The sequence below is a fragment of the Scedosporium apiospermum genome, assembly GCF_000732125.1.
Source record: "Scedosporium apiospermum strain IHEM 14462 chromosome Unknown SEQ_SAPIO_0154, whole genome shotgun sequence".
NCBI lineage: Eukaryota > Fungi > Ascomycota > Sordariomycetes > Microascales > Microascaceae > Scedosporium > Scedosporium apiospermum.
This window is the reverse complement of record NW_015971855.1, coordinates 752833-873648: the sequence shown is the minus strand read 5'-3', so window position 1 is coordinate 873648 and position 120816 is coordinate 752833. Positions and strand designations below refer to the sequence as shown.

At 52.0% G+C, this 120816-nt stretch overlaps 21 protein-coding genes and 5 pseudogenes across 21 annotated transcripts; 13 read left to right on the top strand and 13 right to left on the bottom strand.

Moving 5' to 3' along the window:
• Window positions 1-12398: 12398 nt before the first annotated feature.
• Window positions 12399-13046, top strand: SAPIO_CDS10016 (uncharacterized protein; the record flags this gene model as incomplete). Its single annotated transcript, XM_016783679.1, has 2 exons — window positions 12399-12844; window positions 12938-13046. 2 exons carry the CDS (start codon window positions 12399-12401, stop codon window positions 13044-13046), a joined length of 555 nt encoding a protein of 184 aa, XP_016639125.1.
• A 4100-nt stretch (window positions 13047-17146) lies between these two features.
• Window positions 17147-18075, bottom strand: SAPIO_CDS10015 (uncharacterized protein; the record flags this gene model as incomplete). The annotated part of the gene is made up of 3 exons (XM_016783678.1): window positions 17147-17428; window positions 17532-17666; window positions 17824-18075. The coding sequence occupies 3 exons, from the start codon at window positions 18073-18075 to the stop codon at window positions 17147-17149; spliced, it is 669 nt and encodes a 222-aa protein (XP_016639124.1).
• Window positions 18076-25927: 7852 nt separating this feature from the next.
• SAPIO_CDS10014 (Tetraspanin) lies at window positions 25928-26737 on the top strand (the record flags this gene model as incomplete). The annotated part of the gene is made up of 3 exons (XM_016783677.1): window positions 25928-26329; window positions 26395-26560; window positions 26631-26737. 3 exons carry the CDS (start codon window positions 25928-25930, stop codon window positions 26735-26737), a joined length of 675 nt encoding a protein of 224 aa, XP_016639123.1.
• A 976-nt stretch (window positions 26738-27713) lies between these two features.
• SAPIO_CDS10013 (DUF803 domain-containing protein) lies at window positions 27714-29495 on the bottom strand (the record flags this gene model as incomplete). The annotated part of the gene is made up of 2 exons (XM_016783676.1): window positions 27714-29369; window positions 29454-29495. 2 exons carry the CDS (start codon window positions 29493-29495, stop codon window positions 27714-27716), a joined length of 1698 nt encoding a protein of 565 aa, XP_016639122.1.
• Window positions 29496-30501: 1006 nt separating this feature from the next.
• Window positions 30502-31377, top strand: SAPIO_CDS10012 (putative ATP synthase subunit E; the record flags this gene model as incomplete). The annotated part of the gene is made up of 3 exons (XM_016783675.1): window positions 30502-30540; window positions 30659-31167; window positions 31227-31377. 3 exons carry the CDS (start codon window positions 30502-30504, stop codon window positions 31375-31377), a joined length of 699 nt encoding a protein of 232 aa, XP_016639121.1.
• A 416-nt stretch (window positions 31378-31793) lies between these two features.
• SAPIO_CDS10011 (uncharacterized protein) lies at window positions 31794-33813 on the bottom strand (the record flags this gene model as incomplete). The annotated part of the gene is made up of 3 exons (XM_016783674.1): window positions 31794-31817; window positions 31895-32428; window positions 32491-33813. 3 exons carry the CDS (start codon window positions 33811-33813, stop codon window positions 31794-31796), a joined length of 1881 nt encoding a protein of 626 aa, XP_016639120.1.
• A 5368-nt stretch (window positions 33814-39181) lies between these two features.
• SAPIO_CDS10010 (Phospholipid-transporting ATPase DNF1) lies at window positions 39182-43749 on the top strand (the record flags this gene model as incomplete). Its single annotated transcript, XM_016783673.1, has 2 exons — window positions 39182-39254; window positions 39650-43749. 2 exons carry the CDS (start codon window positions 39182-39184, stop codon window positions 43747-43749), a joined length of 4173 nt encoding a protein of 1390 aa, XP_016639119.1.
• A 1756-nt stretch (window positions 43750-45505) lies between these two features.
• On the top strand, window positions 45506-47548 carry SAPIO_CDS10009 (putative aldehyde dehydrogenase-like protein; the record flags this gene model as incomplete). The annotated part of the gene is made up of 3 exons (XM_016783671.1): window positions 45506-45573; window positions 45655-45805; window positions 45929-47548. 3 exons carry the CDS (start codon window positions 45506-45508, stop codon window positions 47546-47548), a joined length of 1839 nt encoding a protein of 612 aa, XP_016639118.1.
• Window positions 47549-48102: 554 nt separating this feature from the next.
• On the bottom strand, window positions 48103-50235 carry SAPIO_CDS10008 (putative atp-dependent rna helicase ded1 protein; the record flags this gene model as incomplete). Its single annotated transcript, XM_016783670.1, has 5 exons — window positions 48103-48455; window positions 48541-49029; window positions 49101-49541; window positions 49610-49803; window positions 49904-50235. The coding sequence occupies 5 exons, from the start codon at window positions 50233-50235 to the stop codon at window positions 48103-48105; spliced, it is 1809 nt and encodes a 602-aa protein (XP_016639117.1).
• Window positions 50236-51817: 1582 nt separating this feature from the next.
• On the bottom strand, window positions 51818-52969 carry SAPIO_CDS10007 (Pre-rRNA-processing protein IPI1; the record flags this gene model as incomplete). The annotated part of the gene is made up of 3 exons (XM_016783669.1): window positions 51818-52722; window positions 52788-52860; window positions 52922-52969. The coding sequence occupies 3 exons, from the start codon at window positions 52967-52969 to the stop codon at window positions 51818-51820; spliced, it is 1026 nt and encodes a 341-aa protein (XP_016639116.1).
• A 7032-nt stretch (window positions 52970-60001) lies between these two features.
• On the top strand, window positions 60002-62905 carry SAPIO_CDS10006 (uncharacterized protein; the record flags this gene model as incomplete). Its single annotated transcript, XM_016783668.1, has 3 exons — window positions 60002-61703; window positions 61783-62292; window positions 62364-62905. The coding sequence occupies 3 exons, from the start codon at window positions 60002-60004 to the stop codon at window positions 62903-62905; spliced, it is 2754 nt and encodes a 917-aa protein (XP_016639115.1).
• A 1802-nt stretch (window positions 62906-64707) lies between these two features.
• SAPIO_CDS10005 lies at window positions 64708-65559 on the bottom strand (annotated as a pseudogene; the record flags this gene model as incomplete).
• Window positions 65560-72313: 6754 nt separating this feature from the next.
• Window positions 72314-72523, bottom strand: SAPIO_CDS10004 (annotated as a pseudogene; the record flags this gene model as incomplete).
• Window positions 72524-75271: 2748 nt separating this feature from the next.
• Window positions 75272-78459, top strand: SAPIO_CDS10003 (Nitrogen regulatory protein areA; the record flags this gene model as incomplete). The annotated part of the gene is made up of 3 exons (XM_016783667.1): window positions 75272-75738; window positions 75837-76227; window positions 76411-78459. The coding sequence occupies 3 exons, from the start codon at window positions 75272-75274 to the stop codon at window positions 78457-78459; spliced, it is 2907 nt and encodes a 968-aa protein (XP_016639114.1).
• Window positions 78460-81803: 3344 nt separating this feature from the next.
• Window positions 81804-82640, bottom strand: SAPIO_CDS10002 (uncharacterized protein; the record flags this gene model as incomplete). The annotated part of the gene is made up of 2 exons (XM_016783666.1): window positions 81804-82400; window positions 82470-82640. The coding sequence occupies 2 exons, from the start codon at window positions 82638-82640 to the stop codon at window positions 81804-81806; spliced, it is 768 nt and encodes a 255-aa protein (XP_016639113.1).
• Window positions 82641-84733: 2093 nt separating this feature from the next.
• On the bottom strand, window positions 84734-88525 carry SAPIO_CDS10001 (1-alkyl-2-acetylglycerophosphocholine esterase; the record flags this gene model as incomplete). The annotated part of the gene is made up of 3 exons (XM_016783665.1): window positions 84734-85908; window positions 86353-87510; window positions 87571-88525. 3 exons carry the CDS (start codon window positions 88523-88525, stop codon window positions 84734-84736), a joined length of 3288 nt encoding a protein of 1095 aa, XP_016639112.1.
• Window positions 88526-89340: 815 nt separating this feature from the next.
• On the top strand, window positions 89341-91493 carry SAPIO_CDS10000 (uncharacterized protein; the record flags this gene model as incomplete). The annotated part of the gene is made up of 4 exons (XM_016783664.1): window positions 89341-89491; window positions 89925-90277; window positions 90362-90757; window positions 90825-91493. 4 exons carry the CDS (start codon window positions 89341-89343, stop codon window positions 91491-91493), a joined length of 1569 nt encoding a protein of 522 aa, XP_016639111.1.
• Window positions 91494-92167: 674 nt separating this feature from the next.
• On the bottom strand, window positions 92168-94340 carry SAPIO_CDS9999 (Serine/threonine-protein kinase sid2; the record flags this gene model as incomplete). Its single annotated transcript, XM_016791266.1, has 3 exons — window positions 92168-92537; window positions 92638-93676; window positions 93740-94340. The coding sequence occupies 3 exons, from the start codon at window positions 94338-94340 to the stop codon at window positions 92168-92170; spliced, it is 2010 nt and encodes a 669-aa protein (XP_016639110.1).
• A 962-nt stretch (window positions 94341-95302) lies between these two features.
• On the top strand, window positions 95303-96195 carry SAPIO_CDS9998 (uncharacterized protein; the record flags this gene model as incomplete). The annotated part of the gene is made up of 2 exons (XM_016791265.1): window positions 95303-95387; window positions 95459-96195. 2 exons carry the CDS (start codon window positions 95303-95305, stop codon window positions 96193-96195), a joined length of 822 nt encoding a protein of 273 aa, XP_016639109.1.
• Window positions 96196-97148: 953 nt separating this feature from the next.
• SAPIO_CDS9997 (Major facilitator superfamily transporter) lies at window positions 97149-98675 on the top strand (the record flags this gene model as incomplete). Its single annotated transcript, XM_016791264.1, has 2 exons — window positions 97149-97656; window positions 97768-98675. The coding sequence occupies 2 exons, from the start codon at window positions 97149-97151 to the stop codon at window positions 98673-98675; spliced, it is 1416 nt and encodes a 471-aa protein (XP_016639108.1).
• A 959-nt stretch (window positions 98676-99634) lies between these two features.
• SAPIO_CDS9996 lies at window positions 99635-100405 on the top strand (annotated as a pseudogene; the record flags this gene model as incomplete).
• A 2878-nt stretch (window positions 100406-103283) lies between these two features.
• SAPIO_CDS9995 lies at window positions 103284-104048 on the top strand (annotated as a pseudogene; the record flags this gene model as incomplete).
• A 2160-nt stretch (window positions 104049-106208) lies between these two features.
• On the bottom strand, window positions 106209-107221 carry SAPIO_CDS9994 (Cenp-o kinetochore centromere component; the record flags this gene model as incomplete). Its single annotated transcript, XM_016791263.1, has 2 exons — window positions 106209-107071; window positions 107146-107221. The coding sequence occupies 2 exons, from the start codon at window positions 107219-107221 to the stop codon at window positions 106209-106211; spliced, it is 939 nt and encodes a 312-aa protein (XP_016639107.1).
• A 1196-nt stretch (window positions 107222-108417) lies between these two features.
• Window positions 108418-110133, top strand: SAPIO_CDS9993 (uncharacterized protein; the record flags this gene model as incomplete). Its single annotated transcript, XM_016791262.1, has 2 exons — window positions 108418-109703; window positions 109794-110133. 2 exons carry the CDS (start codon window positions 108418-108420, stop codon window positions 110131-110133), a joined length of 1626 nt encoding a protein of 541 aa, XP_016639106.1.
• A 640-nt stretch (window positions 110134-110773) lies between these two features.
• On the bottom strand, window positions 110774-112114 carry SAPIO_CDS9992 (annotated as a pseudogene; the record flags this gene model as incomplete).
• A 1204-nt stretch (window positions 112115-113318) lies between these two features.
• SAPIO_CDS9991 (uncharacterized protein) lies at window positions 113319-120314 on the bottom strand (the record flags this gene model as incomplete). Its single annotated transcript, XM_016791261.1, has 12 exons — window positions 113319-114393; window positions 114482-114693; window positions 114781-115003; window positions 115640-115746; window positions 116120-116667; window positions 116782-117129; window positions 117799-117890; window positions 118392-118431; window positions 118481-119187; window positions 119261-119413; window positions 119479-120155; window positions 120300-120314. 12 exons carry the CDS (start codon window positions 120312-120314, stop codon window positions 113319-113321), a joined length of 4197 nt encoding a protein of 1398 aa, XP_016639105.1.
• Between the last annotated feature and the right edge of the window lie 502 nt (window positions 120315-120816).

Here is a 120816-nt window from a genome sequence, read left to right as displayed (position 1 = left end):
GAGAGGGAGCAATCGGAAGACGTAACAAGCCGGGTTGCCGTTGGCGTTGACGAGAATTAGACCAGGCTCGCCAGGGGTGGATGGTTGCCCTGCATTTTGTGAAGGGTACCGAACAAGTACAAGGACATTTCAACTGTGCATGACTAAGTGAACTTCGTGAAATGTGACTGTTAAGAAGACCCTGGTCGGCGGAAGGATAATCGAGGGTTTGGCGCCTGGCGCCTTGCCCTTTCGCCTTCGAAGAAGTAAGAGAGATTTCGATTCCTTCGATGATGATAGTGGGACCGAGTGTGTGAAGTTTGAAAACCCCCCCCCCCCCCAAATGTTCGCCATCTCGGCTGTCACCGCATGGCGTTTTCTTCGCCAGGCTCCACGCTCCCCCAGACGGCTTCTCCGATTCCGAGCCACGAAATACGGATGAGGGATTATCAGCCCTGGCGGATGAGGCAAATAGGGGTCGTTGATGTCTTGGAAATAAAGTTGTCATTCATCGACAGCTGTTGCAAGTACACCAATACACCAAATTTATTGGTTTGCACACACTGTTTCTGTACCATTCTTGTGTTATACTTCGTACTTTGCAGACGTACAGATTCGGGCGACGCAGTGATCCTAGCAGATCATTTACAGGGGTGTCCAATCATTGGACGAAGATCCCGGTTCAAGAACGGTGGGTGAAAGATACGCTAATCCAAATCTAGAACTCACACACCTTTGTTTCGAGGTTTGAGGGAAGGGCGAGACTGCCACACCAGATCGGGTTGTTGATATGGAGCATGAAGTAGGGAGCTGAAAAAGGGGTAATTATTGCACCGATTGAGATATCCCGCAGGTTTCTTCTCTCTTCAGAAGTTTTTCGCATCCGGCAGAGGGTAGAGGAAACAAATGAGGTGGGTCGAGTTGAGCTCCTCGTTGTTACAATTGGAATCGGAGTCTCAAATGGCCTAAGCTAATCTAGGTATGCCTTGAAGGGGACGGGCTGTCCATTTACCTTGTAGAGATTTGAAGAGCATCTCCGAAGCAATATTGATATTCAATTAATCCTCGTCTGCCCCTGATGCATCTCATCCCAGAATGTCATCACGGAGCTGCAGCCCAACGAGACTGGACCCCAGGTTTGCATGAGCCTCCTTCCTTGAAAGAGCGAATACTGGCTTCATGGTATCGAATGACGGATGATGAGCTTCATGGATGAAGCGGACATGTATTTGTACTGAGTCGCCCGTTTGTCCTTCCCAGAAAGTACATGTTATTGAAGTACTTCGCAGGGGAAGACTTCAAGAATGTAGTGATGTCTTCGTAACATGGTTGCAGCCTGGTACTTCGTACCGCGGTACCCTTACAGGAACCGGGGCTCAAGTTGACCGTCAATGTCTATGTTAAGATCAATACTTGTGCAAATACGGAGTACGCTGTAAATTTCAATGGCCAACGACACAAGGCTTTTCCCATTGAGTCTCGACATCTTGACTGATCAAGGTACGAGACTTTAAAGGCCTCAGCCGGGGGTCTCTGCACTCTTCACCCACGTGTAGTAAGAGTCTGGAAACGAACTTCTTTGTAATAAACCAAGTCCATCTTGCCACTTATCGCTTGCACGGTTCAACATAGATTGAACTTTTTCTTCTTTTTTTTCGCCATTGAGAAAAATTAGACTGGGGCCCTCGGCTGTGGCACCAGTCTACACTCCCCCAACCCAGTGGACCTACTGGTAGCACTACTTCTTCACCGAAGTACCATCAATGTTCCACTGGTTAGGGCGAAGTACTTCGTAGGGGCCTCTTCCGCCCACACCCCCCTTCGCGGAATAGGCTGGCGAACTGGCCGGCCAGGCCAGACCAAGCGGCTCGTCGAGAGCTAGGGTGGGGGTCCAGGTTCTTGAAGTTCGGACTGAACAAATTTGGAGGAAAGCGAGAGATCCTCTTGAGGCGAAAGGAATGAAGGTAATCCATGTGCTCGCCGAGCGCTTGAGCTCCGGCGCATCTTTTTGAGGAAGGTTCAATAGGTAAAATCGAGTAGTACTTCCCAACATTGAAGAAAGATACACAGAGTGTGTCTAGCCTTCTGTTGAAGCCGCAAGAGGGGAACAAGTAAAGAAGGAGCATGGAGTGCTACTCGCGCCAGTAGTGTACCCACAGAAAGTAGTGGAGGGGCATTGAGCTAGAAAGCGCTCAAGCCTCTCCACTGCGTCCACTACACATGCGCTGCGAGTAGGCTCCACCCTACCTGCTGAAGTTCGGAGTCGAGAAGCCGGAGCCTGTGTCTCACTGTATACTTCGAACATACTTTGATGGCAACCACTGGGCCTGCCTCCTACCTGCTCTTCCAGCCAGCTGCAACGGAAACAGCATGGGTTATGAGCCCTCCCCTGGCTCCTGCCCTACAGTGCGAGGTACAAAGCACAGTTGCAGCTCTTCTGGGAAGGTCCATTTCCCATCTTGGTCGTGGTGGCAGAGCCAGGGCGGGATATCGACATGATGTTGCAACCCGTCTTGCTGAGACTGTTTTCGGCGGCGGTCACTGGCGATATTCGAGAAAGGTTCGCGCTTGGGTCCAAAACTCGAGGCTACTCCGGTTTAGAATTTTTGCCAATCCCACACCAATGCACCCACACACGCGGTGTGTTTGCTGGAGACGGTAAGCATGCCAAGCGTGTGATGCGTGTGATGCCCATCTGACAGAACGGAACTCCCCCAACAGCAATAGGGGACGCTCGCTCGGAATCTCAGCGCGCTCAGGACGAACCCATTGCCTACGAAGTACACGCTGTTTAAAGTCGAGGAGAGCTATCAATTAAGTGAGTGTCGTGTGCCCATGTCATGTTGGTCATTGTCCTGAGCCTGCCCTCAGAGAGAGCCCTGGATTCCAAGAGTTAGAAATCCATTATTCCGGTTGAGTCGTTGAAACCTTACAAAATGAAAAGAAAATTGCTATGTTAGAGCCTGCTCCCCGATCATTCTCCCTGCTCACCACGAGGACACAGTAAAAAAAATAACACGACTCCTTTCTGTTGACCAGCCTGCGTCAAAGACGGAGCACCCACACCCGCAGAAACCACACACTCTCTCAATCTTATTCTCTGTTTCTAAATGTACTCCACACACAAGACCAATTGATTCCATTTTAAGATACCCTCGAAGACATTGACCTCCCAACGCATGTTGTTCCGGCGTTTGCCTAACCCTTATCATTATGGTGGTGCTAAGTCTTTCAAATCGGCTTTGCTCAAGCGACAAAGATACTGGCTGACGTGACTCTGTTGTTGGTTGCGATCAGCGAGACACCAAGCACAGTTGACGACTTCGTACGAAGTACTCACATCTGAGGTAGCCTGGCATGAAGTCTGTTTGAAATCTCCCATCACACGCACGCCAATCTGAAAACTGCGTCAACACGAGATGAAGCCCTGCTTCTGTCCCCATCTCCATGCACCTTCACTGACACCAATATTCAGCTAGACACCCAGCTGGGTGTTAAGCAAGTTGCGCCCCTTCCACTGTGATGACGAAACTCCTAAAGACTTGGCTTGTACAGAGATATACATATCCTACAAGAGGTGAGAGAAGTTAGCTTTGAAGAGCTGGGGGTGACTGAAAGAAATGCACTGACAATGAAGACACGAGCTAGTACCGTCATGTCCAAAGGCTCGATCCATTCCACCCCCGGTCTCTACCCACAGCCATTGTGGTTCCCTCCACACACCCTCCCTATACCCTGTACCCCTGAGGGTTTTGTCATTAAACTCAAAGCCACCTCGCAGCCCATCCCGACCTAGAGCCCTCATGGACAAGGTGCACCCTTGCCTGACCGTCGCCGATTCTCAGCCCCCCGGTCCCCCATCCCTCCAATCCCGTCCCGTAAAAAGTCTGTACGTTGCTGGAGGGTTTCCCATGCACTAACGGACCGCGCTACTGCTTTGTACATACAGGAGCTGGACAAATTGAACTGCACTTCAGTCCTAATCTTGTACTGGGTCGGTACTTGCCAGCAGAACGGGTTGCCGTCGACTTCCGCAGTGAGGACAAGAACGAGGACAACCCTCGACCTCTTTTTTTTTCGTGCCTTCTACGGTTTTAACCAGGCCGGCCTCACCCGGCACTCCTTTCGTAACATATTTACGGGGCATCTTCTTGGGAAACCTTTCTCTCTAGGTCCTAAATCCCGTCGGCCAAGGGATTGCCTGCTTGTGTCTTCCTTTTCGAAAAAACTGGGAGCTCGACAGGGGCTTACCCCGGCGTGGATTGCACGGTGCAGCCTGTACACTACACTACATACCCACGTACTCCACGAAAGAGTTGCCTTCAGCTTTTATACTTCAGGCCGGACACAGTTGGTCCCTTGTCTAGCCTCTGGTACGCGCGGAACGTCACACACCTTGTGGACCAGACCCTTGGAACACCCCCGTTTCTCCTAGGTCCACTCACTATATGTACAATCTATATCCACGTTCTCCATACATACCTCGTGCATGCACACTCACTTTCTCTTCTCCCATCCAACCCATATATCGTATACGTGCCTTGATCTTTCCTAAATCTTTTTAGATGTGGCACACTCGCACCTTTCCGGTTGATATTCCTGTCTGAAATAGCTAACTCCTGCGATTCTGAAGCAAATCTCCCCCAAGGTCGGAGAGAGGCACTCCCTGGAGGGGCTAGAGACAGAGTAGCGTTGCTGTGGGCTGCTCCTCAACGTTCTCGTTCGACTCGCACACCATCACCCCTCCCCTTCAAGCCCGTAGGATCGACGACGACGCGAAACCATCTCTGCTGTTGCCTCTCTATAGGACTCTAATCCACCTTGGATCCGACGGACGACTCCATTTGAAGGACTTCCACATCCGCGAAGGTTTGTGCTCGTGCGTGCCGGGTAGGGACACCCTCGACGAGGGACACTAATCGCGAGCGGGATCGGACCAAGGGTGAAAGATGTCAACCACCATGGATACTGCGAGCTTCTCGTCCCGGCGTCAGGCGGCCACCACACTACCGCAATTTCAACTACCCTCTCCTGGAGAAATTCCCAGTATGCCAAAACCTTTGCCTGCAGCGTTATCGTTACCCTCGTCTTTTTCGCACCCTGCCCCTTCCAACAGCGTTCTGACACCACCAATAGGGGTGACGAGCGACCTCAGTCCTCTCTCGAGCACCAATACCGGGAGCTCTCAAGGCTCCGGCGCAAATGCCAGCTTGTCGGGATACTACAGTCACACTCATGGCTCCTGGCCGACTCCAGGAAGCGGAAGCAGCCCTTACACCTTCAGCTCTACGAATCAACAGGGTCAACCATTAACACAGACGGGGTACGGAAGTCGAGGCGTATATGGACAATCGCCCTCTCTTCCCTACGGCTCTCGGAATCCACAGTCTCCCGCTACCGGTGGAGAGGGACTCCCACCTCCAACGTACGATCAGAGCCACCACCAGCCGTACCCATCCCAGATGTCAGGAGGATCCGGTGCCGGCAGTGGAAGCGGTCTTGCAGCTAGCGGGGGTTTAGGAATTAGTCAAGGGACGAGCGCGTCGGGGCCTGTCAGTCACGGATCTGCGCCAGTCTCAGGTCCAACAGGACCCACGGCCTCGAGCCTTCCATCGCAGGCACCGCCGCCTCCGAGTGCAATTTTGAACTCGCAGAGTTCCGCGAGCCACCAACCACCGCCGTCGACGTCGCCTGTCCCGGCGGATCCATATTCGCGAGCGTCCCCCAGCCAGAACTATTACACGCCTGTCTCTAGCTCGCATGCATCATCAGCTTTCCACCAGCCGTACGCACCTCCCACTCAAACACCCTCCAACCCACATAATCCGGCGACAACGTCGAGTACCGCACCGAGACCATTGTCTTCCATGGTCCCTCCGACAGGGACAGGCATGGCACCACCACAGCCGTATCGAGGCTATCCTCCTCAATACCCTCACATGTCACATATGGGAGGACCCATTATGTCGAATATAGGGAACCCTGGAGGCCAGATGTCCTTGGTTGCTGGGGTGAACGTTCATTCCGGCTATGGCCAAATGACGCATCGTATGTATGGCCAGGGTGGTCATCAGGCACATCAGGAGCGGCCGTTCAGATGCGATCAGTGCACACAATCGTTCAACCGAAACCACGATCTCAAGCGGCACAAAAGGATCCATCTGGCAGTTAAGCCATTCCCATGTACATCATGCGACAAGTCTTTCTCTCGAAAGGACGCTTTAAAGGTACGTAAATTGGAGAGGTTTGCCTCGGTTTAACTTTGGGGGGGGGAGTGGCCCGCTCTCAAGATGCAAAAACTGCCAGGACTGGGGGTCAATTACAATTAGCACACGTCTGGCCAGGCCATATACTAACGGCTCTACAGAGGCACCGACTTGTCAAAGGCTGTGATGCGGATTCAAGCAACAAGCAAGACGCGAACAAGTCGAACTCGGCCCAGGACAGAACCGACCCTGCTCTAGGAAGACCTCAGAGCAACGACCCCAACATAAAACTCGAGAACCCGCGAGACATGGGGGCTAGATGATGACCAATCGTACGGATTCTTTCCTTCATCTACGCATTGACGGAGCACCTTTGATCAACAAGGAAACAAGGCATTTGCTGGAGTATACCTCAGGTTCCGGCGTTTCGATACGTTCTCCTGGACTGCCACAATCTTTTTTCATCTGTTTTTGTATTGTTCAATCTTTTCTTTTTGAGGGGAAGGAGGCTTATTGGGTAACTGGCATGGAACGGGAATGGATGGATTTGGGAGCCATAAACATGGCTATAAGGGGAAAAAAAAAATCACCGGATGGTTATGGAATACCGACACCGGCGTCTACGGGATTTCGCGCAAAAGGGAATATATATCTAGGGACACATACTGCAAGGAATGGGCTTTTTTAGAGGCATGGATCTTATCTTCCCCCTTGTATTTTGTCTGCATGGCTGGATGGGTTCAACGGATGGGTTATGGGAGCTGGAGCAGGATCCTGGATCTCGGAGTTATTCTTATTGCTTGTTTCTTTTTATCTACTCAACCTCGAGTTTTCACAGCATGGCCACACCACGCAAACCGCACTCAAGCTTCCTGAAATCTTCCATCTCGCCGTAACGGTGCTTCTCATGGCGACCATCGAGCGTTTTGAACCGCCAATAGCTCTTAATCCACCCTTGAGCTACCACCAGGTCAGACTTTGCGTGGGAGGCAATGGAGGGGTGGCGTCTAGCTCGAGAAACTAGCTACGCTGGTAGAGTTCGTCGCAGCTTTGTGCTCTAACTCTAAACCAGAGAACTTAATATTAGTACAGCCCCCGATTCCCTCCCATGTGCGTGACTTGTGGTGGTATGACGAGAATGAGTAGCGTGACTCTACGAAGGGTCCGGCGACCTTTTTGCTACGCGCTATATTCATCTTCGCCGGAAGCACGGTGTTGAATGATGTGACTCCGCGGGGGGGAGGAGGCGTTCGCCGGAAGCCTGCCGTCGGCCGGCTTCCCTTCCTACTTTGTCTATCGGTCTTCCAGCGACGCTGAGACCTTTGCCAGTGGCAAAGCCCTAGATTAGCGGCAGAGATTATGGGTCTTGATACTGCTGTAGAAAAGTCTACGATAGCTAGCGTACGTGTGTAAGCGACAGGAAAGAAACAAAGCGAAACGCCAGTGGCAAGGGGTTCTTGTCCTCGGCCTCCAAGTGCCAGCTTCCATCGAGAGTCGTCGTGGAAGTGGCTTTCTCCACGAGAGAAACGAACTTGGGGAAAGAAGAGATGGCTTGCAACTGTTTCAAAACCCCCCTCCCTAAATCGAGAGGCGCAAAGTACACATAATTTGTTCTAATCTATAACTTAGCAAAATGTGTTTTGAACGTTTTCGGCCTTCCCTTGCGACTTCTTGGACTAAGGACGCCACTTCCGGGTTGGGATTGGAGGCGTTTCTTTTATTTTCTCCTTGGTCGCTCTAAAACGCTAGGAATCGTGATCGAGGAACAATTTTCCCACATTTTATGTTTTAAATTTTGAAGAGTCTCTTATGTTTTGCGTTCTAGGGGGCGCCATTGCGTGGCCGGCATCCCTGGAAACTGTAAATTGCTGGAACTGTGCTGCTATCAGATGAGCCGTGGCATCATTAGCTTTTGAGGAGGTAGATGGTCGCGTGGGAGGCGAGTGGGAGGGGCAGCAAGGGATCGACGGAGACGACGAAATGGTTCGTCTCTTCAGTTAACTTTGTTTTTATTAGATATACCCCCATCCAGAAAAAGATGACAAGTTCACAATGTTGTTGCAACGCAGCAGGATCGAAAGGATGAGATGGGTGGGTGGACAGGTCCAGCTAACAGATGTACGTCTGTGGTAGAGAATAGAAAGTAAAAGCCATTCAGCATCAGGAAAGGCTTCCATTGTTACGTCCCAGGGTCAAGACAGACTGACACCGCTTCCTCCAACTCACATTTCACTTCCCGGTAAAGCAAACAGGATAACTTTCCTCGCAGGAAGTGGGGGTGTGAACAATGTATGCGGGCGTAGTTTGTCTCGGGCGTTGGACAAGCCCAGCAAACCTGGCAGGGACAATTCTCGATCGTGAGCGAGTGGGCGTCAGCACCTCTCTTTGTTCCCCCTAGGGAAAAGGGGGGAGGGGAACGAGGCTTTTGCGTGTCAATTACGAGAGAATGGACCGGAGGGGGAGACAGACGCCATACCCGTTTGTGGCTCTCCCAAAAAGGGTTGAAGGGGGGGGGGGTTGGAGCTGGACCGAGCAGCCGTTCGACCACCTCGATGTCAGCTTGTGCGCCCCTCCCTGTCCTATCCTTTTCGAACTCACCAGTCACATCCTTCCCCGGGAAGCGCGGTTTTCGATTGGAGGCTTTTCCCCCTTCTCTTCTTTTCTTTTTCGTGGGTTTGCTTCGCCTACAGAGGTCTTTTGGGAAGGAGAGACAGATGATGTATGCTCGGTCCGCCAATTGGAAAGAGAGGAAGGACGATGAAGAGCAAAGGGGGAGGGCAACTCAGCTTATCGAAGACATTCCCCTCACTCATCACCAGCAGTTAGGTCGTCCTTCCAGAGGGGGTCAAACTGCCGGTGACATTGGGGTCACCTCCGCTGAGAAGGATCAATTGACGGTTCTAGCTGGGTTGAAAAGGGGGCGGGGCGTGCACACGAAAAGCGGCCAGGCGATATCATTGGGGGGTTGCCAGACACCGTTTTCGGCGGCGTCATTAATAGTCATGGCGGAGCAGCCGTGGAGTTCGCCATTAACGAACGAACATGGTCGTCCCTCTCCGCCTTTTAAAAACTCGGGTTCCTGATCACCATCTTCCCGCCCCTACTCAAAGAGAATGCCAAATGGCCGAAACATCGCGGGTTCCGAGAGGATAATTTTCTATCCTCCACATCGCCATGTCTCGTACACGCGGAGAAAGCAAGAGTAATCGGCGAAGCTCACCTTCGCAATCTCCCCTCCTCACAGAGGTTACTCCACGTGTAACCAAAAAGTTCGACGACATGGACAAGAAGGCTCTTGCTTTTTGTGTTTCTTTTCTCAACCGTACAAAGTAAGTATTCTAGCCAGGATGGGTCCTATCCGCGTGATTGGACTGCCCCTAATCATCACCGTCATATTACCAACGGCCCGATATTTGGGACGAGGGAGAGGAGGAGCAACTGGTCCGGAATGATGCGAAGAGGGTGTGTGCTAGTAACGAACTCTGACTGCATGTTAGAGGAGACATCCGCCGCTGCGAGCGCAGGCCGCATTGGCCTAGACCTATGTAACTGACCCTCTTTGGGATGCATGCCGGTTTTCGTTCGACGAAGAAAACGTCGTCGGCCCGCCATCACGGCAGCAAACTCGGCCTTTGTCTAAGACAATGGCTTAAAGGGGTGCGCCGACTCTACCCACTGAGCGTAGTTCCCGGGGACAGAGGCTGGCCTGAGATATGACACCGAAGGGAACCTCCTCCCAATTTTGAGTATTTTTACTCGGTTTTCCCGCCCCAGTCGACGAAATCATCTATATCCGGCAATCATCCCTGAACTGCATCGACCACTGATTGCTGATGCTCATGTGTGTGCGACCCCAACAACCGGGACAGGATGGTCGACTCCACCGCCAATACACGCCCCCTCCTCAGCTTTCACCAAAGGGGAAGTGAGCGACACCTCATAATCAATATTTCTTTCCGAATTGGCCAACATTGCCGTCGATAAAATGTTCCTGTTGGACACAATACTGCCGTAAAGAGCCGCGTAGTCAATAATGCACTCCTTCGTGCATGTTTAGTCCGTTCCCGAGGGAAATGGTTCCCTAGGTGAAAAGAACGGATGGCCAAAAGAAATAGGAGTGTTTGTTGGGATTAAGAGTCCATCATAGGTTCATTTGACGTCGAGTTAAGACTCTTCGGATTTTCTGAATCGCCGAATCGGGATACCTGCAGGGGTCTTGTATGGTGTGCCTATAATATACGCCGGGTCACATCCCGGCACGCCCAATTAATATCCACTGAATGATATGCCAATGGGTAGGCGGAGAAATGGGCGAGAGAATGGGCCTTCCTGCCCCAAGTGAGTCTACCATGCTATAAGGAGACTTCAACGGCCCTGCGAAAGAGGATAACTCAAGAGTCGAGAGTTGACCGAGAGCATGCGACTTCAGGGGATCCTAGTCACGATCCCGGTTAGCATTTAACCATAGCTGGGGCCCAATTTTTTTCGTCTCTGCATGGCCATGAGCTTTCCACGATCACCTTCAACTATTGTGTTGAACATGATTGTATGTTGATCACTCCTTAGCATTGTGGAACACTGCTGACAGTCATGACTAGGCCTGCAGGAGTTGTGTCAAGGTTTATAAGACTATGATCCGGCTCAACTTTTTTCTGGGGATATGATGTGCTGTCTCTGGTCGAATCGAAGCCGCTAGCACCGGTTCTTGAAGGAGTAAACTCCCATCAAGCCAGAAGGATCAGACGGAAGAAAAAATCTCAGTTGCTGATGGAGGCCCGGCTGCCTGGCGAGAGACCCTGCTGCAAAGACGGAGTGAGGGGATGATGAGGCTTCAATCTCGTCTCTCCCCCAGCTCGTGATCTCCAGAGGTAAAAATATGGGTCAATGATGCTGCCACCCACGCGCAGCAGCGTCCCTTTTTTTTGCGACATCCTGCCCACTGTGTTTACATCTTCGTTTTCGCAAAATTATGTGAAGTCGGAGCTGAGAATCGGGCTGTTTCTTTCCCTGATGCAAGCAGTGTCTCGACTGGCTTGGCGATTCATGAACCATCAATCGATATACCATCGCAATCGGACCAACCCGACGCACAGGTTGTCCCAACCCCTTGAGCAAGTTCCAAGCTCATCTATCGCGCATGCAGTACCACCTGTCCCCAAGAAAAGAAACACTTTACATGCGATTGGATCGAAGATAAAATTCGGAAACCTCCCGCTCCGAAGGGATTCTCGAATCCATCCAGGTGGTGAAAGACGAGACAACTCCAAAATGCTCTGGGTCAGCGCAGAAAGTACCAGTACCCCGGAGAAATGTGCTCGTTCAAGGATGTGGTCGTGGACGAATCAGCGTCGCCTCTCCCACAATCAAGGGGGGACGGGAAACCCACGGCAATGGTAGTAGCTAACAGACATACCACCTTGACTAGCCGGAATCAGTTAGCAATACTTGCTCACCAAGGTACCTCCGCCCGCGATGCCGCACCACCCCGCCGCTCTAGCAAAGACACTTCCTTCGTAGTAAATAGTCTGTGGGGGTATCAGTGATGATGGGAATTGTGTTTTAAAAAGAAGCGATCGCCGCCCCATTCAACGTCTCTGCATTAAATACATCAGACCTTTTCCGACCCGTCCATGCTTTTCTGGCTATTAATCCCGGTATTCGATTGTTTCGGTAATACTTTAAGTTGGAGATCTGCGACGATTGCGCCGACAGGGCTGCATCTGAGACGGAAACAAGATAAGGAGCTCGAGAGAAGATTGGCGCACAATTCGCCGAGAAAACTTGCTCACCGGAGAATATCAAATATCGATATCTTGGAGCGGCTCCCTCGTTCGTGAGCGGCGGCCGGAAGGAAAGGGATATATCGTGGAAGTTCTGGATTTTTGTTGTTCCGCAGGTACGGTTCCTCGAAATTGTTTCTGGAGTAACTGGAGAGCCTTTTTTTTTTTTTTTTTTTCACGAGTTCACCCTTTTTCCCGTCCTCATTTCGATTTCCATTGTTCCCTTTGACTGTGATTCGAGATCTGAGATCTCCACGTCCCTGGGGCTGTTCCTGATTCCCGACTCCCTTTTTTGCATTCCAAGTTCGAACCTTTTGAAAGTCATCTTTTCAACCTTGCATCGCTCCAACGCCGGTTCGAAATGGAGAGAAGACACGACGCCGCTGACCATTCCCACAGTACTGCCGGTGTAACATCCGCCGCCACCGGCATCATGGACATGGACCATTCATCGCACGGTTCCTCAACGGAATCGGGGCATAGCATGATGTCCATCTTCTTCAACAGCATGGACACGCCCCTCTACAGCAACGCGTGGACTCCGACGTCCGCGGGAACCTACGCGGGCACTTGCATCTTCCTCATCTGCTTCGCGGCCATCTTCCGAGGTCTTTTGGCCGCCAAGGCCATCATGGAGCAGAGGTGGTTGGACGCGGAGATGGCGCGGCGGTATATTGTGGTCGCTGGCAAGCAGTCGTTTAGCGAGCGGCTCGTCCATGATCCCGAGGCTAAGGATATGGTTCTGTCTGCCAACGGCGTGGAGGAGAACGTCAGGGTTGTTGCGAGGTCGAGGGTTGGTAACGCTCGGCCGTGGAGGTTTACTGTTGATCCTTTGCGAGCGCTGATGGATGTTGTTATTGCCGGTGTTGGTTATCTTCTGTGAGTTGCGACACCATCTGTTCTACTGACCAGGACTTTGGAATGCCTCTGAAAGCACAGCGGGGACTCTGGCTAACGGATCGGATTCTCCAGTATGCTTGCTGTCATGTCTATGAATGTTGGCTACTTCCTCTCTGTTCTCGGCGGCGTCTTTATTGGCAGTTTGGCCGTTGGCAGATACACTCCCTCGACCGAGCACTAAGGAGATTCTAAGAGGATGCCCTCCTCATCTCTTCGGGTTGTGACAATGCATTTTGCCTTCTCATAGATCTGATTTCTCTTTTTGTTTTCTTCACACGTCTTGGGGCCTTTTTCCCCTTCCCTCTTTTTGCGACCTCTGCTGGTAGGGTCAGGTATGAAGGAGGACATCGGCTTGGACTGGAAGTTTCGGAATCCTACAGGTGACGGCGTTTCTTGGGTTGGGAATTGCGAGCAGAGCCTCTCGAATGGTATTGTTACATGAATTTTGGCGAACACGTATTTTCTCTTGAATTTGAGGAACTGCTATGTTTCTTCTGCTCTCTTTCTCTTGCTCTTTCCTTCTCTCGTGCCTCTCTCGTCTCGCTCTTGTTGTGAGGTGCTCCTGCCATTGATCCTATCAACCTCTCCTTCCCAAAGGTAAGTTTTTTTGGTTCATGGTGTCATAATGTACCGGTACATCCATCCACCCCGAAAACCTGCTCAAATACGCGCAGTTAGCGCATGTTGGCCGACGAAACCAAGCTCAAACTAGAAACGGGGTTCCATTGAGCTTAGATAATCAAAATGGTCGCTCTGACCTCAATCCGAGGTCGTTCAATCGCAGCTTCCTGATCCAATTATCATGAACGCTGTGAACCGAGAAAGACGGCCAAGCCTCCGTGGTTAACTACCAAGCAGGGAGCGACACTGGATCAAATGTGTTGCTAGATAGGGCTAAAGATAGCTAATAAAGTTGACTTGCCCTTTCTGAAGCGAGTAATTGCTGCAAGAGCCTTATCTTGCCTTTTGCCTTTTTGGGGATATTAGCCTAGAATCCAAAGACTGTGTCTTGCTCAAATCCTTTTTCATGCTGGTCCTGTATCATCAAATGCAGACCTCTTTTAACCGCCCGCTGGAGGGTGTCCTTGCGGCCGACGCCACGAACAGAAAGAGAGTGCGCACCTCCCCTGGCTGCCGCTTCGCTACAATGTACTTAGATCTAATCTGCATTCCACATCCTTAACGTCCATATATGCCTCCTCCTTCCCGCCCAGCGGCCGACGCCTTTCCCGACCCGAAATGTTGGATCTGGGGCCATACATGGGGCGGACGGGCAGAGAATTGAGGCTCTGTCGATCCGCCATTTAGGCGACGGCCTGAGGGGTGGATCCGCTAACCCTCATGTGGACGGAGTATGACGACTTCAGCCAAGAGGCGTCTCGTGGAGGATTATGGGAGGGGCAAGGGCTTCTAGAAGAATTATGTGCTTCTCATTCGGGTCGATTGATGAATGATTCATTCGCCTGGTGGAAAGTTGGGAGCCGAGTGGCTTCTCGCCTTGAATGCTGGTTTGAAGAATACTGGTACCCAATCGACAAGGCCGCCATCCAACCTGTTCTGTTCTGCGCTCATGGTTTAAGAATCTATGTCTTTTTATGCCCTTGTTCCCCTCCTTGCTTCCCGTGATGCGCCGGCTTTTTCTGTCTCGAACCAAACCTGATAAATAGCTAGTCTCCCTCCCAAACACACCCGGCATAGACAGAGGCAATCACGAGGACAGAATACTACCCATTGCCTCTCCTAAATCTCCCGTCAGCTCTTCACCCGGGCCACCCTCGCCTAAAGATATCAGCCATGTGCCTCCTAGAGACGGTTTCGAGAAAACGAGGGTGTAGGAGTAACGCGAGCAGCATGAAGCCACGAAAAAAAACTAAAGGGCAGCATGGAGAAACGCATCCTTTTGCCGCGGAGACAGAGGCTCTCGCTTCTTTGAAGTAATTGGTAGATGGGGACGCCTCTTAGCTGATACGGCTGGCTATGGCATGCCTTCTTGGCTTCCCGCGCCATGTCGTCAGATATCTCCGGCTTTGGGTCGTCCCGCACTGTCGATTGGCAAGGGTTAGGGATAAACAGCTTGTGCTAGAGACGCAACACCAGACTCTAGAGACCTCGATGGTGACAGGGCAATATGCAAGTTGAGGAGTTTCAAGATCTCCGACATTCTCTGGGGTAGCTGACCACTTTTCCACCCTTTTGAAGGCAAGGAGTCTTGTCTTGGAGACAATTTGGCCAGTCTCAAAGGGGAGCCCATCTATGGAGACTGGAAACGGACACTCCATGGGGAAGTTGGTTGAAATATTAACGGTGCCATGGCATAGGGTCCACGCCCCAGATATATCACTAAAAGCAAAGCACCCGTTCGAAGGTGGCATCTCGATACTCGACCTCGTTTTTATGGTTCGACAAGATTCTGTCGCACCTTTCGAATTGATCCCTGTTTTCTCCCCGGTACCCTCTTTTACGCGGGTGCTAGTGTCTTGACTGGTAGTGCCTAGGTGAGGCTACATGCATGTGTGAGCAGCATTCTTTCTTGGATGCTCCTCGTACCTGGGCTTGGAGACCCAAGGCAGTTTCTATAGTTCTATAGGTGTAGTCACGGTTCATCACCACCTCGGCCAGCGTAAAGCATAATGCACTTCCAAAGAAGGATATCGCAGGAATATAAACCCCATACCATATTTCTCGCCGACGAGCACATCCTGCCTTTCTTGGATTTTACCATGCCACGTTTTCCTGGGAGCGGATAAGCGTCTTGTAGTTAGCATAGTATCATATATTGTCGAGGACCTGGTAAGGAAAGAAAATGTCCTTGAGAACAGGTTTGTACGGACGTGGTTTCCCACGCGGCCCATAATTCGGCTTATTCTACGCATGACGCATGGCGTTCGTGGGAGGACGTCGGCATACCGCGGACTTCATATTCACGAAGAGGAGGTCGAGCTGCTTTTCCATAGTCTTGAGGTGATGACGATGACTGCGCATATACATACAAGAGACACAGTGGGCATGGAAACATAACAAAAGAAGGGCTAGGGTGAAATAGAAACACTACTGTACATGGCCATTGAACTCATATCTCACGATCCACGCTTCATGACACCTCTCCATATCTGGGCAAAGAAGGCAAGAATGACATCGCCGCCACGATCCTGATCATAAAACCCGGAGAGACAGAATACCAGATAAGAAAACACATTTTCGAAGTGTGGTTAGGATCTAGGCAGATAATGGGAGGTGGTTTCGTATTCTTGTGCAGGTTTTGAGGTTCTGGGTATAACAAGAACAAGAGAAGCAGTTGGGGAAGACATAGCCATCGCAAAAAAGGATATGGCAGGAAAAAGTAAGTAGATTAGAGCTTGTAGTCGTAGTTGGGTTAGCGTTATGGGGTATTGTGAACTGGGAGGTGTGACGATGCTACTTGTAACAGGCAAAGATGGACATTTTTGCTCGAGAGCTCATGAAGAGTCGGCTGAAGTCCATTTCAAACGAGGCCCCACGGAAAACCTTATCCTCATACTGTTTATCGCCTCCAAAATCAAGATGAGAAAAAGAAAATGACATGGCCACCAGGAAGGTCAGGGAAAAAGGGGGGAAAAGAGGAAAAAAAAGCCAATCCTCTGCAGGATAACTGGGTAAATGAGATGTGAAGGGTGTTAACATGAGCAGAACTGCTCTAAAGAAAATCAGGGCTGGAAGCAAAAGAACAGAGCATGCTGAGAGGATGAAAGTCCACGGGGAATATTTTAGAATGTGCCACATCAAAGCAGTCGCCTCCCATCTTGCCCTTACCGTGGACGGGGTCCTGCTGGACATGCACAGCCTTCTGTGATACACGTAGTAATTGCCTCGTTGCAATCCATCATTGCAAAAATGTTTGTCCTCCTAAAACTACCTGCCCTCCTCTTCATCCCGTCCAAGGTACATGGTGATGTAGTCTGCTGAGTGCAAACATTTCGCACCAGTCATGGTTGGCATCGGCATCCTCTTCTCACAAAGTCGATGGCCAGGAGAAGACAACAGAGGCTGTAGTTCCTCCAAATGCAAATGAAGAAAAGAAAGACAAAGACAAGGGAAAAAAAAAGAAAAGCGTGGATGTCCCATATTCGAGAAGGTAGGGCAAGGCCGTAACATCCGTACCTCACAACGCCAAACCGCCAGAGAACCCTAAGGAATTAATATCCGGTTTTCGCCTCCCAACCACCTTACCACGTCTCAGGAATGCATTTTGAATGCAGGGTATCAGCGAGCAACGGAAAAGGTCGCGGAAGGGAAAGCCGTTCATCACGATTGATGGCCCGTATGCTGCGGCATGCCTGGCTGGGGCGGCATACCGTAAGGCGCGGGCGGACCACCTCTCTGGACATAACCTTGATAGGCCATCGGGTCCATCGGGACGGCGGCGGGCATATAATTGGGAGGCAAGTGGTGGCCTCCAGGCATTCCGGGTCGTTGCTGTTGGGGAGGGAGGTGCTGACCGGTGGGCTCTTCGGGCGACTCGACCTGATTCGCGTCGTCGACACCGTTCTCGTTGCCGGGAGTTGGCTCGGGGGCGTTGAGGCATGCCTAGATAACATTATCCATCAGTTGGCGCGTCGCCCGAGAAGGAAATTTGACAAGAGGACACGAAGTTGACAGGAGAGAGATGAACCGCCGGGAGAATACGTACCTGGATGAGGTTCTTGCCCTCGGCCTTCGTAACAAGGGGTTGGAGCTTTGGTGTCGTGAAGGTGTACACTAAGCCGGTCTCTGATACGACGAGGAGAAGAACTTGCGTGCCAGTGAGAACAGAAAGCTCATAAGCCTATCGCAAGCCGCCTTGTTAGCCCAACTCATAGAGCGACAGGAGAACTGGAGACACGTCGTGGTCCGACCCGAGGGCGCGACCAGCTAAGATGCGCGAGGTCCCAAGAGCGTGGTGTGCCCCAGAATGCCGCGTCTGGGGTGGGTTGCCGACTTACCTTCTTCATGATACCGGCCTTTCGCTTCGAGAAGGTAATGTGGCGACGCGACTTATCGCTGATGAACTTAATCTCAATCTTACGTCGCTCGCGTCCGCCCTTCTCATCCTCATCCTCGTCGTCGTCGGCGCTGCCGCGCTGACGCTTGATACCGCGAGACTCGTTCGGGGCGGAATTGCCGTTTCCTACCGAGTGCGATTCGGCGACGTCGGTAGGAGAGGTCTGCTCGTGTTGGTCGGTGATGTCGCCCATTTTTGATTATTCTATGTTTGGTACTCAATCGAATTAGATGGTGATACAGATCCAAAAAGGTAAAGATATGGTGGATATGCTGTTTTGAGCGTGGTGCCGATGGACCTATACTGGATCTGGTGAGGAGCGGAGAGGCTGTCATTACCTTTTTGTCGCAGAAACCTGGTTGGGTCCCTCGCTGACTGGATCGAGTCTGGTGCCGACCGACGGAAGGAAGCGAGGAATTTCAGGTTAAATTCTATTCTGCTATGTTAGATCTTATCCCCCCTTCCGTTTGGTGCTGGTGCGGAGTTGGACTCTGGAATGCGCTTGTGCTTGATCGGGGGGTGTGAACGGGGAGTGGACACCAAGCCAAGTGGATAGGCTGATTTGATGGATGATGACGGGCCTTTTTAGGGGTTGCCTTCGCAGTGAAAAAAGAGAGTTTGACTTACCTTCTGCTTCTGCTTGGGGGTGTGTGACAATGGGCTACCGTCCAAGAACACGCGACGTGGGCGAATTCAGGAGGGTAGGTTCAGGTTATGGTACAGAAGTATTGCACCGTTGGCTATAACGGAGTCTGGTGTGGGAGAAAGCTTTGGTCAGTGCCACTTGCTCAATTCATACCACGGGCAAGAAGGTGGGGGGGAGGGGACAAATGAGAGTGCGAAAAAAGCAGATGCACATTTACCTAGGTACCTAACTACCCTTGTAGGCTGGGGTTGGTGGGTGTGTGGTGGCTAATAGCAGTCAGAGAAGAGGTGCATAGTGTGAGGATGAGGATAAGCATGGGTCAATTGATGTGTGATGGAAAAAAAAAGTGGATACACAGAGGGACCAGCAGTGAATTTGAGGTCCAGGCGTCAAAGGACCTTAACAAGGGCTCTCTGCTCTTCTGCTGATGTGAGAGTGGTAGTGGTGGAGGCAGAGTTGGGCAAGTAAAAAAGGGAGGAAAAGGGAAGAGGACTGAGAGAGACAGTGTGCTAGTGCAATGGTAGGGGAAGAGGGAAAAAAAGATTGATGCAATTGGGCAATACCTACTGTACGTCGTCCAGCTGGGTCGTTCTTGCCTGGATGCACTCGGGTCGTCCTCCTTCCTTGTTTGAGCAGGGCGATGAAGGCTTGGGGTGATTGGGGATTCTCTCGAGGTCTGTCAAAAGTGTCAATGTTCCTCTTGAAAGAAACAAGGACTCGTTTGGCTGTGTAACAAAGCTCTCGATAGTTGGAGCTTGGAAGTTGTCTGTCAGATACTTTTTGGGAATGATTTCGCTTCTTTTCTTTTTCGTCCACGTTTTTGATCCTCAGTTGAGAAAGGAGGAACCATTGCCTGATTAAAAGAGGATAGTGAAATGTGGGGACATGCCCTTAATGTGGGCCTCGGGCCAACCAAGACTAACGGACAGTCGAAGAGGGAATAAATGGTGCGAGGCGGGGGAAGGGGGGAGGGGAAATGGAGACTTGACTTTAGCGGGAGGACTGCAATGCGAGGACCGAAGGATGAAGGGACGCGACAAAGTGCTGCCACACGGTGTACTTTGGTACATGGGAGCGTGCTCATCCTTGATGTTATGCCAGACGAGGGCAAAAGTACTCGTTTTCAACCAAATCAGGCCTGGTACCACAGTGTATTTGCACTGTACGAGCATCCTGGACCTCCACGACGAAGTCGTGTACGAAATACAGTCGGCTCCGAGTGCGGTACTCGCCAGGTTGACACGACCGTGGAAGGTGTTCTGTTCTCATCATATCAATAAGTTGCTTCGAAGTGGATGATACGACTGGGGTGTCGGTATTCTCCCTCAGCTCGAGCATTCCTTTTTCTCTTTGTCAACCGCGGCCCGGCTTGGGTGTAACCAATTTTCCTCATGGAGCACGTATGGAGACCTAAGTATAACGAGAGCTTCATGCGATCGCTTCCTGTTTATTTTTTTTCTCCTCCCCTGGTTCCCTTCGATTGGGCTGGGGTCTCATTGCGATTCTGCACTTTGGCTTGAGACCATGGGTACCTGTAGCGGGTGAGCAGGTAATACATCACATTTGAGCAGTTGAATGTACACGAGTACCTCAGACACGAGGAAAAAATATCATAGTTCCACGCTGAGATAACAAAACGTTCTAGGTTTAGGTTCAGGTTCAGGTCGCTAGTGCATTACCTGTGCTCGCGCCAGGGTGTCCCATTTCCGGCGACAAAGTATTAATCCTGCGAGATAAACTAATAATCCTACAAAGCACAAATAGCCCGCTCGAGGATTACCACTGAGACGGGCACCGCAACCTCTCTCCACGTGTGGTGGGTATCTAGGCCCAAGTTCTCATGCCATCCGTCGCACTTTTGTGGGGGCGAAGGGCTCTCTATGGAGGCATCATTATTAGTGCATTGGACTATCAGTGTACTTTCGCATGGCTGCCAAATATCACGACCTCATCAATCACGATGTCTTAACTTCGCGCCGTTGGATATCTAGCGCACGGTGGTCGAGACTGGACGGATCACATGGGTATTAGGTGCCACATGTACGAAGAGGGTCTGACGAGCAGCAGGACGAAATTGGACATCTTGTACTTACGAAGTACTTCGCAGCCTCTGATGTGGCGTAAAGGTACTTCTTAGACCTGGGTCTCCCGCTTTCCAAGAGAGCCCAGCCTCCACAGATTGTATTGCCGAGGCCCTTTGCGAGGTCGTCTTTAGAATGGAAAGCGAGGTACTTATACTTCTCAGAAGAGGTGTCGTTCAAGTCTGCGGTTGTACGAAGTACATTTACACTTACTTCCATTCTCATGAGCACGAGCGACCATGTACTGCTAACTTTGTGATTCCTTCCCAATTTTGATGATGAGTTTACACTATATATAGATTCAATTTAACTGATCCGGGATTCGTTACCAATTTTCCATACCTTGTAGATATTAACTGTGTCTTTAAGAACCTTCAAGTCGGTCCCAGTGATGAATCATCATCGAATCAAGAGACCCACACAGCCAAGCGCGGAGTATGATTACGAAGTTATAGTTAACGCGAAGAGACCAACTCGCCCTTCCTTCAGAGTCCGGCTCGTAATACTTCAACACGTACTTCTACTTCGTACTTCGCAATGTAGATTCTCACTTCAAGGCCCGCCCGCACCGAATATAATTACACAGTATCAATTCACCATAAATACTGTAAATACATCAAGAAGTCGGCACACTGGTGAATAATATATGACAGGGTTCTTATTTGAACCGGTCAGAAACGTAATGATTGTACTGCTTCGTACACTTGCCAGAGGCGAACGATGGGGTGAGCATGGATAATGCTTCGGCTAGGTGGGGTGTACTTCGTCCACAACGAAGTATGAATCTTAACGAGGACGTGCGGCTTGAAAACGGGAAAAAGGGCTATCATCGAGATTTCATCGATAATTTGGTGCTTCTGGTACACCCAGGCAAGGGACTCCACTTTTGGGACTGCTTGCAGCATTGTCGTGTCGAGGGGATGCACCCGGGACCTTCCAGGGTTGCACACAAAGGTACATGCGAAAGACAGCAGTCCGAAGTCTACTTGTACTCCGTAGAGTCCAGCCTGCTCAGATCTTTCGGTCGCCGTCTGGTGGTGGCGATAGCAATTGGGAAGGGAGTGCCTGGTCTTTGGTCATCTCAACTCATCGAGCCATTCTGAGATGACGAAGTCTGGGGCCGGGAGCGGTAACCTTCGGCCTCTTGGTACTGAGAGAAACGGAGAATCCTGTCCCAGCTTTTGGATCTGCTTCGTGTTCAGGCTCAGCAGGGGGCAATACTGCCCGCCGTTACCCTTGTCCCTGAACCCTCGACCTTTAATCCTCTTGAAGTAAGATTATCCTAACGAGGAACTTCGTATGGAGTACGTACTCCTTACCTTTCCCCTCCAATGCCATAGGTCGAGGACCGTTCGTTGAACCCCAGCCAGCTGCGGCACGCTGTAATGCAACCTCCACTTGGTCATGATCCCAGCATCCACGACTTTTTGGAACCCCAAGACCGTCTGGAGGCGTCATGGAGTTGCGCATGATATCGGGGTACTTTGGCTGTGTCCACCGCGCAAGGGATTTCATTTTGGCACGGAGTACGAAGTACTTGGAGCATTCAATCCGTGTTCTCCTTTCCTGACATCAATGCTCTCCATTGTTTCCATTCAGCCTCGCGACTGATTCTCAATTAGATGGGATCATAGTTGATGCGGCGCTGATGAGAGGAGAAGACGATCCCCAGATGCCTCGGGGCATCGGCGTGTCGTCAAGGTTGGTGCTAGACCTCCTCTCTTTCTTGTGAGTATACTGTGAAAGATGAACAAGTGGTCGTTCATCTTCATCTGCTTTCCAGTCTCACATCGGCTGTTGCTGCCTCGGCAGAGTGGCTGATGACTTGCCCACTAGCCTCCCAGCCTACTCACTCCACCCATCCCATCCCATCCCTGCAGAACATTGCCTAATGTCCATTATTCCTGCACACCTGAATACCGAGCCCAAGTACGAGGTGCGCAGCACAGCGCCAAGTACGAAGTATTTGCAGAATCGAAATGTGCGGAGTACGAGGGAGGGGACAGATACTGCAGGGTTCGCTTTGGCCAATGACATGGGCTAATCTTTCATCACAGCCCTGGTCTTCGGGTTCTTTCATGGACAATATTAAATTCCGTGAGTCGCCCCACCACGTAGTGGTACTGTCGTGGACTTCAGAGCTCTGCTGTGGGTGCAGTATTACTCCTAACCTAGCGGATCTACAGTTTCTATCCACTAGTGAGTCTATAATTTCCTCTCTCAGGCCAATGGTAGGCAATTGCTGCCAATCAGCCTGCAAATACTCCACACTTGGCTTGGAGGAGATGACATGATGTTCGGCCGGTCACTTCCCCCTCTCTCCCAATATTCCCCCCGGATTTCGGCACTAGCCTGCTGCACTATTGTCATGCCGCCTATGGCGGGAAACCTTGGCCGCTTATAAAAGGATCGAATGCATTACGGTGGGTGGTGGTGGATGGCTGGCTGGCTGGCCCTCCAATGAAGAGCGCGGTCAGCACACTGAGCCTGCGTCCATTGGTGCTGCTTGAAGGATGTGCGGTCCTGGACTTTGCATATAAACCTATGTACCCAGCAAATCCTGCCAAGGATCAGCAAACTTCATCATCCACCAACCACCAAGAAGCCCATGTTTCCCGTCCCTCGCCCACGAGTCTTTTCGTAACCTTCCCTGTCCGAAAGGACGAAGTATTGCTATTATTAAGACGGTCCTCGGGTTGTACATGCTGGGGGCACGCTTGTGCTCTCTTGAGACGAGAGGGGCATCCACAACGTCGGCACAACACGGAATGTTAGGCATATGTAGTTTGCTTCTCTCAAGACATTATGGCACGACGCGGAGAAGGCGTGAATCTCGACGTTCCCCATAGGACGAAGTAAACTAATGTACCCTGTGCTGTATTCAGAACCAGCAGCGATCGTTCATGTTACCCTTGCCTAAGGATGCCGTACGAAGTACTTTTGTACCTTTTTATCTGGCCTGGTTGCTGTTGTTGGGAGATGTGTCCCTTGTTTGTCCGTGTGTATGCGAGTAATCGAGGACGGCTTATATCTGCTTCAAGCACACTAGCAGCACCTGCGCATCTCGCAATGGCCGAGGAGATACCTGCCATTCCGAGATCAATCTGTAATGAGCAAAGTTCTTGGAAAGGATTAGTCCACTGGCTGGTCCCATCGTGTTAATGATGAGATTCGCGTTCAAGTCGAGCATGACAGTCTCATGGTCGACTTCCCGCACAGCATGAGCATGCATGTATAGTTTACGAAGGATGGGCATACAAGCTAACTCTCCCTCCAACGCCTCCGCCAAACTTTCGGAACTCAATGCCCACTTCATTATTTTCATTGATGAATCTGGTAGCGGCAGTGCGACGCTGTGGACTAGTATTAATTTGTGGACCCTGCTGAATTGGAGCCACTTCGTGACCTGGGCTCCCTTTCAACGACTCTTGGCTAAGACCCCTATTCTGAGCCGAAGTTCCGGAACGTTGACCCCAGGTCTTGGGAGGAGAGCTGCAACCATCTGGGGTTCTCTGGGCGGTTCGGTTTCCTCTCCTGGCGAGTCCTAGTATGATTGCGGAATAGGGTATTCACTGCACTTTCGGGAAGAGGCTAGGACAAGATCAGAAATGCTTTGATGCCCTGACTGGCAGGATTGCACCTTGCGCAATTCTTCGTTTTAAAATCTTGGAATATTTCGGCCAGGAGATGCGCCCAGAGCCTGCGATGTCCAACCGTGGGGGACTCGAACCTGCCTCGTAAATACCGAATATTTTGTAGAATTGGACTTCTGGCATATTGGTCCTTGGCGAGCCAGGCCCTCTCAATCGCAGCAACTGATGAGACGAGGCGAGAATGGAAGGGTTCTTGCTCTTCCTTTCGCTTTGAGCATGGACAAATGCAATTGCAACACCAGTCCAGATCAGAGTCGCATGCAGACCTCGAGTGAGGCTGAGGCTGGACTAGACTTGCCCAGAAGACGAAATAAAGCATTGATGAGAGTTTCATTCATTTCGTTCCGTTAATAATACTGAAGGAGTTCTTCAATCCCCTCCCTAGCGTCGTGGGGCGTCTTCTTTCCTTCTTTTTATTTTCTTTTTAACCGTTTTAACTTACCTTGGCTACTTTGTCTGAATCGAGGCCGCCGTCCGGAACATATTGCTTTTGGCGCAAGTGACTACTTTAATTCCGACTGGGCTGCATTCTCGTGGTGATCCTTCGTACTTCATAGAAATGTCCGAAATAGGCTCTTCCATCGAAGGAGGATGGTTCAGGGTCCCGTGACCTTGAGAGGCACAGACAGTATAGCAGGGCAGTCCTCGGCAGTGGGGGTCGTGACGTGCCATTCTACTTCGTGCTCCTACTCTGCCGTTGCATCTTTTTTTGCGTGTCTCCGGGCGTGATTCGCTCTCTGTGTTGAAGCATCGTAGGTTTGACCATATTGAAGACCTTTAAGACAGGGAGACCATCCCTCTTGGAAGTGGTGATTCCTGCCGCTGATTGGTCGCACCTTCCCGCAGCATCGCAATTGAGCGCCGATTGGCACGTGCGCGATGGACGATTTGCTCAGATTCGCCTAGGCTCTCCAAATCTGCATCAAAATCGACCCCAGGCTGAAACGTCTCCTGTCGGGAATAGTGGATCAATTCGCCCTGGTCGTCCCTCGTCAAAATGGGTCTCGTTCGATCTCACTGGCGCTTTGGTGGTCGTTTCTAGGGTCTCTTTCCTCTCTGTTACCATACTCTGTCTCATGTTTGAGGAGCCCTGGACTGGCCCCATCCATTCTCTCTGCCTTGCTGCGTGGCTGATTCTTCGTGCCCCCTCTCCCTTCTCTTGTTCTCTTCTCTCTTATCCCTTGCCGTTTACAACGTTCTTTTCAACCCATCGTGCATTTTGATGGATGCTGCTGGATGGCTTGGGGTTTACTCTCGACCTGAGGCCGGACTTCATTCCTAACCTTTCCCTTCTTTTCTCTACTTCGTTTCTCATCCCTACTTAGTAGGCTTCCTTGCCTTCTCTTCAAACAAACTCGTTTCTTGATATTCGTTTCTTTGGTTGCAAACAGGTGTGTTGGTAGTTGCTGGTCGAACCCGAGTATCCTTTCGACAAGTTCATATTCGCGTCGAGGACGCCAATTCATCTCCGACCACGAGGTTTAAACCAAGACGCCGGTCGTCATACTATTCCGATTCGTTCACGCGCCGATTTAATCAACGGATCAAGTGCTATCAATCAGGGCCGACCCGAACGTCGTCAAGTTCCACCAGATATAGGACGCTAGAGCAGCCAGGCTTCTGTAGGCATCTGGCTCGGATTTAGGGCTGCTCCCTCTCGGCAAGATGGTGAACAAGATTGTCCTGACGACGGTGGTCGCCGACATCCTCTTCCTAGCGTCGGGCGCTTTCCAACTCGGATTCGCCCTGATCGTGAAGAGGGTAATGGGTGAACAGGCCACCGATGGAATGCAGGCGGCACGAAACTTGCTTTATCAGAGGTTTCCTTTGCAGGCCGGCATCGTCAACGCCATCATGATCTTCGTTACTTTCGCCATGACGCTTCCCGGACTCGTTACCCCTGCCCGAGGTTGGCTTAAGCTTAGTGGAGGTCTCGTCACCGTTTGCGGACTATTCAGCTTGTGTATCGGTATCTATCTTTGGATTCTTACCCTCCGCACCAAGGCGGACTTCTTCCAGATCTGGATGCGCCAGGAAGCCCCCGTTCAGGATCTTATGCAAACTTCCGTACGCTTTCCTTCCCCTTGTTATTAGAGAGGTTGACGCTTGGTCCCTACTAACATGCCCAATAGTTCGAGTGCTGCGGCTACTTCAACAGCACCTCTCCAGCGTTTGTTACGAATCCGGCCTGCCCTAGCCCCGCCGCGGCGGCTCTTATGATCGGATGTGCCGCGCCCATCACCTCCTTCAGCAACATCTTCATCGACGACATCTTCACCGCCGTCTTTGGCATGGTTGGTATGTAAACTCCTCCATATCATCCTCCATTCACCCTCTTAAGTTGCTGTTTACTTACACCCCCACTCAGGTGTCGACGCCGTCCTCATCTTGAGCATTGCCTGCCTCCTCAAGGATCGCAAGGAGCGTGAGCGATACCGACATATCGATGAGAAGACCGGTTATACCGGTATCTAAAACCCGAATTTCGGGGCGCCCTTATTCCGCTTGCTCTCTTCGATTCTCTTATCCCTGGCAGGCTCCACTTCCATTCTAAGGGCCGCCATTTACCCCAAGGGGTTTTTAGCAGTCTGGTCCGATTTTCCCAAATTCGACTTGTAGATAGCTCGCCACATCCTTTCTCCCGCATTAGCCGTGATAACGATTCGCGAAGATCGTCTTTTTTTGTTTATATACCTATACATATTACGTTTCTTTTGCTTAAAGACATTTTTTTTCCTGGATTTCAGATGGAGCGAGGGGGCAGGGAGTGGAAAATGTGTGTGGTTTGGACCCGTGGGTGATTGGGGCAAGGCCCGTGGTGTGAGGTTGAGAGAAACGGCTAGGCAACATGACATGCACATCTGTCAAGTCTGTTTTATCAGAGATCACACTAGTTCTGCACCTAGGAGGCATTCTGGGCTTCTTGGGTAGGATCTATGTGGTCTCTTTTCCGTGGTGGTTGTTGACAAGCTCAACCGACATCTTAGGAGACTATCTGTGCGAAATCGATATAGAGATTGTTCACACTTCATGCTATCTTCCGGGACTGATCGAATATGGTGCATTTGCTTGATGTGATCAATAATGAACTTGAGTGATTACCACTACTACTGATCCCCTTGAACGAGTAAATCGAGAACCCTACAATGGAGGCTCGCCTCGCTTGGAAAGAACATCAAAGCACCCAAGTCCAGCTGCCAGTCCAATCACCATAAGCTAGCCTAGGAAAGGAATTCAGGACCCCAAAAAAGTAGTCTGATATATATATATATATAGATGTATATATGTGTGTATACGACGCACCATACGCCTCTCGCTGCATCAACCAAGCTGGATATAGGACTCAAACACTGAACATAGGGATACAGGCCCAACGACGTATTCCAAAAGGAAGACGAAACAAGAAAATAGAACAGTTATTTCTAGCAAATTCAGCACTCAGGCTCAATAATCATACAGACCGATCGTCCCCACGACTCGAAGACGACGGCTCATCACCAGGTGGAGGCTGTCCCGCGCCAGGGCTCACGTCATCAGACGCGTCGCGCCCGCGAGGAGAGTGCCTCGGATCGCCATCCCTATGCCTCCGCGGCCAGGCTGTGTGGCCGCTCCCCGAAGATATGCGGCCGGACGCATCCCTAGGCTTATTCCACCAGCCTAGCTTCCAGATACCGCCAATGGCATCCTGGAGAGCAACGCCGCCCCTCCTCGGTCTCCGCGCCGTGAAACCAGGGAAACCCGTAGATTTCCTGCGTTTCCGGAACGCGCGGCGACCGCCAACAGGGGAAGAATCGGCCGCGGACCCACCGGATGGTGCCTGAGTGGTGAAGATGCCGGCGCTGCTTGCCACGCGACGCGTGCCAGCGCCAAGGAGATGCGTCGTCTCGGTTGGGGGGAGCATGGTTGTAGAGCGTCTCCTTATGTGTTTGGGGCTGCTGGGTTCGTCGCGATCCTCCAATTCGCCCCAGATTTCTGCGCGTTCCTGCCATCGGAAGGATTGTCTTCGGGATGATGGGCTGAGGGGTGCCTCTACGTCCCGGGGGGTTGTGGGGAATGTTTGGTATTGCGATGAGAAACCGGACTCTTCGTCTAGAACGTCCGAGTCTATGAGTAGTTCTTCCTCTTCTTCTCCTTCGGTGTCATCGACGAGGCCTAGGCCCGGTGCGAGTGAGGACTGGCCCACGGCTGGTGGGTGTTGCTCGTCACTCAGTCTCCACGAGAGAGCGAGCACGCCTGATAGCAGAATTACCGTGCCAAGGGTAATTAAGCACGCCTGTAGGGTGCTAATGAGGTTTGTCTGGTTAAAGTAGATTAATCCGTCTAAGATAGCCATGATGTTGTAAATGCAAAACACTAAGGGGTATAAAACCGAGGTCGAGACGAGCTTGAGACCTCGGTGGAGGTAGTACAGCTGACTTAGAGCCAGTACGACGAGTGCGAGCACCAGCATCCACGACTGCCAGTGCACGAACTGGTTGTCTCCGTCGACGAGCGTCTTGATGACCAACTCCACGGCAGACTTGGCAACCAGGAGCGAGTGGGCCGACAGGATGCCGCTTATGCACCCGAATGCAAGTCCCCTTCCGAAGCGGAACCGCACACTCTGCGACAGATGGGGAAATAGAGTGTTTACGAACTCCGTCACCAAGGCGATGAGGGTGACGAGGAAGGCCTGGAAGATCATCCAGGCGACAAATGGGCCTCTCACGAGCAATTCCAGAAGCTCATGGAGGTTATGAGGCGGAGACGGGATGGCGCCGAATATCGCAATCAGCACGGCGCCGGTGCACACTAATAAAGTACCCCATAGGGACCATCTCGTGAAGGGTTCGCCTAATATCAGGGTCGCGCATATGGAGTTGAAGACGAGGCCTGAGGCCTGCAAGGTCGAAAGTACGGGTAGAGGCAACGTCGATATCTGCACCGAGCTACCTAGGATGTTCGCAACTATAAACATGCCCATGCCAAGCTGCCATCTCCGCCGTCGATGGGGTGGTCGGCGGACGTCGTGAGGTCCTTTCTCATCCTCGAGGATATGCGACTTTCGTTGGAGGGTTAAGCCCAGGCTCTGGACACTAGTGGAAACGAGGCCAACTATAATTCCAAGCTAGACAAAAAACAATAACAAACCATGTTAACATATGCGACACGTGAGGTTAGACAGAATGGGGGGAAGGAAAGGAACACATACGGCGATACTCCCTCCCGGAGAGATGCCTCCAATGGACCCCATTGCGCCCGAGGAAGCTCAGGTGTCATTGGTGACCAGGCTCCAGATAGTATGGCTTCAGCGGGTTGTGAGTTTGTCTGTGGGTTTTTGAGGTAAAGGCGACTCGATCGAAGGCATGTAAAAGGTGGTATTTGAAGATGTGAAGGTGGGTATTTGTTGTGGAACGAGATCTTGAAGCGGTCAAGAGCGTCGGAAGGTATGGGCGCCTCTCATCTCCTAGGGGCGGAGCCTAGGGTTGTACTGTGGCCTGACACGCCTTTCCAGAGGCGCTGACAGGAGAGAGATGTGGGATGCACATACAAGGCAACGGAAGCCTCGTCTATTCGGAGATCCCCATGCTTTTTGTATTCAGTTCCACTGTGTTCGCAATGGTGATGTGTTCTGGCTTGGGTTGTTGCTGTTTTGAAACACCGCCGGGTACCAAGCCTTAATCTATTCTATCCCGTCCCCAGACAGCGGCACTCAGCATTGTTGCGTTGTCAGTGCTCTAGCGTCGCACAACATCGAATGCCGTGTCCCAGGCCAGCCTACGCCCCATCTGTGGCGCTGATTCAATCACGTGACAAACGAGATTCTGGGGGCAAAACTTGGCGGGTGATGTCACAGGGAAGCACGTTCTGTTGTGTTGAGAGAACTAATCTAATTAATTCGGCAGCCTGAAGAGGGGCATTTTTAGAAGCTGTCCCACTGTGGCTGCCACCCGACGGCAGGCGGAAGGTCCCCGTGCTCCGCCAAAGGCTGATGACGAGCTTCAATTCCCTGTTCACCTGCCAATGCCCAGCATAACGATCTAAGAGAGCGCCGGTGATATCCTCCCACAGCCCACTCCAGTTCCGTGGCTCCTCTTCCCTCTGCCAGCTAATTTGCAACGTATTTTCGACCTGGTTTGCTTGTCGACTGCAGTTTCCCGCGATCGTGTTTCCCAAAGCTTGAGCTATCGTTTGCTCTGTCCAAAATCCCGCCGCAGCTTCCCCTCTAAGATCTATCTCGTGAACGACCGCTACCCAAGATGTCTGTAACTACAGCTGGACCTTTGTCTGACTCCCAGGTAAATGCGGCAACCAACTCTCTATACCCATTCTACAGTCCCAACAATACAACAAGCGACGGCAACAGAACATATAGCTGACCATGGCGCCTCTTCCCCCCGCGTCCACACATAACAGGTCGGAGTCGAGCTCCGCAAGATGACCGAGTTCATCAAGCTCGAAGCCCAAGAAAAAGCCCGTGAAATCCACATCAAAGCCGACCAAGACTTCGAAAAGGACAAGTCCGCTCTCATCCTCCAGGAGAAGGGTGGTATCGACGCGGCCTATGAGAAGAAGTTCAAGCAGGCCGCCATGTCCCTCCAGATCACCCGCTCCAAAGCCAACTCTAAGGCTCGCATCACCATCCTTACGGCCGCTCAGCGCGTCGTCGACGCCGTTTTTGACGAGGCCGAGAAGAAGCTCGAGGAGGGCACCAAGGATAAGGGCAAGTACAAGGGAACGCTGAAGAACCTTGTGCTCGAGGGTCTTTATGCCTTTAACGACGCTTCCGTGCAGGTGAGGGCGAGGAAAGAGGACTTTGGCCTTGTCAAGGATGCCATCGAACTCGCGGTGGCAGAGTACAAGGAGAAGGTTGGAAAGACTACCAAGGCTGAGCTCGATGAGTCGAAGCCGCTACCGGAGGACAGGTAAGTTATAAAACAATTATAATATTGGCTATAGTGGCTAATAACGATTCTTGTTCTAGTGCTGGTGGTGTCGTTATTCTCGGACAAGGAGGCAAGATCATTATGGACAACACCCTCGATACCCGGCTAGAGCTTCTCAAGGACTCTTCGCTCCCAGCTGTGCGGGAGACCCTGTTCGGCGAAAACAATAACCGCAAGTTCTTCGACTAAATATACTCGGGGCCTGGGATCTTGGTATTTCGTCTCTTTTCTTTTTCTCACTCATGGTGTTTGTCTGCAACTCTTAGGAAATGGGCTGCGTTGGCTGGTGGGACCTTTAGCATGGTTGTCTTTCTCCTGTTTCCTTTCAGAGTATTCTATATTTTCATTTCTATTTGTTTGGTATTAGAGGGGTACGACTCGAACCGGCGTAAGTAAGACTGCCGGTCTGTTGCATCTTCCATGAGCGACATCAACTAGCAATATTGCATTCCCATCTTCTGAAGTCTCCAGTCCGAAATTCCGTCATTCTCATCATTACTCGTAAATGACCGCTGTCCCGGAAAAAAAAAAGACACCATTACACTAGACGCCAAAGAGAATTCTATTTCCCATTTTTGAGTCTGTCACTTCCAGGCGACGCTCTCCTAGCCGGCGTCGTGCTGGAGGATCTAGAGTCCCTCAGTCGACCTTGTAAAAAGTTCTTCATGTAGTTTTGCTGCTTCGGCAGAGATCTGTCCGGGCTTACCGGGCCTGGTATGTCATAAATGCTAATCTTGGGCACTGGTTTCGTGCGGACGGTGTAGGTTAGTCTCTCGCCAACCCATTCCATGGCCAGCTTGGCCTCCATCGGAACGATGGACTTCATCCCCGCATCATTGATGCTTCTTGCGAGCTCTTTGAGGAGGGTGGTGATGTTGTCGATTTCCTCGTCAAACGATTTTCTCGCGATATCGTGCTGCAAGGGATCGGTAGTATCGGACTTGAATCCGGAGTCGATGGTCATGTCAAGCAGAAGGACCAGTGCTCTAAGTTCGTCATAATCCGTGTCGGACTTGATTTTGAACTTGCTACTCTGCAGGTGCTGCCTAATATCTGTCAAAGTGAATGACAGGTCGGGAGATTGCCTTGCAAATGAGATATCGTTAAAGAAATAGACGGCAGCCATCCGTCGCCTCAAGTCATGCATTCTAGTGTTTGTTGGGGGTAGGGTCTGAAGTGACCTGAGACGCATTGGAGCCGAGGTGAACGAGTAATATATGGTCGAGGTTACCTCCTCGCACTACTCTGTCTGTTAGAAAGTAGGATGGTGACTAGCAGAGTAAGTAGCAACATTGGACTCACAATGTTATCCCACTGCTCCCTCGGCAGCACAGCCACGAGTTGATGGAGAAGATGCCGGTACGAAACCATTACCCCAGGATCGTGTAAAAGTTCAGGATCCACGGACATGGCGATGAGGAGCTGGATGAGATAGACTGACGATTCGGTTGAAAGCTTCTCAGCAATAATCCAGACCATGTTAAGAACTGAGCACAAACATTGCCAGTCTCGCTTGTAAAACCCTTCGTCAGAGGATCGGACGGGCTTCAGCCTCTTTTTCTTGGAAAGAGACTTGATGTCTTGATTTGCGCCGAGGCGCAAGAACAACCCCTCAAGATATCTCGGGGTGAGTTTGTCGGCGGCAATGTCATCGCTGCAGAGCCGCACCAGTTCACACATGCCTTCTCTCCTCATACCAGACCTCTCGGTGCAGAGCTCATCCAAGAGCCACAAAAAGAGTTCATCTGGAAGCGGAGATTTGGTAAGACGCATGGACTTGTTGAGGTAGTTTAAATCAAGATCCTTTTCATGCTTGACGGCTGGTTGCCTACCACAGATGGCGTTTACGGATCTAGATGGAAATTTATGGCGATTGGAGAGGCGAGTCTCTTCAGCAGGCTGAAAGAAGAACCAGCCTCCTCTCTTGGAGATAGGCTCAGTCCGCTCCACAGCCCTGACCACCTTGTCCAACCTATGGTCATGCTCATCGCCCACGGTAGCTTCCAGGGTTCGACGCAAGGACTCGCCTGCCAGCTTAAACTCAAACTTTTTCACGCCTGTATCTTTCTCCCGTTCGTGAAAGCGCGACAGACTGGCCTCGATGTTACTATCCCTCTTTGCAGCGTTGAGCAGGTCAGCCATTTTGAACTGGGGCTCTCGCGGCTGGATAGTTAGAGGCGACGAGAAGATGGAGTCTCCCCTCTTCCTCTGAGGAGTTGAGAACATTGCGTTAGGCGTCCGACACTTCGCCGGAGTAGCGGGGCATTGGCGAGCGGCCAAGATGTCCTCTAGGGCCTCGAAGGAGACATCGCTGTCTTCATCGTCGGAAGCGGCGATGACTGCATCCCTGCTCACTGGTCTCCTTGGCTCGGGTTTCTTTGGGGTGACCGGTAAGGAGACAGAGCCGAGCCTGGGCGGAGATGTCTGGACAACGATTGCATCCTGTAACGGAGGACTCAGAGTCAGAGCCGCGTCAGGTGGTGTTGGTGTAACTGTTAGAGCGCTGAGGGCGCTGGAGGATGCCTGAGATGAGCTGGGTATTTTCTGGGGTCTTTGAATAGGTGCGAAGTAATTCCTGATGCCGCCTGATGCGGGCACTTTCTTCCTCTTGGGCATCGAAGACATGATTCACCAGAGCCGTCGCAAAGAACCCGAGCCTCACGACGGTTCCTTGATAGAAATCGACTCTGGCCCACAAGCTTTGCTTGAGAATCGCAGTATTCCGTCAGGTTTGGTGGAAGGCTCAGTATTGTTCGGGACCGTCCGAGGCTGTGGGATGTTGAAATGCTGGTGTTGCCTGGTCTGCACTTAACCCGTGGTTCAGCCCTGTCGACGCGACCAAGCGAAGCGCGTTGGCGGTAGCAAGGAATCAGGATAGACTAGAATCAGGACAGTGCGGGTTGTCAGTGCTAGCGCCGCTGTCGCCCTATTTTTTTCCACCTCAGTTGTTGGACGTTAGGCCTGGCACTGTTGAGACAATTGGACCAACTGGCTCCAGGTGTGTGCATCAACACTTAACCCAGATTGTTGAACCGCAACCACTTTCCTGACTCTGCAATCCCGTCAATGGCAATGGATTGATGCGAGCGGTCTTCCATACAGAGTTTTGCTATTATTTTATTTTATATTTTTATAATGTACAGATCCTTACTTGGGATTCCTCTTGCCTTAGTTGGACATTAAGAGCAAGTGGAGCTGCCACGAGAACATTTCCACTTTATTCCCTGCAAGGGGCCACCATTAGAACGTTGGAAGCACACCGACGGCAACATTTCCTTGACTTCAAAGTATGCTTCTCTTGAGCTTGCTGTGTGATAGAGATGCCTCCGACTGTCGACCGGTTCCGATGCCCTCGACTCAGCAAGTGTGCAGTCTTAAGATGAGAGCCTAAGTCGGGTATTCTCTCTGACCCGGTGATCCGGGTAAGATGAAACTCTATAGGATCGCGCAAGAGGCACAAAGGGCTCGCATAGTGTTTGAAGCTGAGTAGCCAGGAACCGTTGGTTCCAGGTGAAAATGTTAGAGAGGGTGGTATTCTGGGTAACCGGCTGATATGATCTTCCTCTAAACATCCACCATCAGTATTATTCGGACTTACTGCGGACGACTACAATTACAATCCCATCGAAGATCCTCAAGCCTTACAACTTGGAGTAATAACTACAGAAAAGCTTATTGGAACATCACCGAGATTGTATTCCTTCTCACACATTAGATGTACCAGCCCATATTACCTCGAGGTTGACAGCATCAGCGGGAGACACACCCAACGAATCAAGCCACGTCGAATCTGACTTCGTAATAGACGTGAGCCCAAGTCAGATCTGTCAGCCTTCCAGGTCCTTCTACAAAAGTTAGCCGGCGGTATTCCGCGAGGTGATGGGTGTGCTTGTTCCTCTCCGTTTCATGTTTCATCCCATGCAGGGTAGGTTGGAGCGCCGCAGGACACGGGATTTTTGGTCGTATTTTGGGGAGAGTTTCTAATTATTTCCCACAAAATCCAGATGGATGTGCCTCGTCCGTAGCCGAAATTCCTGTTGTGGGCTGGGACGGGCTTATTTATGACTTCAAAACATGGATCCTCTTCCAATCTTCGGTAGTCTCACCATGAACCAGCGACATACGTGGTGTTGCCAAAGCGGCACAGACTGGTAAGACTCAACGAGCGCCATCTGTAGCGGGTAGGGTCTTCAACGCCGACTGGCCGGACAGAGACACCGAATTCATATCAACGTCCCAGATCGAAATGCCTTCGATTACCCCTTAATTGAGGGCCTCGCACTTAAAACACAAGAACTCTGCGCCTTGGACCCTGACACCCTCTCCAAGGAACGTGTGTACGAAGTGTATGGCTGCCCGTCGAAGGAACGTGGCCCAGCAGAAAGGAAGGTCCCTTCAGCCACTCCAACAGCGATGAAAGAACGGGATAATAAACTAGTAGTCAAAGCGAGATGCACTCTATTTTACCGTTTCCTAAGTTGGCCAAAGAAAAGACGAAGTCGATTTCGAGACGTCAGGGACACATGCATCCCAATTCCGGTTCAGTCCCCATTTGACAACATGCAGGTGGAAGCCCAGAGAAACAAATCACCGCCTTGGTATGCGCCTCCGACGATAGGTGGCATCTGCATCTCCTTATTATCGTATGGAGCACGTACTTGATCGTGGTCAAAACGATGGAAGCGAATGTCTTGGCCTCGTACTGGAAGCTCAGGTTAATTTTACTAGCCCAATGCGGACTAGGCACACAGACCGGCGGGCTCTTCCCAACTTCCCGTTCTCCGTACTTTTCGTGCTTTGCACAATATCGATGACCGCGACGCAAGAAGGGTCTTTTGTAGCGTCGCAAAGCGCGATCCTAGATCATTCCGTCCGAATTCTTCGGTGATGAAGTTTAGGAGGTAGGCGCATTTTTATCGTCAGCCACTGACAGTTACGCCGGACGGTCCGCAAACGCCGCCCGGATTCTGGGAACCCCCAAACCCCCCGCACTGGACTAGCATTTTTAAATTAATACACAAACAAAGTAGGCAAAATGAAGACGACGATGAGTGACGAGCACAGTACGAGGTACGAAAGTTAGTTTCTCCATCACCAGCGCGGATCCGGGATCGTTTCAAGGATGCTTTGGGAAGGCGCAAGTTGGTGTTGATGACACGGCGTGGCGAACGAATTTGAAGGCTCTTTCAATCAGTACTTCTCGACTTACTATTGTATTACAATTCGATTGTATCATGAACAGAGTCGATCTCCGGCCTCTGTCAATGTCACATAATACAAAACTCTGATGGACGATGGAGATGAATTGATAAGCTCAACTTGCTCCTTGACTTCAGTCGAAGCTCCTCTCTCCTCAGCCCCTCTCTCTCCTATGTAATGCAAAATTCCAATTCTTAATAGGATTCCATTTTTCTTATCACCCCAGCAAACCAGGCATTCAATGTTCAGATCACACCCACACCTTCTGACCGCCGATCATGATAGTCGCGAAGCTGATAAATTCAGGGTGTCAGGGAGTAGTGTACTTGGTAGGACATTGAGTGCTGATGTACCAACTTTAACTATATGTAGGGAGTCGGGTAAACCTAAACCCAAATTTCCAACATTGACCTGGGCTGAGCATGCATTGGTCGACCGAACCGGCCAGCAAAGCACGCCCCTCTTCGAGCGGGTTTAATTTGCATCAACGATCCAGCACAGAAATCCCACGCCAGAAATGGGACACTGGACAAGCATCAATGGGTGATAATAGGAACGCGCTGGAGAGCGACCGACGCGGGGAGACTACGGGCAACCGGGACTCAGCGATCGCCCGTTTTCCTAATTATTAGTTGTAATTACTTTCGTACTTCGTAATTGTGCTTCGTTCAGTTGCGGCTTAGACTCGGTAGAGCTACCGATCTATGTCTGGATGGTCTAAACCCCCCCGGCCCTAGGCCTGGGTATGTAGTTCAGGACAGATCTTAGGTCTCAGGGCTGTGACCGACCCCTGTAGTTCTGCTACTTGTAGGTTTGTCGTGTTTCGTGAACGGGTTGCGTATGTACATACACTCCAATGTTACGGAGCAAGGACGAAATAGGCTCGCCGAATGAATAATGATCCTGGATCAGATTTATTAATAGGAAATCAATGGCGATGGATCTAGTCTCATCGAAGTGAGTAATACTCTCTCATACGTAGTGGAACGCGATGTCAAGTGCGGTGATGGTGGAGTCGCCGACAGGACGTTCGGCATCATTGGAGCATATTGCTCGCACGCTAATACCTCATTCAGTCCATTCTGTGCCGGAGCCGATCGCACCCTTTCAATTCGCGGGGGTTCCAAGATTTGGTCAATGGAGGAGGGAAAGTCAAGCAGCAGGGAGGTACCTGGAAGAGTCAGTTGTGTCGTGTAGTGTCGGTAAGGCAATGTAGCGCCGCTCTGTATTTTGTCCGAAGCAGAGAAGTAACAGTTTACAATTCAATCCTTCGAGAGTCCCTTCAAACCATCCCTCCCAAGCCATCGCGTCAAATTTGTATCGATGGGATGGATTGATTGATGCTATGCTAAGCATTATGGAGTACCGAAGTGCGAGATGACACAAGCACATTGGATCCATCAATGGAATGGTACGCGGCGACTTGTGACGACTTGGTTCGGGAAGAACGAAGTATTGATCTAGCATGGTACAACCCGAGTTCGTCCAGTACTCCAGCTCCGTCCCCCTATTCCTCTTCGAGCGACGCTGGATTGTGTCAGCGAATGTATCATTACGCCCATTTAAAGTAGGAAGATACTTCGAGCTGAGGTATGTTCTGCATTAAATCCGCACACATCGATGATTGATCCCTTGGAGCAAAGTACTTAGGATCAAGGGGAACCCCGCCAGACCAGTAGTGGCCCCCATTCTCAAGCTAGTGACTGGCAACTCCCTAGTTCGGAGTGTTGTGATGTATGTAATCCCCGCCAAAGCCTCACTGAGATTGATTGCTTGCTTGCAACGTTCTCCGCCTAACCTATGCGTTAAAATTGTATGCACCATTACATTGCTGCACTACTGCAGTGCTGTACACTATCGCTGGACATCGATGGTAGTGTAGTGTCGTGTAGCATGGAAATACCCACCGCAGCCCAGAATCAATTTCTAAATCCACCAACCCTTCTGTGTTCTGTTCCCCGGCCCTTCCGGACTTTTCGCCCACCGCTCTCTTACCCCATTCGCCATTTCTCAGTGCTGCTTCATTTGATCCCTTCAATTCCTTGGCTCAAGGTCTTGCGTGGCATCAAGGGGGCTTTGTTCTTTTTGCGATCATCAACACCGCCGCCCTGTAAACACCCCGTTCCATCCTGCGGCGAACATTGAAGGTTATTATTCTTCCCTTTCCTTCCCTTTCCAGTCTTTTCCTCCCCATCCCTGTTGTCGCTCCGTCTCTACCTCGTTCTTTTCTTTTCTTCGACGGCCATTTCGCATTTCGCGATCCGACAGAGGCGGCGAACAAAAAACTTAATTCCCACCCTATCCCCGAAACATCCCCCCGATTTCTACGAACTCTCTCCGCCGAGGCTATTAAGGTCCCACGCCCCCCAGAGTCGCCCATCGTGTTCCACCCGAGTCTCCCTTTCGTCATTTCACCTAAACGTCCAACTCAAGTCCATTGTGACAACAGGCCTCGAGCTCAATAGGCCCCAATACGAAGCTGGAGAAATAGAAGGACACGAAACTCAACCACGACGACCGAGGCAGCCCTGGCGCGAACCCTCGGATTCTTCGGGCTGTCGCCCGAGCTGTCCCAACAGGATTGCCAGAGTCCCTAAAGGGAGCTGGTGACGAACCTGCCTCGAGTAACAACGAGCGCCTCCTTTTTATTTTCGCAGGACCTGGTTTATGAACGACCGCCGAAGCGAGCGAGCGAGCAGAACCGAAGATGGCTTCGGTACGCAGCAGTTTAAGAAAATTCCCCCTTTTCAATGGGGCCCGAAAGGGTTCTCCATCGGGTGAGAAGGGGAGTCGAATGTCCGGTGCCTCCGAATCCGTGCAGAATGGCGATGTCGTCGTCGAAGGAGATGATGGCGACGAGAGTGCGAGTAGGAGACTCTTCTTCAACTTGCCGTTACCACCAGATCTCCTCGACGAGTCTGGTTCCCCAACACAATCATTCACGCGAAACAAAATTCGGACAGCGAAGTATACACCGTTATCGTTTATACCTAAAAACCTTTGGTACCAGTTTCACAACGTTGCAAACATATTTTTCCTTTTCACTGTTATCCTAGTCGTAAGTACAATCCCCTCCTGCTTGTTCGTGTGGTGTGCGTGTCCGAATGCCTGAGTATAGGGACACTGCTCGCTGCTCATGCTCCCATCCTTGCTTTCGTTCTCTATCGTTGATCTTGGACACGAATGACTGGGCCATTCTTTGATAAACTGACACTTCTCTCTTTCATCAAGTTCTTCCCCATTTTCGGAGGTGTAAATCCAGGTCTTAATTCTGTTCCTTTAATCTTCATCATTACGGTCACCGCCATCAAGGATGCCATCGAAGACTCGCGCCGAACCATTCTTGACAACGTGTTGAATAATGCTCCTGTCCACCGACTTCAGCACTGGAACAATAGCAATGTGGAGGATGATAATGTATCATATTGGCGGCGCTTCAAGAAGGCCACCTCTCGCTCCATTGTCAGATTTTGGAGGTTCATCAAGAGCACCTGGTCCAAGAAGGCAAAGGAAGAACGCGCGAGAGCGAAGGAGCAAGCCTCTGACGAGCCCCGTATGTCGGTCGAAACCCGCGTCACCCTTCGCGGATCCATACTGTCGCCCAATAATCGCGAGTCGTTCGTCTCGGCGAGGGAGTCTATTCAGTTGACGCCTGTTCCATCCCCTCTGCCTCAAGGTGTCACCCAGGAGGACGTGGAGGCTCGTGAGCGTCACCATGCCCAGGTCCTCCGAACGATGAAAAAGGACATGATCAACCATGATAAGCCGGCGGAGAGGAAGGCGAGATTCCACCCTGATGCGTGGAAGAACCTTAGGGTTGGCGACTTCGTTCGCATCCATAACGACGATGAGCTCCCTGCTGATATCATTATCCTTTCCACTTCGGATCCCGAGGGTGCCTGCTACATCGAGACCAAAAACTTGGACGGTGAGACGAATCTCAAGTTCCGTACGGCTCTTCAGTGTGGCCGCACGATCAAGCACGCGCGTGACTGCGAACGAGCCGAGTTTTGGATCGACAGCGAGACCCCCCATCCGAACCTTTACAAGTACAACGGTGCCATAAGGTGGCGCCAACGACTTCCCGACGATCCCCACGGTGAGCCTGAAGAGATGACCGAACCCATTAGCATTGATAATCTGCTTCTCCGAGGATGTACTCTGCGCAACACCGAGTGGGCTCTTGGCGTCGTCGTATTCACTGGCCACGACACCAAAATCATGATGAACGCTGGTGTTACACCAAGCAAGCGTGCAAGGATAGCACGGGAGCTTAACTTTAGCGTCATCTGCAATTTCGTCGTTCTCTTTATCATGTGTATTGTCTCTGGTCTTGTCAACGGCGCTACCTGGGCACAGACGGAGGCTTCCCATCGCTTTTTCGAGTTTGGTTCCATTGGTGGCAATCCCCCTATGAGTGGTTTTATTACCTTCTGGGCTGCCGTGATTCTGTTCCAGAACTTGGTTCCCATCTCCCTGTACATCACTCTCGAAATCGTCCGTCTTCTCCAGGCCATCTTCATTTACAGCGACGTCGAGATGTACTACGACAAGATTGACCAGCCTTGTGTTCCTAAGTCGTGGAACATCTCGGACGACGTCGGTCAGATCGAGTACATCTTCTCCGACAAGACCGGAACCCTAACCCAGAATGTCATGGAGTTCAAGAAGGCAACCATCAATGGCCAGCCGTACGGCGAAGCCTACACCGAAGCGCAGGCTGGAATGCAGAAGAGGCTAGGCGTTGATGTCGAGAAGGAGGGCGAGCGAGTCAGGAAAGAAATAGCCGAGGCCAAGGTTCAGGCCCTCGCTCGGCTACGACGGATACACGACAACCCTTATCTGCACAACGAAGACCTCACCTTCATTGCCCCCGATTTTGCTGCTGACCTTGGCGGTGACACGACGGCGGAGCAGCAGTATGCGACTGAGCGATTCATGCTGGCGCTGGCTTTATGTCATACAGTTATCCCGGAGAAGTTACCCGGTGACCAACCCAAGATGATTTTCAAGGCGCAGTCCCCCGATGAGGCCGCCCTAGTTGCGACGGCGAGGGATATGGGCTTCACCGTCTTAGCGTCTTCGAGCGACAATATTGATCTCAACGTCATGGGCGAGCATCGGCGATACCCCATCCTCAATATTATCGAGTTTAATTCCACCCGAAAGCGTATGAGCACCATCGTGAGAATGCCCGACGGCAAGCTTGTCCTTTTCTGCAAGGGAGCCGACAGCATTATTTACTCGAGGCTCAAGAGGGGTGAGCAGAAGGAGCTTCGACAGACGACGGCTGAGCATCTCGAGATGTTTGCGCGAGAGGGTCTCCGAACACTCTGTATCGCGGAGCGCGAACTGACGGAGGACGAATACTACGCCTGGAAGAAGAAGCACGATATTGCAGCTTCTGCTATCGAGGGTCGCGAGGAGAAGATGGATGCCGTTGCCGAGTTGATCGAGCAGGATCTGATGCTCTTGGGCGGAACCGCTATTGAGGATCGCTTACAAGACGGCGTCCCCGATACAATTGAGCTACTTGGTGCGGCTGGTATCAAGCTCTGGGTGCTGACTGGTGACAAGGTCGAGACGGCCATCAATATCGGTTTCTCATGCAACCTTCTGAACAACGACATGGAGTTGATCCATCTTAAGGTTGACGAGGATGAGTCTCACGAGACCCCCGACGAGCAGTTCATCCGTACGCTGGAGAAGGAACTCGATGATCAGCTGAAACTCTTTGGCCTCACTGGCAGCGACGAGGACCTGGCAGCTGCCAAGAAGACCCACGAGCCTCCCGAGCCCACACACGGTCTCGTTATTGATGGCTTCACTCTAAAATGGGTTCTCCACGATGATCTCAAGCAAAAGTTCCTGTTGCTGTGCAAACGGTGCAAGTCGGTTTTGTGCTGCCGTGTCAGTCCCGCACAGAAGGCCGCCGTTGTTGCCATGGTGAAAAACGGCCTCGACGTCATGACGCTCTCTATCGGTGACGGCGCAAATGATGTTGCCATGATTCAAGAAGCCGATGTAGGTGTGGGTATTGCTGGTCTCGAAGGTCGCCAGGCGGCCATGTCCTCCGACTATGCCATCGCGCAGTTCCGCTTCCTCCAGAGATTGGTGTTGGTTCACGGTCGCTGGTCCTACAGGCGGTTGGCTGAGACGATTCCGAACTTTTTCTACAAGAACATGGTATGGACGTTCGCCATTTTCTGGTACCAAATCTACTGCAACTTCGATCAGACGTACGTTTTCGAGTACACTTATATTATAATGTTCAACCTGTTCTTCACCTCGCTTCCGGTCGGTATTATGGGTGTCCTCGACCAGGATGTTTCCGACAAGGTCTCGCTTGCTGTTCCCCAGCTCTACCGACGTGGTATTGAGCGGCTGGAGTGGACGCAACGCAAATTCTGGCTATACATGATTGACGGTGTCTACCAATCCGTCATGGCCTTCTTCATCCCGTACCTCGTCTTCATCAGCAACTCCTTCGTCACATCGAACGGTCTGAGCGTCAACGATCGAGTTCGGTTCGGTGCCTATATCGCGCATCCGGCTGTCTTGACCATCAACGCCTATATCCTCATCAACACGTACCGATGGGACTGGATCATGCTCCTCATCATCTGCCTGAGTGACCTGTTCGTCTTCTTCTGGACCGGCATCTACTCGCAGTTTACCAGCGCCGCAGAGGGTGTCTTCTACGACCTCGCTAGCCAGATCTACCGGGACGCGACCTTCTGGGCCGTCTTCTTCATTGTTCCCGTCATCTGCCTATTTCCCAGGTTCGCAATCAAGGCTATTCAGAAAGTGTACTTCCCTTATGACGTCGATATTATCCGCGAGCAAGAACGGCAGGGCAAGTTCAACCATCTGGATCCCGACAAGAAGAACAAGAAGGATGTCGATTCCGCCTCTGTAAGCCTCGGCAAGATTGAGAGTGAGGGTCCCGCCCCTTCCGACAGCTACAAGAAGGCGAAGCGATCCACTTTCGGCAGCGTGGACGAGGAACGACGACCGATCTATCCTCCTTCCGTGGTTACGCAGACAACGCACCACCGGCTGCGCAGCCAAAACGGCAGCGACGGTACCAACTACACGGGCCACCGATCCTCGTTCGACGAGGGCTTCGGCTCGCCGCCAGCGCCTCAGCGTATGTCTATCGAGCGCGCTCGGCCATCGTACGATCGTATCAGGGCGTCTATGGACCGCGTACGGCCCAGTTTCGAGGCGAGCAGCGATTTCACCTCGGCGGCGCGGCTGTCGCGCATCGAGTCTACTCAGAGCGGCAGATTCAGGCCTAGGCTACGTGGTCTGTCTCTGGGTAAACATCATCACCAGCACCAGCAGCATCATGAATCCTAACGAATGAACGATTTTGCACACATCCATCCACCACCAATACCTAATAACTGCTACTCTCTCTCTCTCTCTCTCTCTCTCTCGTTCCGAACCCTTTTCTTTCTGGACCTGGACCCTTTCATTGATGAGGCGATTGTTCACATCGAAAACACATACTTTTCCTTCTGTATTATAGGGCATTTTGTTGATATCGCCGCGGTATATTCCTATGCATGGGCATGACATAGCCCTGTATCTGCTTGTACGACATTCTGCTCTCGGATATTCCCGAAAGTAGCCAACGCATAACTGGAATGCATGGCGATTTGGCATGAGCCAACATTGCGAACTACCGGAACCCGAGCTGTCAGCATTAAGGTCGCGCCCGCAGAGCTCTGGAGAGGGCCGATCTTGGGTGGTATTTGTATCCAAAAAAAAAGAAAAAGAAAAAAAAGAAAAGAACTGACGGAATTCGGCTTGATGTCCTTGGCCGTTCCCTCGATACCCCTTTCGGAAGATCTCGCTTGCCGATCGTCTACCCTCACGCATTCCTTGTTCGTTTTCCGATCATTTATTCCCTCCTTATACAAAACACCTCGTTTATAGTGGCGTTTCGGCGACTGGGAAATGGAGCAATTGGGAAGGGAAGATGGAATTCATTCTGAGCATTGTGCTTTTCTCTGTCTCTTCTTTTGGTTGTACGAGTCATCTCCCCAAAAAGGACTCTGTCGGTCTTGTGTTTTTCTTGTTTTTACCTCGTCGAGTACAAAACTTTTAACTGTTACTACACTTTTTATTGCCTTCACTCCCTCTCGCCGTGTGTTTTTCAACGTTTACATACACGTTTCCCCTTTCTCTGTTCATATGGAGGGCGTTTTTTCTTTGTTCTTTTTGCTTGCATCTTAGAAATACCGTGCCGAGACGAAATAGCCGAAGTGGAGGGGCTCATACGCTGGCGTTGTTTTAAGCGTTTTCTTTTTTTATTTATATTTGTTCGCAAAATTAGGTTATGTACTGACGTAGTGTATCTCCATCTTTGATACCAATGGCGTTGTAAATGCATCTAATATCTCCCCATTCCACTGCACTCGTGAGACTTTGTGTGTAACAGTATCATTGACGAAGCTGATGCGTAGGTGTGAGTTGTTCGTCAATGTCTCCCATGCCCTCCTAACCCTGCCAGGGGGTTCTGTAGTTGGGCGTATAGCGCTACGCCGGGTATTTTCCAGTGATGTGGTCAAAAGCGTTTTAGTGGAAAAAGCGCTCTCCTCCACCCCCCATGCACAAAAACCCACTATAGCCAGATTCGAACTAACGTGTCCACAAAAAAAGAAGAGCTAAAAAAATAAATTGACCGACAAAGACAGGATTCGAACCTGTGCGGCCGAAGCCATCAGCTTTCGAGGCTGACCCATTAACCACTCTGGCACTTTGCCTGTTTCTGCTTGATGTCTCGCTCCTTCCCCCAGTTTAGCAATGACCGTTGGGCTGCAATCGACGACAAAAGCTCACCGAACCACACCGGGAACCGAAGTTAAACCGGCCCGTCCCTGAATTTTTTGCTAGGCACCTCCCCCAACGCTTAATTTCAACGTTCGGTCTAAGGTCGTCGAGTTCCGATTGTGCAACGACGCCAAGATAAGGGGGATCGAACCACATCAAGAGTCGCATTTTCTTTTCTTTTTTTCTCTCTGAGCGATACCGGTTGGATTGGATCCCTCAATTGATCCGTTTCTCGAGCCAATTGACCTTTGAAAGCTCGACTTCTTCCTTCGACGTCATGTCTGAGTGCATCACGAGCTACATCCGGGAGCGCCTGGTCGACTTGGACCTGCCAGAGGATTTCGTGTAAGTTGAAAGCTTCTTCTTTTTTCCCCACGCCGCCTAGGAGACCACTGTTCTAACACATGCCCGGCTACTGGATCGTAGTGTCAAGATCCTCTCTGCTGTGATAGCATGCAGCATCGCCGGAGTGTTCGTCAAGCTGCTCCTCTTCGGTGAGGAGGGCCCGAGGCGATACACGATACCGTCGCCGAAATTCCCCGAGCAGGAACGCATAGTCGACGAGGCGAGCATAAAGGTAAAGGCCCTCCACGCATCAACCCGCTCCAGCACCATCCAATGCACCCCTCCCTTCCCCTCCTTCCTTTTCATCACACTAGAAAACGCTCAATAACTAACCTAACACAACCACTCGTCCCAGATCACCGGATCAACCGCCCTCCAGTGCTACGCCCCCGCCACAGGCCAATTCCTCGGCCTCATCAACCCCTCCACAGCCGACGGCATCGACCGCGCCATCGAAGCGGCCGCCGCAGCCCAAAAGAAATGGGCAACGACCACCTTCCGCGAACGCCGCGCCGTCATGCGCTCCATGCTCCGCTACGTCCTCGACAACCAGGAAGAGCTCTGCCGCGTGGCGTGCCTCGACTCGGGCAAGACCATGGTCGACGCCCAGCTCGGCGAGATCCTCGTGACGGCGGAGAAGCTCACGTGGACGCTCAAGCACGGCGAGGAGGCCCTCCGGCCGTCTAGGAGGCCGACCAACTTCCTCATGTCGTATAAGAGGAACGAGGTGCGCTACGAGCCGCTGGGCGTCGTCGCCGCCCTCGTCAGCTGGAACTATCCCTTCCATAACCTCATCGGCCCCGTCATCTCGGCGCTGTTCGCGGGTAACGCCATCGTCGTCAAGGTGTCCGAGCAGACCGCCTGGAGCGCGAGCTTCTTCGCCAATGTAGCCCGCGGCGCCCTCATCGCCCACGGCCACGATCCAGCCCTCGTCCAGCCCATCGTGTGCTGGCCCCACGTCGCGCCCCACCTCACCTCTCACCCTTCCATCTCTCACATCACCTTCATCGGCTCCCGCCCCATCTGCCACAAGGTCGCCGCTTCGGCCGCCGAGGCACTCACCCCCGTCGTCGCGGAGCTGGGCGGCAAGGACCCTTCCATCATCCTCTCGTCCGCCAAGAACGACCTCGACCGCATCTCCAAGATCCTCCTCCGCGGCACGTTCCAGTCCGCTGGACAGAACTGCATCGGAATCGAGCGCATCATCGTCGCCGACCCGCTCTACGAAAAGATCATCGCCCTCGTCGAGCCTAAAGTCAAAGCCCTCCGCCTCGGCCCCAAAGCCGACGTCGGCGCCATGATCTCCGACGCCTCCTTCACCCGCCTCGAAAACCTCGTCGCCTCCGCAGTCAAGGACGGCGCCCGCCTCCTCGCCGGCGGCAAACGATTCCCTCACCCCGAATTCCCCAAGGGCCACTACTTCCAGCCCACCCTCCTCGTAGACGTGACACCCGACATGGCCATCGCCAACGAAGAATGCTTCGGCCCCATAATGGTCATCATGCGCGCCCCCTCAACCTCTCCTTCTTCCCGATCCTCTTCCCCACAAGAACGAGCAGACTCCATCCTCGCCATCGCAAACGCGCCCTCCTTCGGCCTCGGCGCCTCCGTCTTCGGCAAAGAATCCGACCCCGTCCTCCCTCTCGTCGTCTCCGGCCTCCGAACAGGAAACGTCGCCGTCAACGACTTCGCCGCCTTCTACGCCGTCCAGCTCCCCTTCGGCGGAGTCGGTGGCTCGGGCTACGGCAAATTCGCTGGCGAGGAGGGCCTGCGGGGCCTCTGCAACGCCAAGAGCGTGTGTCACGATCGCGCGCAGTGGCTCGGTATTCGGACGGGGATCCCGCCGCCCGTGCAGTATCCTGTCGCGGATCAGGAGAGGAGTTGGAGGTTTACGAGGGGCGTCGTAGAGGTGGGTTATGCGTTGGGTTTGGGCGGGATGTTTGCTGGAGTTTTCACTATTCTTAAGAATATGTAGATTGAGGGAAGAGAGAGAAAAGCTGGGCAGAGAGATGAGGGAAGGAAAAAGGCAATATCATGTTAAGCTTGATTGTAGTTTTATGTCCTGCTGTTGAACTTTTCAGCAGGGTTATTCTTGCTACGAAGCAAAGAGAGCTTGTCTAGCTCAGGACTACCTCCTTGAACGGGTGCCAGTTGATATTCTAACTTACGATAACATGAAGATAATAATAATAGTCAGATTTTCTCGTTTTACGTCTACTCCCAGTGTTGCTCCCAGCAGGATATCATAAGTTACTCGCCAGAACATCAACTTGAGCACGGGCTACAAAGGCTACTAGGATTGGGATGGAAACACATTCATTTAGACTATCTATCTAGTCGAGCCGACTCGAACCAATATCTTCTTTCGCCGTACTTCATTCAAAATATTGTTGGTCAAGCTCTTAGTAGAGGTCAAACACAAATGTGGAAAAAAACCACCCGGAAGAGGTGAAAAAAACTTTCAACCTGGGAATCCTCGAAGGGCAGAAACTTTTCGTGAGGACTTAGAAGACACGATAGCCCAGAGGACTAGTTCCATTGCTGAGCGTTACCAGCGGTGGCGTCGCCGGCGTTAGCCTCAGGGTTCTCACCCCAGCCGCCGTCGGCAGATCCCCAAGCGCCGCCATCATTGCCGCCATCGTTACCGTCATCATTGCCCCAGGCGGAAGCATCTCCGAAGCCGCCCTGCTGCTGGTCGGGCTCGTAGTCGGAATCTGCCTCAAACTTCAAATCAGCTCCCTCGGGGATGTACTGCTGAAGGAAATCAGGAACCTCCTGACCCGTCTCCAAAAGGGTACGGGTCAGAACGCTTGCAATAGGCTCATCCTTCTCAGTGTACAGAGAAGAGGCCAACCCACGGTAGCCAATTCGACCAGTGCGACCTATTGGAGAACATCATTTATCAGAATTAAAGCCAAACGGAGCACAAAAGACCACAAAATCGTAGGTGAACTTGACGGCACTTACCAATTCGGTGGACATACTCCTCGATTCCGCCATAGTCCATGGAGGGGAGGTCGTAGTTGATAACATGCAAAACATTGCGGACGTCGATACCACGGGCAGAGACACCGGTGGCGATCAGAATGGGGGCAGTTCCGGCTCGGAAGGCCCTCATCGCGGCCTCACGCTCGCGCTGGGTCCTATCGGAGTGCATGGACGTGCAGGGAAGGTTCATGTTAAACAAGAAGTCATCGAGTTCATCAGCAGTGCGCTTGCTGTTGACGAAAATGATGGTACGGCAAGGCAGCATGGTAGACAGCAGATTCACCAAACTCTGGCGCTTGTCCTGCTCAACAAGGATAATGTCCTGCTTGATATTGCTGTGAGAGCTTCCAGCACGCCCGACGCGGAATCGGACATAATCAGTCGAAAGATAGTTCTTGGCGAGGTCGCGAAGGGGCTTCGGGAAAGTGGCCGAGAACAGAAGATACTTGACCTGATCATCATCCTGGTCTGTAAGGGCCGGTTGGTTAGTATAGGAATATGTAGAGGAACTATGATGGGGAAAACTCAGGATAACTCACTCGAGCCAGCCATGATGTGGGCGAGGTCCTCGGCCCAATCGTCATGAAGCATCTCGTCTGCCTCATCAATGACCATGTATCGAAGTCGCTGCAACGAGAGAATGTCGGGGCGGTTCATGAAATCGATCAGACGACCGGGAGTGGCGACAAGAATGTCGCAGCCCCTGTTTAAGAGCTTAATCTGGTCCTTGATAGGGCCGCCGCCATAGACAACACAAGGTCGCAGCATGGTGCGATAACAAAACTTGCGGGCCTCGTTGAAAATTTGAACCGCCAGCTCGCGGGCAGGGACAACGACAACCACCAAAGGCTCAGCGCGAGCGGGCGGGTCCACGCCCTCCTGGTAGGTGTTAGGATTAGGACGAGGAGCCGCCAACTTCTTTGCCTTGCCCACCAACTTGTTCAAGACGGGAATCAAGTAGGCGGCCGTCTTGCCGGATCCTATCCGTCATGTGGTCAGTCATTTATGAATCATAGGCGATCATGTAGAAGGAGAGATATGTACGAACCTGTCTGGGCAATTCCAATGGTATCGTATCCGAGATGGATAGCGGGCAAAGTGCACTTCTGAATAGGCGTGGGGGAATCGTATCCCGCAAGCTCGATGTTGCGGAGCATAACAGGATGCAGGCCTGCATCCTTGAAGCTGTTAATCAGCTCAATCTTGACAGTGCCTTCCTGAGTGATCTCAATCTCGGAAAGCCTGTTTTGCCGTTAGCACAAATGAAGGAAGCTGAGAGACGATGACAACAATGGGGCAATGCTGGCCACGTTCGTGGCCGTAACCGAGGGGCGTCACTTACCTGGTAAAGTCGAGACCGCAAACCTCCTTGCGCGACTCAGGAGTACCGAAAAGATCCAACTCCAGCTCGGGGTGCTCAGGGCCGACCTCGCCCATCTCGCCGTCCCACTCATAAATACGAGCGGAGCCGTCCCAAGCCTCATCATGGTCAGGACCGACAAGGGCGGTATAATCGTAGGCCTCAGCCTTGATCCATCCCATGGTCTTCAAGGTCGAAGCGGCGTTGGAAAACTCGCCGTTGTCAGAGCCATTGGCAACGCTGCCGTTCTCGTTGGAAGCAACTCCAACTGCATCGGCGTCCCGGTTGTGAGACTCGGGCAAGGAATCCCTCATCTCGGAGGTATTCCAGGTGTCTGACATGATCTAAAGGCACGTAGATCTTCGTTAGACGTCTTGGAGATGGCCAAGGTGCGTGGAATGGGGAGAGAGGAGCGCGGCAGAGAAAACTACCACACCGAGGCAAGAGGGATAGGGCAGAATGGGGAATCCAGCAGGGCCGAAAATAGGAAAAAAAGACGAAAGGAAAAGAAGTGAACTTACTGATAGTGCGCAAATAGTACGCTATTACAAAACGATGTGATTCGAATTAGACTGGAGGGCCTGTCGATCTCGCCGTCAGTCAAATGGCGTCTTGATTCTGCCGTTTGGTAGACCAGGCTCGTGAGAGGGATGAGCTTGGGGGAAAAAAAGGAGATGAAGAGGGAATGGTTGGGAATGTGTGGGAAGAAAAGTCATAGGAAAAGTTTTTAGAAAAGTCTTTAGGGTTGTAGTCTCCTGCTCCTTCCAAAAGATGGACTCGAGCAGAAGGTACGCGATGTGCTTAGGGAAGGGGCAGGCTTGGGAGGATGATCCAGGCTGAACACGTCCCAGGGTAGGGCTTACCTCGTTCTTCGAAGAGCTAGATATCTTCGAAGTGCTAGAATGATGCAGTCGAAGAGGTAACTTCGAGTACAACGGGGGTCTTGACTGTTTGATGGTCAAGAGGAGACAGACGGGGGAGATGGAAGTGCTGGGGTGGAACAGGAAAAGAAAAAGAGGGTAGAGAAGAGGAAGAAGTAGTTGAGGGCAGAGGAGAGAAGTGGGTTTTTATGTGGGAGAAATCAAAGTCAGCGAGCGCTGAAGCTTGAGAGAAGGCACAAAATGATGGAAGGAGCCCTCGACTGCAAGATCAGACCGTAGAAAGGCTTGGACGAAAGAGGGAGGAAAGAACAACTGCTGCTGTATGTCACAATGTACTCTCCCTTTCTTACTTAAGAACCATCGGGGAACAGCAACGTTTGGTATGAGCCACAAGATTGGTTAGAAGCGTTTGTTCGAGTCGACATGGACTGAGGCAGATGCAGATGGCGGTGGTTAGTCGTATCGTAGACATTTAGCAATCTACCAGGGCTGGCCTGCTGGGGAAGGATGGGTATCTTGAGACTCTCAGTAATTCTAGCTAGGGGGTATTTAAATGTAATTGATCTATGAAAAATAGGCAAATTTTCCTTTGTCTTTATGGCTATCTGCCTGTTTGGAAGGTGGTCCTCAATGGCTTTTTCAATGTTCTGCTCTTATTTCTCCGCCTAGATGCATGGTATCAGCCGCGAGCTTGGACAAAGACAAAGGGTAATGAGGTAGTAAGAAAGGTCCGGGAAGAGGGGGATGAGAGGTAAGGAGATGAGGATGAAAGGCAGTATCTCCTCTTCGGATTAGAATGGGGTAAGATAATAACTCACTGCTAGGATCGCTTGGGGCCTTGGGGAAGGAAAGGTTTTGAGTTATGATGGCATATTGGCATGATATTCTGTCTTGGACTCGGGAATCCAGATACTTGCCAAAAGGATTGAGCATTCCAGAACTTTTGGCGGGTTATGGAGTGGAAGTAGAAAGTGGGCGGGTGGTACAAAACCCTAGGTTTATAGCCCGTGTAGAATCACCAAAGATCGAGCAAATCTTCAACATCTGCCGCATCAGCTACATCTGTGTCGCCTGCACCCTCCCGAAGAACTTGCACCAAAGTAGCCGCTGCTCGCCCAGGCGCACCGCCTTCGCGTTTGGCCCGGTCCACTCCAGCCAACACAAGCGCGGCGTATCGCTTCTGGAATGCTCGTTGCCTGGATTCTCTGTCCTGGTACATCTCCCCGTCTCCATCACGGCGCTTTCCATATATGTTGAGGTACGCGAACGGGTCTCTAGATCGTTCAAGTCGATATAATCGGTCCCAGTACTGACCCTGATGGATGAAGACAGTCTCTTCTTCCTTGAGGCCAGCTGCCAAGAACTTGGCCAGTATTGTGAGTTGTTGGGCATGCGATGCGGAATCTTTGGTCCGTACGCCAATTTTTGGAGCCGAAGTCCAGCCTTTGTTCCCCGTCGTGGACCACCCCATCATAGCACAGAAGCTGTTCAACGTCATCACCCAGCCTCCAGGGCAAGAGACGGCCTCGTCTGAGGCAACATCCAGAAGCCAGTCAAGCACCGAGAGGGAATCGAGACTGACTTCGGCAGATAGGTGGGTCATACCAACGCGAATCCACCGCAGCGCTTCTTCGGAATGTATTCTCACTTCCTCGGCTGGTAGGCATCGGAGGAGCTTGAGAAGTTGAGCTCGCACGGGGGTAGAGGTGTTAGGAACTAAAGGTAGAAGCTTAACCAAGACTTCGCGGGTCCCAACAGGGTTGTTGGAGGCCCCAGCCGCTAGTTGGGATGTAAGGAACGATAACGCGTCCCGTCGTTGCCTGTCTGAATTTGAGGTAGCCGCAAGAGAAAGATTGTGCTTGAATTTTTGAACAGCATCTGGGGCAGTCTCGGATAAGGACTGCTGCGCGACAGCAATGGCTGAGAAAAGCGGAGTGAGCACGAGAAGAACAAAGAACCCATGGATGCGGAGCTAGAGTTCGTACCCTTGGATTTGAAACTGGTATCTGTGAAGTTCGAAGGCTTCGGCTTGGCCTTGCCAACCTTCAATTTCGTTTTCTGGGGCGTCTCGTTAGCCATGAGAAGTTGTGAGAAGATGCAAGTGGAGTAATAACAATACCTTGAAATCTTGTTGTTTCTCCTTCTTCCTCTTATTGCTTGAGCCCATTATGCCTGATTTTTCTCAGTATTCCTGTTTGCAAGTCCGGGTTATAAATAAGACGAAACAATCCGATATATCCTCTGCAAAAAAGATTTGAGCAGACTTACACTCTCAAGTTTCTGAAGTGCGTGTGAAAAGCTCACTCTAATTGGGTAATTTTTTACAGCAGCGCCAGTGCTTGAAGACGACAGTTCCGTTCTGGAGCGCTGCTCAACCCGGCGACTCCGTCACGTGAAGCTCCAACCGTAATGCAGCTCTCTCCCAGTACCTAACGATGGCTTGGGCGTATTATTACCACTTCAGGAGGATTGAAGGACCTCAAAGCCTTCCAAAGATCCAGCCCCTCAATCAAAGCCCGCTAGAATACCCAACCGGGACGTCGCGAGATTTGATTTTCTCGCTGCTTCCGCCAAGAAGAAGAATAATAAGAAGGATGACAGATTCAATAGGAGTTTGTGCCTCCATTCACACCAAGAGGAGAGCGAGCGCCGCTGACACCCAAATCAGGTTCAGACCCTTCCGACACACGACGCGCTCGACGAGACGTTGAATCGAATCTCGAAAAAGACGGGCGTCAAGGCGACACTTGTTCTAGACCGAGCGACGGGATCGGTTCTTAGGACGAGTGGCCAAGTATCTAGTCTACGCACCTCGAAATCATCCCAGACCGCGCAAAACCTCGCGTCGCCCTCGAGGGTGGCCTTCCCCTCCGATCAGACCGGCGCGCCGATTACAAAATCAGAACAAGAGATCGAGGCGCAAGAGGTAAATTCTTTTGCGGCGCTTGTGTGGGCTTACGTCAACGCCTCGGGAGCGCTCGTGCAGGAGCTCGACAACGATGTAGGATATCCTCTTCCCAATTTTGTCGTCTTTTCCCTTTACCCCGTCTGACAGGCACGGATACGAGGGGAAAAAGAAGAGGAATGAAGGAGGTGTTCCGTGGGTAGATCATTATTTTAGGGCTGACGTGATCTTCTTCCACAGGATGAACTGAAATTGCTACGGTTGCGGACGAAGAAGCAGGAGCTGGTCGTAGTTCCCGACCCGAAATACCTTCTAATCGTTGTACATGATACTCCTCCCGCGTAGCGAGAGAGAGATTACAGATTCGATGCAAGCAGGCGTCGTCGACGACTGTCTCACACCCAAACAAACAGCCAACAGCTTTCCTAGCTCTAACGGCTAGCTTGCGGGCGCAGGAGTCGGAGGCATAATGCGAAAGGGAAATTCGCCAATCTAGGAGACACCGCCGGCCATCGATTCCGATTGGTAGTGGTAGTACCGAGAGCGAAGGGGCCAAACACAGAGGTGGTAGAGATTCCCCGAGCTGGGCCACGAATTTGGAGTTTATCTCTTGGGTGGGTTCTTGCAGCCATCTCCTCCTGGACCAATCCTCTCGCATCAACCTCGTCTTGCTTACTGCATATTATGGATGAAGGAACACTAGTGCGGCAGGAGAAAAGGAAGGATGACGGCACGGCGACTTGGGGTAGAACACCAACGGTGAAACGAAAGGGAGGAAGAAGATTATACAGTGATACCCATTCAATCTTGAAAACAGCCACTTTTTTTTTTCCTGTTTTATTTTCCAGAACAAGCGGCGATGTGGAAGCCCCGGTTGTACTAGTGCGTAGGAACACCTGGAACAGATGGGGCAGGGAGGGGCCGCGGCGGCCCTGCATATTGATCGTTAAGATTAATGAAGGGTGCCTTAATATCGGATTCGTCAGTTCCGCCAGCCACCCTTCTCTTGTTTGTATCTTGTGTCTTGACGCATAGTGGTTTCCTTCGCGGAGTGATCCCGTTGGTGCAGTCTTTACTTCGTAGATATTAATCCTCCGTGTTAGAATTGTCCGAGCACAAGTACAGGCGTGTTGGGGAGAGGGGGATAAACTCCCGCCGATCCGTTCTCCATTCGGGACGAAGACCTCGTGGTTCCGTGGCTCAGTCGAGGAAAAGGGAGAGAAGCAGAATGGAAGCCCATGCCTTGTTTGGAGTAGAGTATTCCTGTAATCGACCGGGAGCGGCTCATCAAAGTTCAATTTCAATACCTTTGTAATGACACAGCATATTGAAGTCGAGCCTGAGGGGTCCTTAGCACCTGTCGCCAACTTAGAGGAGAATAGGGTAATGAGATTGCCATGGTCTCTGCTCCTTCCTGCAACTGGCATTCAGGCGGCGATGGACGATGCAGTAGATACAAAGCAGGTGCTGGGTTATGTGCAACCAACCCAGCCCGAACGCGGCTCGTTGATTTGCTCGTTTCCACATCCGTACGAAGTAAGTGATGCTCTACGAATCTTCCATGAAGGAGCGGTCAACTGGTTGACACTCGACCAGGAGTTGTTGTACGTTTTGTGGTCTTTCTTCCCCCGGAATTGGCGAGGCTATTGCTCGATATCGAACCCCCAAATTGCCAAAGGTATGGAGATAATCATTCGAGAAGCAGGGGAAAACGTCTAGAAAAAGAAGAAACCAATTGCGTCAGAGTCGGAAGTGGTCGCTGGTCTGTCAAACAAGGGTTATTGGGTGCCATCCGTGACCCCTGTTTCTCGGCTTTTTTTTTTCTCGCCACGCTAGCACTTCAAATCCCTTCCCCCAAGCAATCAGGTTTTGGTAGTAATAATAATAGTGCCACAACTGACAGAATGGCTCTTCCACCCATCCAATTGAGATACGCGAGGTCAAGTGGACGGTCATGGAAACCCCTTGGATATGAGCAGGGGGTGGATGGGTTGTTACTTTGCAGTGCCTCGTGCCGTTCTCTTCTCCCACTCGAAACAAGTTGCCAACATCCCTCATCCTTACAAGGCTCACTTGGCGGTGGGTGTAGCCAGATTACGAGGTCGTATCTATGAAGGACGGAGTAAATGTTTGTCAGGTCTTCGTTTCCTGTATCCTGTAATAATGCTGTAACTACGACAGGCCAAGCTGGGGTTCTGATATCCAAACGAAATTTGTGTTGTAGCCAGGTATGAAAGCCAGACCTCTTCTCTCTCCCATGACACCCGCGGGTGGTAAGAGAGCGAAAGAGATGGCCTAGAAGTCAGTTGAGACCGAAGGAAGAACATGGATCCTCCCTGCTCCGCTTCGGTTGTGATCGTGCGGATAGACGAAACAGATGTGCGGAGAAACTCACAACTTGGGAAAACCCCCGAGGCCGGGCGGCCGATCAAAGATTCGCTGCAGGGAACAATCAGTGAAATGATAGCCGAAGGATGGTGAACCCCGTGGTTCTGAGACCGACTATCTCGACAGCAGGACAGATTGGGGGATAGGAAAATAACTCCGGACTTCGTTGACTTCATTGTCCAAACCAGCTCGGTTGGCATTACTGATACCGAAGGAGAGGAGTCGGTTCTACGCATATCAATATTGATAGATCCTCATTATTACCCGTTCCTGTGCTTATAATCCGCATGCACATCAACTTTTATATTATGGCTGTATTGGCCTTGCGTGCGCGCTTGGCCTGGCTGTTAAGTTGGACGGGAAATGTCCTCCGTCGTCCTAGCGCCAATAGAGTCTAAGGTTGGTCGAGGAATCATTGGCATTACGACACAACTTGATGGGTGCCAATGTCGTCTCCGCTTATGAGAATTGTGTCGTCTTGGTGTGTGTTGATTCGCGTGTGTCAACCAACTTGGCCCTGATGCCCCGTTCGTGGTCGTAATAATTTCAATCAATACATTTGTCCAAACAATATTAGAGATCGGCGGACGAAGTACTTCGTAAGACTACTTAGCAATCCCCGGCTTCTATCATCTTCTTCAGCTTCAGCTTACGAAGGTCTTTTCTCCCTCTCATTTTCATAATCCCTCAGGGTCTGACGCCTTCATCTGCCATCATCTATCATCGTCGGCTGGGGCACTGAATCGATCTCGGTTAACCAACTCGACGGGAACCTGATGGTCGTCCTTATAACCCCAACGTGTTTCTTTACCTCGTATACATCAATATCCTGCCTTTCTTCGCCCCCATCAATGCGTTTCGCCTGCTTCAGATCTCAAACCCCAACTTCGGATTCTTTCTCCGCGCATTAAAAGGCCCACACTCCCCCTCACGTCACTCCTAGCCCATCACCCGTCAAGAGTTCCTTTTTTTCTCTCGTCTCTCCTTATCTCCGACCATTATCTGGGGTTCTGTTCCCTGTCAGGTGTCACGGTTCATTCATTCTCCCATCTTTTTGGCAGTCCTCGACATCGGAGGCTTCGTCATCGACGGTGGATTCCAGCTTTTTCGTTATATATTGAAATAGAGAGGTCGAAGTCCGCTCTCGTCCAGTCGCATCAACAACGTCCACTAAAAAGCATCGGCGGGTCTGCAGGTCGCCGATCCACTTAAGAGACTTCAATATCGGATCATACATTACCACATCTCCATCCTCTGGCGAGAAAAACAAAAAGAAAAGAGGAAAAAGAAATCGGCGTATGAGTAAAAGGGAGTGGAGCCGGTAGGACGGGGTAAGCAGAGAGCAAGAGAGTGAAATAAGAAAGAAAGGGAGTAAGCGTGTGTCAAGAGAAAGTCTCAAGAACGTGTTTTCCCCTCATCAATCCTTTCAACTTGTTCCCTCTATCTAGTCTTGAACTCGCGGTCCCCAGATTTTCACTTCTCAAAAACGTTTGGTTCCAACACCCGTTTCCTCGGTTCACTCCCGGCCGACTTTGTTGCTAGCGTTCGGGGTTGCAGCGCACCAGTGCAACTACTGCTACGGATGTTCGTGCGAAGTAAGTAGAACGAGTATAGTGCCGAATACACTCTCCTGGACTCTTGGATACGGATTGTAGTGTTGTGTACCGACACACGACAGCTGCTGGAATCAACGAAAGAAGCAAGGGACCTTCTACCAAGTACCAGGTCATACGTGGAATCGTACCGAGTCGCAGAAGCAACTGCTGGCTGTTCCGCCACCTCATTCCGCCACCGCCATTGGAGTGCGACCATCACGGAGCCGGGGAAGCACAACGCCAGTCTGTGTCTGGTCTGTCCGTGTCTCAGCCAGACCTATTAGCATCCGCCGAGCCCTCGGAGTCTGCGCCTCGTACTCGCTAGAGTACTCGTGCCAGGACGAGTTGCAGTTTGCAGATGCCACCCTTCAACTTATTGAAACGGACACCGTTCGGACGCCAGTCGAACACATCGACCGATGAGCTTAGCGCCAGCGGCAAAACGACGACTATAACGGCTAGTAAAACGACACCACCGAGTCACGGGTCGTTGCCTTCTAAGACTGAATCATCATCATCATCAGGCGGGGTGGCCACTGAGCCTGGCCAGGTTCGGGCCGGTGTGAGGAGCCCAACCCCTGTACAGACTCACTCTCAGGCACTGGTTCAGGGTCCTGTTCAGAACCAACAGCACCAACAAGCCCCACAACCGCAACGGTATTTTCCTCTTTCACCGCGGTCCCAATCACAATCGCAGCCAGAGTCGCAGTCACAATCACCACCACCGCGGCAACCACCGCAAACTCAACCACCCCAGCAGTCCCGCCATGCACGCAAGGGTTCAACGAGAGACTTCCTCCAGAATTTATTGACCAGAACAGCGTCCCTGAAGCCGAAATCGCCGGCATCGTCGTCATTATCACGGTCGACAACAACAGCAACCCGCAAAACGTCGGTGACTACGAAGACCACAACTCCTCCTCAACCCCACGCACAGCACGCGACATCAGCGACTCATAAACCCACTAATTCCACTAATCCCATCAATTTTCACTATAAAACCCCCAAGGCAGGTGCTACGGGTGCTACTCCATCAGCTGAATCCTCGCCGTCACCGCCTTTCGGAAAGCCAAGGCAATCCGCCCGAAGAACAGGAGCTGTAAGTCTCTGCCGATCTCTTTTCGTCATCAGACCATCGAGGCGTTACCGATACCCGCCATTAGAGTTTTTGCTTAACGGACCCGGCCGTCGCAATGCTTCAAACGCTGTTCCTTAGCCCCCCGGTCCAGTTGCCATGCACGTCCGTCCACACCACCTCCTGGCTTCCATTGCTCGATCAATTGATTGAATCCTCAAGTGTGGATGCTCTCGCCTCCCCGCTACCCTTCACGCGGACTCCCTTTCCTTGCCAGATCCTGGCTAGACCAAGGGCCGATATTGGATCCGTTCCTCGTTAAACTTGATCATGCCCCCCTACTCCTTCGTGTTCCCCTTACTCGCTCTATCCTATCCGTCCCGTGCTTTTCTCTTGCCCCATCTTAATACAAGCGTCGGCCCCTCCCACCGTTATCGTTATCATTATCGTCATCGCCAAATTGCCCCTCCTGGTCCCCCCCGTCGCCCGTCGCCCGTTTTGACGCTGCAGTTTGATTGTGCCTGCTCTCCTACTTTGTGCCCGTGCTGCTTGCCTGGCGCATAACCGTGTTGGAATTGTACTCAGTAGTAGAGTTGTGCCCCTCCCCCCCCTCCATCTCGTCCCATTTGATCACTCTTGGCAGCCCGTCACAAAATGCCCAGTCCCGATTCTACTTCGTGATGCCACCAAACCTATATTAGGTCCGGGATGCGTCCTCAACATTCTGCAGCTTCAAGGTGCCACGACCCGACATCATTAGTGCTCCTGGCCTGCTCCTGCCTCGCTCTATCCCCTTATAGTTCCCACCTTCACACAACTTGCTGTACCCCGACCTCCATTTCTCCTTCCGTCTCTAGTCCTCCTCACCAGTTGCTGCCCTTTTAGCCAATCCCCTTGTACCACACCGAGCTCCTTTACCACTCTCACGCGAGACATCGCAACGCATCTGCAACTGCAACTCCCCACCCACCCATCACACGAGCACACACGCGCACACCCAGGCGCATACATATACATCATATCTGATTCCACGATCCCCCAAACCAACCAACCAACTATCCGGCTAACAAGTTCTTGCTTTGCCCGCTTTTGCCGAAGCCACAGGTCTCACCCGAGACACCTCCTTTCCCCAAGTCTCCCATCAATGCCAACAAACCTCTCCCATCACCACCTCCCCCGGGTAGTGAAAAGGCGAATGCGCCTCTTCCTAAGCCTGTCCTGAAATTGGACCGAATCATGGCGACTCTCAGCGAATCCGATATCGAGCGGCTCTTCTCGGGCGCTCCTCAGTACTTTGCCCGAGCCGAAGGCCACAACACCGGTGCACCCCATCCTTCCGTCGCCTTTCCTTGGGACGAGGAGCTCTCAATTCGCGATCTTACCGACCACACTCAGATCGAAAACCATGCTTGGAGATGCGTTACTGCCTGGCCACACATTACTCGGGGTGCTCGCCGCAACTCCGGTGCTGATAGGGCGAGGGCCCACTTCTACCCCAGATGTCGCGAACGGCCTAATATGCTGAGCATGCTGGGACTGGAGAAGGGCACCATTGGCTACCAGGCAGCTTTGGAAATGTCCGTTTCTGATGCTCTGCAGGAGGAACAGTTTGGCTTCGACAGCCTTGGCTGCAAGTCCCACATTATTCTCGAGCACCGCCAACACCTTATATCCTCCAAGGACGGATTACGCTTTTTGCGAGAGGAATTCGTGCTAGATCAACTTATGAAGAACGGAAAAAGGTACAACGAGGGCGTCTTGAACCGCGATATGTCGAGCGAGCTGTACAACGACTTGTTCCTGCATATCCTGCATCCACCAAACCGCATCATCGACCACAGCGATCCCTATAGCCTCATCGTCCAGATTCAAGCCCTGATTAAGGTTCTCGCGGCGCCGAATACCTGGTTCGATTTTTCGCGACTCGAATGGCGCATTAGGCTTGGTCAGGTCCTCTGGGGCACTGTCGACGGCGGTGACGAAATCATTGATGGAGCTTCCATTGCCGATGCCGACAGCATCAGCGAGTGTATCCAAGAGAGATTCTGGTTACTGCTTCAGATTCTTCTGGCGTGTGAGCTTCTGATACGGTTAGATGCCATTACGGCTGGAGAAGAACTGGGCGTGGAGAGCATCCATCCCGACGATATACGCCGTTTCGAAAGAGATGCCAACTCAACAGTAAAGTGGTCCCTTATTCTGGCCCGTGTGTGGCTCGAGAACATCGAGGTCGTCAAGAAGGAGTCCGATCTAGCTGTCCCGAAGGACCATCACGCACCAATCGGATGGCTTGCCGCGCTGACCGAGCGTATGACGCTCCGCAGCCATCGACGGACGAAGAGCCGCGACGATGGCAAGCTCACCTCCTACACCGTGAAGGGCATGCATGGTGAGAGGCAGATTGATGGCTTGACCCACTTCGCACGCAAATTGCGCTGGCCTGATATCGATGCGTACGAAGCACGAATCAAGGACAATGCGCGAACCGTCAACAATTCCGCGTCCGTCGCCGCATCCCCGAGGACATCTGTGAGCGACCTGCCGCGGCCTTCGACATCCTCTTCATCACTGCCGAAGACTAAGGGCAAAGGTGTGAAGTTACGGCGCCGAAAGGTCCAGGCCACGCTGAATCGCGAGGGTTGGCTCTCCAAGTCGTACATATCCGGCTTGGTGCTCCCGGGCGAATGCCTCAACCACTTCCTCATGGCCACATTGCTCGAAAACGATAAGGGCGCGATGCGGACACTTGGGCCAGTTGCAAATCTTGCCGGTGGTTTCGTTTACAATGGAAAGAGTTTCTGGAGCACTGCTTGCATCGTTGGAAGGGTGCTGGCTGCTGGCAGGGGTTCTGCAGAGTGCATGGGCTGGATCTCCAGTGATATCATTCCACGAGGCTTCTCGGATGGCTGGGTGAACATTTCGGTGGATGAGGTTGAAGGTACGTTCAGCCCTGAACAATCAAGGCCCTTCCTCCAGGCCAATTGGGGTGAAGATACTAATGCATGCACTACATATAGGAGAATCTGAGAAGACTGGTCGAAGGGCACGTCTATGGGATAAGCTTAGTGTTGAGAAAGACTCTGATGTGCTGGGCAATGCTGATCCAGCCTTTGTCTTCCCAGCTGACTTCGTTATTCCTGTGGAAGACAACTACATTGACCCGCCCCCTTCGGTGAGCGTGGAGCTTGAGTCGTTAGACCTGTTCGCTCCTACGGATTCAGTCGATTCTTCGCCCTCGCAGACAGAGGAAAGTGGGAGCGAGTTCCCGTTTGAAGTCATAAAGACCCCAGTTATCCATACCTACCCGTCTGCTATCACGTTTGCGGCTAGGAATGAGGGAGACGAAGCCTCAACTGAACATACTTTTGCCCTGTCAAAGGAGGTGTACTTTGTTACTGCTCATCCCTGTGCGCCGTCGCCTTACGTTAAGTACGTTAAGTCGCCCTCAAGCCCAACGATCCAACACATCGATGTCTCCGGAACTGGCATGTCGAATGGCAGGATTTCGACTACCGCAAGCGTTACAGGTACGTGTAAATTCGCGCCGGGGTCTTTTTTCCTCTTCTTCTCTTTTCTTTCTAACATTGAGTTCGCCCAGGGCACCCGCTACACAAATTCTTCACATATACCGTCATTCACCTCTCGGATCTTCTCAAGCGACGAACGGAAACCTTAGAAGATCTCCTCCTCAACACCCCCGCTGCCCGGAAGCCCAGTCTCACACCGGCACAGAACAAACCTCCTGCTGTCCTTATTATTGATTGCGTCACAAACTTCCCCAAGAGACCCTCCACCGATCCTACTCCAACTTCTCCCCGACCAGCTGCTGCCCGCACCAACGGCGAATCAACAGGTCCCAGCATTAACGCCGCTGTAACACCACCCCCTCCAGGATCCTCACACTCATCGGCGGGAAGCGTCAGCACAGACTTCACTGGTAGCTGGGATGCCACGACTAAGAAAATGTACATGGAGACGAGGAGGAGGCAGTTTGGCTCGGATACGGAGATCCTCGCGAGGGCCATCTGCGCCGAGAAGGGCTGGAACGCGCTGGTGAGCAGGCGACGAAGAGGCTGTCTGGCGTGTGCGATTAGGGAGGCGGGTGCTCTAGATTGGAAGGTTGTGATTAGGGTCGATTAATGTCGAGAGGGGGGAGAAAAAGGGGGAGTGGACCCGAAACTGAAGTTTTATGGAACGCATTTCACGGGAGTTACTGGGACCATCGAGGTGGAAGTATGTTTATTGTACGTTATCAGCTGCGAAAAAAGTGTCTTGTTTTCTGACGGACAAGATTGAGATAATGAGTTATGAGGTTATGTGATGAGAAATAATACATGGAGCATTCAATCCAAGTCTTTTTTTTTTTTTTCTTTTTCTTCTCACTTTGATGATCTATAGCAGAGTGAGTGAAGACCTCAAAACTCAAAACATTGCTTCGCAGGTATCACCTTCCCAGAGATGAGTTGGGAGATTTGTCATGTGGGACCCGGTGAGGTTTACGAAGTATATTGTATTGAGATAGAATAGAATTTCCTCTTGATGCATGTGGGTTTGATAGACTAGGCTTGTGGTTCATTGAACCCATCTTGGAACTACTTATTCCTTCCCCATCAAGTGTGTTGCTACTGTCTCTTTAGTCCTCTACCTATCTTCAGCCAGCCAAGATGCCAGGCGCTGGAATTCGAGAACTCCCTCGAGATGTCTTCATCTACAATCTCCAAGATCGATCCACTCTCCTTAGAGGCCTAACACTGACTCGCTCGCATGAGAGGGGTCGGGGAACCGATTTTCGAGCATGGCTTTCCTCCCGGTTCCAATATCATGGGAGACATCATGAGCGGCCCAAGGGCTGCTGAGAGGATGGAGTTTGAGTTGTTCAGCCGGCTTAGTGCTCACACAGAGTTGGGTTGAACAAGGAGGCCTATCCATTTCTTTTCTCACCAGCCGAATGAAGAGGAAAACGTCTTCTAGGGAATCACCGCAATACACCCGCCGTTGAGGCTAATGGTGTTCAAAAAGCTGGTCTATTGTCTCCCATAGTCCTTGTTGTCCCTCGAGGCGATCATTGTTACGACTCGTGACTGCCACTGAGCTCCGCACTGGGTTTCTAAGAGGGCCGAAGGGGTTCTACGCGAGGAAAGAACGACTGATGAGAAGAAACCACCGCCAGTTCTCACGGTCGCTGGAACTCCACCCGCCCGGTGCCTGCTGGTGGATGGGCTACCCCGGGGCGCCTCATAGGGTCCTAGATGCAGAACCGTTTCCATCATGACTTCTGATATGCTATATTTGTGGCCCCGGAATGTTGATTGCGATTTAGAACTGACGGTCTACGCTCACCCCTTGGTAGTACTGTCATCACTCGGAGTATTCTGTCAGGACAGGGAAACCCGTTACCCCCGAAAAAGAAACGCCGGAGCTGAAGGGTATACTATTCCGAAGGCCTCTAAGGGTGCCCCGGCCTACCTTTCGATAGATTTCGTTTTGGGGGTCTTTGGACGATGTGCTTTGAAGAATGTGAACGCTCTCGTTTGGCGGCATGGCTAGGTAGTGGCCAGAGAATGTGAGGAGGCTGGAGGGAATTTGCTCTTGATTCTCTCGGTCGAGTCTTGCACTGGGTGCATACGATGTTGCACAAGCGGGCAAAAGTCACGATACGAAAAACGAACTCACAGGTTATTGGCTCTATTTGTGTAATGAGTAACAGTCTGGATTTGCTCTGAATATAAAAATATCAACACGTCGTGGACAATTATAAAGTGTGTTTCTCTTCCACCCTGCCTCTTTCCTCCAAGTGGTCAAGTTTAAGTGTATGCTAACGTTGCGAACGCCACCAAAGTTCATAACCCCATTGCCTTGAATTCTTGTCATCACACATGCAGCCGATTACTTACTCGATACTGGCTAACACCGGCCCACCTCGGACACCACACCACTCTCCTCTACAGATCCCACTCCCTAAGCTCCTCAATCGACCACTCCTTCCATCCCCTCTCCTCGCCAGGCAGCTTAATCGACTCCCACTCCTCCCTCGTCACACCCTTCCACTCCTCGACAGGAATCCAGCCAATGTACGCCCGATCGCCAAATCCACCAACCCAATACACCTGCTCAACAACGAGCCTAGCCCAAGACGACTCGTGAATGACGTTTCCAGGCAGCCAATACTTCGCATCCGGGTGCGTTCTCACGAAGCACATGGCCAGACTAGCGTGAGACGTCTCATCGGGATGGATCGGCTCGAAGTGGCCCAGTAAGCTCACGCGAGGCAAGTTCGCCGCGCTGTAAGGGACGGTATCGGGAGCGTTGCCGGCATCATCGGCAGCAGCAGTGCCTAGGAGGACCGAAACGGCGCCCGAGACGCGTTCCCAGAAGGTGACGGGGATGCGTCGCGCGGGCGGGTACGGCGGGATCCAGCGCAGGGAGAGCGAGACGTTGGAGCCGGCCGCCGCGTTGCGGAAGGTGGTGGCGATCTTGATGTTGAGAACAGTGGGGTTGCCCTCTTCTTCACAGTCGGCGATGTAGTCCATCATGTCGATGGGGAGGCCCTCGAGGCCCTCGGGACGACGCCCGAATGCGGTGGCGGGTTCTGCATCGGAGGAGGAAGGAGAGGGGAAGACGGTCGCGAAGTCGGCGAGCTTGGAGAGCGCGAGCATGCGGCGACCCATTACGGCGGATTCGTGGGCCGTTGGGATGCGGTGGCCGGGAGCGGGGGCGTCATTGGAGTTGGCGAGTGGGGTGGGAGAGGCGAGGAGGAGAGGAAGAGAGACGGCGAGGGCGAGGAGGGACTTCATCTTGGTGGTTTAGCGGTGTTGGGCGTTTGTTGTGCTTTTGTTAACGGCGGCTAAGACCGGCTCGAAGCTAGGAACCCTTTCCCTTGGAGGGAAGTTGTGATTTCGAGAGAGCTCAGAACAGAGTTGGGTCTGCTGTGATGAAGGGAATGAGAAGAGGGAAAGGTCGGAGTTTGCAACCACAGGATTGTGAAAAGAGCGGTGTTCAGGGAGGACAAGGCTTCGGTCAGAGGATTGTTGGGTCCTGCGGTCAATCGTAGACCCCAGTCATGAGACGAACCGGATTCGGAATCACTGCGCGGGGTTGGTTCGGAGCTCGGGGAGGTTAGAGTCTTGGAGTGCGGGGGTGGGCGCCTAGAGCGTGCACAGGTGGGCTCATGTGAGCTCTTTCAGCGCTTCAATTTACTGCGGAAGGGCTCTGTAAGTGTATGATCTTGCGTCACTTCAAACAGCGGAAGTAGGCGGTGTCTCGGATCAGTGATCAATGCTCCTGTGGATTGCAAACATCGTGCTCAATCAGGCGCCAAACGCTGTCTATTTCTACGGAAAATCCTTTATATTCCTGCTTCGTACACTCAATTCCTCCTCCTTTGAACAATTCATCTGTTTAATCCTTGGTCTTGGCAAGCAAACAGGCTGTCTCCATCATACCACCTGACAATGCCACTCTTCTCAAACCGATCGAGCTTAGCCTTGATGCACCTTGATTGATAAGATCAAGATGGCCCAAACTGACCAATCCCATCTCTCGACGCCATCAGCATTTTGCTCAGAACCTCGTCTCCCCCGCTCGAGACGCCAATTCTTGTCAACCACAGCCTAAGAACGCCGATGGCCGGTCCTGTTTATTGGGTCCCCAGAGCTTGGCGGAAAACCGAGCTTTGGGACCTCCGCGGAGAATTTAAAACTTTTTCTGTTTTTCCTTCCAACTAGGGTAATCTCGCCGTCGGGTGCCGGACTATGACTGGCGATGCGGTGAGAGATGTCTGCACCCATATCCGAGGACTCTCGGTTCTAGCCCTTTCCTCGCGACTTTCAATCCGACTGTACGACTTCGGCGGGGGTACTCGTTCGTTCTTGTAGGCTTTCCGGGCCGAGCTTGATGAAGATCGATTCAGTGGACCGTCAGTGGATTCTTGATTTCGGAATTTCAAGTAAGTCCTTCGGAAGAGGCGGGGGGTTCTAATCCTCCTCTAGATCCGGGCCTCTTGACGGATAATCGATAGGAACAGATGAAGGGACGGAAAACAGAAGTCGAGCTTAGGATGGGTTCCTGTGCCACTTTGTTGGATCTACTGGCCGTCCAAGAGGAGATATGGCCAGAAGGCTAGTGGGACACCAACCAAACGTGGACGCGCTCAAGACCTTAGCCGTTTCCAGATACAAGGTTCCCGTCTGCTTCTGGATATCGACTACCGGTTCTGTGTGCGAGTGGAGTTCGGGGCCTTGTCATTCTCGGTAGGAACATCTTCTCGATCTTGGACCTTATCACATCTCATATGTGGGTGTGGTCTCGCTTGTCTTCTCTAAAACCCACTTGGGAGATGAGAGCGGTCCAGCATATATTCTGGGGAAGGCCATCGAGTATCCATAGGATATATCTGTCCTCTAGCTTCCATATCATCGATGAAGGGGTTTTCGTATCGTTATCAAAACCATCCCTTTCAAGTTGCCAAGGCGACTTCAGTATGGATGGGTGGGCCGCATCGAAAGGGGCTCGAAAGAGTTCGTGCCGTCATTGATCCTTCGTCGATAGAACATTCGGTCGAGGTGTGGTCTGAAAAGTGACGTCGGGCGCAGACACGAGACGGCCTGTGGACTACACTCGGCGCCAATCGAGTTGCGAGTTAGTGGGCTCGAGAAACCCTATACCTGGGTCGACAGATGAGATGCTATCTGGACCGGTCAAGGCGAGGTGAGTTGGAAACTCCCGAGGGTGTTTTTCGATTTGAATTGGGCCGCTGCTCACCGGTCAGCAACCGATAAGTGCGAGGAGGGGTGCAGAAGCGACGAGGTGAAAGGGAACCCGCGCAGCGGATCAGGAAAACCTGAACATATTTATGGACAACTACCCAGCCGCACATAGGTCTAAAGAGGAGAGGGTCCGAGGGGGAAAAAAGCAAACGAGAGAGAGAACGCCCGGATAAGAAGGTCCATATCATATCATGATCAACAACCCGATTACCTTTTTATCTCCAGCAGCAGCGAGAGGTTTAGAATCAGATAAGTCACCATCGTGCTGTTTGATGGTATCATTCACTCCGCGGAGAAGCGTTCCCCGCGGGAACCGAAGGCCCGTCCCGGTGCAGAATACATAGATAAGGTGGTCGCGTGTCTCTGGACGACTGCCTTCCTCAGCTTGCTTTATTTAGATATTGTTTGCTGTCATCTTGATACTTGGCCAATGGGTCCTGACTCTATCGTTACAGATCTTCGACAAGTATACTCGTCGTGAATATGCAAGCAAGACTGCAGAGGCAGGGCGTTGGGGCGATGATACCATGTCGAAACCCCTGGGCTTGCTGCGCAGAAGTGTCTCATCTCACGGGCAATCCCATTCGTCTTAGATATGGGGATATGCCTAGCTCGGGTTGTCTGCCGCAAGGGAGATAGAGTTTTCCGGGGAGAGCCAAGGCGCCATGGCAGTGGGAGATAAGGGGTCTGACTGCGTACGCCTCATCCCTCCCTCCTCACTCTCCAGGGCGAACCTGGCTTGTGCTACGCTATGAACAGCACCCTTCCACAGCGCACACTATCTAGGTGTGCATGTGTATGCGCGTTCCTTTGGTGCGTGTGTGTGTAAAGAGTGCGAAGTGTCAGGTATAAAGAGCACTTCCTTCCCCGCATGCCCCTCCCCCGGCTTGGACAAGCAGCCCTGGTGAACTACCGACTTCGACTTCGGCTTTAACCCGACTTCAACTTTCAACTTTGATGCCTCTCATTACATCACGTGCGCCAGTGATGGATGGCGATGTCCTCTCCCTACGAGAGCTTTGATACAGGCACGAGACGACCCCGACTATAACCCCCGCCGTAAATGGGCCGAGATTTGGGAGAAAGATGGCGAGGAGGCTCGTGACCTGTTCCTCCATACTGCCATCACTTCCACCAACCCATTTCCTCTCCAACGGATAGCGACGGTGGCAAAGGGTTCAAGCCGGCGAACGATCAAGAGGAGCCTGAAGTTGCCCCAGACGGTTCAGGCGTCCCCGCCCCCGAACGCTTGGGGAGCTGACCCCCACACTTGATTTTGACCGGTCCCAAACCCCACTGTTCAGTGTTCAGTGTGAGACCCTCCATTTCTTGGCACTTTGCCCCCCTGCTCAGCAAGCGATTGCTTATCTTGACCACTATCTCCCGTATCTCGTCCGTACGTACTACTAATATCCCATATCTCTCTATCTCTGCCGCTGCATGCAACAACACTACCTCGTATGTCAATGCGTGTGTTATCTCTCCTTTCCGCTTGCACGGATTGTTCTCTTCTGGATACGCACGTAATATTCCTGCCCCATCAATGTACTCAAGTACCCCGGTACTTCGTACTTCTTTACCCTCTCTGCCGCAGAGTCGGAAATTATCGTGAGCGCTGGTTCCGGTTTTTCCCGACACCAGCTTTTTCCCTCCATCGTCCATACCCAAGGTCTCCAGCAACGGACCGATATTTCCATCCGTTGAAGCGAGAAAAGGAGATCGCCAATTATTGCTCCCCCCTGTTCATTTTCGGACTGCGGCGATTGTGACGAGGACGTTTCTAAATTCGGGAGTATTTTTCGGTGTGGGTTTTATATTTTTCTCAGCGATCGTTTTCAAGTCCCCGAGACAATACCTCCTGACGACTGTTTGATGAGCGAGCCATGGAGCCAGCCAAGCTGGAAATGCTTATATTTTCTTTCTTTCTTTCCTTTTTTTTTCTTGAAGGCTGGCTGCTGGTCTCTGGCCTGGACATCGCAGTGAGTAAGGATCAAAACTTCGTGAGGGGGGCGACTTCGGGCAGACAAAAGCACAGCTAATGCAAGCTAATGTCGAGCATCAAATGTCCCCACAAAGTCATATTTGAGTGATGTCACCGACTGCTGGGGCCCTTGACCGCCAAGTTCAGCACCGTCTCATGTTTCTTTGCATCCATACCAAGAGGGCCTGCCAGGTGAACACGATCGATCCATTGATGCCTCAATTCCTTCTGGAACGGGACATGCTAATTTTGGATTGAGTCGTCATTAGAGCATTACGAACCGTGATTTTTATGAATTTGGAATGCCAATGCCGCGTAGAAGCTCCCCTAAATCGAGAATTACTGTAACACCTTCGACGATCTTGGTGACTAATAATATCCACGAGCAGCTGCAAAAAATTGGTCATGATCAAGGCACGATTATTTGGCATGTGAATCACCAAGTCGCATTTTCTGCACGGAAGAGCTAAAATAGTCGCACGCCGTAGTTCAAAATACGAAGGAAGATATTGGCCGACGATTCCTTGCTCCTTTTCTTTAGTCGCTTCTCTCGCAGTTTCTTCGGAGTTGCACTGCGGTTCCGCTGCGTGATTTTGAGTTTGGCAAGCGCCGGAGACCGACCATGGCTCCAGCGGTTTCCGACATTACGAACGAGCGAGTCTGCTTCTGGTGCCTTGGGAGGGGGCGGATTATGGCCAGTTCTTATTAAGTGCGAACGGGAAGATTAGTGTTGCGATGCGAAATAATATTTATCACATGCTGGTGGGGTAAGTTTTCTGGGTCCAGCGAGGGTTGAGAAACTGGGAACTGGATACATCGATGGACAAGGAGAGAACTTCGTCCAGCAGAGTGTCCTTTGGAATGGGGTGCTGTTCCTATTTTCATTTTCATGCGCTCGACGAATGTTCACTGTTGTAGCTGTACCTTTTTGGTCTGGACCTCGACAAGCGAGACCAAGCGAACTAGGGACGAAGTAATAGTGCAGTCCTCCCCCTCTGATCTCCAGGCTGTGGGTGTGATGGTATGAACTGCAGACAGTTTTAGATGAGTTTCTCTTTTTCCTCGTCCTGGGAGAGAGTGGTTAAAACTCTGGCAAAGTCCGACGCGCATCTGGAACCATTAAAACCTACCCATCCTTCCTTTAAGCTTCCCATCACGAAAGGGAACCGGTACTTGGCGACTACAAACAAGCTACGGCATGTCTCCCCTCCCTCTGTCTAAGTCGGGACGACATCCAATCGTGCGTCCGTAAAATAAGCCTTCGAATGTCTCCTTCCCACCTCGTGCGTCGTGTGGGGGTTCCTTCAGTCGGGAAGGGGTCCCGACACGGGGTTCGTGTGTATGTGTGTGTTACACCGGTGCGTGCCCCCCCCTGGAGACTACACCGGAAAGTTTGCGGGGGGCGCGTTCTTTTTCTTCGAGTTTCCCAAATTACTGAACATTATATTTCTGAACGCCAGCTTCCACTTGGGTCTGGGCCTCGACTTGGGCCTGGACAGGACCTGGGTCCTGACAGGACTTTGGGGGGGCTTTGGGTGGCTGGGCCGCACACCAACGGCTTCAATTTTTGTACGCAAGGCTATCACTAAACATTTGATGTCTTTCCCCTCCTTTGTGCATGCAGTCACTCCTGGCTCGACTTGGGGCCAGGGCAGGTCCACTTCTTTGGAATATTGACCTAAAATAACTATACACAGCAAACACGTAATCCAGCGCAGGCTAGTGGTAGTGTAGTCCTTCTAATTTCAATCTTCTGTCGATGCTACTAGTTATAGTTATCCGCAATGGTGGAGTTTCCATCGCCCATCTCCTACAACACTATCTTACGAAAAGAGGGGAGCGCAAACGACACGACACTCCACTCGCAAGCAATGAGGGGGTGCATTTAGTTGCTACCTGGCTGAGTAACAAGCTATTTTGATGACGGCCCTGGGCTTACTTGCTAAATAAGGCAAGTAAAGGCGTGGCGGTTACAGAAGTTGCCAAGCAAGTCGGACGAGGCTAGATATTTTCAAGTTAAAAATAATCGCGGGAGGGATCTGCCCCTTTGCGACGTGAGCGTCATCTTGGAAACGGTGGAGAGTCAAGGCATGGATGATGGCTAACAACCCCCCGGCGGGTCTCAAGAGAGTGGGATGTCGATCTGAGTGGGATGCCCATCCAAGTCAGTCTGGCGGCAGATGGATGCCCTTCTGCATTTGGTTAGCTTCAATGTTCGTTTTTAGGCTAGGACGTCCCGCAAGGACCAATTGACGCGGGCATATAGGTCAGTAAAGGATTTGATGTTTCGAGACTCTTGAACCCATACCAAGTATAAACTCGTGTGACAGCGAACGTGAAAGCGGCGAAAGGACGGCTTGGCTTCTGGATCCAGTTGAGATAAAAGAAATCGAGTAATTTCTCCGTAAATGTTGGATTCTCCTCAGTATCGACGGGCCTGTTTAACACACACAACTAGACTAGTTCATCTTCATGGCCTCCGCCTATTTCGTCTCGTTGTAACCTTTCAGACTCAGTTCTCCAAGGTACGGCATGGAGTTTTGAATCATTCTCTCATCTCACTGATTTCTATCGCCCCGACTGCTTTCCGCTAAGGCCCCCTCCCCCCCCTTTATCCATGTGTTTCTTAGCTCTTACCCATTTACGGCAAGGCATTCGAAGAAGACCCACTCACTCATCTTCGGTGAGTGTCGGTCTATCTACACCAGACTAAAAACTGTTTTGCGGATGACGACGATGCAACGGTTCCCTGGTTGCTGGCTGTTGGGGCTGCAACTAAGGCTTGAGGAAGCCTTTCCCTTTTCAGCGCTTCTCGAAAATCACTGGCCCTCGCAAGAAGAGGAGCATGGTTGTGGGAGGGTAGCAGGGTTGTTTCCCATCATTGGAGCGCTTGACAAAAGGCAGATAGCCCTTGATATCTTCTATGCAAGGCACCAAAGCTACTTCGTAGAACTCCTGTGTTATGTTGCGACCAAACTGGGCCTCGTTGATGGTGGTGGTGTTCGATCTCATTTTTAGTGTTCTTGTGGCGGCTTAACTCTTACTGGCTGCCATCTTTTGAAACCACGAAGGCCCTAAACTGCTTCAGTGCAAAGGCCCGCCAAGCTAGCAGGGTTGGTCGTCCGATTCACGGCCGTGATACCGTTAGTCCTCGTGTAAGGGAGGAGAGTGGTTCCGCCGTTCTCGCAAGGCTGTCGCGGAGGAGCACGCGGCCAGAAGATAGATGTTCTGTCTCTTCGAAGTGATCCGGAGTGGCGGAATAGCCGTGGGGCTGATTATCCTAAGAGAGGAATCACTGCTCCTTAGAAAGACAAATCTTATGTACTCGGACGTGTATTCGTCAAACTACCTTAACACAGGTTGACGTCTCATGGACCCCCAAGCTGAGAAGGGTTAATTGGTGATTCATTTCATTGATGAAAGTTGGGGGTTCTATGTAATGTCCTCCTACCTGGGACGTGGTGGTCAAGCCTGGCCTTGAGAGGAGAATAAATTGTAAGACACTCGATGGAAGGATTGGATGTGGCGGACACTTCCCCTGTTCCCTGTCCTTCCACCCGATCAATGTCCTTTCCTAGATTTCCCGGGGCGCCATGCTGACCCTTGCCTTTCTCCCCGTTCTTCCAGACCCCCACTGCTCCGCTTTTGGTTGTTGACTCTCCCAACCATCAAGCTGAATGAAGATGGCAACCAGCACGGATATTGTTCTCGGTTTATTCCACTTCATACCGCCGATGCGATCCTCCTGGCATTGGCTGGCCGCACCAATGGCACCGTAGCGCCTGGCTAGCCGAAACCTCAAGTGCTGAAATCAGAACTCGACACTGCCGGGGGAAGCGAACCCAAGTACCGCTACCCGTCCGCTACAAACGCTGTACCCATACTTGAGTGTCACCTCCGCTCGCTTTCCTGCCCCCCATCACTTCTTCATCTGCTTCAATTCCATCTGGTCTGGCGTGGGTGCCCCGACCGGTGAAGGGAATGATTATATGTTGACAGATCAATTTGGATTCAGCCTCTTTTTGTCCCCGCGCCGAGTAAAAAGATCTATTGAAATTTCTCCAGATGCCCGCCGTGAACCTAGACCACTGGTTTCGAAGGGACGACTGACATCCCCGGGTTGGATTGCTGATCGGCCCTACCCTACACTAACTAGTATGCGCGACCATCGCATTGTCTTACTTCGTAGTGTCGTCTCTTTGTGTTTTAGATCCTATCCGAGGAGCCTCATCGTCTACCCTCCAGGATCTTGGATCGTAAACATCTAAAGATCTCCACCCGCACAACATTCATCGAGCATCTGATGGGCTCGTGCTAAGAGTGGGTGGCGCTTGTCTCGATGACTCCCTGGATCGTTTTGTCCCTTCAGGTTCCCATGGATCGGGACCCAGAGGAGGAGCTCCCCACCGCGCCACCACCCCAGGGCCTGTGCTGGCTGAACCACAGATACAACTGGAAGTGACTCTACCTACTTGCAGCACCTAAACTCGACAGAATACTTGTACCTTGGTACAATGCAATGTGGGACTACTCTGCTTCTCTCTCTAGTGTACGCATACATCTTCAGTGTTGTCGTTGCTCGTACCTCACAGTGCCAGGATCAGCGGGGCAGCACGATCCGAGGCATCGATTGATCAATGTCGTGGAGTGTATTAGTGGGTAGCATGTTCCACTGCTACGCTACAAGCAGTGTACGAAGTACACTCAGAGTGGGCTGCGTGGATGGATCGCCAGTCCCTCGTCCCCCATCGATGTAATAATACTCACACGTACCACTACTATAACCGCACTGCACTAATACCTGGACCACTCTCTGGTCCCTCTCATTCCCCGACTGCGCACTCGTTACTCAGGGCTGACCGGCGACAAAATTGCCATTAGCTCCAACCATCTAGCCTCCAACCTTCACACCCTTCCCTCCTTCCAAACCAACCCACGAGACGAGGCAATTCGGAAACACGAGCCTCGACATAATTAACAGGCTTCTCAAACTTGCATCGCCCGGGAGCGGTGATTGCTAACCAGGAAACCCTCTTTCCATTGCTACTTTTTGAAGCTTCGTCGTGCTCCCATCGTGCGCTCGACAATTTCTCGACATACCCGCCTGGCTGTTGTTCGCCAGCTGTCCGAATCCCGACTCCAACTCCATTCGCCGGATTTCTCTCTTCGTCGCATTCTCACCACCGCATTCCGATCGGTCGTGGACAACCCTAAAACCACCAGCACGGGGAAATAGGGCGGACGTCGTCCGTCCCATTTCGACCGCGCGGGCTTAAGTTCTCTTTTTGACTTTCCGAGTCATAGAGCGGGCAAAGGAAGCTCGTATTATTTCCTTTTGAACGGGGTTTTACTCATCCTTCCGCTCTTCAAGCCGCACTGTACGTCTCACACGGCATCAATATTTCCCCCATCGGCGGCGGTGGGTGGTGCCTTCCCTCTTTTTTTTTTTTTATCCCACTCTTCCAATTCGCACTTCGATCTCGGCCAGTGCCGACTGGAAATAATACACGACTTCCGCCGACCCCCGAGCTGGCAGGATCGTCTTCACAATATTTCGTCCCTCCCATTGCTAGCCAACTCAACTTGGAGAAAGGGTCGCTAACCATTGAGCGCGGGGTTGCAGTCCCCTCTCGCCATTTCCCTTCGCTTTTAACCTGAACCAAGGTGTAGACGAGGGCCACCGCCCACCCCATCATCGTCTACGTCAACCTTCCCCGCCCATTCCCGCCGACGATGCTCTCTCAGAGCAGCGCGGCAACAATGGCCACCAACACATCGCCCAGGACCGCCACCTGGGCCCCATTCTCCTCCATGAACCCTACTACAACGCAGCACGACTTCCGCTTCCCCAGGAGGCCTGACCAGTTCATCGCCGACCGCTACGGTCCGGACCTCAACAATGCAGCAGCAGCTTCGCCCGCCCACAGCAAGGCGAGCTCAGATCTCCGATCCAGCCTCCAGGAACTCAAGCTCGACATTTCTTCGACCTACGATAACGCTCAAGATAAGCTTCTTCAATTTGAAGATTTCCTCTCCGCCAAGCCGCCCATGGACTCTACCCTTAGCGACTTCAAGCAGATGCAGAGGGAAGACCCTCTGGCTTTGCAAGTCTGGAAGTTCTATGCGCGAACGAGACAACTTCTTCCCGACCAGCAGCGTATGGAAAACCTGACGTGGAGGATGATGCACGGAACCCTTCTAAGGCATCGCCTCGAACAGCTGAACAAGTATGTGTCCGCTGGCCACCTTCTTTTCTTCTCTTTTACTCTTCTTTCTTTTTGCACACCTCCTTTGGATAATATGTTAACAGCATCCTGTTCTCTAGCCGTGAGCGCCCGGGACTGATGAGAAATGTGTCCAGCAGCAACGCTCCGAGCGGCATCGCTCAGCAGCTGCAAAAGTCCTCGGAGCAGGAGCAAGACTACTCGTCCCAGGTTGATCTCATGAACATAGATGACTTCATCTTCTCGGATAGTGCTGCTACACCGCTTGCTTCTCACGCCGAGACCCCTCGTCCTGCCAACTTTGCCCCAGACAACATGCAGGGCATCACCACCTCTCACCCTCACGCGCATTCCTCTGCTATTCCTATCAAGTCCCGTAAGGACTCGCAGCAACGGTTTACACCGCAGTCTGTTCCGTTCCCTCCGCGCCACCAGGGCGAGTTCAACTATGTGGCCCGTCATGTTCGCAAGACGAGCATTGACGATAGACGTGTAAGTCAATTTTGTATAGTTTTACGTCGATTCCCAAAACTCGTCATATTTCTGAATGGCTGCCGGAACCGCCGGTCCTTGTATTTTTGTCTTGCTTTGTGCCCCTTTCTCCCACGGACCTCCTTCTCTTCTCCTTGACTCCGTGTGTGAACTAGACTCTTAACATTTTGCTTATTTCTGTAGACTCGCAAGCGTCCGGCCGACTTCTCTCCCCATGTCCCCGCTGTCAATAGTACTACAGGCCGACCGAATGAACTGGATGCCGATTCTGATCTCCACGAGTACTCGCTGGATTCGGCCAACCAGAATGGCATCCCTCAGCAGCAACCTGGTCAACCTGGAGTTCCATACCATTTGGACACCTTCAACCTGGAGACTGATCCCATTCTTGCTTCCGCTGGACCCTACCAGCAGCAATTCTTCTCGCCATCTACTTCGCCCATGATGACGAATGGCTCGTTCGCTGGTGTTTACAATAACAACTCTATGCCCGGATCATCGATGAACATGGGTGACTTTTACTCGCCTAACGCTTCCGGTTACCATTCTACTGCCACGACGCCACATGCGGCCCCTGAAGGCGAGGGCTTCTACTTTGGATCGATGGACATCCGCAACCAGCGACAGCAAGGAGCCGGTTTCCGCAATCCTGCCAACTATGGTGGCAACACGTCTGGCCAGGCTTTCGTGTACGGTCCCAACAATGGAAGCTCGGCGTTTTCTGTGTCTGCCCCAAGCTCTGAGCCACCTTCGGCTTATAGCACCGCACCGAGCTCGTTCGGACACATCGATCCTTCGCAAGTTTTCCAGCAGCAAGATCAGCTGGTGAGGTCGCCGAGGTCCTCTGTGAACAACGACAACATGTTCTCGTTCGGAACGGATTCGGATGATGACGACGGCAGCGCTTTTGCCGACCGAAATATGGCCATGGCCGGTAACTTCTCGCCCACGCCTATGGAAGAGAGCAGTTCCTTGCAGTGGGATGCTTCTCTTCCCGGTCAATTCAGCACTCAGGCTGCACGCTACCCTGGCGGCCCTCCTCGCAAATCCGTCACGATTGGAGGAACGACTACTGATTATGTCGAGACTGGTGGAGAATGGGACAAGAATGGTATCAACCGGTCGCAGTCACAGACCTTTAAGTCGGGCGGCGTGGAGAAGCGCCAAAGGTTGCCGAGGACGTCGTCCACCTCATCTGCGGCTCGCCTCGCTACCCGAGGTAGCACGGCCAACAACGCTGACAGAACGGCTCGATCTACGCCGAGCTCTCCGCCTGCGGATGGTGCTGTGTCAGGATTCTCGTCTGCCGCTCCCAGCCGACCGTCGTCGCCAGCTCCGTCGAAGCACGGCTCGACCACCAATCTTCAGAATGCCGGAAATAGTCAGGGAGAGAGCAACACACCTACCACTTGTACTAACTGCTTCACGCAAACCACTCCCCTGTGGCGCCGCAACCCTGAGGGTCAGCCCCTTTGCAACGCTTGTGGTTTGTTCTTGAAACTGCACGGAGTTGTGAGACCGCTGAGCCTGAAGACGGATGTCATCAAGAAGCGTAACCGTGGTTCGGGACCGAACGTATCCGGTAGCGGTGCGGGCACGAGGTCCAAGAAGAACGCTTCGGGGACAAACTCTGCCTCCGCATCTCGGAAGAACTCGTCGCTCGCGGTATCTGCGATGGCTAACAGTAGTGGCACGATGGGTAATTCCTCGTCTACCTCTACTAAACGCGGCGGTGGTGTTACCAGCAGTGAAGCCCCGTCGGCCGATGTTAGTCCCGGATCCAAAGCTACGGGAAGCACCGCCTCCACAAACTTCCAGGGGGCTGCTGGGGCTGTCGGAGGGAAAGGTGTCGTGCCCATTGCCGCAGCTCCCCCTAAGTCGACCCCTGGTCCTGGTGCGTCCTCTATCTCGAGGTCGATGTCGATGAGTTCAAAGCGCCAGAGACGGCATAACAAGAACGTCGATATCGACCTCTCGGGTGAAATGGATGTGGACAGCCCGGAGAACTCGACCGGATCCAATGAGGCTACTGGCAAGTCCACGTCTGGTTTAACCCACGCTCATAGTTCCGCCAGCCTAGGACTGGCGAGTGCCTTTGGCATGTCTCAGCGACCGATAGGATCCCAGAGTATGATCTCTATGGCCGGTGCTCGGCCATCAGGTGTCATGGGTAATCCCGCGGCGGGATCTTCTGGAGCGCAGGAGTGGGAGTGGCTTACGATGAGTCTCTAGACGGGAAGGCTGCCTCAACTCTTCTTTCTCTTGCTTGGACATCAATATGGAACCAAGTAGTAATAAGATAATGCACCCATGGCGCCAATATCTACTCTTGACTTCGAGCTGCAACCTCTTCCTCTATGTTGCTCTTTTTTATATCGCCATATGGTTCCGGTTGTCTTTTATTTTTCTTTCCTCTCTCTTACGGTTTATATGATAGACACGAGGTTTGCTTGATTTTCTGTTCTACTCATCGCCGTCACTGGAAGGAGGAATTGCGTTTATCGGAGGGCTTACGTCTGTTCTACTCCCGCATTTGACTCAAGGTCATGCTTGAGATCACTTTGCCGGACCCTCTATTGCTTTTGGTCTTTGTGTTCTTTTTTTTTTTTTGTCTCCTTTTATTTTTTTTCCGCTCCGTTTTCTCATGATGATACCTGGCCTATGGCACACCCTGATGCTGGATTTTGATGGTTGCTAATTTTGCTGTTGCCATCCATGGCTGGCCTTTGCACACACCCCCTCGTCCTTTATGCCTGCTGTTTCCTATCCATGTTCTTTATTAGATCTCTCTTCTTTTTTCTCACTCTTACGACCTGGGCTTGGGATAAAGACGAGGATCTCCTGGAGGCGATCGGGTTCATGTCTTCCTTCATGGGGTTTGGCTTTATATGGGTTATGGGGCTTCTTTTTTTTATGGCGAGAAGAAGGGTTGGGTAAGTGGGCGCTTGGGGCTGCCATACACACATACATAGTGGATGCGGATAATGACTTTTTCTACTTTTGATGAACTGAGGATCGCTTCTGTTCATACATATACACATAACATTTTCCGTGTTTTTATGGTTGTTTGCCTGCGAGACGAGCTTGCTCGGCGAGAGGGGAGGCCGGGAGGGCAGCGGACGGGCCCTGAGAGTTTCTACCTGCATGATACTTGGGAGTTTCCATGGCGCCAACTGGCTCGTTTTTCTCTTGATTCCCTTCCCTTCTGTTCGCTGGGGTTATAAGGGGTGGATGGTGTGTCGGGCGTTTTCAGACGAGTCGACGTTTTTTTCGAAGCTTGTTGGGAGCCCTTGCTTTGGGGTCTGCATCGTCAATATAACTGCAGAGGTTCTTCTTCTTCTCGTGAATCTGGACTGGTGTTGGCTATGTCTGAGGCCGAGGAGAGAGGACTTGATGGGTGTGGTTTCCTCTTTTATTCTCTCTTCTTTTCGTCTTCTCTTTTATTTTTCGTGTAGGTAGCTTTTCTTCCTTTTTCGGCTTATGAGCTGTTTATTGAGTTTTATATACCACAATTGAGACTGAATCTACTATTATCAGTTCGTTATAGCTCCTGGTTCGTACTTGTGGGATGAAGGGCGAGATCTGCTGTGGTCTTCACCTCGAACCAACCTGGGAGTGTCTGTCGAAGTGTAGAGTACGCCATCCTCAGCTGCTGTGTTGCACCTTTCTTAGGGGAGACTTTGACATTTCCCTAGAGTGTAGGTCCTCGAGTAAATGAAAGCCCATATCTCATCTACAGCTATCACAAACACCGAAGGGTACAGGGGTCGAGTCAGCATCGTGGCGGCAGTTACAGAGAACATTCAATACCTTGGATTCGAGGCAGCGTTCTATTCTCGAGGCGGGAAGGAAAGTTTCGGAGTAAAAGAGTTATACAGCAAAGCAAAAACACCAGAACCATCCGTTTGTTTGTCTTCACTAAAAAGAAACCGCGAGAGAGGTTTTTTCATGTTTGCATAAAAATGTTTCCTTTGTCCGAATGCCAACGCAAAATGATGAAAATCATGTCCATTAACCGGGTTCGCTCGAAGTTCCCCTCCCAATCCCTAAAGAAGTCCTTTTATCCTTTTTTGTTTTCCTCTCCCAACTCTTTCCTCCGTTTCCGGAGAGAAAGGAAGATGGGCATTTGAGTTTCTTTTCCACACACTTCTATCCTTCATTGGGATCCATCATTCCCCTCTTAATGGGGGTTAGGAGCCAGTGGTCACTTTGGGTGTGACATTCCGTAATCGAGGTAGAAGGTCTTTGTAGGTCGAACGAAAAGAGGTTTGGGGTTGAGTTTAAGCAGAGGGAGCGGGGTTCATCTAGAGATGGGTTAGCTGCCTGGTAGAAAGAGACGTATAGAAGAGTGGCTGGCGATATTTTGTTGGCGTGCCAAGATATTCCCTACCTTCCTCTTTCCACCGGTAAGAGTGACGTTGACGAAGCGACGGGTGTAGAGAAGTCGCTTGCGGGCACGACCCTTGGGGGTCTTCTTCTTCTCCTGGGGCTCAACCTGGAAGCGGAAAAAGAGTTGCGTCAGCCTTTGTTCATGAGATAGGTATTCCAATATCCACGGCGAATATCTCCGGATCATAAACCAGCCGCGAGCATATGATTGCATTGTTCGGAACTCTTTTTTCCCAGTGCGCGCGGCGTCCCCCCTTGCGACCATAGATCCGGCTCCTCCCAAATTTTTCCCCCTTTTGATTCCTCCGATGTGTGGGCGTTTAGAATGTCGACTAACCTTGGGGGTCTGAGACTTGACCTTTCCGGCACGAGCGAGAGCTATCGACGAAATCCCATCAGTATAAACGAGTCAAACGATCGAGGGGAAGAGGTTGGTCGATGACGGTGAAGACGAACATCCGTGAACCTTGCTATAATCCCAACCAACGTCAGCATTTGTTTCTCAATTTCTCAGCAGCATTTCGCCCCGCCACAAAGACTTCGTATCCATGACCAGGAAAAAAAAAATGAAATATCGCAAAAAATTCGAAAACTTACCCCATTTTTGCTGATTTTTTGATCGAAATTGGCGATTGACAGTTGGGGTTGTCGAAAAGTGTCGTTGATGAAAAGAGGAGGGTCGATCGGGGTGCGTCGATGTGTGGCTCTGGTGAAAATGAAGATTTTGGGTCAGTGGACTGGTGCCACTGAGGGCTTCGGGGGGAGTGTGATCACGTGTTTTGTGGGGGGGTCCTGAGGTTAAATGGAGGACTGAGGCTGCGGTGATTGGTTGATCGGTGAGGGAGTCATACATTGGACCGTGTGGGGTGTGGCGCCAGGTAACGTTCAAGCCACAGTCTGTTTCTTTGTATGCACGTTATGACACACTGTACGGACATCCTCGACTTGGAATGGTTGGATTGGGGAACTTCACTTCCTCCGATTCGCCGAAGCGACGACGAAGTCGAGGACTGCATTCATTCCCTTCTCGCATTTCATTTTTTTGTCAACTCTAACTAGCAATCTTACCGGAAGCAAAAAAGTAGCTGAACAACGAAACCCTTGAAGAGTAGCTGAAAACCGCCAATTCCTCCCCCATCGAAACCTCTCACCAACCAACCAACACTTTTGATCTTCCCTCAGGTTCTTTACATGAGTCCAACTACACAGAGCATGGCACCGAGGAGAGCACCCGTGACCTTGACGCTCACCATCGAACCACCAGAGGAATCCCCCGAGCTAGAACCAGTAGCAGCAGCCGCAAGCCCAATCGTCCTAACAGTAGTTACATCATCACTAACAGCCTGCTCAACGGCATACACCTGATTCGTCGACCCGGCCTGCTCGACCGTCGTAGTAACGGTAGTGTACTGCCATCCCGGTCCCAAACTACTCCAGAACCCATCTCCACCGAGACCTCCCCAGAAGGGGAATCCCCAACCATTGCCGTCCCAGGGACAGCCCGTGACGACCACCTCGCCGGTCGGCCACGTCTTGGTACCGCGCCATCCCGCGCCGAAGGGCCAGTCTTGGTCGGGAGTCTGGTACGTGTAGGTGTAGGTGCCCGTGCTCGAGCAGGATTCGTATTTGCTGCAGAGGGAGCTCGAGCGATCCGAGTAGCTCTTGTATTCGTCTGCTTGGGACGCGCAGGCGGAGGAGATGCAGGTGCGCAGTGGGGATCCCTCGTCGCAGAAGGCCGAGGGAGTAGGCGTGGCTGTCTCCCAGTAGGAAGAGACGCAGTCCTTCTATGGTGGAGATTAGCGTTTTCGTTTCTATAGGCGGGGAGAGATGATTTCGTATGGTTCTATACTTACAGCGCAGCCGGAGCCGCCCGACCCGAAGGGACCTCCTCGTCCATAACCGCCGCCGTAACCACCGCCGCCGTTGCCTCGTCCGAACGGAGGATTGCGAGGCTCGACATGGTGATCGTGTGCGAGCACCAGCAAGGCTTGGGCAAGTGCCGCTAGAGTAAAGTACACCTTCATCTCGTGATTGGCAGTTTCGCTGTTTGGGAGCCCGTTCTAATATTGAGCGTATTCGTATAAAAACTAGTCGATGTCCTTGTAAGAAAGACGGAGTAGGCTGGCGATTTGTGATATAGGATTAAGAAGTCACCCTCTCTCTCTTAGCATGTGCGTGAAGAGCGATGAAATGGGTGAAACTCGCGGAGATGAGGGGTCTTATTTATACTACAGTGTCTCGCAACCAAGTCCCAAGCGGCGCGGCCTCACATTGACCTTTGACCCGGCGACGTCAGACACCTGCAGGGAGGTGACGCATCATCACCCTCCTCTCCTTGTAGAAACAGGGTATGCGAGACACAAGACGATGGAAACAGGGTCCTATCTGCGTACAATTCTCGGTCCCGAGAGGTTGCCATGCGATAACTAGGGGAACACGTATATTCCCCACCCTCACTATGCGCACTCGGCTCTACCCTTGGGAAAGAAAGGAACAGGACATGCAGCCGAGCTGATGCAGTGAAATCTTCCCAATAATATCGTTCAACATTCAAATCGAGGCAACTCTAATCTATCCCGATAGCAGTCGTACAAGCACGGCAATGGTTGCGTTTTGGTGGTCAGCGCAACTGTATTGCATTTGCAAAGCCGCGCGGCCTTTACCTTTGAGTCCGGCAGATCATCGTTTTGTAAGCCTTTTTTCCCTTCTGTTCGTTGTTATGGTGTGCGTATTTTGGTATTGCCTGGTTGTTTCTCGCCGGGACTTGGTGAGAATAAACCGTCCGGCCGGAGAGGGTTGGGGAATGCCGGAGGCTGGTCATTTTCCCCACATCTTTGGTTTGCGAAGGCTGGAGGATGTCTTTTCTTGGCGTTTGGATTGATGAGAAACCAGCAGGGTCGGTTTTCCATTCAACAGCACTATCAAAGGATACTCGGACATTGTCTCAGCTGCTTATGGGGGGACTAGCTCGTGGTTGGATCGCGGCGGGAACAGACTACAGTCAGATATAGCCATTCTACCAAGTGCGCTGAGGAGTTTGAAAGGTATCTCCTGCGTCTATTGCTTTCAAGAAGCATGGCAGTTGATGGGAATGTCTTGCAAGGACAGTCCTGCTGTGAAACAACCTTATGTTGAGGTTTGGGACTGACCTTCACACGGCAACTCCGTCTCACAAGGGCACGGCTCGAATTTCGTGAATTCATTACTTACGCGTACCTTAGCAGTTCGTCAATTACCGCCTTTTCTTCATTGTGGGATAAGACCTCATTGTGGAAGTGTGGTACGGCATCGCGCTTTTCCAGACACAAACATCCCTGGCCACGATGAGCGCCTCAACTTCTATCTAATCCCTCATAATCTCAGCTCCCGTCATGATTATAAAACAACTGCAAGAAAGACATACACCTTTCTGCGAACTGACCTACAGCCCTGCGGTGAGCTATGAGTCGTTGACATGTTCGGGAATGTCGCCCCACCGTTCCCAATTTTCTCTCTCTGCGTAGCCGCGCAATCTCTGCTAGCTTCACCCGTTGTGGACGCCGAACCGTAATCAAGGACGTTTCGAAATCATCCCGGTTCATCATGACAGTCCTCATTGCAAACGATTCTCGGAATAATAACAGGAAATGGTGTATCCGGTGTACTATGATCTATATGCTCTATGAAGCAAGTCAAATAGACGAGCAGGACACCGAGGGCGCTGTCGCCAAAGAGAATTAGTCCGTATCAACGAGGACAGTTAATATTTTTGTCTTGTCACTTAAAGCCACATCAAGTTGAGTGAGGTCACCGCATTTACGGCCATGGACCGGACACTGGTCATTGCTTCATACGATCTACTCAAGCCCATAGTGAGATCCCGTTTTGTGGAATAATCATTTAAAGTCGTACACGAGGATTCTAATAACTGTCCTTATAATATAACACCCACAACCGAGATGGTTCTAGAAGACTCCTAAACGAACAGATAAGCAAAATTCAATATAAATCTACCATTTCCCCCTCAACCCTTCTTTTACAGAGGTAAAAGAAATAAAACTAGAAGAAAAAAAATAAGTTAGCATTAAAGATTTATATAGTAAGCGAGAGCCTTAGATACTTATTCTTCGCGTTAATATCAGCGGTACCCATCATCCTCCACATGGATATCGACCCTGCCTGTAGCGAGGAGCAGCCTGACGACAGCCTCGTGGCTGTTTTCGGAAGCCCGGAATAGTGGTGTCCGGCCAAAGTCATTCACGTCAACATCGACCTTGCCCGTAGCGAGGAGCAGCCTGACGACAGCTTTATGGCCATTTTTGGAAGCTAATGATAGTGGTGTCTGGCCAAAGACATTCACATTGACATTGACCTTGCCTGTGGCGAGGAGCAGCCTGATAACAGCCTCGTGGCCATTTTCGGAAGCTAATGATAGTGGTGTCTGGCCAAAGACATTCACATCGACATCGACCGTGCCTGTGGCGAGGAGCAGCCTGACGATAGCCTCATGGCCGTTTTTAGAAGCCCGGAATAGTGGTGTCTGGCCATTCTCATCCTTCACATTGACATCGACCTTGCCTGTAGCGAGGAGCAGCCTGATAACAGCCTCGTGGCCATTTTCGGAAGCTAATGATAGTGGTGTCTGGCCAAAGACATTCACATCGACATCGACCTTGCCCGTGGCGAGGAGTAGCCTAACGATAGCCTCATGGCCGTTTTCGGAAGCCCGGAATAGTGGCGTCCGGCCATTCTCATCCTTCACATCAACATCGACCTTGCCTGTGGCGAGGAGCAGCCTGACGACAGCCTCGTGGCCATTTTCAGAAGCCCGGATTAGTGGCGTCTGGCTAAAGTCATCCTCCACATCGACATCGACCTTGCCTGTAGCGAGGAGCAGCCTGACAATAGCCTTGTGGCCATTTTCGGAAGCCCCGAATAGTGGCGTCCGGCCATTCTCATCCTTCACATCAACATCGACCTTGCCTGTGGCGAGGAGCAGCCTGACAACAGCCTTGTGGCCATTTTCAGAAGCCCGGAATAGTGGCGTCCGGCCATTCTCATCCTTCACATCAACATCGACCTTGCCTGTGGCGAGGAGCAGCCTGACAACAGCCTCGTGGCCATTTTCAGAAGCCCGGAATAGTGGTGTCCGGCCAAAGTCATTCACGTCAACATCGACCTTGCCCGTGGCGAGGAGCAGCGTGACGACAGCCTCGTGGCCGTTTTCGGAAGCCCGGAATAGTGGCGTCCCGCCATACTCATCTTTCGCATCGATATATCTGCACTCGTAATTATTCTGATCCAAATCCAAAGCTGTTTTTAATAGCCCCGAGATATTATACATCGACATGACATGTATTAGGGTTGTCCCTAGTGGTGCATGATAACGAGAAACATCGGTAATCCAATAATGAACACGAACCCATCGCTCCATGAGGTCATTAGATGGCCAAGCAAACAATTCCAGAAGATCATTTTGAGCGATGCCTCTATCATCGCACTGCTTTGTATGGGCCACCCACGAGGTCGCAGCATAGTGCAAAAGAGGAAAGTCGCCATGCCCCAAGGATTTTGACTGGCCGATTTCCTCCATTGCAAGGTAGGTTATGCAAACTCTGGACAATCGGTAATGGGCCATCCCGATTGCTGCATCGGCCGACGTTATGCCATCATGGAGAAATAGCAGGCCATTGTTGTCGATGAAGAAGTCTTTGACGGATTGGTGGATAAACTGGACAACTGGCACCGCGCCTGTACCTGCAGACGAGGCAACAACTTCGGCAAGACCGCAGCTGAGCGTCTCGACTTGTTTCTTTATCCTGGCATTGTTGGATAGGAAACGCCGTGAGTTCCGGTATGCCTTTAGTTGCTTGTACCTGCAATTATCCTCAGCGCCGATAACCAAGGCCCACCGGAGCTCGTCTAATGTCAGCGGCCGGGTGGCAAAGCAGATCCATTCGATCAGCTTCAGAGAGTCCAAGTTCATATTCCGAATGAGGTCCCGATATAATTCATGGAGGCTCTGGGGGAGCTTGTAGATTTCTTCTTCGATCCTCTCTAGGGTCTCGCCCTTTCGATCAAGGGCCAGGACCTGCTTCACTACGAGAAACGCCCACATAAAAAGGCCGGAGGCACGACGCACAATTAAATTTGGAATTGAACTTGAAGCGAGGTCGGGCGAACGTTTCGTAGAAATCCGGGCCCGCACATAGGTGTCGATGTCCTGCTGATTTTCCTCTTCGGGGCAGATTTTAAGTTCGCAGTTCGCGTCGAGGACCGGATAGTGGCGGCATGCGACGCATATGCGAGTCTGTGAACTTACCGACACCAGATCTTCCAGCCATTCGAACAGTTTCACCGCGTTCTCTTCACCACACTCGTCCAAGGCGTCCACAAATAACCAAACTGAGCGGCTCTCAGGGACTTTTTGCAGAGATGTCGTGAAAAAGGTCCGCAGTTCGTTATGATGCCACTGCCACTTTTCACCCACAGTGCCTTTCTGTCTCTGGTTTTTGTCAAAGGCGTGAACGAGGTCTGAGAGTGTGCTGGGGGCCTCGCTAAGGAGTTGATGGAGAAGAGAGCGATAGAGGCCGAGCGGGGTTTTTTGGAATTCGTTACCGCGGCCATGGAAGAAGAATGAAAGAACAATGTCACTTGCTTTCACTTCACAATGCCCGAGGGCATATTTGAGCAATGTCGACTTCCCAGAGCCAGGCTTCCCCTTGATCCAGAGTAGTCCTCCTCGGTCATCAGTCGCCCAGCGCCGATACTTGTGGTGCCGAAGCAGCCATTCACATGTCCCCTGAGCGGCCCAACTAATATCATTGGATCGATCGTCCATTTGCGGAAAGGCTAGCGATCTAAGACAATCTTGCAAGATCTGTTGATCAAGTTCGGGTTCAGGCAGATGCGAGACTTTCAAGTAATTAGTTTAAGTGTAGTAGTTAATGGTAAGCCATATCCACAGGGCCTCACCTTTCTCATCTGCCGGCAAGGTTAATAACAGCTCCTTTGCATAGGAGGCTGCTGTAGCTGCAGCATATTTCTGCCATTTCTTGTTCTTGTGCGAGTCCGCATAATCGCAGACTCCGCGGATCACCAGAGCCTGCCAGGCCCCCATCACACTAGCAGATTCCATTTCAAAGCAAATAATTTCATGGGTTTTATAGAGCTCATTACGCTTCTCGCTTGACATAATCAGTGTGTTGCTTGAACCGATAATGCCGTAATGGATGCGAGGAGAGTCTTTTTCCCGCTGGGCGTCTTCGCCTCGATCGCTTCGGCTTCGTCCTCGTTCAGATACACAACATCTATCGCAGGTCTTTTCTATGTCCGGATGGAGGTAATCGTCTGGAAAGAGAATGTCATGTTCAGGTCCGGGATCATCGAAATTCGGCGCTTCCTTTTTCCCAAGGTGCTGTCGCAGGTTGCGTAGAATGTTCGGTATGTCTGTACCGTCGGTCATATGTTCGGATTCGAGGCTAGCCACCGCAGCGAGCAAAGCAGGAGACGGAGAGAGTGTATGCCCGCTAGGGTTGAACTCGTTATTCCCTTGCCAGGCGCCGAAGTTGTAATGTGCCACGCCCCCTTCATTGCCTCTTGGGCGGCTAACGACAACGTCTCCCAATACAATTTGCTTCATATCTGGGCCATACTCGGGCATCCCTCCTGCTATTCCAACGATGAGAACGTGTTTTATTTTTGGAAAGAAAATGCGCATGTGCGTGAGGACCACAGCAGCTATATCGGTACCAATTCTCGGGCAAACAGTCATCACAACCCAGTGGGCGCCGATTTGCCCTACATGGTAAAGAGTCTCATTCTTCGAGACCTTTTTGCGGTTCTCCAGTATAGCAAGGGCGGGTGTGAGTTCCAACGCCATTGGAGCGATCCATCCAACAGTGATCTTTTCTTCGTATGAGAAGGCCATCTTCGACTTGCGCTGATCGGGCAGGGGCCGGGGCTGATTCTGTCACTCTAGCGGTCAGGCTCAACCATGATGCCAACGTAGACTATGGATCGACAACGCAGTTCTAAAGGCCGTCAGAGCCATAGTCATATTCCGGGTCTTTCATGGAAACTGTCAGGAGTCGGCGTTGTGGTAACTGGTTGGTAAAGTGAGGGGTTCGCGAGGCTGGCAGATGCCCAACGCACGGTCGTTCCGGGCTCTCTCTCTCTCTTTGCCCATGGCCAGGCTACACCACGCTTCCCGCCTGCACAGCCCTCGCTCCGCCTCATTTTCTGCATAGCATGTGGCTAGGCGAGCTGTAATAGAACAATTGGTGGGCATTTTCCGATTCTCAAGTTGCTTGCTGCCTTGAGCTCCTAGATGATTTGCACACCCATTATTATAAAAGAAGAACTTGTGTAGAGGCTCTAGAATTTCGGGTTTTTATCTTTTGCGCTCTCCTGCTTCTTTTCTCTTTATAGTTAGCGACGTCAGTCTTTGGTTCTGCGCAGTGGTCGAGAAACGAGAAATCCTTTGAGGAATTAGAGCAAGGGAGGAAGAATTGAGTGAGGTCAAAAATAAGGTTGTTCAGTGTTGCCTCAGGATTCTCGGGGATGGAGGTTGGAGGTTAGACAGTCCATTGTCCTGTCCAGACTCGGATGGAGCACAGTTACGGACGCAGTCAAGCTTTGACTCGGTTCACCATGACATAGCCCATAGCCCATACCCATCCATGCCCGTCATTATCCCTTCCACTGATCCATCGCAATCAATTTTCCAACCATTGAAAATGAAATATGGCTGATCCTGATACTACGAGAGTTCCTTCGCTGTGGGACCGTACTCTTGATACTCCAGAATTCCACCAATACCTCGACCACCTCCCATTGAAGCAGCTATGCGGTATCTGCAACGGCGCCATCGCCAAAGGCGACATCTGCGTGGGCCGTGAGTTTCTTGACATCGGTCCATCTTCGGTTGGCGACGCATCTTATTGAAATTATTTTGTTTTTAATCGAGCATAGTGATAAGTAATGCCATGGCGACTTCTCTCTGGAAGCGCACAGAGCCATTCGTTGTCCCGGAACCCTTTGAGCGCGTCAGTTCCATCCACCGTTGGCTCATCTGCGCTCGGCGACGATGCCCCCAATGTGATAAGAAGCCGAACACCGCCACTGTTCACCTTGAATGCTTCGAGATGTTGAGGCGTGCATACACTTCCCGCACCGCGCCCGACCGTCTGTTCAGGCACGCAGCTTGGAGACAGCCCTCTGCGCGCATGTCTTGCCTAGGCCTTCCGGAAACTACGCACATTCACCTTTCAGTCGTTTCCGTGGTCTCTGAGAAGTACGGCTTGCCGGGACTCACTAAACTCCCGCAGGAGATTCTCCAGATCATCCGGAATTACTCTGCCTCCGCCATTTCTGGAGATATGTTTCCGGTCTGGACCTCGCTGCCCGACTCGCCGAGACCCCGGATCCGGATCCGGAGGAGGAACGCCTCGAAGTCCCTTTACGTGAGGTCGTGAGGTGGGAACGCGGGACGTCGAAACCTGAAGTGTCTAAGGGGCCTCTTCCTGTTATTCGGCTTACTATTGATTCGCGAGGCATTCGGAGGGTTGAGAGCTTCACTGAAGAGCAAGCGAGATACCGACACGAGAGATATGATGATCGGCTTTTCGTTGTGCAGGGTACATCTGATGCCCAGTTAGAAGGCATCACTGCACTGTTCCAGGTATCTCCATCAAAGCTTTGCTCTGCGGAGAGAGGCCCCCTGTGCCGCTCAACCATGAAGCCACATGCTAACTAGGTATTGAAGGACGGTTTGATGCGCCTTCGCATCCCCCAATGGCAATCCAATCTGCACCTGTGGGATCTTCCAACTCCGCCAACCTTTCCGGCGTCTATACCGCAAGGGGATGAATCAGCTCCCCGGGTTGTCCAACTTCTCCAGGAACCCCGGGAAAAGGACTCTCGCTCGTACAGCATCGACCTGAACGCAGTCACTGGCGTCACTTTTTTCTTTGCAAACTACCTGGGGATGGTTTACATTCACGGCCACACGCGCGACCGGCCATATGCTTCGATCCCATCTGGTCTATCTCCCAATGGCATGTGTTGGCTCTATGTTCCGATATCAAAGAATGACCGAATTCTGTCTCTCGACTTGAGAAGCCGAGACTCGGAGTTCCCTATGAAATGGCCCTCGATACTGGTTTGTTCTCACTAAACGCAGCATTCTTGAGATCTCAAGCCTCCCAGATCCTTCTGACGTTACCCAGATGCGCACCGAACTCACAGGCCAAAACATCTTTGGCACATTCCTAAGAAGCGAGTTTCCCATCTACTCCCTCGGCACAACACCAACAATGCTCTTCTTCACCCGATCGTCGCTCCTCGGCCACATTACACGAATCGGCACCGTATCAAGCCCGACAGCTTCCCGAGTCGCCCCCTCTTACCCCCTCCCAACCGCCGAGGACATCGTCCCCAACTTCCTAGCCATGGACCACCTCGTAAAATTCTCCTCCGCACCCCTCAACGGCGTCAAAACCGCCAGCGTCTTCCACCAGGACAGCCAGCCTGACGCCTCCTGCCTCGGCATCCTCTTCGACTACGAAAACGGCGGCAAGCGCGCCGTGGGCCAGTGTAGGCTCGGCCTCGACTACTACCGCGTGTACGAACGCCCTACGCACGTGTGCGTTCGGAATATGCTGCATCTCCCCGATGGCGAACCAGAGCTTCAGTGGACTGTTAAGGCGCAGTTCTCGAGGGGGAAGGATCATTTGCATGAGGGTGAAGGGAGGGATATACACTGCTTTGAGTTGAGGGATAATATTCTAGATTTTTGGTTTACGGCCCGGGAGTTTTGTATAGAGATTAGAAGGCAGGATCAGGCGCCTGGGAGCAGCGAGTGGAACTCGCATGCTTATGCTATCTCGACTAGCTGAGGGAGACTGAACTTACGGATCAAACGCTGGGAGATGCTGATGATGACACTGAAATGCTGATGATGACACTGAAATGAAAAGAAACACCTTGATTATAATAGCCTACATCTCTAATGTGCCTATCGCGGCAAAACAACTTCTACTCTCGCACAACAAGGGGAAGAACAGAACCAGGACGTGTTCTTATCCTGCCGGGCTTCTTCTTTTCTTGTCGTTTTTCTCTTCGTCGAACCCGCCCCCCTGCACTCGAGACATGTTTCTTCTTCTTTTCCTTCTTTTTCTCGTTCCCTTTTGCAAACAGGGCGAAAAACAAAATAATAACAAAACAGAAACGGAAGCCCCCCCCTTCATAATTCTTTTTTCCCAACTCCAAGCCACACAACGGAAGAAAGTGCGATGCTGAATGCTAGTAACAAAAACTCAAACAAACAAAAGAGGCTAGGAAAGGAGAAGAGAAAGAAAAGACATAGAAGACAATAGGCTGGTGTACGGATGAGACCCATAATATAAAGACGAAAGAGAACGTAACGTCCTTCTTTCCGTTCTATCAAGTTTCTCCTTCAACCAACCCACCTCTAAAACAAGCCATGTCGGCCCCTCGTTGCTCCGCCATACCGAGATCCCAGACCAATCCCCCTAGGTCGACAGCACGCCGAGAGCGACGACGGCTTACTCTAGAGCATCGTGCCAAACGTACCATCGAGGGGGATCGGCTTACGAGGACTGCTGTTGCCACCGCCGCCGTCTTCGCCCTGGGGTTTGCGATGGCGGAACGTGAAGCCGACAAAGAGGCTCTTGCTCATCTCTTCCTCGCGCTCCGCCATGGTTTCGAGCGCCTGCTGCTTCTCGTGGACCTCCTTGTACTTGGCCATGTCGGCCTCGTTGCTGAAGTCGTCGAAGTAGCCAGCGTCGGTCTCGGAGTCCAGCTCCGGTACGAAGGGCGCGCGGGTCTCGCGGAGCGTGTCCCAGTCTACCTCGGCGAAGTAGTGGTGGTCGTAGATGTCCTTGATGTTGGAGAATCGCCTGGACCGGGATTGAATGCAACTGTGGGCGAGTGTTAGTAGAGACGGCGCTGGCGTCGTGAAATAGATGAACCCCCCCCCCCCCCCTTCCCCCCCCCGGCAAAAAAAAAAAAAAAACTTACGTAGTAATAAAGTTCCAAGTTCTGTTGCTCAGGAAATAATTGGGGTCCTCCCAAACGGGCCTCCTCAGAACCTCCTTCCAGTGCTTCAGGTTCCTCCAAGTCTCATCAGGAGTAGAACCAGCAAAAGGCGGGAACCCAGTCAGAGCCTCGAACAACATGCATCCGAGACTCCAATAGTCCACAGTAAAGTCGTACTCCTCACCGCGCAGAACCTCGGGGGCCATGTAGTCCGGGGAGCCGACAATAGACCTCGCGTAATTGACATCCTTTTCTCGCATCGATCGGTATCCCTCCCGACGTTCGGCCACGGTCCTCTGGTCCATGGGCTTCCCGAAGGGTACCGATGTTTCCGATGCCTTCTCGAGGCGGACTCGCATAGACTCAATTTTGGCAGGGGACAGCATTCCCGCCGCCAGACCGAAATCGGTCAACTTGACATGCCCCGTAGAATCGACCAGGAAGTTCTCAGGCTTCAGGTCGCGGTGGATGTATCCTAGCTGGTGCAGGGCGTCGACGGCGCAGAACATCTCGGCAATGTAGAAGCGCGCGTGGCGGTTGGAGAGGACTCCGGTGTTGTTGAGCAACGTTCGGAAGTCACCACCAGGTACGTATTCCATGGCAAGATAAATATTCTTGTCATCCTGGAACGAGTACAGAAGCCTCACGAGCCACTCACTCTTGGCCGTTGTCAGGATATCTCTCTCCGTGAGCACATGGCGGATCTCGTCGAGCTTGAACAGCAGTTTCTTGCTCATGACCTTGAGAGCGCAGACCTCACGCGTATCCTTCTTCTGGGCGAGGAAGACTTGGCCATAACCACCCTGGCCGACCTGGGTGAGGATCTGGAAATCTCCCTGTCGAAGGCGAACGCGGCGTTTACGTAGATTGGCACGCTCTCTGCCAGTATACTTGTGCCACATTTGTTCATATGTCTCCTTGTCCGTCTCAGGTGGAGCAGGGTATTCCGCCTTGAAAGCATCGAGACGGCTCTGTCGGGAGCCTACGTAGGTAAGGAGATCAAAGTAGTAGTCTAGGAAATCTAGACGCAACGAGTACGTTAGTATGCGTCACGATTCGACAAAGCGGGAGTAGGTATACGTACAGAGCTGCGTCACATTGACTAGTCTTCGAACATTTGGCTTTTGGAGAATCTCAAGCTCCTCCGGGGTAAGTCCTCGGGAGGTGTTAAACTTCTTCGCAGGGGTAACTGGCCTACTCGAGTGATAGAGCTCGTGTCTCGAAATCGCTGCGTGATTGTGGTGGTGAGAAGAGTCAAAGACACCCAGACGCGAAGGAGGTGGCGTATTCTCCTGGCCTTGCTTCTTGAGGGGACTGGTATGCGAAGCTACCCCAGTCTTGTGGATGATACTATCATCGGAGATCGAGATCGAGGTATCCTCGAGAGGCTGAACGTTGCTCTTCCCGGGGGATAGAGGCACCACGCCGCTGTGGGGTCGGGTGAGTTTGACAGGAGTCTCTAAAACCGGCGCATTGAGTTTCAATGCATTATCAAAGACACTGGATAGATCGAAAGCTCCAGGAACCGTAGTTTTCTTGCTTGGGCTGCCCTGGGGCGTGGAAGCGGGGTCGAGGAAATCGTGTTGTCCTTTGGCCGGCGTAGTCGGTCGAGGTGAGATATCAAGGGCAGCAGACTTATCGCCTTTGCTGCCGCCAGACAGCAGATTCGTCATGAAGTTGGCCATTTTGAGGCTCTGCGCGCCTGTTACTATGATTGACTCGTCAGCGGTCTGGGTTCGGCTGCAGGGTAACAACACAAGCATATTTCGGTGATAGGTTTAGGACAGTGCTGCAAGAGATGCCAAATGCAGACGAAAAGCTCGAAAGGACCTACCACTATTTCGAGAACTTGAAGATGCGATGGCTGTTTCCTTCCCATGCAGGGATCAGAAGGAGGGTAGTCTGGTCTGGAGGTTTCCGCAGTGTGGTGTCGATAATAAAAACGTATCGATGGAGTAATGCTACTTTAAGATTTCGTGCATATCACGACCCTGCCAGATGCAAGTCCGATGTAATGGCTGTCGAAAATCGAGGAGGGTTCCTCTTCGGTTGGCTGGAAAACAAAGAGTTGTTTTGTCTCTGGATGCAAGAAGACAATAACAACAAACGTCAGCGTCACTCGAATGTACTTCGCGTCTTACGGAGAAGATTGCGCTCGGCCTGCGGAAGGAATAACCGTGCCTGGACCTGAATCAATCGAAACAAAGCCCAATGCAATTTCTCAGACATCAATCAAACTGGTGGTAGCGCATTGTAGTGCCTCGTCACACAATGGGGGCCCCAATAAAGAGCTCATCCTCAGTGTTTAGCGGTGTTGTACTGTACAGTGGGCTGGTGCGGGGCAATTTTCCTTGCGAAAATAGTCAACAACCAAACACCGTTGCAGCAGCAACAGCAACAGTGATCAGTGCTGGCTGCCAAGTGGGGCGTCCCCAGCCTGAGTGACAGGGATTTTGATTAAGACATTTATCCTTATCTCCACGTGATGATAGGCCGTGAAGCCGAATCCATCATCGATTTGAATCTCTAGATCCAGCCCTGGAGCTTTCCAGGCTAGTGGCAAGGCAAACAGTTCTACTCAACGCGATTCCCAATTATTATCGAATACCAAATTAAAAACCATTCGAATTTCTGCCACATAGTCGCAATGAACAAGGAACGCGGGTACAACCCCGTGCAGGCCCAGCGCAAAGCAGATAAGGCAAAGGCCATAAAGAAAGGCAAGAGGACCCGTTCTTAACCGGCTTAGGCTTCGAAGCTTCGCTCGAGTGCAGTAGTTTTAACAAAGTGTTGCTTTGCATAGGCCGGGCCGAAGTTCAGGCGAGGAGAAACGAAAAGCTCGCGCGACGAAATCCTCACCGGATACAAAAACAGATCGATGACCTCAAAGCGATAACGGAAAATGGCGGCAAGCTTACGCGCCACGAGGAGCAAGTGTTAGAAGGACTAGAAAAGGAATTCCGTGCAGTTACAAAAGCGAGAGAAGCCCTCGGAGATGCAGCCCCAGTCTTCAGAGCACCCAGGGAGGGCGGGGACCAAGGCGTGCTGGGAAAGAGAAGACGCGGCCGCTACTATTCTTCAAGCGATGAGGATGTTCCCGAAGATGTGAAGCGAATCCCAATGCCCCGAGATACTCCGCCTCCGATACCCAAAGAGATTATGGATAAGTGGTGGGCGAAGAGGAGAGCGAGGAGGGAGGCAGAACGCGCAGAGGCTGGGGAGATAGCACCACCTCCAGCAGCGAAGAAGGACGAAAAAGCCCGGCCAGCTCCACCCACAGAAGAAAAGACGGTGTACGAAGCCAAACCAGTGGTTCGAGATTTACGGAAAGAAGCTGTCAAGGCCTTCGTGCCTACGTCGGTTATGATGAAGATGAAAAAGGGCAAAGGTCAGGGGGGTCTGATGGAGCCCGAGGAAGCCGACCGCCTCGAGAAGGAGGGATATTTGAAAGCAGCAGCGGCGCCAAATGAAGCAGGATCGACGTCCGCTGTCGGTCCTCAAAAAGTCAGCGTGGAGGAGGTCGAGGACGAGGACCAATAATATGCTTAATGATGTGCATATGGCAATTGCTGTCTCTCCACCAACTCCAGCAGCAGACAGCAGGCCGCGGGAAAAAAAAATTGAAAAAAAAAGCAAGACAAACATGTCATGTCTGGAACCCCGCCCATGTGAATTCGAAATCGGGAAGTCGGTGCGGTCTCTGTGCATAACGGGGTGCGTTCTTAGTCGTCATTCGCTCGCGAAGTTACACCACCGTCCGATGGCACATCGTGCATTTCGAAGGGCGTCGGACTGCGATTCGGAGCGGGAAGAGCATCAATGGGCCATTCTGGACTAGGAAATTTCCAATTGTGGCTAGCAAAGGGGGGGGAGGTGGCGTCCTCCGAAACGCAGCAGCGAAGCCCTGTCAGGAGACGCGAGAGGCCGGAAGGCCGGAATTAGTGGCCGGAATTAGTCCCGGAAGGACAGCCGAGTGTCGGCAGCGTAGAGTTCGGGCCTTCGCCAATCGCCATTGGTTTCCTGTTCGGTCATAGGGTCGAGAGAGTTCTGGAAGACCCAAAAGGACCAGGGAATCCTTCAAGGTTGCCTTGGCCCCATGTCGTTCTTGGTACGTAATAGTGGGCCGCTAAATCGAAGGCTCGTATGAAGTAGTTATACTGTAACCGGACAATGGAGTTGCCTCTCCACTTGAACTCAACATTGAACCAACAATTCCGACCTCCAATGGACTCCCATGCCCAGCACCCCGGCCTCGTGGTTCGGCAACTGACGGCCCCCTCTGCCACCGTTGAATTTTGGTGTTGGCTCCCCATTTCTAAGCTCAACTTCTTGTGCTAGTATGACTCCACCCCTAGTAATTTTCACTTAAATCCTGTGTATAAAGCCCACCTTCTTTTCCATTTGCCTCTACCATGTCTGGGTTTGACTTGACAACCCACACTAATTACTCGCTCAGTCCATTGTAGGACTTCTGATACTCTCGCTCGTTCAGAATGACTGCCATTGACAATGTGAGTGAGAAAGGTGTCCAGCCCGGACTCCCGCAGCAGGGGCAGAGTGGTCCTGCGGCGCGGCCCGAGGCGGAAAAGTCCGAAGAGAAGAAGGGATCGGCACCCCTCGACCAAGCTCAGCAGCCAGCGTCGTCAGGAGAAACAGACACTGAACTTGGATCGGTCGAGAATGGAGAGGACGATGAGGATGAAGAATATCCCGAGGGAGGGTTGGCTGCGTGGCTTGTAGTTTTAGGCTGCTGGCTCGCTCTGCTCTCATCTTTGGGGATCATGAATACACTGGCAACGTTCCAAGCCTATGTCTCGACCCATCAGCTTGCCGAGCATAGTAGTGGCCAAATTGGCTGGATATTTTCCCTATACACGTTCCTCGCCTTCTTCTGTGGCATCTACATTGGTCCAATCTTTGACAAGCATGGCCCGCGATGGCTCATCTTGGGAGGCACAGTTACACAGCTAGCCAGTCTTCTTGGTCTCAGCTTTAGCACGAGTGCGTAGTGTCTTCCTCCCTCACCTATCTCTCGCCTTTTTTTCTACTCCTCAGTAGTTTTGAAATCTCATGCGCTTGTTACTAACTGGCCGCTCTCTCTCCCGCTTTTAGAATACTGGCATTTCATCCTCTCCTTCGGAGTCCTTGCCGGATTTTCGTCATCGTTAATCTTTACCCCCTCGATCGCTGCCGTCGGTCATTTCTTCAAGCGGAGGCGCGCGTTCGCAACGGGAATAGCCTCCACGGGAGGCTCGATCGGAGGCATCATCTTCCCTCTCATGCTCAACAGTCTATTTGAGCGTGTCGGCTGGGGATGGGCCGTTCGCATCCTAGCCTTCCTATCGTTCACTCTCTGTGCAGCGTCGAACTTTCTTATTAAATCCCGTCTCCCACCCGCCCTGAATGCCAACGTGCACCCCGACATCCGAATCTTCAAGAACATTACCTTCCTATGGACGACAATCGGCATCTTCCTACTCGAGTTCGCGCTCTTCATCCCCCTCACCTACATTACGAGTTACATGCTACACAAGGGGTTCAACGACAACTTCTCCTTCAACATGCTTGCGGTCCTCAACGCAGGATCGGTCTTTGGCCGTGCGCTCCCGGGCTGGTGGGGAGACAAGTTCGGCCCTTTCAACTCCAACATGCTCGCCATCGTCCTCGCCATCGTCGCGTGTTTCGCCATCTGGCTGCCTGCGGGCCACACGACAGCGGGTATCATCTTCTTCATGCTCCTGATCGGCTTTTCGAGCGGCAACAACATTAGCATCAGTCCCGTGTGCATCGGCCGGTTGTGCAAGACACAGCACTATGGGCGCTATTATGCTACGACTTATACCCTCGTGGCGGTGGCATGTCTCGTCAGCATTCCTATCGGAGGAGAGATCATCACTTCGAATGGTGGAGAGTACTGGGGCCTCATTGTGTTTACGGGGGCGATATATCTGGGGGGCCTTTTTGCGCTTCAAATGGCCAAGGTAACCTGCGTTGGGTGGAACTTGTTGGCCATTTTCTAGGCCATAGAGAGCCCAAACTTTATCTTTTTCAAATTGAGAGATGCCATTGGGTAGGCATCTGAATATGATAGTGCGATATCGGGGCTAGATGTAATTAGATTATGGGTTCTCGCTGGATAGATTTCTTGGTGGTTCTTCGACAGGTCCTGTTTACACCTTCTGATCAGTTTAGGTTCTAATGATCGAGCGTCTATAAAAAGTTTTTGTCGTTATGATTATATAGTCAATAATACTCCAGTTCGAAAAGCAGACACTGTTCATATTCCGTATTTGTTCACCTATGCTTCATGAAGATTTGGCGATGCTTGGAGACGTTGGACAGGGGAGCGATGACTTACACGGCGTTTAAGCCTCCGTTTCTACTGTAATCTCCAGTTCTCCACTCATTGATCACTTTACCCTACAGACTTTAGCCAGGCAAGCCAGGCTCTAGGCCGCCCCAACAAGCCCGCACTGGCGGGGCTCGCGGGGGAATAGACACAGATCTGCTCGTAATTGTTTAGTGCACACAGGTGTGAGTTAGGCACTTCGACTTGTCGAAGTCGCTCCCACGATGCGACCGAATCCACCAACTGAAAAAAGGAACATTTCCCCCATGTGGGCCCTGACTTCAACGCTTCCACACAACCACCTTGCACCTCATCGCTATCAATCTTAAAATCGGAAGCTACTGGCAATTAGCACCGGGGCTCCTTCCGTCGATGTTGGCCTGACATTTCTAAGCATCATGGGCGTATTACGAGCGGCACGATCACGTGGGGCACACTGAGTCTTCAGTTTCTCCACGGACTTGTCCTCTCTCCTCTCCGCATTCCATATTTTATTACTCCACAGTTCCTCATTTATATCAAAATTCGCCGACAATATTTTTGCATGGACCCTGAATCTACCTTGTGGAGAAGCCGGAAAATAAATCTACACGTTGTGTCTTGACGACGGAGGCCGGAACCAGCAAAGCCATGTTCCTCTCACATACTGAGTATTCTGACGATGTCCAAGATGCCACCATGGACGCAGAATATCAGCCCGTTCATCGAAGCAATGCCGAGACCGCGTTAGATGATGTCTTCGGTGCCAACTCTTCCGGCCCATCCGAGAGTGTAGATCTCGGCGCTGGTAATTCTCTGCCGTCAGACATGCCACGCCTAGAGAGAGAACACACGACTGCAGGTTATCGCGACGGCATTACCGCGGCCAAGGCCCAGAGCATACAGGCTGGATTCGACGAGGGTTTCAGCCTAGGGGCTTCCATAGGGTCCAAGGTGGGCCAAGTCCTTGGGCTTCTCGACGGCATTGCCGAATCCGTCTGTGAGCCTTTATTAAACAATCCCCGTGGGGTTGGCGAGCCGGCAGCAAATGACGACAGTAGCAGCTACGAGAAGGCGAGTATCGGCCGCCTAGCGCAAGCTGCTAGGGACGAGCTGAAAGCTGAGATTGTCTTTGGAGCGGAGTACTGGTTCCCCGACGGCACGTGGAAGTACAACGTCTTGCGAGAAGGCGACGAGGCGGAGCGGGAGGATATTGTCTTTGAAGATGTCGCGAACTCGCACCCTCTCATTCGGAAGTGGACTGCCGTCGCCGAGGAGGAGGCCAGGCGCTGGAACGTCAACATGGATGTTTTGGCCGTGAGCACCGAGACCGCAAGTGAAAATCAGCGGCCAAAGGAAGAAGCGGTGGCCTCGACTTCAAAGCCAGTTACCGAGTCTAAGAACAGCCGGCTTGACTGGTGAGCGAAAAGGGTGGGGTATTTGCCGCGGATATGGTGTCTCGGCTTTCCTCTTTCTGACGATGTCTTTATTTTTGGGAGTCGAAATCCTCCGAAATATAGACATCATCGAGAAATAAGCCAAAGTCGGACAACTCAAGATCCTCACGCCCGAGAGTGCAATAGTGCCCTTTTCTTTTTCAATCCCACGGGGACGCGACAAACGTCGGCATTTCGGGCTGAGGAGCCTTTTGGCTTTACACGCTTACGCCTATTTCTGTTTACGATATATCATCAGGCCAGATGAGGCCAAATCAGGCTACGTAGGTGTGTGGCCGAGCCCGGTAATTCAACAGAGTCGCACAAGAGAGGTTGGGCCTCCATGGCCTGGCCCTGCCTTGTTTTGTTCTTCTTGGCGTGGCCTGCCTGCAGGGTCAACACCTTGAATATAGTCCAGCCTACAAACGACGTGCGTCGCGTCGGAAGGATGCAACGAAGAGCATGCTAGTCGTACCTGGATGGAGTCTTGTAATTCTGCAGCACCAACGACTAGGGTCCAATACAAGGTTCTGCTGCAGAGTGGGAAGGGTGCCAACCGCGACTCTTCCTGGCAGCGTTCGGAGTCGCGGACCAGATTTCCAATCGGCCAAGCTCAATGTCAGCCTGACTGCGACGTTGTGTTTGAGGTGCTACACAATATGGGAAATATTTTGACACAAGACGGCATTTAACATCTTCTCTCCCCTGTGTTGGACCGGGACTCCTTTCCTCGCCGCCTCCCTTCTCGTGCTACATATGCTTCACTACAGCCTTCGACCTCCTCTTGATTAGGCGTTCGCCTAGCCAGCAAAAAACTCCGACACCGTTCCTTAAAATGATCAACTAAGATCGACGGAAATATCAAAAAGGCATCTCTCGACTAATCATAGCGGATCCCACCTTCAACACACGGAAAAGAAAGCGTGGCAGGCGATCAGGAAGGGCTTTTGGGAACATTGGGGCCGCATCGCCGGCCGTGTCTGCTCTAGCCCTAGCCTGACGCACCAGCTGATGCTCAGGTGGTCCGACTCATTACTTATATTAATCGTGATTTAACTCGATATTGTGGCGGCACGCGAGTGGTTGACCTTCTTTCCGAGGAGGGGACCATGACCCGCCAGTGACCACGACGACTTACATCCGGGTGCGAGAGGAGTTCGGTGCTGTGCCGCGATTTACAGTGCGTCGGCCGCACTCAGGCTTATGCACACTATATATTGATGTATCCATATAATCAAGTTGGATTTGTGCGTTTCTGGATCGAGAATGCTGCATAGTTCATTCACATATACGACAAATCGGTGCCGAACCGGCGGAATCAGCCAACCATATTGGGTTTTCCTGGGGAAGTCGACCCCTTTTTTTAGCCAGACTAGAACTGGCTGACATCATGATGATCTCCGGGGCGTGCAAGATCCCGAGGGGTCCAGGTTGGGATTTTTAGAAATGAGCCGGAGGAGGCGGAATTCGTCCAGGGTACTGGAGTGTGTCGTGGACGGATTTGCCCGTTTCCTTTTTGGGTGCCCGCCTATTCCTCCTTCACGCTCGAGATGGTTCTCTACTACCCGAAAGCCTATGGCAGTGATGTTCGATGATGTTAAAGGATGAGAGAACATCGTTTCATTTTCCTCCCTTCCCGAAGGCTGCTCAGCCACGCGGGTAAGGTGCTACTGCTGTGATGGTGGAAGGGGACTTGATCTCGATCGATGCAGGTACCAGGAGATGATTCTCCAATGAGGGTAGCATTGGGAGATCAAAGGTAACGTTGGGTTCATTCAGAGTTCCCAAACGTGGGTGCCTTCGTGCATTTCTCAGCAAAGGGATGATGCGGGGTGTGAGATGGAGGCGTGTGTATATGCTCGACACACACGACATGCCATGAGCCCACACTCATAGATGCAAAGATGGAAAGTTTCTTTATTACGGACAGTGTCGAATCTCAAAAAAAGCGGCGTCGACAGAGCCCACCGCGACTTGAGGACGCACGAGGGAGAATCGCGTCGAAACCTATTGCAAACTCTTCCCAGCGGCGGAGAGACCAACATGTTCATTGTCCCCTTCCCGATAGCTAGAGCAATTAAACTCGGCCGCGCACTTTATCCTACAGGCAAGATAGAGTAAAAATACGAATGGTCGCTACTATAGTATCGTCCGTTATTGCACATCGGCTGGGACACTTTAGCCGCAGGGACGGGTCCGAATGGCCCAATCAAGGTGCATGGCGAGAACGGAGTGACGTTTTTAGGATGCTCGCTCGATATAATGGAGCTTCCTTCTTGTTCATCATCGCCGAGGCGAAAAGTTCCGTTGGTGGCTCGGCGCATGCAGTAATCATTAATCGAGCTTAGCAAACATTCAGCCTATACGCCTTTGATGGATTGGTATGGGGAAAGAGAGTGAGAGGAAGAGAGAGAGAGAGAGTAAATGGATCTAAGGAATCGGCCGGCCTAGCGGCCTGGCGTGTGTCTAGTGCCTGGATTCATTCGGGCTCCAGAGTGTTGAGGAGTCGTGGATACGCCGGCATCTCTGTGCCTCTGGGCCTCACTCGGCGTAATCTACGCATCCGAAGTGCATGGCGACCCTACCGGTCCAGTCATCGTACGCTCTCTCTCCATATCTACGAGTTCGATATATTGTGTGCAGGCTGCGAAAGGGTCGAGTGGTTCGAAAACGCACAAAAAGCGGCCTTCTCCCCCTTCTCGATGCCGATCTCATTCCCCTCTTCTCCTTTTCTTTCCCAAGTATCTCTGATACCGGTACATTCGCTTCGTCGTTCGCTTCGTTGCCAAACTTCATTCCTGGCCGTCTGACAAAACTCATAATATTATTATTTGTTGGGTAATATACTACCCAAGTTTGTCACGATGAAGCTTCCTCTCTTCGTCCTCGGCCTCGCTGCCGTCGCTTACGCCCAGGAGGACGCCACCGCCGTCATCGGCGATGTCACCTCCGGTGATATCACCCCTGATGTCGCCCCTGCCGGTGGTGATGCCACCTTCGAGGTCTACGCCGGTCCCATCGGCTTCCCTCCCGGCATCGCCGCGCCGCCCGCTCCTCATCTCCCCAAGAAGGGACCTCCCGCGGGTGCCAAGCAGCCCATCCCCATCTGGCACCCTCCCCACCACGGCGTCGACATTGACGACTGCGACGACGAGGACTCCGATGACTGGCACTGGGCCTGGCGCAAGGAGAAGCCCAAGCCGGTCCCCTTCCCCCCTCACAAGTGGACCACCAGCACCGTCACTGCCACCAAGACCAAGACGGTGATCAAGTGCGAGGACAACGTCAAGGAGTGCCCCGACCACCCCAAGACCAAGCTCACCACCACCACCGTCGAGGTGACCACCACCATCTGCCCCGTCCCCATCACGGAAGTGCCCAAGCCCGGTCCTAAGCCCACCCACGAGAAGCCTGCGCCTCCCCCGGCTACCAAGGAGGCTCCCGGTCCGGCTCCTCCTAAGCCCACCGCCGCCGAGAAGCCCCCTGCGCCTCCCGCGGCTCCCTCTTCGGCGAGGCCCTCTGCCAACGCTAGCGGTGTTCCCACCCCGCCTGTTGTTGTCGCCGCCGCTCCTAAGAACGCTGCCGGTATTCTCGGTGCCGTTGCCGCTCTCGTTGCTGCTCTCCTGTAATTTTCTTAATCATGGAAATTCCCCATCCCTACACTATTTCCTGTCCTTTTTGATACACAACAACCAAAATTTGGCATGATAAGCGTGGAGGGTTTCCCCAGTTTCTCTTTTGTCACATTCAACTTTTTATTCATGGACCATGGGTGGAGGGTGAGGTTTACATATTGAGGTGAAGAAAAGAGGACGATATGGCGTTATACGCCGAATGTGTAATAGCAATTCGGAGGGAGAGAAAGGGGATTGCGTCTGTGGGTGCGGGTGTGTTAGTACCGAATACTTCATCTTCAGCCAAAGGCGGATCCCTTTTTCGGAGCCGATCCCAAGCGGCGAGGACAGGGTTAACTTGTCTCTGGCTCGACCGGGGGATTAGGAGCTGGGAAAGGGATACCGGGGATGCCTTGTGCTAAGCGGTTTCATAGAATCTGGAAGTTTTGGGTTCTGTGGGCCGGGTTTGGTGTTATCTAGGTGGTTAGGTGATTAATTCAACATCCTTTTTTTTGTCCCCATCACTTTTGGCTCACACTACTACCCGAGGATTGCGAGTAATGCCTTTCGCTGCGGCGATACAGAACACTAGATGTTGCCGGATCGCTGAAATGCAGTCCACCACTTCCTGACATAGACCAGCACCCATAAAACGAGCGTCATAGCAGCCAGCCGATTACTGTTGTCAAAGACTCACATACATTGATTGCCTTCCTCGACGGTTTGCTTCCTACAATCCGAAACAATGATAAGTGAGGTTTTCGCGGAAATCTACTGATGTTGTTCCTGGTACTACTATCGCCATTTCACCATGCCACGGTTACCGGAAAAAGTATCAATGGGCTCTTTCAAACCCCAAACGAAGAAGGGGATGTTTTTGAGAGAAAACACGAGTGGGAAAACAACGCTCCAACTCCGACGCAGGAATACTTCTTCCATAGATCTGACCTTGTGCTACCCCGGGGAAGTGTAGACCATTTTCTTTTCTCGTCACAAGAGCCATGCATAAGATTACATATTACATATTAGGATGGCCCAACGGGATGTTGGGGTAAAAAGATGACCTTGAGAAATGAAAGGGGGAAAAGGAGTACTTCGTAGGGAAGAATAGACGTATGCGGCGAGTTGAGTACTCTCGGTGCTCACCTTAACCGCGCTTGCTTAGCTGTGCTGGATGTGCTGGATAAATCTCTCCTTATTTCTCGGCTTAATGAGGTGGACACCCTCCTTTTGGGAACAATACAGGTCCCGCTATTAAGGGGAGAGGGACACGCCACAAAACTCGTCTTGCAGAGGGATGACCTTATGGTGAAGAAGGCACCGATGGACAGATGGACGTTGTATTTCATTCTTGGCTAAGAAGAAAAAAAAATCATGATTAGGAGGGTTCCCTCGCTGGCTATCTTTGGCTGTTGTTTAAGAGGATGAAGAACTGGGTTTCCAAGTGCTATTAATGCGCCATGTAATATCGTAGCGTGAATCCTTCCCGATGGCAAGCCACTCCTAGGCCACGCAGAGGCCAGAAAACCCAATGCTCTTCATCCGGGGAACGCCGGCCTACACTGAAAGGCGTATGGTCGCACAAGCTCGTGAGGGGTGCGAAACAAAGTTTCCGCGTGGCGCGTAAAGAGGACATGCTCGGTAGTTAGCTAACCAGTGTTCTCTGGACACAAAAAGCAGGAAGCTCGTAGTCTCGACGCGCAGTGCTCGACGCGGCCCAACCAACCCTCTTGAAGTTGTGGCCTGTTGGCTGCCGTGAGATCGTACCAGGAACCCCTTTCATTCCCACCGTTGGCGAACCATGGCCCGCGTTCGTTCCTAGTCGAGGGCTGTTCAGAAGTGGGCTCAAGGATTTCATCCCATCCTAGACGGCCCCTAAGGTCCGCATTTGGGGGGAAATGTCCCGACAGATAACTCTATTTCTAGTAGTCAAATCAACCCGGGTTGAAAACGTAGGGCAAGATGCGATTAGGATCGCTGTGAGGTGTTTCTAGCCGTGATGCTAGAAGTAGGTATGGATCCGTTGCCACATATTCCTCGTCTTCGTTCGCCCTCAATATATACGTATGCATATTGTCCGGCCAACAGCGGAGTCCTGCACCACAGCCTATTGGGTTCGGTTTTCGAGCAAGAGTGTTAAAATGCTAGGTTCCTTGAAAGCGGCTTCTTCTTGTGTTACGTCGTCGTGTCGTGTAATGCCGTATTCTCCAGCTCCTCCTGTTCCAGCTCCAACTCGCGTCGCCACTCCTTCTGCCTCAGCTGCGTAAGCTTACCGGCAAGGTCTTCGATGCGGAGATTCTCCGTCCACAGAGCCCTCATAGACTCTCGATCCCTCCCTTCCGGGCCAAAAACAACAAGCTGACTAACCACACCGTCGGGGTCCATAACCGCGCGACCGGTTCTGCCGTTGGCCCACTCCAGCTTGATCTGTTTCGCCTCCGGGTCGACGGCACTAACGTCGATGAGCCACTTCTCCTCGTCATCGGTCTCCTCGTTGCCTGTGATGCCGATATCACGGCGGAGATCTGCGATTGCGCCGACCCTGTTGTGGTATCGAACGATTTCCTTCCTCAGACACCGCGCAAAGTGCGCGAGATCTTGCTTGACAGGTCGCTCCTGTTGGCCGGTCTTCTCGTTCTTCTTCGGCGGCGGCGGGAGATGTCTCTGCGCAAGTCCCGGCAGCGGGATATACGGCGGTACCGTGTGTCTGTGGACCTTGAGAAAGTCCGAATCTGGGAGCCAGGGACGATTGAGCATGACGAAGTAGGGGTGGATGAACTGCGCCTTGGACATGACCTCGAAGCGAAGACCGAGCACCTTGCTACCGTCAACGGCATTCGGGTCGGGGTCGTTTACTTTGAAGGCCGTGACGCCGGCGCAGATGCGGTAGAGACATTGCTGATCGCGGGCCTCGTGGATTTGGCAGAGCTTTTGGAGCTGCTGTTGGGCGTTTGCCTGGGAGTTGGCACGGTCGTAGGAGTATTTGATCGAGAGGGCGTTGGCGAGCTGGACTTTGAGGAGGTACTGCAATGATTCCACTAACAAGGATGGTTAGTCTCTCTGAGTGCAGGACGGGGGTGGAGGTGGGTGGTTTCTCGAGGGGCCAACTCACCTCGCGCCTCGGCTTCCTCGATTTGTTTGTCGAGCTCATTAATGCGCGCGACGCGATTCTGCTCCGTGGAAGTCATCTTACTTCCGGACGACTAGACGGTTCGAACATTCAATTGTATTCAGAAGCACAGGCTGATGTTTTCGTTAGGAGCCCATGAAGGCTCAAGTGCAAGGCCCAGATCGCGTCGCGTTTGTCGCTCCGTCACTGGCGGCACGGAATGCTTCTCACATGCGCGCATCTATCTTATCGATAAGATAAACAGTTTGACTTGCGTCGCTGTTTCATTGTTGTGCCCTGCAGGGAGATGTCCGATTACATAATCGTTTCACCTCTGTCTGTTTCCCCAGGTTTTTTTTCGCCGAACCTCGACGCGAAAAGCCCGACTGCCTGGCCCTGTTGCGCATTGGGAATCAAGGTTTATATCTGAATCCTCGGTCAGATCTGAGTTCTTCTCGAAAGACTTGAGATAACACTCGATGCATTCCTTGATCTGACGTCTATTTATTTCTTTCTCTCCAATTCTCCTTCTTGCCCGACCTTGACATTCTTTCCTCTTTTTCTTTTTTTTTGGGTTCCCAGATCGATTTCTAATCTTATACGAGGCCGTACCTGGTTGGCTGCTTTCTCTTAGACACCCTGTTGTCATTTTTGCCGCTTAGCGACTCTGTGGACACGGTATCACTTCTTGCGCATTCTGGAACATTGAACCTTTCACATTCCCGCATTTGTCAAATCCCAGGGTGGCGGGAACGGACAGCCAACCCACCCGGATAGCCAATCTTTTGCTCCAGATAGATGGGCCGTGGACAATTTGTCCATTGCTAGCTGTCTAATTGATCCCTTCCTGTCTTGGCTGTCTCCGTCTCCACGCTGCTGCTGCCTGTAACTCTGCTCCATGTACATCACTGTTGCGCCAGCTACCCTCCTTTGTCGACTTCCTTACACTCTTTAAGATTCTCTTCTCTTTCCCCCCCTCGGCTATTCAGCTCTATTCAAACCCATTTTGGACATTACCTCGACTTTCTCGATCCCAAAGACGCAAATAAGCGAAAACTCAAGCCCGCAAACCCAAACAAACGATCCACTCCTTCCCGATATTGCGATTCCGCGAACCTCGCTCCCAACCTGCACTCCCATCGTCCCAGCGGAGTGTCATTGATATCCTCTTCAAAAGTACAGATGGGCGCCAAACCCCGAAGAACCAAATCGCCCAAAACCAACGGGCCGTCTTCACTTTCCACAGGAAGTGTAAGGTTAAACGGCAACGGCAACATGAACAGCCACGTGGAGCAGCGGCGGAAGCCCGCTCCTCTCGATTCGAAACAAGTCACCCAGAACATCATGGCGCGCGAGTCCTTCTCCCTTGACGACCCCGTCCCGAAGACGCCGATCGTGAATAACCATGGTTTCTTCGAGCTCCCGATCCAGGACCAGCGCAACTTTGGACTGCTTGTCCTGCTATATTTCCTCCAGGGTATCCCTATGGGCCTGGCTATGGGGTCCGTCCCGTTCTTATTAAAGAACCACATGTCGTATAGTGAAATTGGCGTCTTCACTCTTGCGAGCTACCCTTATTCGCTGAAGCTCTTCTGGAGCCCGATTGTCGATGCGGTATGGAGCCCCAGGCTCGGTCGAAGGAAAAGTTGGATATTACCAATCCAGATCCTCTCTGGATTTGGCATGCTGTTTTTGGGCTCGAGGGTGGAGGGATTGATGGCTATGACCGGAAAGGAGGGCGGTCCTAGTGTCTGGGGTTTCACCGGCTGGTGGTTCTTCCTCGTCTTTATGTGCGCGACCCAGGATATCGCTGTTGACGGTTGGGCACTCACACTTCTCACCCCCGGAAACGTCTCCTACGCTTCTACGGCCCAAACCGTCGGTCTCACGGCTGGCAACTTCCTTTCCTACACCGTTTTCCTCGCCTTCAACTCGGCCGATTTCGCAAACAAGTACTTTCGCACAGAGCCCATCGACGAGGGCTTGATGACCCTCGGCGGTTATCTTACTTTCTGGGGCTGGGCTTACATCGCCGTCACGATTGGTCTTGCGCTCCTCAAGCGCGAGGAGAAGACCCAGAACGAGGATGGAATCTGGGATGTATACAAGATCATGTGGGGCGTCCTGAAGCTCAAGAACATCCAGACCATTATCATCGTCCACCTAATCGCCAAGATCGGCTTCCAGGCCAACGACGCCGTAACCAACCTCAAGCTCCTCGACAAGGGCTTCGGAAAGGATAACATGGCGCTCACGGTCTTGATCGACTTCCCCTTCGAGATTGGTCTCGGCTACTACGCCGGCAAGTGGTCGCAGAAGTACACACCCATGAGACTTTGGTGCTGGGCTTTCATGGGGAGGCTCGTCGCTGCCATTTTTGCGCAGTTCACAGTCGCGATATTCCCGGCCTCTGGTGTCGAGACTTGGTATCTCTTGACGGTTATCGTCGAGCACGTCTTTTCGACGTTTATGAACACGGTCATGTTTGTCGCCGTTTCGGCGTTCCATGCGAGGATTTCAGACCCGGCCATTGGGGGTACCTACATGACCCTCCTAGCAACGTAAGTTTTTTTTCCACCCCTTCACCCAAACTGTTGATTATCTCTCTGTTGTAAATGCAGAAAAAACTAACATGATTTTGTCCTCCTCAGCGTGTCTAATCTCGGCGGGACCTTCCCCCGCTTCTTCATCCTCCGCCTCGTCGACACCTTCACCAAAGCCACCTGCCACCCTAGCGACCCCACCCAGCTCACCGACCTCAAAGACAGCAGCCTCCTCATCACCGAACCGTTCTCCTGCGCCCTTCAGGCCGAGAAGGAGCGCTGCATCGCCGGCGGCGGTACTTGCGAGGTGCTCAGGGACGGCTATTATTTCGTCAACGTGCTCTGCGTCCTCTTTGGCCTGTTGACGTTTGTTATGTATATTAGGCCCAGGGTCATGTTTTTGCAGAGTTTGCCTATGAAGGCGTGGAGGTTGGCAAATGACAAGTGAAAAGAAGAGAAGACAAAAATACGAAATTTCTTGGGAATCTTTGCGCCGTGCTACTAGGATGAAGAGGACTAGAGGGGCATGGCGTATGCGATATGGTGTATTTATGGGTGGTTCCCATTTATGCTTGGTACACATATAGGCTTTTCTTCCTTCTCATTTCTTGTTGTTTGTGTGATTATCACTATATAGACTGGTTGAAAGCGATACCGGTGGGAGGAGTAACTTGGCGGGGATTTGGCTGTAAAACACTTGTATCACAATGCGATCATCTCTTCAGGCATTTCTGTTCCCGATTCTGAGTTGTGTTCCCACGCTATTTCCCTTGAGTGACATGTTATGATGAATCTACTTTCATGTTATGTTTCTCTAAGTCATTATGGAGTTTTATGACTTGGATGTGAGCGAAGACCATCGATCAAATCTAACTCCATCGAGTCTATGCAGGTGCTCAATGATATAATTCATATATATGTATATATACTAAAACCCTTCGAATGCCAACAACCAAAAGGAGACCCAAGAAACCACATACCGCCCGTTTTGCGCATTCTCGACGTGTGTTTTTTTTTTTTTTTAAAGAGAGTCATCAAAGCATTGAGGATGAAAGGGAAAAAGTGAACCCCCGACGAAACCCTCCCCTCTAGCCCTGTGCCTTCTTCTTTTCCGCAGCAGCCACCATATGCTCCGTATGCATCATCTGCACAGCCGGAATAATCAAGCTCTCAATCTCCACCTCGGGCTCGCCCTCGGGCAAGCAGCTCGGATCCATAGGATTATTCCCCGCCTCAAGGATGCAAGGCCCTAGCTGCGCCTTCCCAATAAGTTGCTCGACGCCGCTGACGGACTTGGTCCTGCGATCGGTGGGGACGCGAATCCAGCGATCGGGCCTGTTGGGTGCGACGAAGACGACCTCCCACTTGCGGGTGGCGAGGAGGTTCCCGATGACGAGGTGGTGCTGGTAGCGGTCGAGGGAGTAGGCGGCTTTGTGGACGAGGATGGAGGGGTCGGTCTCGAGCTTGAAGGAGACGATCATGCCCTCGGGGGCCCAGCCGTCGACGAGGTTCTTGAGGAATTTGGGGACGGGGTCGAGGTCGATTATGAGGCGCTTGGAGCGGGGGACTTTGGGTGAGGAGTCGAAGTTATCAAAGGTTTCTATTTCTTCTTCCTCGGAGGGGGATACGGAGCCGGCGGTGACTGTGGAGGATGGGTGGATTTCGGGGGTGGAGTTGTTGGAGTTGTTGGAGTTGTTGGAGTTGCTAGAGTTGGAGTTGGCATTGGCCTTGGCCGTAGGGGCAGGTGCTGTGGTGGTTGGGGCTGCGGCCGAGTTGGGGGCGCGACTCGACTTGGAGGAGTGTTGCGGCTTGACATTGTCGGCGGCGTCAGTGGATTGGATCTTGTGCTCGGCCATGCGATCAGGCGGAACGAAAAAGTCCGAAACGGCGGCCGCGAGGTAGAGCAGACCCGAAGGACCCAACGGGCGCATAAGACGCGCAATGGCCCTCAACTCGTAGAGATAATCCGTAATCGTGAGAAACGGAATCATAAGGAGAAGGTTATCCTCCTTGGCCTTGTGATATTTGCGCAGCACATCAAGCATCTTGTCCTGATGCGAGGCCTTAGCAACGACCTTCCCACCGGGCGCCTCAGTCAGGAAATCGAGGAAACAGTCGATCGAGTGGCTGTAGTGGCGCGAGTACGGCAGCAAGCTGAACTGGCGATGTAGGAAAATCACGGCATAGCCCGCCTCGAGGAAGTACTCGGCCGACGTGGCGCCGCGGGTGCCGGCACTGAAGTTGTCGATGAAGCGCACGGTCTGCTTCTCGAGGGGCACGGTGGTGCCGCCGGAGGTGACGAGGACGACGCGGCGTTTGGCGGCGGCGTGGGCGTCTATGAAGGAGCGGGCTTGCGCCTCGTGTTTCTCGAGGTTTTTCGGCGCGGGGTTGACCGAGAAGTATTGGTCTTCCGTCATGGAGGACTTCATGATTGCGGTGTTTGGGCGGTTAGATATATTCTAGGAGAGGAGGGAATTGGGCCGTGGCTGTTGTCCTAGGAGCGAGGGGTCTTAGGCGAGAAAGCTAGGAATGCGCGCAAAGAAGCAATTGGGTTTTTCAAGCTGTCCAAGTATATATGTCGGCCGAGAGCAGCAACGGCGGGAAGCACCGGGACTGCAGTTTATAACAGCAAGTGCGCGTGACTTGAATCTTCACGAACCGCAGCAAAAATGAAAGAAAACCGGACCAGCTAGCGATGGGGGACGAGTTAGCTCTCACACGATGTGTCTGCGACGGCTACCATTGAGCCGTGGTGGGATGACGCCTCGGCAAGACCGGGCCGGGCGATGATTTCATTGCCAAAAAGTTGCCCCGCCGCCACCAAGCAACGGCTAGTAAAACTGGGCGGGCGGAGAACTAAGCGGAACGGAAATAAGAAATGAAAAACGAGGCGGTATTCTCACCAATTCCCGAGCCCGAGTCTCGATGGTTGTTTGAACGTTCAAGTTCTCGTATGTGTAGGTGAATGCGGAGCTGCGGCAATGCCCTTCTCAATGTCGTCACTGCTCTTCAATGATCAATGAGAAAGAATGAGCAAAAGTGAGGGAAGTGGCATGATGATGTCAAAGGAAAATGATTACAAAATGGAGCTACCCCTCCCCCTCCCCCTCCTTCCTCTGTTGCCCCTTGTCCACTGCAACTATTGACGCATTGGCGGACAGGGATCACTAGGATCAACTCTGCGTGGATTATGCAGGAATCGGGGCTAGCTAGGGACCACCCCCCAGGTTATTTATCAATGGGGGTTCCTGGGGTCCTAGGGTCCTGTGGAGGACATGAGGTCAAACCGGGCTTCGGATGGCCCTAGGAATGAATTAGATCAATGGCAAACTTAGCGCCGGGGAATACGACTTATCTATACACTCCTTGCACCTGCCGGACGCCACTATGTGTCTCGCTGGCGAGATCGCCCAAGCACCTAAAACGCCAGAGCTGGCTAATCTACACCTGTCTAGAACTCTTAGGGAGGCATTTCACGAAAGGACCCGTTTCAAAAGAAAGATGTAGAAGTACACACAATTCAAAGGCTCTAAAAACCTCAGGCCAATCCCAGGAATCCATCTAACTCGTATATCATACATAGCGCCTGCCTATTCACATGATTGATGAACGACGGGGTTTCTCCTCCGCCCATCAAAGCTCCTTTGCAGAAGCCGTCTTCCCTTGATTTACTTTAGTACCAGGGGGCGTCTTCAGCCCGGCAAACACTGCAACAAGCACCACGGCTATACCCGTAGCCCCGAGCTGGTACGCAACCTCTCTCCCAGCCCACCAATACACACTGGTAAACAGCACCGGGCCAAGTCCGCGCCCGAGCTGGCCCCAGCTGCGCATCATCCCAAGCTTACCGCCCCTCTCGCCCTCGCCGGCTTCGAAGCTACTCAAGGCATTGAGACCCGTCACCACCGTCGCCGAGGTCATGGCAAGACAAGTCGCCGCGACATAGAGCATCGAAACGGTTTGGAGTCGGGCGAGGAGGCCGAACGCGGCGAGACACGCAAGCACACCTACGCGGACCGCGGTGAGGGGCGGAAGGCGCCGAGTCACGCCTCCCTGGAGGATGGAGGCTACCAGACCAACGAAGCCGAGGAGACGGCCGTTCTTGGACGAGGTGAAGCCGAACAAGTCGTAGGTCATGAAGGAGAGGGACGATTCCATTCCAGAGAAGAAGAGAAGGAAGACGAAGTGGATGGCGTAGAGGAGAACGCGCGAGTTCGTGCGCTTCGTCTGGGTCTTCGGCTTCGCCTTTCCGTTGGCCGTGGGTTTCTTCTCGTCTTGCCCTGTCAGTGCCGGCAGAGTCTCGGGGAGGTAAAGGTATAGATAGAGAGTCTCGGCAACGATGAGGAATAGAGAGACGCCGGCCGCCGTCGCAAAAGGGTTCCGAGCTACGGTCTCGATGGACGAGAGGTAAGCTCCGAGCATGGGGCCAAAGGTGAATGCAACGGAGAAGCAGGCACCGATGAGGGCCATCGTGGATCCGCGCGACTTTTCGTCTGAGATATCTGTAGCCATGGCTGTTGCAAGCTGAACATTGCCCTCCGAGAGACCGCCGACGACTCGGGATGCGACAAAGGTACGGAAGTCGATGGCTACGACCCAGAGAAGCACGGATAGGATGTTGCCGCACATACTCGCGAGGAGCGCCGCGCGTCTTCCGTACTTGTCGGAAAGCTTGCCGATGAGGGGGGAGGCGATCGCTTGGAGAAGACTAGAATGCAAGTATTAGCGGAAGTCGAAGCTAGTGCTGCTTCCATTGCGCTAAAAGCGGGAGAGCTAGGGTAATATAGTCCACTTACGAGAAGAGACTCCCCATTGCGCCGCCCAGCAGGACAATGTCATATCTTGAATCAATCTTGCGGGCAAACGCGGCCTTGTACCGGTTGAGGTAGTCGAGGACTGTTTGAAGGAGGCTCGCGGATGCACCGTCTGTTAGTGGAGTTGCAGCTTCGCGGTCGCGGTAGTATTCGAGGAGCTTCGGGAAGAGCGGGAGGATGAAGGTGAAGGAGATCTGAATGGCAACAAAGGGTAATCGTTAGCAATCCGTAGTGTGCGTTTCTGAAATCGAACTGGGGATGCCAATTGTGTGCCCACGTACCAAGTCAAGAAGCAGAGAAATCACAATGACCTTCAACACCTTCCTCCTCCACTGCGGATCTGCCGGTGTCGCCATCGTCGATGCTTTGAAGGCGATCTCAATACTCGAAGGGAAAGGAAAATAGGAAGAGGGAAACGATGCAGTCGGGTCTCCTCGGGCAAAAGGGGGAGACGAAGTCGGAGAGAGAGACAGAGCCGGCAGCCAGCCGCCGAAGTGCTCTACCCTGGGCTCGCAGAAAAAATAAGCAAGTCAAGAAATCACAAGTCGAAGGACGGTGCGATCGGTGTGGATGAATCCAAGGCGAAGAGAAATGTCGAGCGGAAACAAGGCAGAAGAGTAATACAAAAAAGATCAGACGAGAAAAGAACAGATAGAAATGGACAAGAACAGGTTACAGTGTCGGCCCAGATTTGTTTCAAGCCAGATGTTTCTTCAGGTTTCGCTGCCGTCACAGCGTCGCGGCGTCACAGCGAATAGTGGGGACGAGCTCTTACAATTGGACACTGTCTTTGGACGCTCAGTTGCGACTTCAACCAATTATTGCCCCAAGATGACCGCTTCGATTGGCTTGCGCATTCAGTGGCATCAGAGGCAACGGTTCCATCCATTCTCACCATCATCGCAAATCGTGATAATCAAGATGGATGAAGTAAAAAGAAAACAAAAATCAACAGAAAGAAAGAAAGAAAAAAAAAAAAGATTATGTACTTCTTCTCACTCATCCCACGCCTTACCTCTAGGCCCTCCCCTCTCCTACTCCGAGGGTCACGCCTCCCACTGGACCTAGCTCTGCCAGATAGGGATCTCCATTACTGCGGGACATTTCCTTTACTCGATCCCTGGGCACCGGATCGCAGACCGCAGTCTGGCGTAGAACTTGGGCGCGATAGGATTCGAGCCCAAGCCCTCCCGGCGAGGGGAGGCAACGGTCGCCTTAACCAACTTGGCTATTGCTTCGTCGGTCGTCTGGTGAGAGCTCCCTAAAAGATCTGAATCTATAAAGTTATCTCGGGGGTTTGGGTGGTTTTGGAAGTGTGGAAGGAGCGAGAGAGCCGCTGATGTGGCTGGGCGGGCTCCCTCCTTTCTGGTTGAATCACAATGCGCCGTGATGCGAACGGGACTTGGAGACCGGAACATGCCTAGATGCTAACAGCAGAGGCCAGAGAATCCAAGTTCTACCCGAGGGATGGACTGGAACAAGTTTTGATTTAAACTACGTCCCATCAACATAATATACATAGACAGAGCCAACTCTGTCGAAAACCGAGTACGGCTGAGCGCTGTGCCCAAAGCCGAGGGGACCGGAAGAAGAAATCCATCGTATCCTTCCTCCTCATACCGAAGCACTTCCTCCATTCGATGATTGAGCCACTGTAGGTGGTTTTGTTACCGGGGAAGCCGCCAGCTCAGAGAGGTGTGAAACCTCCAGCTCGTGGGGATGTGAAATCGACGACGCTGGGGATACGCTAGGGCTGGTTGCCGAAAGCTCCCATGGGGCTCGATGAGGAAGCGGTTGCTCCCAAGGAGGCACAATCCTCTCCGAAACCGCACTGACCGAGCTGACAGTCCTGCTGTGTCCGGGGAAGTCCGGATCATATCGTGAAGGCCGTTTGTGTCGTTCGCGTCGTGGTGGACGCGGAGGCGCATTCGGATCATACCAGCGTTCGCCGCCATATTCGATGAAGGAGTCGCGCGTCGCAATGCTTTCCTCGTACGACTGACGGTTGACCTTGTCGTATGAAAATGCCCTGCCACCGTTGCTTTTGTCCTTTGAGCCTTTCCCGAATCTCCTCATTAGGCATGCGATCCCTGTTACCGACTTAAAACTCTCCCAAAGCACCTTTTTGAAAGACACATCTCGGTTGAATCTGCGCATCTCCTGTCTCTCTATATTGACCGTATTAGTTCTATTATCCGAACAAATTCTCACACTCCATACATGTCTCCCATGCAGATGAAGCGTGTAGAATGCATGATGGCAGGCGGGTATGAAGAACGTACTCCTAAGGACAACGCTAAAGAGGCCAATGATGAACATCGCTACCAGGACTATTCCCAGGATGATGAAGATCTGGGCCCCGACAGGAAGTCTCTGCCATCCATTTTTGCCGGCATTATTCTGTTGCTGACTGCTTGCAGCAGATGTGGAACTCGTTGGAGAGGAGGATGTTGATGAGGACGATCCAAATGTGGATTGACCCGTTGAGGTGCTGGAGGAGGAGGAGGAGAAGGATGATGGTGATGTTGACCCCGCGAAGCCACCGACGTCGACGCTTGGCGAGTTATTATTCCTTTGGTTGGAATTTCTGCCACTCGATTGACTGCTTCCTTGTGACCCTCCAAATGCGCCTGGATTTGGCCCGTTTGAAGCTGGGCTCGGACTATCACTCGAGCCTCCTCGTGACCCCCCAATACGGCCTTTCGGACTCCGGCTTTCGAGAAATCTATGCATTTTTGAGGTCACGCCTTCTTCAATACGAGATAAACGTTCGGTGAGAATCATATGTGCATGACAGGTGGAGATAGCTAGGATGAACAACGAGAAGGAGATCGGTAGGGGCGGACTTATATGTAGCTATCAAAGAATATGGACGATCCCGTAATGCGGGAACTTCTTGGCGAACAATGAGTACTAAGTTCCTAAGGGAGCGTAAACCCCCCACCCACCATGGGAACCGTCCGGTTATCTAGGAATTCATGCCCGAGAAATCCTCCTGGCCAGGGTGCGGCATGAGGAGGAGGTGGCAGGAATGCGTCCATCGCCTCACGGCGCGGGGAATACAAGCATGACACCAGTTGACACAAGCAACCGTCTCGTCTAAAATTGCTACGATCTACGCAGGATCCATAGACTCTCCACGGTCTCTACACCGACCTCTCATCACGGATCATCTTAGCAGGTTCAATAAGAGAGAGACGAGCAACAAATGGATCGGCAGCCTTTGTGGCACCATGACGAGACGGGAGGCAGGCCCCTTTCAGCATGTTGTACAAGTTACAGGATCAATTGCAGCTCACCTAACCGCGTAGGTTTGCCCAGCTCGACGGTCTCGACCCCTCGTCGCGAAACAAGGTGTTGGTAGGAGATTTTGACGGGAAGGCAAGGGTCGCTGTTGGAGGGAGGTGAGGATTGGTTGGAGACGACCCCTCGAGCCTTGTTTGCTGTGGAAGGATCGAGGCGCAGCGGCCCTGCGGTCGATCGAACGGGCCTTGGACCCCCTGTAGCGAGCTTAATTTCCCGTCTTCTCGGCTATGCTACGGAGGCGATCCGTAGATCATTCATGCTGATTTCAGCCCGAGGACCGGTGCTGGGAGGAGGAACCGATGCGCTTGCTTCCTTTCGCATTGATTAGAAGCAAGCGAAATACCCTTCTTCGAGTCTATCTCAATATATGGTGCTACCACTACTTCGTATGGTGGAATAACGCTTCGAGGCTATGTGACTTATTGAAACCCAGAAAGATACTAGAAGAGATGCGGTCGTAGAACTCGTATCAGTATGATTGGTATTAATGCCATTTTAACTATGAAAAGGAGCTTGTATCGCGCATAGAACTAAATAACTTGAACTCCGGTATGCAAGCCCTAATGCGTCTTTTTTTTCAACATACACCCCTATGTGTCCTTCCATGTCGCGATCGCGATCGCGACCTATGTTTCTTGTGCCTCGTCAGCAGCGTCGACAGGTCTACTTTCTCACTCTCCATCAATGCCTCCGTCACCATGCAGATATCCTCGACCAACTTCTCAAGTAAGTCGAGCGACATGTTCTCCCTCACAACGATTCGAAGAATCTGGACATTGCTCTCGTTGCTAGGCAGGCAGTAATTAGGGATAATCCACTGCCTCGCCCTCATCATCAACGAGACGGACTCCTGCTTCACATAAGGGAACTGCTTCTGGAAGCGGTCGCTAAAACGGAACGCCACGACGGGCAATCCCGCAACGTAATCCGCCGACGTGATGTCATCAAACATGCCTGAGAGGGAGGTGCGCCGGGCCTGTGTTTTCAAGGCATACGCCTCCCGATTCTCCAGCGATGCAGCGACCTTCTCCCTGCTGTTCTCCACGGGACGGTGGATATCCGAGACGACGGTATACCAACCCGTCTCCTCGAGGGCCCGCGACAGCAGGCGAGCGTTGCGCAGGCAGTTCTCCATGACCTCGCGGTAACCCGCGAAACCGAGGTGGATGAGGTTGTAGTACTGCAGGACGACCTGGGCGCCCGGACGCGAGAAGTTGAGCGTGAAGCTCTTCTCAGTGCCGCCGAGGTAGTCGAGGCTGAAGACGAGGCTGTCGGGGAGGTATTTTTCGTCGCGCCAGATGATCCAGCCGAGGCCGACGTAGACGAGGCCGAATTTGTGGCCGGAGGTGTTGATGGATACAACTCGGGGAAGTTCAAAGTTCCTGGGGAATCGTATGAATATACGAATTCTCTTGCATATAGCCCGGCTGTGGGGGATCGATTGGGAGAACTTACCACTTGGGACCACCCGCGCCAGCGTAGGTGAAGGGGGCTATGAAGGCTCCGGATGCTCCATCGACATGAATCGGGATATCGATCCCGGTCTCCTCCTGGTACTGATCCAAAATCTTGGAGATTTCTTCGACAGGTTCGTAGTGGCCGGTAAAACTAATCCAGGCAGTCCGAATATCAGTCCCCGAACCGAGTCAAAGAGGAGATAGGGCTTGACTTACGTGCTTCCCAAGATAACGAAAACACCGATAGTATTCTCGTCAATATTCTTCTTCACAAGCTCCGGATCCAACCGATGATGGCTCCCCTCGCTCACAGGCAAAATCCTCGGCTCGACCTCAAAATACCTCGCAAACTTCTCCAGCGCAACCTGCGCATTGGCCCCCATAAGAATATTCGGCCTCGACGTATCCTTCCCCTCTTTCCTCCTCCTCTCCTGCCACCTCCTCTTCATCGCCAACCCACCGAGGTGAATAGCCTCCGAAGACCCCGTCGTCGCCGATCCGACCGCCTTCTCCCCCTCGCGCACGCCCCACAAGTTCGCCAGGATGCTAATGCAGCGCTCGTGGATCCGCATCAGCGCGGGGTACTCGTCCGCGTCGGCGAGGTTCTTGTTCATGTTCTCGTTCATGAGGGCCGTGGCGTTGGGCTCCATCCACGTGCCGACGAAACTCGCGAGGTTCAGGTCTGGTTTGCCGTCGAGGTTCATCTCGTCGTGGATCATCTGGTACACGGTGTCGGCCGAGGCGCCGTCCTCGGGGATGCGGAACTTGGGGATCGGGTCTTGGGCCGTGTATTTGGACGAGTAGGGGGTCGTGTGTCGACTTGGGCGGCTGGCCGGGTGTGCGAGGCCCGGGGTGACCTCTCGGAGGTGGCTGACGATGTCGTCCGGGTTGACCTGCAGTAGGATGGTGTAAGTCGTGGGATTCCGGGGAGAGGATTGGACAATTGCATTTTATTTTATTTTTTATTTTTTATTTTAAATTTTTTTTTCCCGCAAAGGACCGTATGAAGTTGCTGCTGGCTTGAGAAAGAGACTCACATGTCTTGACAACATCTTGCTTGCTAGTGTTTAAATAGTTAAATAGCTTCTCCGTGTAAGTTAATGCGCGGGACTTCGATCGCCGGTTGTTCCGGACAGCGGCAAAAATTTATTTTTCGGTCAGTCACCGGACAACTCTAATGGGAAAATGATTAGAAACCAAAATATCGGGGTTTTCTCGTCTTTTCAACAACTGAATAGGACTGCAGTCGATGAGAACCAGATCGAACGGCGGCACGCGAGCTTCTTATAGCTCTTATAGCTGACGGCACACGCCGTTGCTGGTCGGAATAGTCATGATGATGATAAGATTTATGAGCTGACGTTGATGTGCATGCGCATAGAGCTAAATCGCCTTTTCGCGGCATGCTCTCTTCATCATGACGCCATGCCTGCATACGGAGTGCTCTGTTCTCGTATAAAGGCTCTCGTTCATGATGGCTAACAATCATCGAGGCTCAATTGAGCGATGCCATGCCTAATCTATTACTCCGCGTTGAACTTGGCGCGCGTGTCT